This window comes from Mus caroli, unplaced genomic scaffold, assembly GCF_978045245.1.
Source record: "Mus caroli unplaced genomic scaffold, Mus_caroli_1 scaffold_3, whole genome shotgun sequence".
NCBI classification, from domain to species: domain Eukaryota; kingdom Metazoa; phylum Chordata; class Mammalia; order Rodentia; family Muridae; genus Mus; species Mus caroli.
Genome location: NW_028227258.1, coordinates 98,915,735 through 99,059,913, shown reverse-complemented (window position 1 = coordinate 99,059,913; position 144,179 = coordinate 98,915,735). Strand labels below are relative to the sequence as shown.

Sequence of the window (144,179 nt, the reverse complement as noted above, 5' to 3'; positions counted from 1 at the left end):
TCTTGATGTCTACTCCTCCTGGGGTGATTACTTTTTTTGTTTTAGAGCACTGAAGAGTGCTATTAAGTTGCTGGTATTAGCTCTCTCTGCTTATTTGCTTTAATGTAGGCACTTAGTGTTATAGACTTGCCTCTTAGAACTACTTCCATTGGTCCAGTTGGGTTGGATATATCATGTATTCATTTTCATTGAAGTCTAGAAAATTTCTGTCTGCCTGTTTGTCTGTCTGTCTTGTCCCATTTTTCATTCAGTACAGAGATATTCCATTTGTAGCGTTTGTAAGCTTTCTGCTGTTTTGCTGTTGGTGATGTCTAGATTTAATCTATAGTGGTGTGATCGATGCAAGGAGTTATTTCTTTTTGTTTTCTTTCTTCTTTTTTTAATCTGTGAGACTTGCTTTGTGTTCCAATATATGTTTAAGTTTGTAGAGAGTTCTATAAGGCACGGAGAAAAAGGTATATTCTTTAGTGTTTGGGTAAAATGTCCTGTTAGATCCATTTGCTTTATAGTGTCAATTAGCTATAGCGTTTCTCTATCCAGTTTTTTACTAGATGATCTGTCTATTGGTAAGAGTGAGATATTGAAATCTCCCAAAATCAGTGTGTGAGATTCAGTATGTGATTTAAGCTGTACTTGTGTGTGTGTGTGTGTGTGTGTGTGTGTGTGTGTATGTGTGTGTGTGTGTGTGTGTGTGAGTGTGAGTGTGTGGTGAGTATGTAGCATCTTTCCATATCTCTTCTGATTAGTTTAGGTTTGAAGGTGCTTTCATTAAAATGGCTACACCAGCTTTTTTCTTAGGTCCATTTTCATAAAAATGGGACAAGACAGAAAGACAAACAGGCAGACAACCATTTATTCTGAAGTAATACCTATGCTCACTGTTGAGGTATGTTTCTTTGAATCAGGAAAAAGATGGGTCCTGCTTTTAAATCCAGTTTGTTAGTTTGTGTCCTTGTATTGATGAATTGAGACCGACACCATTGATATTGAGAGCTATCAATGGCCAATGGTTGTTGATTTTTGTTATTTCATTGTTGTTGCTGGTGGTAGTGATGGTGGTATGTTTCTCTCTCTCTCTCTCTCTCTCTCTCTCTCTCTCTCTCTCTCTCTCTCTCTCTCTCTCTCTCTCTCTCTGTGTGTGTGTGTGTGTGTGTGTCCCTTCTTTTGACTTAGATGGTATGGAATTATTTATTTCCAGTGTTTTTATGGTTATTGTTAAGCTCTTTAGGTTGGAGTTTTTCTTCTCGAACCCTCAGTGGGGCTGGATTTGTAGATAAATATTGCTTCCATTTGCTTTCCTCATGGAATATCTTATTTTTCTCCCTTTAAGGTGATTGAGTGTGCTTCTGGTCCTAGTAGTCAGGGTTGGCATCTATAGCCTCTTAGAATCTGCAGCACATCTCTCCAGGCTTTTCTGGCTTTCAGAGTCTTCATTGAGACATCAAGTATAATTCTAATAGATCTGCCTATAAATGTTACTTGGTCTTTTTCCATTGCAGCTTTTAATGTTTCTTCTTTGCTCTGTGTGTTTATAATTTGGATTAATATATGCCGAGGGGACTTCTTTTCTGGCACAATCTATTTGGTGTTCTGCATGCTTTTTTGTACCTTTAGAGGCATCTCCTCCTTTAGGTTAGGAAATTTTTCTTCTATGCTTTTGTTGAAAATATTTTCTGGGCCTTTGAGATAGTTTCTTTTCTTTATTCTATCCCTTTTGTTGTTAGATTTGGTCTTTTCATAGTATATTAGATGTCCTGGGATGGTTCTATGAGGAAATTTTTAGATTTAACATTTCACTGATGTATTCATTTTTTTAATATCACATCTTAAATGCCTGAGATTCTTTCTTACATCTTTTACATTCTGTTAGTGAAGCTTTAGTTCCTGTTCAAATTCCCAAGTTTTTCTCTTCCAGCATTCTCTCAGTTTGTGTTTTCTTCATTGATTCTACTTACATTTTTTAGGTATTAAACAGATTTATTCCTTTCCTTGAACAGTTTGTGTTTGTATTTCTTTAAGGAATTTATCCATCGCCTCTTTAAAGACTTCCACCATCCTTGTACAAGCAGTTTTGAGGAATGTTTCTTGGGCTTCAGCTATGTTGGCATAACCAGAGCCTGCTGGTGTAGGATTGCTGGGCTTTAGTGGAGACATGTGGTCCTGGCTGTTAAGGATTGTGTTTTTAGGGTGGCTTCTAGACATCTGGAATTTGGATGACTATAGGTCTAGTGATGATATCTGCTTTTGTCTCTGTTAGGTGAGTATTCTACTCTTTGGCTTGCTCATTGCCTGGACTTTAGGAGATTGGTGTGGCTATGTGCTGCCTGGTGTACCTCTTTCCCTGGCCTGCTCAGCTAATGTGTTCCCAGGGTATGCCACCTGTTGTTGAGGGCTAGAATAATGGGACAAATTGGGGGAAGGAAGGTTTGGGGAGACACATCTTTGGGGTAGTGTAAGAAAGGAAAGGGAGCAGGTTTTCTGCTATAGATCTGGTAATCAGCTTTAGAGGACTGGAACTGACGGAGCAGAAGTAGATGTATGAATCCACCATTAGCCTACTTGTTTTCTGGGCAAGAATGGCCCTTAGGTCAGCAGTGGGTACCTGATATGTTTGAGTGTTAGGACAGAGCAACAAGTGGTGGGAAACAGGTTAGAAGGGAAGATCTCAGAAGATCTATGAGATCTACAGGAGATGGGAAACAGGGTAGGTGGCAGGGAAGGCTGCCACAGGAATTCCCCTTTAGAGCTGGGATTAGATTGGGGAATTAGATCTGGAAAGAGAAGAGAGAATCACTAAGCAGCCTACCTGGTTTTCTAGCAAATGGGTAGCATTTGACTGCGGGGTGCCTGCTTGAACAGGAGGCTAGGATATAGCGATTAGTTCGGGGAGGAAGTTTAAAAGAAGATCTGTGGGACTCACATGAGCTGGGAACAGGGATGGGTGGGTAGGGAAAGCTGCTACAGGTGTTTTGTTGGAGAGTTGGGATGATTCTGAGAGATGAGACCTGGGGGAGCAGAGACCTAGGGGGAGCAGAATTGACTGCCTTAATGGCCTCCCTAATTTCTCTAAACATTCCATTATGCTTTAGATCAATATTCTAAGAATATTTTGTGAAATGATATGGAACTAAGATAGAATTTAGAGACAAATATAAAATGAAAATACATTTTTTTTCTTTCTAATTCATGGCCAGTCTTTCCGAAAGATAAACTAACTAGAATTTTTTTGTATCTATATTAATATGATCAGAAACTAGGGGAAAGGAATGTGCACTAGTTTATATACATGTGTATAATGTTTTACATGAAATTAATTAGATACCAAGGTCTATAAGAATCTTTATATTAAAATGATTTGTTGACAAATTATGTTCAAATAGTTTATATAGTTAATTTTCCCAACTGTATAATATGCATGTGTTTATTTTTTCATATGTTCCCAAATAATGAATTTTCTTTGTGGGGAAAAGAGCTGCTGAAACTTGAACTCAGGGTTTCACATAGTAGGCAAGTTTTCGACCACTGAGATGTCTAGAGCCTGCAAGCTAGATTTTTAGTTATAGGGATATGGTAGTTAACAGAAGATCACTAGTTTTTGTTTGTCAACATTGTTTAATTAGGGGATATAGAAAATATATTTTCTTAATTTATTAGATATTTTCTTTACTTACATGTCAAATGTTATCCCCTTTCCTACTTTCCCCTCCAAAAATCCTCTATCCCATCTTCCCTCTCCCTGCTCACCAACCCAACCACTCCTGTTTCCTGGCCCTGGCATTCCCCTCTACTGGGGCATAGAGCATTCACAGGACCAAGGTCCTCTCTTCCCATTGATGACCAACTAGGCCATCCTCTGCTACATATGCTGCTAGAGCCATGAGTCCCACCATGTGTTTTCTTTGATTGGTGGTTTAGTCCCAGGGAGCTCTGGGGGTACTGGTTAGTTCATATTGTTGTTCCTTCTATGGGGGTGCAAACCCCCTTCAGCTTCTTTCTCTAGCTCCTTCATTAGGGACCCTGTGCTTTGTCCAATGGATGACTGTGAGCATCCACTTCCATATTTGTCAGGCACTGGCAGAATCTCTCAGGGGACAGCTATATCAGGCTCCTGTCAGCAAGTCCTTGTTGGCATCTGCAATAGTGTCTGAGTTTGGTAGTTGTTTATGGATTGGATCCTGAGGTGGGGCAGTCTCTGGGTGGTCATTCCTTCAGTTTTTGCTCCGAACCTCGTCTCTCTAACTCCTTCCATGGGTATTTTGTTCCCCCTTCTAAGAAGAATCGAAGTATACACACTTTGGTCTTCCTTCTTGAGATTCATGTGTTTAGCAAATTGTATCTTGGGTATTCTGAGCTTCTGGGTTAATCATCCCCTTATCAGTGAATGCATATCATGTGTGTTCTTTTGTTATTGGGTTACCTCACTTAGGATGATATACTCCAGATCCACCCATTTGTCTAAGAATTTCAAAAATTCATTGTTTTTAATAGTTGCTCAGTACTCCATTGTGTAAATGCACCACATTTTCTATATCCATTCCTCTGTTGAAGGACATCAGGGTTCTTTCTAGCTTCTGGCTATCAAAAATAAGGCTGCAATGAACGTAGTGGAGCATGTGGCCTTATTACAAATTGGAGCATCTCCTCAGGATATGCTCAGGAGTGGTGTTGCTGGATCTTCCGGTAGTACTATGTCTAATTTTCTGAGGAACCGCCAAACTGATTTCCAGACTGTTTGTACCAGCTTTCAATCCCAACAACAATGGAGGTGTCAATAAAACAAAAAGGCAACCAACAGATTGGGAAAAGATCTTTACCAATCCTAAACCTGATAGAGGGCTAATATCCAATATATACAAAGAACTCAAGAAGTTTGACTCCAGAAAACCAAATAACCATATTAAAAATGGGGTACATAGGAAAACAAAGAATTCTCAACTGAGGAATACCAAATGGCTGAGAAACACCTAAAAAAAAGTTCAACAACCATAATCATCATGGAAATGCAAATCAAAACAACCCTGAGATTCCACCTCACACCAGTCTAAATGGCTAAGATCAAACACTCAAATGACAGTAGATGCTAGTGAGGATTTGGAGAAAAAGGAACACTCCTCCATTTCTGGTAAATATCTTTTCTTACTGAGGTTATTTGCATTAACTTTTGTGTTTAGAGTTTATCAACTTGGTTTTTTCTAGCATATTCTATTTTATGTGGTTAAAGTGATAACCGTTTATAAATTTAAGAAAACTCAACATCTGTAATTATAAGAATTTATGTATTTCAAATATTTTTCAGTTAGTCATTTCCCTCCCCCAACCCCCGCCTCTGTGTGAGTGTTATATGTCCATGTGGGCATCCTCTCACATGTATGCATATGTAGTAGTAGCCAGAAGTCAATATATGGTAGTTAACTCTATTGCTATCCAATTTAATTTCAAGACAGAACTTGAAGTTTGCCCATCTATCTGTCCTCTTTTTTTTTTAAATAAGGTATTTATTTCATTTACATTTCCAATGCTATCCCAAAAGTCCTCCACACTCTCCCCACCCACTGCCCCACCCAACCACTCCCACTTCTTGGCCCTGGCAATCCTGTGTACTGAGGCATATAAAGCTTGCACGACCAATGGGCCTCTTTTCCACTGATGGCCGACTAGGCCATCTTCTGATACATATGCAGCTAGAGACACGAGCTCTGGGGGATACTGGTTAGTTCATATTGTTGTTCCACCTATAGGGTTCCAGATCCCCCCAGCTCCTTGAGTACTTTCCCTAGCTCCTCCATTGGGGGCCCTGTGATCCATCCAATAGCTGACTGTGAGCATCTACTTCTGTGTTTGCTAGGCTCTGACATAGTCTCACAAGAGACAGCTATATCAGGGTGCTTTCAGCAAAATCTTGCTAGTATATGCAATGGTGTCAGCATTTGGAAGCTGATTATGGGATGGATCTCTGGATATGGTAGTGTCTAGATGGTCCATCCATTTGTCACAGCTCCAAACTTTGTCTCTGTAACTCCTTCCATGGGTGTTTTGTTCCCAATTCTAAGAAGGGGCAAAGTGTCCACACTTTGGTCTTCTTTCTTCTTGAGTCTCATGTGTTTAGCAAATTGTATGTTGTATCTTGGGTATTTTAAGTTTCTGGGCTAATATCCATTTATCAGTGAGTACATATCATGTGAGTTCTTTTGTGATTGGGTTACCTCACTCAGAATGATGCCCTCCAGGCCCATCCATTTGCCTAGGAATTCCATAAATTCATTCTTTTTAAGAGCTGAGTAGTACTCCATTGTGTAAATGTACCACATTTTCTGTATCCATTTCTCTGTTGAGGAGCATCTGGGTACTTTTCAGCTTCAGGCTATTATAAATAAGACTGCTATGAAAATAGTGGAACATGTGTCCTTCTTCTGGTTGGGACATCTTCTGGATATATGCCCAGGAGAGGTATTGTGGGATCCTCCAGTAGTACTATGTCCAATTTTCTGAGGAACCACCAAACTGATTTCCAGAGTTGTTGTACAAGCTTGCAATCCCACCAACAATGGAGGAGTGTTCCTCTTTCTCCACATCCTTGCCAGCATCTGCTGTCACCTGAATTTTTGATCTTAGCCATTCTGACTGGTGTGAGGTAGAATCTCTGGGTTGTTTTGATTTGCATTTCACTGATGATTAAGGATGTTGAACATTTTCCAGATGCTTCTCAGTCATTCGGTATTCCTCAGGTGAGAATTCTTTGTTCAGCTCTGAGCCCCATTTTTTAATGGGGTTATTTGATTTTCTGGAGTCCACCTTCTTAGGATATATATATATATATATATATATATATATACATATACCTACACACACACATATATATATTGGATATTAGTCCCCTATCTGATTTAGGATAGGTAAAGGTCCTTTCCCAATCTCTTGGTGGCCTTTTTGTCTTATTGACAGTGTCTTTTGCCTTGCAGAAGCTTTGCAATTTTATGAGGTCCCATTTGTCGATTCTCAAACTTACAGCACAAGCCATTGCTGTTCTATTAAAGAATTTTCCCCCTGTGCCCATATCTTTGAGGTTTTTCCCTACTTTCTTATCTATAAGTTTCAGTGTCTCTGGTTTTATGTGGAGTTCCTTAATTCACTTAGATTTGACCTTAGTACAAGGAGATAGGAATGGATCAATTTGCATTCTTCTATATGATTCTTCTACACCTGTTGTGCCAGCACTATTTGTTGAAAAGTCTGTCTTTTTTCCACTGGATGGTTTTAGCTCCCTTGTCAAAGATCAAGTGATCATAAGTGCGTGGGTTCATTTCTGGGTCTTCAAATCTACTCCATTGGTCTACTTATCTGTTGCTATACCAGTACCATGCAAATTTTATCACAATTGCTCTGTAGTACAGCTTTAGGTCAGGTATGGTGATTCCACAAGAGATTCTTTTATCCTTGAGAAGAGTTATTGCTATCCTAGGTTTTTTGTTATTCCAGATGAATTTGAAGATTGCCCTTTCTAATTCATTGAAGAATTGAGTTGGAATTTTGATGGGGATTGCATTGAAACTGTAGATTGCTTTTGGCAATATAGCCATTTTCACTATATTGATCCTGCCAATCTATGACCATGGGAGATCATTCTATTTTCTGAGATCTGCCTTAATTTCTTTCTTCAGAGACTTGAAGTTCTTATCATACAGATCTTTCACTTCCTCAGTTAGAGTCCCACCAAGGTATTTAATATTATTTGTGACTATTGAGAAGGGTGTTGTTTCCCCAATTTCTTTCTCAGCCTGTTTATCCTTTGTGTAGAGAAAGGCCATTAACTTGTTTGAGTTAATTTTATATCCAGATACTTCATTGAACCTGTTTATCAGGTTTTGGAGTTCTCTGGTTGAATTTTTAGGGTCACTTATATATACTATCATATCATCTGCAAAATGTGATATTTTGACTTATTCCTTTCAAATTTGTATCCACTTGATCTCCTTTTGTTGTCGAATTGCTCTGGCTAGGACTTTAAGTACATTGTTGAATAGGTAGGGAGAAAGTGGGCATCCTTATCTAGTCCCTGATTTTAGTGGGATTGCTTCCAGCTTCTCACCATTTAATTTGATGTTGGCTACTGGTCTGCTGTAGATTGCTTTTATCATGTTTAGGTATGGGCCTGAAATTCTGATCTTTCCAAGACTTATATCCTGAATGAGTGTTGGATTTTGTCAAATGCTTTCTCCGCATCTAACGAGATGATCATGTGGTTTTTGTCTTTGAATTTGTTTATATAGTGGATTACATTGATGGATTTAAATATATTAAACCATCCCTGCATAACTGGAATGAAACCTACATGGTCAGATGGATGATTGTTTTCATGTGTTCTTGGATTCTGTTAGCGAGAATTTTATTGAGTATTTTTGCGTCGATATTCATAAGGGAAATTGGTCTGAAGTTCTCTATCTTTGTTGGGTCTTTCTGTAGTTTAGGTATCAGAATAATTGTGGCTTCATAGAATGCGTTGGGTAGAGTAGCTTCTGCTTCTATTTTGTGGAAATCTTTGTGAAGAAGTGGAATTATATCTTCCTGATGGTCTGATAGAGCTCTGCACTAAACCCATCTGGTCCTGGGCTTTTTTTGGTTGGGAGACTATTAATGACTGCTTCTGTTTCTTTAGGGGATATGGGACTGTTTATATCATTAACCTGATCCTGATTTAACTTTTGTACCTGGTATCTGTCTAGAAACTTCTCCATTTCATCCAGGTTCTCCAGTTTTGTTGAGTATAGCCTTTTGTGGAAGGATCTGATGGTGTATTGGATTTCTTAAGGATCTGTTGTTATGTCTCCCTTTTCATTTCTGATTTTGTTAATTAGGATGCTGTCCCTGTGCCCTCTACTGAGTCTGGCTAAGGGTTTATCTATCTTGTTGATTTTCTTAAAGAACCAGCTCCTCCTTTGGTTGATTCTTTGAATAGTCTTTCTTGTTTCCACTTGGTTGATTTTACCCCTGAGTTTGATTATTTCCTGCTGTAGACTCCTCCTGGGTGAGTTTGCTTCCTTTTGTTCTAGAGCTTTTAGGTGTGTTGTCAAGCTGCTAATGTGTGCTCTCTCTAGTTTCTTTTTGGAGGCACCCAGAGCTATGAGTTTTCCTCTTAGAAATGCTTTCATTGTTTCACATAAGTTTGGGTATGTTGTGGCTTCATTCATTAAACTCTAAAAAGTCTTTAATTTCTTTCTTTATTCCTTCCTTGACCAAGGTATCATTGAGAAGAGTGTTGTTCAGTTTCCACGTGAATGTAGGCTTTCTATTATTTATGTTATTATTGAAGATCAGCCTTAGTCCATGGTGATCTGGTAGGATGCATGGGACAATTTCAATATTTTTGTATCTATTGAGGCCTGTTTTCTCACCAATTATATGGTCAATTTTGGAGAAGGTACCATGAGGTGCTGAGAAGAAGGTATATCCTTTTGTTTTAGGATAAAATGTTCTGTAGATATCAATTAAATCCACTTGTTTCATAACTTCTGTTAGTTTTACTGTGTCCCTGTTTATTTTCTGATTCCATGATCTATCCATTAATGAAAGTGGTGTGTTGAAGTCTCCCACTATTATTGTGTGAGGTGCAATGTGTGCTTTGAACTTTACTAAAGTTTCTTTAATGAATGTGGCTGCTCTTGTATTTGGAGCATAGATATTCAGAATTGAGAGTTCCTCTTGGAAGATTTTATCATTGATGAGTATGAAGTGTCCCTCCTTGATTTTTTTGATAACTTTGTGTTGGAAGTCGATTTTATTAGATATTAGAATGGCTACTCCAGCTTGTTTCTTCACACCATTTGCTTGGAAAATTGTTTTCCAGCCTTTCATTCTGAGGTAGTGTCTCTCCTTTTCCCTGAGTTGCGTTTCCTGTAAGCAGCAAAATGTTGGGTCCTGTTTGTGTAGCCAGTCTGTTCGTCTATGACTGTTTATTGGGGAGTTGAGTCCATTGATATTAAGAGATATTAAGGAAAAGTAATTGTTGCTTCCTGTTATTTTTGTTGTTAAAGTTGTCATTCTGTTCTTGTGGCTGTCTTCTTTTAAGTTTGTTGAAGGATTACTTTCTTGCTTTTTCTAGGACGTGGTTTCTGTCCTTGTATTGTTTTTTTTTTTTTTTTTCTGTTATTATCCTTTGAAGGGTTGGATTCATGGAAAGATAATATGTGAATTTGGTTTTGTCATGGAATACTTTGGTTTCTCCATCTAAGGTAATTGAACGTTTGACTGGGTATAGTTGCCTGGGCTGGCATTTATGTTCTCTTAGTGTCTGTTTAACATATGTCCAGGATCTTCTGGCTTTCACAGTCTCTGGTGAAAAGTCTGGTGTAATTCTGATAGTCGTGCCTTTACTTGTTACTTGACCTTTTTCCCTTACTGCTTTTAATATTCTATCTTTATTTAGAGCATTTGTTGTTCTGATTATTATGTGTCGGGAGGAATTTCTTTTCTGGTCCAGTCTATTTGGAGTTCTGTAGGCTTCTTGTATGCTCATGGGCATCTCTTTCTTAAGTTTGGGAAGTTTTCTTCTATAATTTTGTTGAAGATATTTGCTGGCCCTTTAAGTTGAAAATCTTCATTCTCATCTACTCCTATTATCCGTAGGTTTGGTCTTTTCATTATGTCCTGGATTTCCTGGATGTTTTGAGTTAGGATCTTTTTGCGTTTTGTATTTTCTTTGATTGTTATGCCGATGTTCTCTATGGAATCATCTGCACCTGAGATTCTCTCTTCCATCTCTTGTATTCTGTTGCTGATGCTCACATCTATGGTTCCAGATTTCTTTCCTAGGGTTTCTATCTCCAGTGTTGCCTCACTTTGTGTTTTCTTTATTGTGTCTACTTCCCTTTTTAGGTCTAGTATGGTTTTGTTCATTTCCATCGCCTGTTTGGATGTGTTTTCCTGTTTTTCTTTAAGGACTTGTAACTCTTTTGCAGTGTTCTCCTGTATTTCTTTTTTTTTTTTTTTAAAGATTTATTTATTTATTATATGTAAGTACACTGTAGCTGTCTTCAGACACTCCAGAAGAGGGCACCAGATCTCTTTACGGATGGTTGTGAGCCACCATGTGGTCGCTGGGATTTGAACTCTGGACCTTCGGAAGAGCAGTCGGGTGCTCTTACCCACTGAGCCATCTCACCAGCCCCCTGTATTTCTTTAAGTGAGTTGTTATAGTCCTTCTTGATGTCTTCTACCATCATCATAAGATATGCCGTTAAATCCACATTAGGTTTTTGGTGTTTTGGGGTGCCCATGACTGGCTGAGGTTGTAGTGCTGGGTTCTGATGATGGTGAGTGGTCTTGGTTTCTGTTAGTAAGATTCTTACGTTTGCCTTTTGCCATCTGGTAATCTCTGGAGTCAGTTGTTATAGTTGTCTCTGGTTAGAGCTTGTTCCTCTCTAGATACTCTTATTCTCTACCAGCAGACCTGGAAGACTAGCTCTCTCCTGAGTTTCAGTGGTCAGAGCACTCTCTGCAGGCAATCTCTACTATTTCAAGGAAGATGCACAGATAGCTGGTGTTCCGACTTGCAGGAGGTGTTCGCTCCTGGCAGAAGATGGAGGCCCGAAATAGGGCCTGTCCCAGAAGCTGTTAGCTTCTGTAGTCCACACTCTCACCTGTGCAGACTTGTCTCAGTGGGATCCAGGAACCAAGATGGCTTCCTCAGGTACTCTGGCCAAGCCCTCCCGGGCAGGGCAGATACCTTTCCTCTGGCAGGGAAGGTGCCCGGATGTCTGGAGCCCGAAAAGTGGTCTGCCTCAGAAGCTCTGTGACTCCCGCCTGTCCCAGAAGCTGTTAGCTTCTGTAGTCCACACTGTCACCTGTGCTGACTAGTCTTGGTGAAATCTGGGAACCTAGATGTCTCTCTTCCTGTCCTCTTTCCCCATCCTCACCTCAACTCAGGGTTTACTGTGCTTCTAATCCTGGCTTTTCATGTTAGCTAAGCTATTGTTCTTCATTTATAAAACAATGCTTAAAGTATTTGTGAAGCAGACATATCTATCTATCTATCTATCTATCTATCTATCTATTTATCTATCTATTTTCTATCTATCTATCTATCTATCTATCTATCTATCTATCTATCTATCTATCTATTGTGTGTATGAGTGTTTCCTTGCATGTAAGTATGTGTATCCTGTGTATGCTTAATGCCTGAAGAGTTCAGAAGATGGGGTTGGATCCCTGAATTAGAGTTAGAGGTAGTTGTGAGCTGTCATATAAATGCAGGGACTATATCTAGGTCCTCTGCAAGAGAAGTAAATACAAGCCCTGAGCCATCTCTTTAGTCTCTTAGTCTTTTTATTTCTTTAAGAAATTTGTACCTGACTTTTCAGTTTTTTTTTTGTTTTGTAGTCTGCCAATAAACCCATGTTATATAAAAATTATATATAAATTCACGTTTTGTCTAGTAATGTCGTAATTATACTTTTAAATTTTTGCTATACTTAGAAATTATTTTACATTAACATTATGATTAAGTCTACTTTATTTTCCTAACCTGATAGCAAATTGTTCTATATTATTTATGATTTTATTGTTTCCTCTGATCTGGCCTTTACAGTAGACTAATTCAATAGAATTATCTGTATTAGTTACAGGAGCATTAATTGTGTTTCCTTATCTACTTCTTTTATGATACAAAACTTTGAGTATTTTCACGTGATTAAATATTTTACTAAACCATAAACTAGTGTTCTTTCACCATTTTGCTTTTCCAAAACTGTCCTTGATATACCTGCATGTTTACTTTTACAAGTTTACTGTATCAATATTATAATAACTAAGCATTTGGAGTATTTATTTGAGAGTGATTTAAGTTCACAGGCTAATGAAACCCTGATTGTTTTATAGTAGGCTTTGCATATATATGAAAGAATTATATTTTTTTAAATCAAGGTCAATATCATTTAAAAACAGAAGGATTTCCCTTTGTTTCCATTTTACAAATGGATTTCTATACATTTTATCCAACACACAATTGCTTCATTCTGGTAATGTGTCTGATCGACAGAGGGGATTACATGTTTATTTCACAGCAGTTTTCTAGCTACTGATTATCCTACTGAGTCTCAGAGGTATTCTCTCTCTCTCTCTCTCTAAAAGATTTTAAAATGTTTTCTAAAGCTATAACCATTTTACCTGTAAATGTTGACAGTTTTGTCTCTATTTTCCATTTCTTGCAGTATCTGACTCTCTCCTCTTACAAAAGAAAATGATTTGCCAGACTATCATGTCTGGGATCACCCAGAGTTGTACCCTAACTTACTGTGGTGTCGGAGAAGCAGAAAGGGAGAGAAGGGTTCCAGAGTCTGATAGCTATCCCTTTCAAGGATAATCCAGTGATGTCATTGTCTTCCAATAAGCCCCACCCTCTAAAGATTCTGAAAGCTTTAGACACTCTGGAACCCGCATCAATTTTTTACACTAGGGCATGATTTGTGGGTCATTCAGAGCCAACCCATAATATTCATTTCTTCTTCCCTTAGCACTTACATTGTTCTTCTTGAACACTATTAAATAATAAAAGTAAAATCATATATGATTTTGGTTTCTTTTTCTGTTTGCTTAAGTTGGAATAGTAGGCACTGATTTTGATATATTTTTTCAATATAAGCAATTAAAGTATAAATTTATCTCTGAGTTATACTTTTAATTTCATCTCCTAATTTTTATATGTTATGTTTGTTATAATTCATTTTAAAGTACTTTTTAACTCTCTCTATGAGAAGCCCATAAGCAGAAGTTGAAAATGAGCTTCATATGCCTTCATACATACCTAATTTCTCACAGTTTTATGCCCTCAAATTCAAGCAAATTCTTCAGAATATCTTTTGGTCCTTTTAATTTTTAGAAAATGGAGGATCTTTTAATATATGGTTTATTTTTTTCTTATAAAACTATTCTGCATTTGCATATACATAGGTTTTTGGGTACTGCAGCTCTTGCTCCCTGTGCTCCCTGTTGGTCAGGAACCATTTACTATTTAATCTCTGTCTCTTTCCCATCCACTCATTCATGGTTCCAAGTCTTTCTTTATTTCAAAACCTCATTTTCCATGTCTCCTCCAGTCTTTAACAATTCATCTTCTTGTAATTTTTTTAAAAATTCAGACCTACTCATGACTAGACAATTCCACATTTTCTTGTCTTCCTTCCATGTTGTTTACATCTGTTTTGTAGTTTGTTTTAGGATGAACTCCTCATTTTTCAAGTTATTCATGACGGGAAGTAGAGATTTTCATGAGCTACGAACAATTAGAGAAAGATGACTGTGATGGTTTGTATATGGTTGTCCCAGGGAGTGGCACTAAAAGGATGTGTGGCCTTGTTGGAATAGGTGTGTCACTGTGGGTGTGAGCTTAAGACCCTCACCCTAGCTGCCTGGAAGACAATCTTCCACTAGCAGCCTTCAGATGAAGATGTAGAACCCTCAACTCCTCCTGTTCCATGCCTCCCTGGATGCTGCTATGCTCCCACCTTGATGATAATGGACTGAACTTCTGAACCTGTAAGCCAGCCCCAATTATATGCTGTCCTTTATAAGACTTGCCTTGGTCATGTTTGTTCATAGGAGTAAAACCCTAAGTAAGACAATGACTTAACTTACATCATGTCCTCTATAATTTTACTTAAAATTTATCATGTAGAAAACTGGCCTAAATACTTCTGGGAGTAACTCTTAAAAAGAAGCCTCCAAAACATTAGAACAGTGAGCGTGGCCCAAAATGTGATTGACTATAGGCACACGGTGTATTGCCTGTTGTAGGAATTGATTGCCAGCATCTGTTGACTAAAACATAAATCTACCCTGTGATCTAGCAGTTCACTATCTAGATTAAGTTTCCAGCAAAAACATTCATGTGTGATATACCCAGCATTAACAAACTGGGACGTGCTCAAATATCTCAACTTTGCAATAAAAAACAGATGCCAGATGCTCACAAATGAACAAAGTGAGAGAGTGTGGATGAAGTATGACTATTCCCTCCATTTGAAGCAAGAAGAAGGAATCTCCTTGTACTCAGGAAGGTAAATAACACTGACAGTATCTAGAAGCTAAAGGAATATATAAAAATCAAGAAATTTCAAAAGTTACAAATTCACAATACACCTGCTTAAGGTAACAACTTTTAGTGAACAAGGGACTTTTCAGGCCTGTGGATTGGACAGGGAGCCCCAAGGATGTAGTTTTTGTAAGATGTCACCCATGCTGGAGTGGGCTTTTCAATTCAGTGGTCTTAGAATCTGTAACTCTCTTATAAGTAACTAGTCACCCACTCATGATCTTGTAAAGTAACCCCAAAAAATCCCTTGGTTCAACAAGCTCAATTTCTATGGAATCTTTTCTTAGGTGTGTCTCTCTCCAAAGTAAAGATGCATGTGTTCATGTTTTCTTACAAAAACAGGCAACATTTCACCAACAAAAATGTTAAGACAAATGAATGAAGAGAAGATCCAAGGGAGAGAGGAGAAGAGGAAGAAAGGAAGGAGGGAGAGAGGGATGGAGAGAGAAAGGAATGAGAGAGGGAGGGATGGAGAGGCAGAAGGAGAGGGAGGGAAAGAGAGAGAATGAAGTTTGCTGCATTATTCCTCTAGTTTTATGAAGTACAAAACAGATTCATAGAAAAAGACATACTCAGAACACACTCAGGAACACTGTCTTCCATGCTTATACTATTATGGTGCATTAAGCCCCACTTTAAGCATTCCACTGCTTTACAAAGACCCCAAATCCACATTCCTGCAAACAAAAGCATGGTCAGGCATATCACAGCAATCCCACAGTCCCTGATACCAACTTCTGTCTTAGTTTGGGTTTTTACTGCTGTAAATGGACACCATGACCAAGGCAACTCTTTTTTTTTTTTTTTTTTTTTTTTTTTTTGGTTTTGGTTTTTTGAGATAGGGTTTCTCTGTATAGCCCTGGCTGTCTTGGAACTCACTTTGTATAGACCAGGCTGGCCTTGAACTCAGAAATCCACTTGCATCTGCCTCCCGAGTGCTGGGATTAAAGGCATGCGCCACCATGCCCGGCTCCAAGGCAACTCTTATAAAGGACAACATTTAACTGGGGCTGCCTTACAGGTTCTGAGGTTCAGTCCGTTATCATGGCAGGAAGCATGGCAGTGCCCAGGCAGACATGGAGCTGGAGGAGCTGAGAGTAGTTCTACACCTTCATCCAAAGTAAGCTTGGAAGACTGTCCTCAGAAAGCTAGGAGGAGGGTCTCAAAGTCCAACCCCACTGTGACATACTTTCTCCAACAAGGCCACATCTTTTCCAGCAAGGCCATATCTCTTAATAGTGACACTCCCTAGGCCCAGCATATTCAAACCACCACAGTGTCTCGGTTCATTCTTCCAGACAAGGCCATAGTTCGTTTTCTGTTTGTGCATATGTTTCAACATGCGCTATGGGTGGGATGCAGCCCATCAATTCTTACTATTTTTTCCAACTGTCACCTTCTGTCTTTCCACCTAGGCTTTTATTGTATGTTTTCAGCTGTAAATCACTGGGTCATAAAGAGTAACTGAGTCCACCTGTAGTTCTGCAAATCCCTGGCCTCTCAGATGACAACTGTTTGCTGTCCTAGTATACTTTGTGCTGGATCTTCAAAGAGATGTGCCCATGTGTTTACTTGAATGGTGACTCTGATTTGTCAACTTGCCTAACTTTACCTACTTCCTGGTAGATGATTCCTTCATTGATATATCTGCCCCGCTTCATTGCTAGGAAATAGTTTGTATTTCTTACTCTCAGAATGTCTGCTGTGCTTTTCCCCAAGCTAACCACATATTTCTATAGTAATGTACCTTCAAACCATGGGGACAATAGTGGTGGTGAACAGTGTAGAAAAATGAGAATTCTTTATGTTTTAATTAACCTTGTCCCTCATTGTCTCTGGATAGAGAGGGGAATCTTTATAGTGTCTGCCATATTCTGCTGCTTTTTTTTTCTTGCCTTAGTGGTGTTGGGGTGGTGGTGGTGGGGGTTAATGTCTGCATGTATTATGTTGATTCCCATTGTCCTAAATTAGTATTCTATGCAAGCCAGTAGTTGGTGCTTTTTTTAAAGTGTATTTTTAAATTTGTTTTGGAAAAAGAGAAGGATCTCTGACTTTTTTCCACCATCTTGCTCCAGGCAATATTTCCCTAAGGAATGCTACATATTTTAAGATACAATGGATAGTTAACTTAAAAACTTGCATAAATACCTAAGAATGATAGCAACCACTATCATGATACTCATACTTAAGGAATTTAAATTGCCAAGATATTAATGAAGACCCTTGACAGTAATTGTTAGTAGTTTTGTAGTAGTTCCCTAGCAGAATCTGACTCAAACAACAAAAGAAGTATTTCTGTAGTTTTAGGACACATTAACCTGTACATTGCCCCTAAAAGGATCTGTAGTGTCTAGTCTACCGTTTACTGTCCTGCCCTATCACCATGACCCTAGGCAATGTTCAATTTAATAAAACTTTTAGATAAATGAAATGTAATTTTGACAAGCTATTTAGTTAATATAAAGGGGTTAAGAAAAAAGAAAGGCGGGATGGTGTCTCTCTACCTTTCCTTTGGGCTGCCATAGCACTTGTGAAAGCAAACACTAACATAGTGAGTTGGGAAAATAAAACCATTAGAGAACTAAGTGAAAAGATGACATCCAAGAAAGAAAAAGCACATGAAGGTTGAGACAAGTCAAACCAATTTTGTGATAATGTCACAAAATAAACCAACAGACAAACAAAGAGACCAAGCTTCATATTTATGACACATGTGGCAAACCTCAGTATTTGACCAATACTTAATGTAATTCTCTAATAAAATGCTCATTTCCTGAACTCCAGGGAAGTGACCAGGACAGTGTCCTTCAGAGGCACTAGTTGAAGATATTTCATAGAGGGTTAACTTTAAATCCTTCTAGAATAAATAATTCTCTCTCCTCTTACACGCTCCCAGATCATTGAAAAGTAGGGTCACTTTCAAATGTGCATTAGAAGATATTTGCTGATGGTAAAAGTTGGCTTGATTAACATTTAAAATAAAGGATGAGTATTTCTCAGTACACATTCATATAAAGAGAGAGCTTTTTCCTATACTAAAAGTATTGTTAGCATTGTGGAATTGTAAATCTTTGCTTCTCACAGGATGTTCATGCAATTAAGCACTATCATGCTTTCACAGATGACAAAGCTTAGACATAGAGAGGCTACTTAATAGTGACAAGGTTCCACAAGTAAGAGACCATGAAACCCAAGTACCAGTACTGCCTCATTTACAAATGAGACACACTATCCTCTGCACTAATTTAGGTACATGTCTATTTAAATATCCCAAGTAAGATAAGGAAAAACACATTCCACAGCCAAAAGACAGTTTGATAGCTTACCTGTACCAATGCAATCATGAAATTCCAGATAAATTAATAATGAGTCAAAACAGAACACAAAACTGGATGTAGCATTGTATAAGAAAAACATGGAGCAAACTGATGATCGTTCAGAAGAAGCAAGAACAATACAGACAAACAATTTAAAGAAACAATACTATGAGAATCTAGTATAAGCATAATCATGTAGGCAATGAGACTTGAAGTGTAAAAGTAAACTTGTTAATTCCTTGTTCATTTGAGCAGAAAGTGCAAGTATCAAGGGTGGCCCCAGCTTTACTTGGCACTCAGAATAGGCTGGCATACTAGGTTCTCCGGTACCACCTTAGGGTTTATTTTTCCATTACCAGATTTTTGGAGGTTTCGAGGTTTGATTTACAAGAGTCGCACCTTGTAAACTTGTACTGAAAAAAAAAAGTATGACTTCACAGTTACAAGACAAATTCCTTGATCTACAAATATTCTTCCTTTAGGCTTGCTGAAAGCTGCAGCCTCATCATTAAAGATCCTTCTCTTCAGTTTTGTGTGTTCTTCATGTATGAGTGATGCATTTATTGCTCAAATGGCATAGTCACACTAAACTGGCAATGTTTTCCCTTGTGTGTGTAGGAACTTAAGGCAAGTGAATTGGTCCTTAGTTCATTCATTCATACAATTACGAGGTTAATCAGATAATCAAGGGTTTCTTCTGCTTCTGACAATTGACGATTCCTGTACCTTCCCAAGAAGCAAAACTTTTCATGGGATGAGATCTCAGAATCTGAGATTTAAAAGGCACAAGAATGGGTGCTGCAGTATGATATAGGGAGGTGTTTCTATCCAGACTCCTGTAACAATGCATGTACTGCCACTAACTGGGTGTCTCAGACCAGAAAGATCTGTTCCGAGCATTCTAGAGTCTGTAATTCCCAGGTACCATCATGTCAGCATGGTTATAATTTGGGTGAGGGCCATTTCCCTGGAGTTAGGTAAGGCTAAAGACTGTTTCTAATACAAATACTAATCTCATTATGGGGTCCCACGTTCATGGCCTCACCTAAACATTACCTCTCAAGCACCTTATTTTTTAATACCACTTTATTAGGATTTAGGATCTCAATATACAGATTTTGGAGAGGAAACACAACATAGCATAAAGTTAAGCCCAAATTTCAAATCTCTCTGAACTTTCTCTATGGCATCTTAGGGTTTCTCATCATCTAAGATCTCTGAGCTCTTATGATCATTTTGGTGTGGGCATTTTAACTTATTATTTCACATTTATTTATGTGTATCTCTGTGTATTCTATGGGCACACACATGTCATAACGCTTGTGGAGGTCAGAAATAGACATATAAGAGTCATGAACTTAGGGGAGTCAGGTCTCTCTTCCTACCATGTAGGTGCTGAGGCTTCGAATCAGGTCATGAGGTTTGGCAGCAAGTGCCTTTAACTGCTAAACCAACTCAGGCCCCTAAAGATGGTTTTGTATCTGACACATGTATAAAAGGTGTGCCAAACTAAAAGCAGTCTGTGCAAATAAAGAGGTACAAAGCCTCCTTTATTCCTGTGTGTTCGCAATATGAACCCATGAAGGAGATATCATTGTGTACAGATTTGTTTCTGTTACCGGTTTATGGGAACAAAATTGACTTTTATATGTTGGACTTACGTATTTCAACTTATTACACAAATATTTGTAATTCTAACAATTTACTTAGAGCATATTTTATCTTTTACTAAGAACATATCAGGCCACTGGCAAATAATATGCAGTTCTATTTTCTCTTTTCCAAATTTTATCGATATTTTGCTATCCTGCCTTACTGCCTCAGCTAGGATTTCTTAACACTGCATAGAAAGAGCACTAGTTAGCATTCTCTCTCATCATGTCCTCTAATGTGCTTGCTTAAACAACATATTAATTTAATGAATTTTAAATTTTTCATTATTTTAACATTGTGTGTGTGTGTGTGTGTGTGTGTGTGTGTGTGTGTGTGTGTTAGGAGGGACAGGAGGGAAAGAGGGATGGAGGAAGGGAGGGGGGGATCCCAAAGAGTTTGCTATGGCACACAGGTGGAGGTCAGAAGACAACTTGAGGCATTTCATTCTGTCCTACTGGATGAGGCTGAAGATCAAACCTAGGTCTAAGACTAGAAGCTGCTTTGCTGAGCAATGTTATGGGCTTATGATTCTTTGTCTTATATAGTTGACCTTCATTAATATTTACCTACCTTAGTCATTACTACTATTTGTTTCTGAGCTATGTCCTGCATCCTTTTTCATTGGTAAGAATACCATTTAATGTTTCTTTTACTCTAGGCCCATTGGTAGCATGTTATGGTAACTCCTCTCAAATATGCCTCAGCAATGAAAACACAACAGAGTTAATATGATTACATTCTGTGCGCCTAGATTGGGCAGATCTACCACTACACTACCATCTTCCACAGCTTATGAGACCCCTTGGAACTTGCAGTTTCTCCAGGCCCTGTGCTCCTGCTCTGCTTTTCTTCTTCTTCCTCCTCTTCCTCTGTGTCCTCTCCCTCTCATCCATTTTCTCCTTCTTCCCTCTTCAAACTTTCTACTCCACCTTCCTTTTTATCTGCCCAATCATCAGCTCTCCTTTATTTTACAAATTAAGATGGGAAGCAGGTTTACAGGAAATCAATCACCTGAGTGCTGACTCATTTCTTATCTAGAGCCCCTCACTGGAGAATGGAATTAACATCAAATATAATTAGCTCCAGGGCTATCCACAACAGTAGCAAATACTTTTTAGCTTATCTTCTTTCTCCTAACACTTCAGATCTCCATGGGTTCTGGTCCAGGACTTCAAGCATAATAGGCATGTGCCCCACTACTGATCTTTAGTGGTGATCTCACCTGAGTATGCATGTGCACAGGCACACACACACTTGTCCAGCCACTGAAAAGCAACCCCCCAGAAACTTTGAGGTTTGCTTTTCCATTGCCTTTAGACATTCATTACTCATAACAATTTAACTATCAATCAGCCTTATTTGTTTGCTCTTAGAATTTAAGATTGTTATTTCTCTCACTATGAGCAAGCAAAAGCAATCATTTATGGAGGAAAATATTTATTTTATATAACTTTCAGTACCAGTGAAACATAACCAGTAGGTATATAAGGAGGTGAAAACATAAAGAGCAATATAGAGGACAATGTGAGCATCCTCCCACACACACCCTGCCCCACCCCCTACTCCTCAGTTAAAAACGTTTCCTCTGCTCTGACTATCAACATGGTTACTCAGTTGTACATAGAGATGACAGGGTTCTCTCCTTCCACCCTTTCACTTTCCTCCCTCCCTCTCTTCCTCCCTCCCTTCCTCTCTTTCTCCCTCCTGCTCCCTCCCTCTTTCTCTCCCTCTCTCTTTCCATTCCTGCACCGCTTCCTTCTTTCTCAACGTTGGCTTCTGAAACTATGATTTGAAATCTTTCACAACTTTTAGAAAACTCTCAGACGTTATTTCTGAATACTGCTTCTACCATATTCTCTGCTTTTTCTGCGACTCTAGTGATGAGTATTTGCTCATGCTGGGTGCTCTAGCTGATTTGCTTTCTCCTTTGCTAACCCTTTGGATTCTCAGGACTTCATTCTAGTCCTTGCTTTTCCTGAAAATCTATTTTTTTTTCAACATTGATTCAGGCCTTTCTTCTTTTTCACTTCTAGTTGGATAGCAATATTTTCAGGCCTTTATGTAATATATTAATATATGATAAGCACAATTATTTTAAAATAATTTTAGGACCATTCCATCATGTACTGCTATTTGTTCTGCTTCTATTATCTTTAAATTCTTTAAAGATTTGTTTCTGTTCCTTTTTTATTTTCAAAGGCCTAGCTGGTTTTTATTAAATTCTGGGAATATATATATATATATATATATATATATATATGCATGTGTGTGTGTGTAAATTATGAAATAGTTCTAAGCCTGATATATTATATTTTTCCAGAAAGATTTATGTTATCTTCTTGCTAGTAATAAAAGAGTAGAATATTGGATTATTTTTACCCAATTTTAGGGATATATATCTGTGCTGAGTTAAAAAAAAACAACAACTATTTTTAACTTTTACTGATTCTTTGTGAGTTTCACATAATACATCCCAATCCTGCTGCCCAGACAAATTGCAGGAATGCTCTCTCAAGTGCTACAGCAGGCAAGGGACAGGACCATCTTACTGGCTCTTGTGACCCTGGGGTCAGCTCTCCCTACTGCTACAAGTAGGGCGGAGCAAAGGATCATGCCTGCACCCACACCACCTCACCCCAGATGCATGGCAGGACTGACTCTCCTCAGCCCCCTCCCTCAGGGCTGACTCACCTACTATCCTGCTATCAGGGTCAGCTCTGCTGTGTTACCCTGGTGAAGAGAAGCTCCTGTTCTCCCTAGTGCTATAGCTAGTGAGAGGCAGGGCTAGCTGTCCTGATCTTATGACCATGTGTGCAGATTCCCAGAGGTGGGGGTTGGCTCTGCGTGTGGTGTATCAGCTCTGTGCCAATGCTATCCTACCGCAGACACGTGACAGAACCAGCTTTTCCCTACTTATACTCTCGAGGCTGGTTAACACACACCCCATGGCCGAAACCAGCTCAATTGTGCTGTCTGGTCGAGGCACAAGGCCTGCCTGCTGTCTAGAGAACTGCATCTAGTGAAGTTGTGCGCATCCTCTGGACATCTACGTGGACCCCAGTGGATGCCTCAGCAAAGGACACCCCCATGATCTCTGGGTGTAATGTGAACCATGACTACCAATTCTAACCCCCGCCACTGCACAGCGATGGACTCAGACATGTCCCTCAGTGGCAGCTCGAGCTAGGACCTCATGATGGCACCCAGTGGCGGGCTGACCACTCATAGCAAGCTTCTCCTCTCCACTCTGTAGTCTCCAGTTCCATCTTTCTCCACAATGCTCAAACTGTTTCACTTCTCTTTCTCGCCTATCTTCCCAGCACATACTTACTTGCTCCTTGTTTTGGTTTCTGCTACATGCTGGTCACGTGGCCGGCAGGCCCCTACGGGACATCCTCCATTTGTGTTGTGTGGTAATCGGGATTCTATGGCCTGCCTGTGCTTGTACTGAAGGGGAAAGCTGTGCATGCCATGGTAGTCCACAGGTGTCTATTTGTCTTCCTCCTCCCATGCTGCACTGCTTCGATTTAACTTGATTTGATTTAATTTTAATGAATCCTAGGCATAAGACAGCTTTGGCCATTAAGCTAAGTATTAAGCTGGGATGAACAAAGGACAGCTGTGTGCTCTGCCCCTGCCTCATATAAGAGCAACACCAACAACAAGGTATCTCTTTGCCTATTGCCAGGGGTTTTCTTGTTTGTTGTTTGTTTGTTTGTTTGTTTTGATATGTTTCAATTTGATAAAAAGCTGTGGTTATATAGAATGTTAGTTGAGAAAAATGATGTCATGAGACTGACCTGTGAATCTGTGAAACATTTTCTTAACTCACGATTGTGTGGGAGCAGTAAACTGGCCCTGGACAGGTAGTCCTGAACTGTACAAAAAAGCAGCCTGAGAAATCCCTTGGAGCAATTTAGTTTCTACCTCCGAATTCCTGCCTGGGCTTCTCTCAGTGACAGAATGAAACTTGAGACTGGTGAGGTGAAACAAACTCTTGCCTCCCTGAGTTGGTTTGTGTTTGTGTTTTTAATCACAATCAACAGAAACCTAAGATTATTTCTAAGAAGGTACTGATACTGTGATGGTGGTGGTGTGGCTTTAGTTTGTTTGTTTGTTTTTCCCTTAATGTGTTGCCCTTCGGCATTTTATCACAAAGTAAAGGCCTGCCTAGCCTCATTTTTGAAAGATTTCCATCACCCCCACAAACCTCTCCTGCTTCTGCCTCTTTCTCTTTTTAAGTTCTACAGAGGTGTCAAATGTATGGCTAAATTTCAGGCTCTCAGACAGCTCTTCGGGACTCCATAGATATCCCTAAAAAAGAAAAAGAAAAAAAAATGCTCAAAGTAGCGTTGTGACTTCCTATTCCTTCTGTGCTTCACACAATGGGAGTTTTGTTCTGACTTATGTTGTCTGTCACTATTGGTAAGCATTTCTCTTTCATTCAGGCCCCTACATTCTCTTGCTCATTACTACTGTTGACTGTGTGTCCTCCCAGAATGTGTGATGGGAACTTAATGAAAACAACTATATTGGGAAGTGGGTCATAGTGACTCCACTCCTGTGGCAGAATTAACAATTATAAAATGGTTAGAAGAGGAAGTTTGATCCTGCATAACAACGAATGTCCATGAGTGTGTGAGTGTACTTCTTGCCCTTCTGCCTTCATATGGCACTTTAAGAAGACACTTTGCCCCTGCAGCTTCATGTTTAGCAGCCTCCCTTACATAAGAAAAAAATGCACTCTTACTATTTATAACCCACCTTGTCTATGGCATCTTACTATAGCAACACAAACCAATCATCTATATGTATTTTAAATTTTTCTCAACCACGAGATGGCTGAATAAGTTACGGACAAAATTGTGTGAGAGAAAAAATTTATATATTGTATATTAAAAGAGGTCAAAGCATTTCAAATTGCACTTCTAGCTCTCCAAGGTACAAATCAGACAGAAGTGCTTATTTTTTCAATCAGATTAAGGTAATCTTTTGTTCATTATATAACCGATTTCCTTATGCAAATCAGTCTTAGCAAATGTTATACCATTTCATGTGTTTCAGGAGATGCAATTATATTTTCAGGCTAAAGGAGCCAAATAGGGAAATAATCTTCCACAGAACGTTATTTAGAGTCAGACCATGATGACTTTGCCGTTATTGAGATACAGCGAGAATGTACGAATATAGTAGCTAAACTTAGTTAATTCCATCTCTCAACAATTTCTAACCCTGTTCCTGAAGCTCCCTGAACTGTTTGAGTCCGGCCAGATCACTATAACACAATACCTCTGATAGTGGGATTTATAAACAATAGAAACATATGCCTCACAGTTATGATGATTCCAAAGTCTAATATTAAGGTGCTGGTAATTTTGGTATCTAGTGAAGGTCTGCTTTTCATTGATGAGAATCCATGTATCTTACTTACAGATTACAAATAAACTTGCTCCAGTTGCCTTTATAACGTTACTAATCTTACCTGTGAGGCCAGGCCTCTCATGGTCTAATTACCTTGCATAAACCTTGCCTTGCAAGACTATTGTGTATTCAGTCCAGCTCCAAATATGAGTGTTGGTGTAAAAGGAGTGCAATACCTACTCAGAAATATTTTATAGGGATCTATCACGACTGCCCACCAAAAGACCCAACAAGCAGCTGAAAAAGTCAGATACAGATATTTGCACCCAACCAATGGATAGAAGTAGCTGACCCCTGTTGTTGAATTAGGGAAGGCTGAAAGCAGCTGAGGAGAAGGGTGATTCTGTAGGAGGACCAACAGTCTTACTTAGTCTGGACCTTTGATATCTTTCAAACACTGGACCACCAAACAAACAGCATACACCAGCTGATATGAGGACCCCAACACACATACAGTAGACGACTTCAGGTCTGTGTTCATTCAGAGATGATGCACCTAACCCTCAAGAGACTGGGGGCCCCAGGGAGTTTAGAGGACAGGTAGGGTGGGGGCATCCACATGGAGATGGAGTGGGGTGGGGAGGAGGTGTGGGATGTGGAGCAGTGGGAGGGTGGATGGGAATGGGCAGGGAATGGAATATGGAGTGTAGAAACTAAATTACAAATAAAATTAAATTAAGGAGCAAAAAAAAAAAGAAAAAAATATTATTCAGAAATTTTAGCACTATCATCAGGATGCAGTAAGTACTTAATAAAAACAATAAAAACAAAAAGTTGGCATTAACCATTATGCTAGGCCATGATTTGTTTGTTTGTTTATTTGTTTGTTTGTTTATAAGTTTTGGAAGCAGGATCTTTCTACATAGCTTTGGATGTCCTGGAACTCTCTTTGGGGCCAGGCTGGTCTTGAACTCACACAGATCCACCTCCCTCTGCTTCTCCAGTTATGGGATTAAAGGTATGCCCTACTATGCTTGACTTGGGTCACAATTTATTAGCCTTAGGTCTATTGATATTTTTGACAGCACAGCTCTTTTTAAAATAGAACTTTATTGTACAAGCAAATGTGCAGTCTTCTTTGCGAGATTCCAGCAGCATCCTTTCAGTTTGGCAGCCAAAAATATTACCAATGTACCCAAACATTGCCATGTGTCACCTAAGAAGGAAAGCTGCCAGTGATAACCTCTGCATGGTTGTTATACTCATAACACCCAAGTGGAAATAATGTTAAAATTGGATTTTAGATACCTAAACTAATACACTGAGATTTTTCATGACTTCTCCTATCGATTTCAGAACACAATTTATCTCTATCTTAGATGTTTCCTTTATAAGTCTATATCAGTATAACCATACATGAGCATCTGTGCCCTTAAGTGTGCGCGCATGCACACACATACACACACACACACACACACACACACACACACACACACACCAAGTATACAGTATACTTGTTGGTTTAGTTTTTTTGTTTTGTTTTGTTTTTACATTTGAAAAAAATCATACATGAATAAAGTAGAAGTCATCTCTGGCGCTAGAGAGATGGCTCAGCAGTTAAGAGCACTGACTGCTCTTCCAAAGGTCCTGAGTTCAATTCCCAGCAACCACATGGTGGCTCACAACCATCTGTAATAGGGTCCGATGCCCTCTTCTGGTGTGTCTGAAAATAACTACAGTGTATTCATAAACATAAAATAAATAGATCTTTTTTTTTTTTTTTTTTTTTTTTTTAGGTTTTTCGAGACAGGGTTTCTCTGTATAGCCCTGGCTGTCCTGACACTCACTTTGTAGACCAGGCTGGCCTCGAACTCAGAAATCCACCTGCCTCTGCCTCCCGAGTGCTGGGATTAAAGGCGTGCACCACCACGCCCGGCTAATAGATCTTTAAAAAAAAAAAAAAAAGAAGTCATCTCTCTAGCCCTGGAAAAGAAGATAATAAAAGTTACTATTCAGGCCATGGAAGCATAAAATTGACCATCCATAACATCTTGTAATGAAGTTCAAACTTGCTAAGGGCTTTGCTTCTCCAATCAATGCCTGCAGAGCCAAGAGTACTCTTGAACATTTATTGAAAACCTGCAGAGGACCTCTCAGTGACTAAAATATATCGAATGTTTTAACCTTAAAAACCTTAGATTAGAATGGATTGCAACAGCTGATGTGTTTGGCTCATGTTTAAGAAATTTATTTCTTAGAAATATTTCACAACTGTACTAGCCTTCGGGTTAACACAAGAGAAGTTGACTGTGCTGTGACAGAAACACAAGATGTGTGTGCCCAATGGGAAGAAGTTTGCCTCTTGCTTTTACGCATGCTGATATGCTCGCTGTATGGATAACGAGCTTTATTCCTCACACAGAAACCTAGCATATACATGATTTACTGACTTGCACGCGCCATGCTGATGGGACTCCTCTGCAGGTTCCTCTTCTCCATGGTGACTTTGAACATTCACTTGGGAGAGTCTTTACTCTCCATTTACTTAAAGAGCTCCTAGGTGCCCATATCAGTTTCTAGGTTTGCTGCAATAATAATAAAAAAAAAAATCAATACAACACACATCTATTTTCTTACAGTTGAGGTAAGTTGTTAGGGATATCCCCTTCTTTTCTCTTACAGCTTATGGTTCTTGTCAGAGACCCTTGGTGTCACCTGGCTTGTAAGTGCATCACTGCATCGCCCTCTGTTGTGTCCTGGTCATTTCTCCCTAGTGCCATTGTACCCATGTATCCTCTATTAAGAACTCCAATCACATTGGATAAGTGGAACCTACTCCATCCAGTAAGATCTTCTCTTAGCTTAATCATACCTGCTATAAGGCTCATTCCAGACATGGCTCCTGAGGTTCCAGGAATGAATTGATTTTATGAGAACACTATTCAACAGGTGGTATATGATTTCACAAATCCCCTAAATGTAAATCATGTCTGTGAGTGTGTTGTTTCAAAAATAAGTAGTTCAGGCATTCTTTCATCATGACACATACAGAGCTAGAGCTAAAATTTCACATTCTTGTTTTCTCCCTTCAAGGGTTTTCTCTCTTCCTATATTTTCGTCTGCTCTGGTAATAGGTTGCATATGGACAGCCTTATACATGTTTGTGAAATGATATGAATTGATTCAGCTTCATCTAGATGCTGAGGAGAAAATGGAGACGAGACCCTTAAACTCCAAGTGAAAAAGAGTGAAATAAGGTACAGACACATAAAGCTTTCATCAAAACCAGGTGCATGTGTGCTGCTCTCTCACCTGTGATTGTATAACAACAGAAGTGGCACAATAGGACCTCACCCAATTCAGCCACTAAGTTTTATATTGATATAAGGAAAGTTTACCTTCTGAGAATCGCCAGCCATCCGAGAGAGCAGGCAAATGCTAAGCCCACTCAGTAAAAGAAACATTCTAGAGTTGGGCACAATGGTGCATACCATTAATCCAAGAACTCTAGAGACAGAGGCAGGAAGATCTCAGTGAGTTTAAGGCCAGCCTGGTCTACAAAGCAACTTCCAAGCCAGCTAGGGCTACACAGTTAGACCTTTCTTTGTGCTCACAATATTTTTTCCTATAGAGACTATGTCTGACTATTTTTATAACTAGTGGGCACTTAATTATAAATCAACTAAAATTAATCCAAATTCAAAAATAGAGCCTTTATGTATCTCTGAAATTTGATGAACAAATTCAACTTTTACAATTTATTTTCCTTTTAAAATGCTTTTTGAAGAGACATTTCACAAACAAGACATGTGAAGCAGGCACATGAAAAGATTCCCAATTTTATCAGTTATTAAGGAAATGCCAATTAACCCATAATGACATTGCAACACATCTGCTGTACTGTTAAATCGGAAAGACTAACCACACCAGGTGTAATAAGTTGAAGGCAAGTAGCACTCCTAGACACTGTTGTTGAAACTTCAAAATGCTCCAAGTGCTTCTGAACACAGCTTGTCAGTTAAAAGGGGATTATATATTACCTGGCCAGTACATTCCTAGTGGTATTACTGGGAAGAAATGAAAGCATACACTCATGTAAGAACTTGATCGTAAATTTTCATAGCAGCTGCATAAACATCCATCAATAAAAATAAACAAACTCTAGTTCACACAAATGATAGAATATTCAACAATAAAAAGAATGAAATGTTGCCACTACAGAGATGAACACTAAGTTAATTATACTGACTAGAAAAAAAATGAAGTTTAGAAAAATCATATTGTATAATTGTACCCAGAGAAAAATGCAAACTAACATAAGCTAATAGAGGAAGGTCAGGAAGGCAGGATCACTAAGAGACACATGGAGGGTGACAGAAGATAGCATTGCCTTGATGGTGATGATTCTTTTGTGGGTCTATAGACTTGTCAAAGCTTATCACATTGAACACATGAATATATGAAGTTTATTGAATAGAAAATATATAATAATAAAGCTGCTGAAGATGAAATGATTCCTTCTGGAACTTGGCTATGGAAGGTTGGTCTGATAGCACAGATATTATGACATAATACATTTCTTTCAAAGCACCCCTTCTAACATTTTCCATTGTTGTAGGCCTAGCATACATTTAGACAAAACAAGTTTTACTGAAGTTTGTTTAGCACAAAGGAAGTTTGGGAATACAGAATCTCATAACAGTGGGGAATTATTCTTTTAATGTTTTCTTGTGTATATTTGTGCATAAGGGGAGAGCAGATCATGGGGGACATGGGGCTTGAGTCTGTGCATCCCGTGTGGAGGCTGGAGGTGGATCTCAGTGTGTTCCTTAATTATTCATCTTATCTGGAGACAAGGTCTCCAACTGAACCTGGAGCTTAATATTTCAGTGGTGCTGCCTGGCTACCAAACCCCTGAGGTCTTTCTGCCTCTACCATCTCAACACTCTGTGTTGCTTAGTTTTTGTCAATGTGACACAAGCTAGATTTACCAGGGGTGAGGAAACCTCTGTTGAGGACTCACCTTCATCAGATTGCCATGTGTGTGGGCATTTTCTTGATTAATGATTGATATGGTATAGAGCACACTTTAGACTGTAACTTTCTATGGCTGAGATAGAAAATTCTGACCGAAAGTAACTTGGGAAGGAAATGTTGTGTGGCTTACACTTCCATATCATAATCTAACAGTGAGAGAATTTGAGTAAGAATAGAAGCGGGAACCTAGAGGCAGGAACTGAGCAGAAACCATGGAGGAAGGATGTTTACGGACTTGATTCATCCCGGTCTTACTCAGTTTGCTTTCCTATACAACCCAGGACCATATGCCCAAAGTTGACACCCTATATACACTGAGGCAATGTTGAGAGCATGGGCATATGAAAGGTCTTGTAAATAGAAGGAGGGTAAGAAACGTGTTGGACCATTGGTATAGGTTTGAGTCCGAAGTGAATTAAAATAATGAGGATTTCTAGCTACAATCTGGAAGAAAGAGTAGAAAGGAGGGATGCTGTTTTTCATAGTAGGAAAGAAAAAGGCAGGGATAACACAATGTTGTGGAAACAGAGAACTGAAAGTTTGAGAAATATGTCGATTAGACATTAAGGAAGAGTACATGGTTAGATAAAGGGAGAAACTGAAAAAATAGCTTCAGAAAGAAGGGTGAGGGGACTAGGTAGTGTTGATGGTGAACAGGTAAGAGATGTATTGAATCCAAGAATGTAGAGCACACAAACATCTGAAGGGTTATGCTCTCCAGCAGCAACTGGAGTGCTAATGTGATTCTTTCTGTGGTCTCCTCAAGTAATAGCAATCATTGGCTGCTAGAATATAGTGAAATTACAGGAAATAACATGAACAATCTGGAAAGTGTTTTGTCTTTACTTTATTAACAATTGTTTAAAGAAGTTATTGGTGAAAATAGTAACACTTTAGCTGAAGGAAGCTTACCAAATTTTAGAAGAGGTTCAATTACCTTAGGCTATATTAAAGCCCTAGCCCTCACTCACCCTACACAGGCTGTGAATGAGCCCAAGCTTTACCTTTGTGACACCAGTCAGCTCAGCCAAAGTTCACAGAAATCTGCCTCCCTACACACCTAGAAGCCATAGGAAATGGGCAAAGCCACAGGCAACAGGGTTGTTCAACTCCTCGGTAATAGTTATGGGATAGGGCAAAAGGAAGGGAGAACAAACCACTTAATGTTCTTGGCATTGACTTCCAATTTTTACAGTTAAGTACCAGTCAAATGGCTTCTCTTAATACTTGCCATTTTTTCTGACCTATCTTGTTTTAAAAGTCATATGTATTAATGTGCATTGCATAAGCCTGTGATATAGCACCACTAGATTCAAAAAGACTTTACTTTAGAAAATATTTTGTCACAGCAAAAAATTTATTCTTCATAGGACTAAGTGTTCTGATTTTTAAATATCATAAAAGTATAGCTAACACTCTGTACTCTCAGATTCTACATCCATAAATCCAGTCAACAACCACACACTCAAAAATAATTTAACAATAAGAAATAATACAAACTAAAAGCAGGACAACAATTGGGTGGGGTTTACATTGTAGCAAGTATAATAAATCACAAGTAGATGTTTTCTGGAATACAAAAGGATTGTGTAGGTTACACACACATATGCCATTTTCTACAGGAGACTTGAGCACCTCTAAATTTGGTGCAAGGGGTCCTGGAACCAATTCGCATGGTTATCAAAGGATGGTGAATATATTGAAAGACATATACACATACAAGCATGTGTGGATCACAGTTTAGTTTAAAGAATGTTCTTTTCCTTTAAACTTGACATAGGTAAAAGCAATGATCTGAGCTGGAAAGAATGTTCATTGCAGGGAGGAATTCCGGATAGAGTTAAAATGATGAGGCAACAGATGAACTCAAATAGATTGGTATGATATGATACATAAATAAAGTATAATGCACAAGTCTACAATCCAGATATATCTTTTCACTTGGCACATTTCCAGGAAGTGTTGCAGACTCAAGAGACTCTAGAAATTGATTGAATATAGAATGATTGCTTTAAGGCAAAATGCAAACCTTCTAACTTCAGAGTTTCTTTTTTTTCTTTTCTTTTCTTTTCTTTTCTTTTCTTTTCTTTTCTTTTCTTCTTCTTCTTTTTTTTTTTTTTTTTTTTTTTTTTTTTTTTTTTTTTTGAGACAGGGTATCTCTGTGTAGCCTTGGCTCTCCTGGAACTCACTCTGGAGGCCAGGCTAGCTCCGAACTCAGAAATTCGCCTGCCTCTGCCTCCCAAGTGTTGGGATTAAAGGCGTGTGCCACCACCGCCTCCCTTTTTTTTTTTTTTCTCCAGAGTTTCTAAGAAGTCATGTTTCACTATGTTGCTTGTGCTGATCAGACAGTGTGGGATGAACACAGAGGCAGACATACACAGGAATTTAGATGTTAACTATGCCAATACTAAATAGCTCTCCTCTGGATCAATAAGCAAGCAAGCAAACAACAACAATAACAACAAACCTTAGTATGGCCTTCTTATGGCTGTTGATGTAATGGACTGAGATTCTCTTTCAGGGGCAAGGCCTCCACAGCTCTGTGAGTAAATTAGTTGTGCATGAGTTGTGTATGTGGTGATGGGATACTGAAAGCTTAAGATCAGCCTTGCTGCTAAGCTAGAATTGGTTCCAGGTTAATAATTGCCTGGTGTCTCCTAAAATGTCTTAAGACACCACACTTCCAACTTCTTCCCCTGTACCTTGCTAGTAAAGGAGTTGGAGTGCATGCCTGGACTGAGATATACAGGAACAATGTATCACTCCTCTAGAACTGATTTCCCCTCATGTGAGGGGAAATGCAGCTTGCCCCCTGATAGGGACTTTGCTGCCCGGTAGTATCAGAGCACATGGAAAAATTTAGGCAGAGAGCAGGCTTCCGAGATTCCATGTTTTCACATTTAATTTTCAGTCACTCAGTTACAGTCAACTTGAAAACAGCTTGGTGAGTGACTATATTTAATGTAGTTGTTTGGTGATAATTATTTTTTCCTGTACAACATGTAAACTTACGATGATTGCTGTATATTTGCTCCCCTCACCACAGTTAATCATTTGATTCTGGTATGTAACAAATACATGGATGGTTTGTAAGATTATCAAAATAAACCTTCCATTGTTATGTTAGAAACACAATGTCTTTCACTGGACCTCTGTTATCTTAGCCACACCTCACCGCCACCACCCAAAGTCTCTGTTTCAGGGAACTGGCAGAACTAACCAGAAACTCACAATATCAAGACTTAAGCTAGAGTTTCTTTCAATTTTTACCTTATAGATAGATAGATAGATAGATAGATAGATAGATAGATAGATAGATAGATAGATAGCAGTGAGTCTTTCCTTAAAAATATTTTCACTATTTGCCTTATTTACTTATGTTTATTTTTGAGGAAGAGTCTCCTGTACCCAAGGATGACTTCAAACTCACTGTGTACCAAAGGATGACCTTGAAGTTCTGACCCCTCTGCCTCTACCTCCAAAGTTTTGAGCTTACAGGCACACACAAGCTGCCATGTCTATGCGTTGCTGAGTTTGAAACCCAGAACTAGGCATACCAGGCAATCACTCTACCAACTGTGTGAGAACACTTGATTTGATTTGAGATCAAATCAGGCTTTACCAGATCTCTCCTGATAGAAAACACAGTGGATATTCTGTATTTTGAATCTTGGGTAGAACTCAGTTCTGGTGCCTTTAGGTAAGCCACTCAAAGAAGGCATTGCTGGAATGTAAAAGATGCCGGAAGGAGGAAGAGACATTAACAGTGTCTTGAGAGAAGGGTGCAATTCAACACCCTTGAGGTGTTGAAATAAAAAACGTGTTCTAACACAGTCAGTAGAGTGCTTGCCTAGTAGACCTAGCTCTGTGTTTCAAACTCAGCAGCACATAGACATGGCAGCTTGTGTGTGCCTGTAAGCTCAAAACTTTGGAGGTAGAGGCAGAGGGGTCAGAACTTCAGTTCCTTCCTCCTTTATATACGTTTAAAGAATCTTCCCTAAGGATTGCTATACTCGCTTTCTGTCCTATCTCTACATTTTCCTGCTTCAGTTTTCATCATAGGCATTTAGGTGAATCTCTCTGACTTATTTGCTACTTTGCACGAGCTTCTGCTGTGACTTTGAATTGCATGCAATAAAATGCAAATGCTTGCTTCATGCTGGTGCTTCCTCATTGTGTTGAGTTGTACCCTTCTCTCAAGAAACTTCCTATCTCCCCTTCCTTAGGCATCTTTCACATTTCAATACCTTCTTTGAGTGGTTTACCTAAAGGCATCAGAATATTCTATTGAATTCTACACAAGATTCAAAACACTGAATGTTCACTACGTTTTCTGTGTGGAGACATCTGGCAGAGCCTCCCCCTTTTCGCAAATAAAATGTGTTCTAACACAGTCGGTAGAGTGCTTGCCTAGTAGACCTAGCTCCGTGTTTCAAACTCAGCAGCAATAAACATGGCAGCCTGGGCGTGCTTGTAAGCTCAAAACTTTGGACATAGAGGTAGAGGAGTCAGAACTTCAGGGTCATCCATTGGCACACATTGAGTTTGAAGCCATCCTGGGGTACATGCAGCCCCTCCTCAAAAAGCATGTATCTGTCATATGATGAGCTTTCTGGTGAGATATTATCCTAGCATATATTTTAAGTGAAGTTGTCATAGAACTCAATAAGAAAATTACTATATGCTATTGTTTATGCCTGTTTATCCATCTTCTACCCAGGAACCTATGACTTTTATATTATTATTATTATTGTAAAGTCATTATAACTTTTGTTTTCTTTCCATTTATATTATCGTGAGTAGGATTTGCTTACTTACTCACTCACTCAACAGTATGTTTTTCTTAGAATTATCCATATCAATATGTTTAGCTACTATTGGTATTTTATATTCTGTGTAGTATTCTATTTTAGGTATATATTACAATATTTTGTCATTTCTACCATAAATAAATGTTTGTATTCACTTGTTAAATTTTTACAACAAACAGTGATGCTATGAAGTCTCAAATTTATCTCCCATGGTTTGTGTGTATCTAAAGGTAAAATATTAGATTTATCCATTGCGTACTTTCTTTCTTTCTTTTTTGATATTTTCTTTATTTACATTTCAAATGCTATCCCAAAGGTTCCCTATACCCTCGCCCCCAGCCCTGCTTCCCTACCCACCCACTCCCACTTCTTGGCCCTGGCGTTCCCCTGTACTGGGGCATATAAAGTTTGCAATACCAAGGGGCCTCTCTTCCCTATGATGGGCGACTAGGCCATCTTCTGCTACATATGCAGCTAGAGACATGAGCCAGCAAGATTTAGCTGTCTTGTATGAGGCATTATGTGCTTTCAAGATAATATAAATGCTCCCCAAAATGGTTTGCTGAAGTATAACTTTTGGTTACTTGATCATGGGTTTTTTGGTGCTGGAGATTGAACGTAGAACCTTCTGTTGCCGAGCAGGCCTACCACTGAGCCCCAGTCCCAGGCCTTGTAATGTTTATTTCTAATGTTTACAGCATTTTTATAAATATAAGTTTTGGGGAGTTGGCTCAGATGTCAAAATTACTGGTTGTACTTCCAGAGGACTGGGTTTGACTCCCAGTACACACATGATAGCTCACAACTGTCTGTAATCTCAAGTCCAGGTTCCAGGAGATATAAGAGCTTCTTCTGGCCTCTTCAGGTATCATATTTATGTTATGCACAGGCATACATGCAGGCAAAACACATTCTCTCTCTCTCTCTCTCTCTCTCTCACACACACACACACACACACACACACACACACACACACACACACGTTTACTGTATTAGAATCAGCAAGTCCTATAAAACTAAATCTTCTTTTTAATGATATAGGAACATAATTTTTTTTTTCTATCTAGATGTCAGAGGCTATTTGAGCAAGTTCAAGTCTTGATTTCCAATAAATAATTTATTAGCCAAAAATTTCCAGATTGTCAGAAACAATAAACCTTCATCTCTCAAGAACTAAAAATTGATATCTAGTGCCAATTCTGCATATATATAAAATACTGGGGTTCACTAAAGAAAACTTACAAGTGGGAGTCCACAGAAATAGCTTCAAATGTCAATTTCTGATGTCCCATGTCTTTCTGTCTCTTACCTCTCATCCTTTTTCATGGTCAGCCATAGAAACTAGAAGTCCTTTTAGTCCAGCTCCTTCTAGGAAAGCCTTACCTGTCAGCCAGGGGTGTTAGGAAGAACTTGGAAACTGCCAGCCAGAAAATCTGCCCAGACAGGTCTGCTAGCTTTCTCCTCTCAATCTACTACCATTAGCCAGTGACGTTTGTGTTCAGTCGGTTTCCTCAAGACTCCCCCTGCAAACAGACCATAAGATAAGGAAGTCATGTTAAATAAACAAGTGGTGGCTGAGATGGTTCAGCCAGTAAAGGAACTTGCTGCCACTTGAGCTCAATGCTCAGAGCCCACATATTCAAAGGAGAGAACTGACTCCTACAAGTTGCCTACTGATTACAATACACCAGCTTCCTGTATACACCCCTACACACTCCAAAATAATAAAAAGGATCAGTCAACTTGAATGTTTGCACGCGCAAGCATCCCATGGGAAGTTGGTGTTAGTTACAGTGTGCTTGGTTATCTCTTCTTTTGTTGTGGGTGTCTGTCACAACTCCTTTCAGTGGACACAAAGGGACAACAGATTCTCATGCAGATAGCTGTCTAGTTTTTGAATCCTTATTATGCTTTATTAACCCATTTTCTCTGAGTCAATCAATTAAGTATTGCTGACTAGCAAAATATGGAATTACTACTAATTACAAATTCTGCTACCAGGTTAAAGGTTTTCTAGCTTTTTCTTCAGTATTACCATGGCAATTATTCTCTCTTCATTCTTCCAGATTTTTCATAAACTTCCTGTTATAAGACAATTTTATTGAGCATGTTTTTAGATGAATTTGAGAAAGTTTGCATTTTACTGCTTTGAAATCTTTTGTATTAAATATTCAGCTTCAACTACCTGCCTTGTCTGTCAATTACATGGTCATCAATATCTTTCTCAGAAGACTTTCTACTTGTCAGAAAACATCTACGTTTATCTTTATAATACTGCTTTTAAAGATACTTTCACTGAGGTTGGTCTTCTTTATAATTTTTGAAACTTTTGCATTTATTACTTTGTATGGAGGTTGGGTTGATGAGGAGACACACACAGACCATGGGGGATGTGTGGAGGTCAGAGGAAAACTTGCAGGATCTGGTTCTTTCCTTTCATCGTGTGGATTCCCAGGATTGAATTCAAGTCACTAGACTTGGTGTCAGGTACCTTTACCTGCTGAGACAGCTTGCCAGCCCAGCGTCTTTTAATTGCATTTTTTTTTTTTTTAGCTTTTTCTATTATATAAAATTTCAATTAACTTATTAATATTGGTGAAACAATTATGTTGTCTTAGAAATAGGAGTGATTTTGTCATTATTTACTTAGTGTGTTACTGTTCTCTCTCCCTTCTTCATACCCCCACTGCCCTTCTCTTATCTAAGGCATTGCCTAGATCCTCTAACAGGATGCTTAATGCAAACAATTGTATTTCTAGAGATTTTAGAATCATTTTTATATACTGAGACATTTTGCTGGTCATTTTAGGCTTTACCTTTTTTTTATTAATATGCAATACAAATATCCTTTGCTGTCTATTTTTTTCTCTTTCTGTCTTCTCCACCATCTCCTTCCCATTCTTAGCTCCATTTGTACCTCCTGCAGCCTCCTTTTCCTTTCATATCACATGGTCCTTTGTTTCCAACATCTCTTGTCCCCCTCTCCTATCCTCTCTCATAGCCTTTACCCACTCTGACATCCCCTTGTTTAGGGGTCTGCATGTGGTAGAGAACACCTGAGCTTTGGCTTTCTGTATCTGGGTCACTTAATACAATACTTTCCAGAGCCATCTATTCTCTCACAAATTTCATTATTCTTTATAGCTGCGTAAAATCCATTGTGTGTATATATATATGTGACATTGTCATTATGGTTTTTTTTGACTAACATTAAGATGGTTTTCATCCCTGTGTTGTTGTGAATAATGCAGAAATAAGCTCAGCTATGCGTGTATCTCTGTGGTAAGATACATGGACAGGACTGGCATTGCTTTGTCACAAAGTAATACTACTTTTCACTCTTAGAGAAAATAATGACTGTACTAGTTTATACTCTCATCAGCAGTAAATAAGGGTTTCTATTTGGTTTTGCTATTATCTTATTTTCATGACAGGGTCTCATTCTGTAGCCCAAACTGGCCTGGAACTCACTATATATCCCAAGCTGGCCTTTAACTCGCACAGATCCTTCAGCCTCTACCTCCCAAATGCTGGAATTATCATTTATTTTCTTGATTATAGCCTTTCTGACATGTAAAATGAAATCTCAAAAAGTTGTTTTAATTTGGATTTCCTTCAGAGTTAAGGATTGTAAACAGCTTAAAAAGTATTATTAGCCATTTGTGTTTCTTCTTCAGAGAACTGTCCATTGCATTACCCTTTTTATCAATGACAACTTTCTTCTCTCTTGTTTAGTTTTTCAGTTCTTTATATGTTATAGATATGAATCCCTTGTCCAGGGGTATATCTGGCAGTGATTTGCCCCCATTCTCTAGACTGCTTATTCACTCTGCTAATGAAAGTGGGGGATTGTGCTTTGTGCTTTTTAATTTCATATAGCCCCGTTTGTTGATTGTGGGACTATTTCCTGTTTTGTTCAGAAAGTTCTAGCTCATAGCAGTATATTCCTTATGTTTTCTTCTAGCACTTTCACTATTTCATATCTTAAATTAGGATGCCCCTATTGAGGGGTTATCCTGAGCTATCGTTCTCGCCGGCAAGAACACACTTGGACAACTGGAATCTTCTGCAACAAAAAGCTTTATTGCTTCTTCAGGAAGGAAGACCCAGACCCCGGAAAATGGCGTTGCTTATATAGCCCTCAGCCATGGCGTTTCAGCACCTGATGTGGCATGTCAGCTCCTGATTCGTTGCTCGCCCATAACCCCATTACTACGCCCCAAGATAGGCAGTGACTAGGCGTGAGTTCACTCTCGCACCTGCGTACAAGGCTTGTTTACTAGTTAGGCACAGCGGAGGCCAGTACCATCTTATAATGGCGATTGCTCGCCGCAAGGCTCTCTACAAGGGGTGTCATCCAATGATTTTATTATTCTGAAGGAAGGTTTCCATTTTTGTTATCACCACTTTTGAATAGCCTTCTCTCCATCAAAGTACATGGGCTTCTCCCCATGTAAGTGTAAGTTTGTTTTAGTCATACATTCAGTGGCCAGAGCCACGTGTGCATATTCCTGGGCCCTCTATTCTATCCTTGTAGCCTTTTTTTTTTAGCCTTAAGGGTTTTACTGTTTATACCTGGATGGAGCTTGTTGGTTTAATTGTTTTGTCATGTCTACTGTTGGAACCTGTCGTTTTGTTGTTTGGAGCCATATACATGGTTACCGTGTTACTGGACCCCAAAATTATTTGGCGAGAATCAGGCCCCTCTCTCTTCTTCTATCTCTATTTGTCCCTCATGCCTATTTGTTGTGTGGCAGTGCCATGTGTCACTTGGTCACTCTAGATCTTGACTATAATTTGAAATCAGGTGCTGTTTCTGTTTAGAGTGTTTATGTTATTCTTGTTGTTTTTTGTCTTCATATAAATTATTGGATTTCCCAACCTCATTTCTATAAAAAATGTCATCGGGAATGGGAATTGCATAGAATGTAAATAGCATGGAATTCTCTCCATCATCTAGCATCTTCTTTAATTCTTGCTTTTCACTGCTTTGAAGTGTTCATTAAAAAATCTTTCACTTCCTTGATGAGGGTTATTCCCAGGCACTTTATTTTGGAGGCACTGTTGTGAATAGGACTCACGGTTGTGAATTCACTGTTGTGAATAGGATATAGTTTCTAATTTTTTTCTAAGCAAGTGTTTTCCTGACATATATCAAAGCTATTGGTTTTTTTGTATGCTGTCTTAACATCCTGAACTTTACCCAAAGAATTTATTAAATCTAAGACTTTCTGTGTAAGTTAAAAAAACCCTGCAGTATAAAATTATGGATATTTTTGAATATAGATACTTCTTAATTTGTTATTCTTTTCCTTTTTATACTTTTCTCTTGATTTATTGTTCCTGGAAGACTTTAGGTGTTATGTTGAATAAGAGTGAGTACGGACTAACCTTGTTTCATAATATAGATTTTAGATACAAATACTTTCAGTGTTCCCCCATTAAATATAAGGTTAGCTATAGGCATGTTTTACATATGTGTGTGTGTGTGTGTGTGTGTGTGTATAAATATTTTTGAATTATGTTCTGTCTATTCCTAGTTTGTCTGGAATTTTTATCATGAACTTTGTCAAGTGCTTGTTCTGGATTATCAAGATGATTGATTTCTGTCCTTGAGATTGATTACATATTACATTACATTTATTGATTTATGTATGTTGAACTACATTTGCATTTTTTGGGATTTGTGATGAAACCTATTATAGGTTGTAATGTATCATCTTCTTTCTTTGCTCTTGAATTCCTTTACAAGTGTTTTATTGACAATTTTTGTGTCTTCATCTCTTTAGTTAACAAGACAATATTGGCCTGACCAGGTGGATTTGTTTATACTTTGTATTCCTGTTTTGTGGAATAAAATTGACAAATACTAGTATTTCATCTTCCTTGAGTGAATGATGGGAACATGTGAGAAGGAGAACAGGAAAAGATGAAGATGTAGATAAAGGCATGTGGACTGTGGACTGGGTTATAAAGTTTTCCCTAGTTTTAACTAACTTCGTTTTCCTTCCATGTTCTGTGGTGGATATAGAAATGTAATTGATAGTCATGAATCTTCATGGCTTCACTATGCTTATGCTAACTCCATGGGAGTTCATTGAGATGTATGGAGTTTAGGTAGGGACAGGTGTTGTTTGAGTGGCTAGACTAATCTAGCCACATAGTGGTTTGATTTTGTTGTTGTTGTTTTGCAAGTTCATTACAATAAAGTTATTTTTATAAAAATTGTTTGATAGAGTTCAGTAGTGACGCCATCTGGCCCTAGGTTTTTTCTTTGTAGGGAAACTTTTAATTGCTGCTTCAATCTCTTCTCTCACTATGGGCCTATTTAAATTATTTATATCTTCTGGATTTAATTTAGGTATGTCATATGTGTTTAGCAATTTATTCATTTGTCTAGGTTTTTTTCATAGTATTTTCTAATGGCCATCTGGGTTTCATTGGAATCTGTTGTTACTTATGTTTTGCATCTTTTCTCCCTTTACATTCTTAACTTCTTTTTCTAATAACAAATTTTGTAGGTTTATTTATTTACAGTGCTGAGTATTAAATGGAGGGTCCTGATAAAACTAGGCAAGTGCTCTAACTGAGATATAACTAGCCCCACTACCTCTTCCTCCTTCCTAACTTCTTAAGATAAAGATTCATTTCAACAAATTCCAGTCTTTCTCATTAAGGTACAAGCATTTAAAATTTAAATACTCTTTTAGATGCCTCAATTGACATATATATTGATATATAGTTGGGCTGCCTAGTTTTAAAGTCATCTGTGAGAAGGGAGCCTCAATTGAGAAAATGCCTCCAAAACATCAGGCTGTAGTCAAGCCTCTAGAGCCTGGTATGATGAATGACTGATATGGGAGGGTCCAGCCCATTGTGGGTGGGCCACCCCAGTGCTGGTGGTCCTGGGCTGTATAAGATAGTAGGCTGAAAAAGTCATAGGGAGCAAGACAGTAAACAGCACCCTCCATGACCTCTGCATCAACTCCTCTTCCAGGCTTCTGCTCTATTTGACTTTCTGTTCTGATTTCCTTCAGTAGAAGTATAAGCAAATGAACCCTTTTCTCTAGGGAACCTCTCTTGCTATATAAGAGTTCTGTTTTCTCTGTGTCTTCCTCTAAAGTATCTACCTAAAAACCTAATAAACTTCTCAAAAAAAACCCCCCAAAAAAACCAAAAAACAAAACCCTTTCTAAATCGATGTGTAGTTTTCATTTATTTGTTTTGGTTGTTTAAAGTACAATAATAAATTATTTATATTGGAAATCTTAGCATCTCATTGAAGCATCATAGTTTAACATAAATATATGATCAATATTTATAAATATTCCATGGATACTCAAAGAAATGTTCTATAGATTTCCATGGTAGAGTCTTTTAACAGTTTTTTTTTTTAAAGATATTCTCTATATTACTACTGCTTGTGAATCTGGTTCATCAAATATTGAGAAAAGTACATTGAAAATGCCCATTACCATCATGAATTATTAATGTCTCTTTTTAGTTCCTATGTAATTTTTAAAAATACCTACTTAAAATGTATGCTTCTGGATATATTCTCGAACTGTACAGTGCTGCTAAAATGACTACATTTGGGTAAGGGTAAATTTTAGGGATTTTTTTGGCTCATTAGAATATCCTAAACTAGCAATCCTTTAGTTATATGTATATATTTGACTTAACTATTTCTACCATTTTGCATTCACTCGTACTATACCTTTATTTTAAATTATCTCTCCTTTTAATTTGTTTTGTTTTGTTTTGTTTTGTTTTGATTTGTTTTGTTTTTGAGACAGGTTCTCACTATAAACTATATGGACTATGTGGACCAGGTTGACTTTGGGCTCATAGAGCTCAGGCTGCCTCTGCCTCCAGAGTGCTGAGATCAAAGACATGAGCCATAACTCCCCACAAGTTATATCTCTTTTAATCAAAGCCAGCTAAATTAATTTTAGTCCTTGTCTTCCAACTGGACACACTGTACAATTACAGTTACAGCAATGGGTGTATTTATATTATTTTTACCACTGTATCTCTGCATTTTTTTGTGCATTTTCTAACATGAATTTTTTCACTATATTCTTTTAGATTTACTTTTATTTAATTTTAGTTTTTCATCTCTCCAAGACTTGGGCTTATGCAGTCTATTTTTACCCTTTTATGGCTCCATTAGTAATCTCTATTGTATAAATAATAAAGTCTAAATTTAATATCATTTTCTTCCATCCCAACAACAAAAGGACTTTAGGATCCTGTGGCTCACATATCACTTTCCTAGTCTTACAGTGGTCCTTTCCGACACCCGTACTTTTTACAGGTAGCTTCGCTCAGACTGGCCTGTGCCTTCAGAGTGACTTGTGTCTCTCTGCTTTTCTCAGCTTTACTGTCCCTTCTTCTGTATGAGATGCTCTATCATTTTGTTTCCATCAGAGCATACTCTTTCTAAGCATTTCTCCAAGAAAAAGTCAAATTCAGGTTTTATTTGCAACAGTCTAGCTGAGATTGCTTATTAGAAACTTTTAACTCAGGAACGTTCAAGCCAATATTCAAACGTCTACAGTTTGACTTGATCACAAATTGTTGCAGAAAATTTTGTTGCAAACTATAGTTTTGGGGGAAAAAAAAACTCCTACAGGTCGGCAACAATTTGAAAAGATTTACATTCTCTGGAAATGCTGAAGAAATACTTGGCTGGCAGCTAAGGTCTGTGCTCAGTGGGGGTGGGGTGGAAAATGGTGGGAGAGAGGGTTTTGTTTGTAGCTCCCCTTTGCATTCTCTCTTGTCCAGCTTAATACAGGAATGCTTTGTGTGAGTTTTAACCTGGTTCCAGATGATGCTCTGTATGAGGTCCTCAGGTCATGCAAGCCCCATGAAAATCTAATTCCAAGTCTCTTATGTCTGGCAAGCCCTCTGAGCTATATAGATAGAGCACCTATCGTTTCATCACACTCCTACACACACTGCTGGGGTTCTGGCTTTCCTGGTTCTTTTGGCTTCTGAAGTCTTCCTTCACACTGTCCTTAGTTTATTGGTGCAATTGCCCTGAATCTTCAAACATTGTTTATGTAGCATTTGTGTTACAGATAGGGGCCGTTTCTAAGGCTGTATGTAGCATATTGCCATAACAGATACACCCCACTACTGATAACTTGCAGAAGGCCATCAGGATTGCTACTTTCTCCCTCACCCTGATAACTGACCAAGCTGAAGGACCTTGGGCACTTTTGTCAGCTTTTGGTTTCTGTTTACTTACTAGAAGCACCTGAGAGCTCCTTTAAGACCCTTAAAAGATAAATGATTTCAAAGTTGCATAACCTCCTTAGGGAAAAGACTTAGTATTCTTAACAAAACCTTTATGTTTCTAATGAACTTTAGTGAGATTAAAAGACTTGTATTAAAGCCAGACGTGGTGTCACACACCTTTAATCCCAGTACTCAGGAGGCAGAGGCAGGCGGATTTCTGAGTTCAAGGTGTCTACAAAGTGAGTTCCAGGAGCCAGGGCTATACAGAGAAACCCTGTCTCGAAAAATCAAAAAGAAAAAAAAAAAAAGGCTTGTATTAAACAAGGTATCTGCCCATACTGCTGCATGTCCAAAGCATAAGCTGAAAATCAAACCCTGATTTCAGGGTTTTTACTTCCTTTTGACAAGCATTCTAAATTATTTTTCTAGAAAAATGTTAACAAGAGTGAATATTTGAATTGACTCCCTATAAAAATTTCTCCGTCTTGTAATGAGACTGAAATAAAACTATTACATTGTTCTTAACTAGTCTGAAAAGGTTTTTCATTAATGACTCTTTAATTGAGAAAAAAAATCAATTTTCAGCTCAAGGTTGATAGCTGTAATAAATAATCGTAACCTAGTTTCTGTTGTTATCAAAACATTCTCCAGGGCTAAGAGTATTGCTCAATGGCTGCTCAAATACTTAACCTGTTAAGGCGTTACGGCCCCAGGTCAACCACCTCCTTTAGGTGAAAGAGATATTCTTGAATCTTGTGGATATGCTAGATAGCCTTAAAAGAGTAATATGTTTAAAACTTTAATGAAAATAAAACAAATCAAATGAGAAACGTTAAGTAGGCTATGGCCACGCACATGAGCTTAATTTTTGTTTCTAGTTGAAACGTGATTTTTTTTTTGTAATATTCTGACCAAACATTACTATACTAATCAGAAATTCATTAAACTTTTAATGCTAGTGGCTGAATATGGAAAGTTTGAGAACTAGTGCCCTCGCTCCCATCCTCTCTCTCTCTCTCCTTATCTATATCTATATATACATACACATATTTTCCCAATTCGTTTTGTTGTAAAATTTAGATGTTTTGAAAATTTAAGTAAAATATAATAAAACTAAGCACACCGGTGTTGGGGAGGAAAATCTAGCTTTCTTCCCAAGAGAATTTGAGTAACTCTCTCTTCTGTGCATTGATCCTCTGCAAAACAATCGGAGGCAAGATGACCTGGGTTCAAATTCCATTTGAGATGCTTCCCAGAGTGTTTGCCAAGCTGCCTATGCTTATCAGTGAGAAGTCACACATCTCTGTTAGCCTACCCATGAGGACAAAGATGTGCTTGTAATACCCACAGAGGAAGAAAGAAGCGTGGGCACTTCCGTTTGAAGGTGTGCGTTGAACTTACGCACATCAATTGAGTTACTTTGTCTTGAAATGTCTTTCCATGACACTCATAATTTCACTAACATACATTTCCTGTTCTTGTCTGAGCTTTTTGTTTGTTTTTGTTTGTTTGTTTGGGTTTCTTTAACCATTAAAAAAAAAAAGCATAAAGTTGGTTAGGGCAAAAAGAGTAAGGCATTTTAACGTTCAAAGATCGTTTCAAGTTCAAGAAACCCCACTCCTGTGAGCATGCTCGCACTTATGGAGCATGTGTGGTGTTCAAAACTTGTGATTCCAAATAGGAGAAGGATTAGTATTCCACCTCTATATGTACTTGGCATTGAATAACTACATTGAAATCCTGGGGCAGGGGTGGGGGTGGGGCAGAAAAGTTTACCCTTTCTGAGTTCTTTGGTTATAATAGCTGCTAAAGGTAGTTTCCATAAAATACTTGCCTCTGCACAAAGTCAATCTTTTTTCTTTGACAAATTCAGTCCCTTAAGTTTAAGAGAAAGAGACACACATAGACTGGCGGGGGGAGGGGAGGGAAGGATGAAGATAAGAAGACATTGAAAAGAAGGGAAGGAGAGTGAAGGACGAGGGAAAACGGAGAGAGCAAGCGTACGTGAGAGAGAAGCATTCTGATCTTAGTCAGTTAGAGAATGAGAGCCTGCAATCAGCACTACACAATCCCAGAGAGACAGTGTATTGTTGTCTTGAAAGCCACAAAGCTAAACAATTCCAAGAATGTCTGGCAAAGCCCTTTTGGGAAGGGCAAGGTGGGGGACGAACTGGGAGAGGGAGCCCCCTCCGCCCCTTTACACGGTGTGACTGGATTTGGGAGACCTGGCAGAAACCTTCAGGTCACCCAGGGAACTGCTCTCGCGGCTGGTCCTGTGCGGCGAGGCAGGGGGTGAGCGCGAGGCGCGCAGGGCGCGGAGATGTGCAAGTGGCGGAGCTGGACGGAGTGCAGGCGTAAGCTGCAGAGCGGCTAAGGCGAGGGGTGAGTCTCGGGGTGAGGGTCCAAGGGATGCGGGCTTCTCGGGCGCTCACCCGCCCCGAGCCCGAGTGGGGCCTGGAACCTCCCGGGACTCTGGCTTCGTCCCCCTCCGCGCGCTCGGCGCTGGGGCGCACCCTGGGGACCGCACAGAGCGGTGGGCGCTCGCCCCGGCTGGGGGCTACTTTGCCTGCGGCCGCCCTGGCTGGTGCGCTCATTGGTCGGGATGTGTCTGCTCAGTCGCCTCCAACTTCTCCCCAATCCCACTGGTGAGTCACCGGAGAGCGAACAACCGGGCACCGGGAGCGGGGCACCAGTGTCCCCGGGGCGCCGGGAGTCGGTGGGACGGGCAACAGGAGGACGGAGCGGGCGGGGGCCGGGACGCGCGAAGCAAGGGCAGAGGCCGAGGTCCCGCGCGCAGCGGGCTCCTGGTGCCTGGTCGCCGCGGGCGGAGGAGGCGTGTCCTGGGCGGGAGCCGCCACTGGGACCTGAGAATGTGGGGAGGGGAAGGGGCCGAGAAGGCGACCTGGAGGAGGACCCTGGGAGTGATGTCAGGTCACCTCCAGGTTCATTTTCATAGCTTCCTGCAGCCTCCGCCCAGGAGTTCTGTTTGGTGACCGAGAGCAGCGCTACCAAATTGCACCGGGGTTCATTTGGGGGCTGGGAATTGGCCATTCCGCTGTACAGACACTGTTTTTATTTTAAAAAACAAGGTTTGTTTTTATTTTAGTTTCTATCGGATTCTCTCCTCAATTAACTCACTTTCCTAGTTTTAAATTTTCTTAACCTAAATGTCTTTTCACAATCCCACCTCTTCATCGTGCTTCGAACCTTGGCTTCCTATTATATAATTCATGCTTAAATCTGCCAAAGGGTTGGCTGGCGCGGGGTGGGGGTGTTCTTTAGTAGATGGAAGTTTTTAAAGACCCTTTCTTACTTAACCTATCCTGATCTATTTATACTCTTTAAAAATGAGAGTTAACTATAAACCGGTATTCCTCTGAGCCTCTCGGTCAAGTCTATTCCATGCCCATAAGCGGCTCACATGGATTTTATTAAACTGAAAACTAGTAACTGACTTGCAGCGCCAGCTTTTGGAAGCTGCTCTGCTATCGGCAGATTGGCGCTGAGGGAGTGTAGCTGCACGCCCTTGGATTTTTCTTCTTTCGTTCAAGCTCTCAAAATTATTTGTTGTTTTGGACTTGATTTTTTTGTTTGTTTTGTTTGTCTTGGGTTGTACTCGAGAGCAATGTGGATGGGACTTTTCATGTCAAAACTCACTTCAGGCTGGGGGAAACACCTACTAGTTAATGTGGCAGGGGTGGGGTGGGGGTGGGGGTGTCAAGCGGTCTTCTGAATACTACTCCTTCAGCTTCCACAGACACAATCTAATTATGAAGCTGACTTCCTACTCTACCTCAATTTCCATTAATGGAAAACTGTAACTCCAAAGCACCACCACAGGGACTTACAGACATGTATTGTCGCAGTATCATAATGTGTCCTGACTATGAAAACTGCTTCGCTCCACCTTTCTCTTTAACCGATCAGTTATCTTCCAGGTTTCATAATTTGACGTTTGCTGATGCTGATTCTTTGAAATGTATCTTATACCCAAGCAAAAATAGCATTGTGTTCTTTTGCTGATGTTGCCAAGTTGAAGTTTGTGGAGTTTCTGTTTAGTCTGAACTCCAGATTCTGTGTTCTCTTATTGTCTGTGTTGGCATTTGTTTTTGTAGTTTAAGAGATTTAACAAATTTCCAGTTCAGGTGAAATATTTTAAGAACCTAGGTATGCGTTTGCTTATCCTATTGCAAGCATGGATTTTGTACTGTGTTTTGTATTCTGATCTGTCTGTCTCCGCATCACCGATCTTTTAAAGGTGTTTGGGTGTGGTTAGATTGAAGCTTTAGGTAACTGAAGATTTGTGATGTGTTCCATCTTGAGGTATTCTGGCTTAGATATTCTTATTAAAAGATAATGAATCATCTATAATTAAGTGGAAATAAAGGACACAGATAATAAGGAGGTTACTATCGCAGCATTTCTGCTTTTGACCAATATAAAAAAAGTAGTACTAAGAGAAAAAAAGGACTTCTAAAGAATTGAAAAATCTTTACAAGAAAGGTTGATGAACGAAATTTTGATTCAAACATTATTTCCTTTGATACAGGAAAGAGGACTAAATAGTTTGTCTATATTATACTGTTTGTTTCCCTGTAGCTACAGACTTAGATACTTAAGTGTAAAGAATCCAGCTACCCTGACATCCTGCTCAAGGATAAAGAGGGAGTCAGGAAGCAGTAACCCAGAACTGAAAAATGCCCGCCTACCAGCTTTCCCTCACCAAGAAGCTTGGTGGCGCCAGAGAGCACTTTGTCTTAAGCAGATCTGACCGCCCCTGCTCCAAGCTTGACTTTACAGACTCACTAGCTCTGACTGAGGCTTCTAGAAAGGACAAAAACAAAAATAAACGACGACGACGATGACAACAACAACAACAAGAAGACAATACAAACATTAAAAGGCAGCTCTTTATTTAAACATTTAAAGGCAGTGGGAAATCCGCAAGCAGATGTGTTAGTACTCAAATTCTAGGGCTTCAGGATTTCTGTACTTTTGTGCTTACTTCTCTGTTAAGGGAGAAAGTATTAAATTTGTCCCTGTCTTCTCTTTACTGAGCCGCCACTACTATTAAAATAGCGGTACGATCAATGCAATTCTGTATCATTGCCCCGGGAGCCGTGAGGCTAAGCTAACATGAGTTACATAACCATTAAATAAGGCATTTCTATATTCAGGCACATTATAGTCTACTTTTATTGAACAGACACGGTTTTCATTGTCCAGTAAAGTATTTTTATTTGATAGTCCTTGCTTAGAATGCCATGTAATCAGGAGGATAAACTGCTTGAGATTTTGTATTCAGTTTTTTTAATGACCATATGTGTTTTATTATTAATATGTCACTAGAGAAAACAAATCTCTATTTCTCTGCTGAGTCTCAACAATAAATCAAATCTATAGTCATTTTTTACTTTGCCTAGTGCCTCAGTTTCCACAAATACATCCCTGAAGATGTATTTGTGTAACTGTTCGAGGAAAGTCTTCACTGATGAGAACATTTCTAAGCAATTGCTTCATCTAACAGCCATATTCTATGGTTAATTCATATTGAGCCAAAAACTGCAGACTTGTTGTTTAAGGTGTTCTTTCCTGAAGTCATAAGAAAGGTTGACGCTTCAGCAAGCTTTGCTCAGCAATTTTTAAAGAACCATCTGGCCTCTAAAAAAACCATGGAATCTAATACTTGGCTTTATATAACCTTAGTTTTTCACCATAAATTTCTGCATGGATGTCTAAAGTAGCTTTTACTTTACATGGCACTGTTAGATTCAAAATTGTGGCCAAATGTTTCTTACGTAGTATTGCTTAGCTGTGTCAGCTTGAGCAAGCTCACTGAGTCCTCTGATTTCCAACTTTCTAGAGTGTGGAACTGAGGTATTAACATTCACTCTGTAGAGATTAGGAAAGCGAATGTATAAAACGTTGAAAATTGTATCTAACATCTAGAAAGAACTCCAAAAACCCCACTTAGAGTTAGAAGTACTAATGTTTGTAATTGAGTATAACTTAACTGTATATTCTGCAAGTGATACTCTGACCTACAAAGGTGGATTTACATAATTATGTTTGTTTGTTTGTTTTCTCTTTCAATCACACAATAAATGCTGATGTGATTATTGTCTTTCACCCTGAAATAGAAGCCACTTTTTGCCCATTCAGTGACCGTCTTCAAAATGTTGTCTACCCATTCATAGATACCCTTATCTGCAGGGGAAATAATTTTGAACATTAAAAATACAAGTTGTTTTCAAAGTAAAACAAACTATTTTTAAGTGTTTATTCCTTTTGGTTCTTTATCTGTATTTGCATTTTATATTCCTGCTTAGTTAAAACCTTAAGGTATTAGTCATTGATTTTCTTTTAACTTATAAAAGAAACCATTGGAGCAAGATATGAAGTTAACCTTTACCAGTCTAAAGTTCACATGAGTGAGATTAAAACTTTATTAGTGATGGTTCAACAACTATTTTTGCATGGATATCAGGAGTAGTATGAGTATTTAAACAACTCTTTCTGAGATCTTCAGTGATAGATACATATGTCTATTCTTCCTTAAAATCTCATGCACTTGTGTGTGTGTGTGTATTTTTAAAAACAATAAAAAAGCTGATTGGACCTGGGACCAATCAGATTCAGATGTGTGTATATTCTTTATATTTTTTTGCTTCTATTTTCAATATTTTGATTTTAAGAAAACCGTGTTTTTTCTAATTTAAAATAAATTGACCTTTTATTTATCATATATCTGTATGTATGTGTATATATATATATATATACACACACACAGATGTGCTTTTTATGAAATGCATGCATATGTTTTTATCTATTTAAGATGGCTTTATATTTATATGTGCATTTTACAGATTTTAGGTGATGGGAAGATCAGAAAGTCAGATGGATATAACTGATATCAATGCTCCAAAGCCAAAGAAGAAACAGCGATGGACTCCCCTGGAGATCAGCCTCTCTGTGCTTGTCTTGCTCCTGACTATCATAGCGGTGACAATGATCGCTCTCTATGCAACCTATGATGGTGAGTGTCTCCCATGCCCACACAGATAACCAATGCAAAAGGGAACCAATCCTGTTTGGATCCTTTCACCATTGATCTCAATACACTTGGATGATGCATGGATTCATTTAGAAGATCCGCATCCATATGTTAAAGTGATAAAGTTAGAATAAAGTACACTACCCATATGTTTGAACTAAGTTATTAATTGCCAAGCACAGTCGATATGTTCATGTTTTTGAGACTTGTGTAATTTTGTGTGATTAAAATATACACAGTTTTATGTCTAGCTTCAGTAATAGCCATTAATCAATTTCTGTTGTGTCACTGAAATTCTAAAAGGTTTCATGGGAGTCTAACAACTTGAATTTGAGTCTCAGATGTTTTTCACAATAAGGATTAGTAAAGATTTGCTCTTTAATGGGAAAACATGATTGCAGAATGATGAATGAAGCATTCAGCTTTTTTAGTTTAATATTTCCAGAGTTAAGTTGATGAATATGGTACAACAGCATATTTTTTCTTTGTAACCGTCCTTAAATTTAACATTTCACTTTTATTCTTTTAGTTTTGAATTAGTAAAAAAATAGTATATGCTGTTTAGTATTACACTTATTTAATTGGCAGAATTCTTTTAGTAACAAAGGTAAAAATAACCTGGAAAATGTTATCATCAATACTTATAGATCTACTCTCTTTTTTCTAGATGGTATTTGCAAATCATCAGACTGCATAAAATCAGGTAGGAAACCTTTTTTTCATTTACTAGTTTGCAGTTAATATATAACATTTAATACACAAATGTTAACAGAGATGTCTATGTTTGCCCTGCCCATATGCATGTTTATTAAACTTATGTGAACCAAAAAGCAAACTGTATTTAATAGTAAAATAATCAAGTGAAATATTTTGAGATGTGTCACTATTCTATGATGATAATAAGTTATATATGGTTTTGTGGTACTTAATATGGACTTAGAGGGAGAAAGTGAACACTGGAACGGTGAGCCTGAGAATAAGAGTAACTCATTAGAAGGCTGTGAATTAAGAAAAGAATGACATTCAGTGAGAGAGAGAGGGGGGGGGGAGAGGGAGAGGGAGAGAGAGAGAGAGAGAGAGAGAGAGAGAGAGAGAGAGAGAGAGAGAGAGAGAGAGAGAGAGAGAGAGAGAGAGAGAAAGAAGTAAAGATGTGAGAAGGGCCTGGGAATAAAGTAGGATTCAAGATTTCAAAAGTATAAAAAAGGAAAGTATAATCATCGAGGAGGTGAATGCAACTTGGTGATATAATACTGGTGTATTTGGCATTCATCCAGCCTTGGATTTACTCCATAACACACACACACACACACACAGAGCATATTCTTGAAAAGCAATAAAATTAAAGAGGCACATTATAGAAATATTGTCTTGAATTGCTTAGTGACTGAGCAACAGCTGAAGGATGACTGTGAATGGGCTCAGTGAGAAGAGATCACGTGAGGGGGATAGCAAGGGAGAGACACCATGGTCAGGCAAGCATGAGCTGCAGAGCTTGGTCTGTAGTGGAACCAAGTGGGATATGAATGAGTCAAAAGTAATGATATGCTGTAGAATCCAAGGGACTGAGGAGGACGGTGTCAGCTATCACACAAGTACAGAAGCAGGGAGATGAATTATGATATGTGTGTTATAACCTAGGCATAACTTCCAGTTGAAAATGGACTGCAGGTTGGCAGAAATGGGGCCTGAGAAGTGGGAGTTTGGCTTTGGAACCTCCCAGTTTATGGGTAACAGTAGAAACTTAGGGACTATTTGAGTACCCAAAAGAAAAAAGATAAGAGGAACAGAGGCTGAATTTAAGACTGCATAATAATTAGACTAGAAGAAGTAAAAGATAAGAAACAGAAACACATGCAGCTATTTAAATCACTGCAATTACTGTATTGCAAGAAAACAAGATCTCTTGACCCTTCTACAAGGAGAAAAAAGATGCATCTGGGTACAACACCCTGGGATATGCTCTTTAACCTTTGGCAGTTAGCTATGTTCCTATCTGGCTTTTTGTTATTGTTTAAACTTGGCAATATAATGATAGGAAATTACCGTGAGGTTCTAGGCTGCCGTCTAATGTGCTGAGTGTGTGCCCTTTGGCAATCTGCATTGCTTTTTGAATAGATATTTTGCTCTGGGTCTCGATTGTGATTGTCATACACCCTCCATCATGGTGTTTGACACAGGGAGTCTTAACAAAGATCTGGTTGTAGACTGGATTATAGCCATTTGCTCTTCAACCTAGCAACATGCACTTTCCTGTCCAGTGGTTTTAATCAGAAACAAAAACATGTCTCTATTCCCCAGGGAAATAACTATACAGACACACTGGTTGAGAGATGTCTAGGGTCAGTGCAGAAAAGTTAATACGAGCTGAGGTTGCTGAAGTTCCCATTTCCTCCTTCCCCTGGTCTTCCTATTTCTCCTTCCTTCTGCCTGTTGTCCTGGAATATGCTCCTGTTTTGAGGAACTTATAATTACATCCTGACCTGTAATGGTTAGTTCCTCTGTCCTTAGGGCACTTGACATGACTCATAAATCTCTTAACCTATAGGTTTTCTGTTCTCTTCTCTCACTCTTCCTTCTTGTGTTTTGCTTTTGAAGACATTGGGTTGTTTGACTACACAGGCTGATGTTTATAAACCTGTATAGGGGAGTTCCCAGGAGTCTGGCAGAGTCCTGTAGTAGTAACCACCTCATGAAGTTAACATTTGGCTCCTGAAACCTTACATGTTTGATAATTTAATCGGCTTGATATTTAAGAATACGGGTTTTAAATAATGTTTGGCAAGGACCGATCTGCCAAAATTTATTTAACCTTTATTCTTAAAAGTATACCTTGGAAATCATGGTGAGTGTAAAGTGTCTGAAGAGCATTGCCTTGGCAGAAATGTGTGAGTGCAGCAGAAACATCCTCTGTGGCATAGCCCGGCTGCTTATCACTTTGCCCTGTCAGGCTACAAGTTGTTAAGACACTTTCTGATTCAGAGCTACTGTTTTGTTCCAGGAGAAAAAGGTGAAGATCACGTGCTCCTCACCTCACAGATGCTCATGTTTGCACTCTGCTCTCTCACGTGCTTATGCATGCATAGACAGACAGGCAAACAGACAGACAGACAGACAGACAGACAGACAGACAGACACACACACACACACATCCATAACATTTCTGTTGCTGAAAAGACAAGTTCTTTTAGAAGTTGTTTCAAATAAAGAAATCTCTAGAGAAAATCTTAGACTGAAGAAAGGATTACAGGAGACTGAGCAGAGTAGAGTAGGTGGCGAAAAGAAAGACAGGAAGAAATGTGCTGAGAAAAGGAGAGTGTCCTAGTAGCAATTCTACAGTCACTTGAAGTGATGTGGAAAGTTCAAAGCTGAGCACAGAAATTCTTGAGCGTTTGAGAAGTAGGTAAGATGCTTACTGTAAATGAAAGGAGATTCTAATGTTCTCCCAATGTGGGGCAACTTTCTGGCAAGCGAACTTTAGGAACTAGAAAGGAAACCATACTGAGGGAAACTTTTGGATCCGAGCATCTGTGATTTTGTAATACATATAAAGTAATGTTTACAGTGCTTCCTTTTACTTGCTTATATGTGAGTGCACAATGTTGGCCAGACCTCAATAAAACAAACACTACTCAACAAATAACAAGTTAAGGCAAGGCTGAAAATTATAGCATAATAGTGTGTCATTTATCATTTATTTAATACTTAACAGTGTGAAAAACTTAGAGAGACAGAGTTTGCGTGTGGCTCTGTAGATTTCTGTATGTAATTCTAAGTTCGGTAATAGACACCTTTTGCACTGTAACCTTCCTAACTGAAGAGATTTCCCCAAGTTTTACGTTTTAAATCAAAGCTTCCTGATCTCATCATTGCTGACATTGTGGGATGGGTAATTCTTCACAGAGAGTGCTGGCATTATAAAATGCTCAACAGCACTCCCAGTTTCTAGACACTAGATGCTCAACAGCAAGCTCTGCTATTCCACTGCAACAACCAAAAAGCAAAAGTCTTCATATATTATTAAATTTCCTTTAAAGGCAGTTGAATAACTTCGGTAGGATAGCACTGTTTTAAATACCCTGAAGTCATCAGTCTTTTCATTTTGTGAGTAAAATAACCACCATCCTATCTGATTCCATATATATTCCTTATACATCACTTTATATAGTAACAAGGCCTTCTAAAAGGTGGGGTGGGTAGGTATGGCTAAACTAAAGAGTTTGAAATGGAAAGGTAGCCCACTGTACTTATAAGGGTTCTTATAAGGTAAAGAGAGCAGAGCATCTGTGCCACCACACAAGCAGAGGAAACAGAGACCTCAGCGTTAGAGCCACAGTGTTACCACTGGAGTCTAGAAAGCAGAATGAGTGTCCCAGAGCATGCAGAAGAAACCTAGTTCCTCTGATCCTTTGTAGACTTCTGACATCTAGGACTGTAAAATAATATGTCTGAGGAATGTACTATTATATCTCCTTCTTACAGTGAACTAATGTGGGCTAGGACTCCAACCCAGGCAACATGGCTCCAGAGTCTGTACTCATAACTATTCTCTATATTGTTTTTCAGAGGATATCAAGAGTGTTTGAAACTTTCAAAACTCTACACTTGTGTAACAATTTAGATGCATAGGTGCTTTCTCTTTTGCAAGTATTTGGGGTTAATAAATGTAAGATGATGAAGGAAGATGGAATCTAGATGGAGAAATGTTTAAATATCTCTTAGACCCCATCATAACACAGAAAAATCCAGATGAACGCTGGTATCTGTATTAGTCTATTTGGCATCATTATAATGAAATATCTGAGTCAGAGTTACTTTATAAAGTACAGCACTTTATCTGGCTAGCAGTTCTTGTGGTTCAATTGATGCCTTCATGTGTGCCAACTACTAAGGTATCTGGGGAGATAAAAGGAACACACATATAAGTGTACTCTGGCATCTTTCTTTTTCTTATAAAGTCATCATAGAGGCTTCATCCTCTTGGACAGATGAAATCCCAATCCCCTTCTTATAAAGGTCTAATTTCTAGACACCATAGCTCAGTTTAAGGGAATTAATTTCAGTACATGCACCTCTGAAGGATACATCCATGTGCCAAACAGGAGGATCCAAAGAAGCAATTGTTAACAGAGTGACCATAAACTATACAGAATCTAGAGAATCCAGGTCAAGACAGAAAAGCTATGGAGTTCAGAAGAGAGAACTGTTCTGTCTACAGTTTATACACTGAAAAATTTCCAGAGAACCCTGAGCAAAAGGCCTGGAGAGCATGGAGACTTGGATGGAGCAAGAGGGAAGATAGACTATAATCTGGGACTTTCTTTTACTTTATTTCTGTCCATACCAAGCAAACTTTGATGAGTATTTAATTAACAACACTAGGAAAGGGGATGCTCTGTCCACTTGAAATATTTATCACAGAGAGATAATGAATTCACATTCTGATTTAATTATCATTTTTGTATGCCTTGACCTACAACCTTGAAGCAAAATGAGTATTCCAATATGTGGTCATTTTTATAAATGCCAGATGGTGGTAGTGCCCCAGGTGAAGTACCTTAGCACTAATTCACCTCTGGCAGCAACAGGGCATCTCTGTTCCCTAAAGACCTTAGTCTCTGCCATCTGCCCATTATCACAATAAATACTCCATGCAGAGAAATGGGGAAGTATACAAATACAGGAAGGACTGTAAGCCGAGTCTTAGAGTTTGCAAGCCTTATACCAAGCTTCTAGAGCAGATGAGGCTGTTTTCCTATATGTTGGAAAAAATCATCAAGCAGTTAAGTGCACAGACCGTGCCTTGGAGAAAGGACCACTAAAGCAGGCCTTTGTTGGTTTCAGTGTACCATGCAGAAACTTACTTCCAGGGACTTCCTTGATTTATATAGTACTGAAGGCAAAATGTCTCCAGTCAAAATTAACAAATTAATATCTATCATTCAAATCCTTTTTAAGAAAGGGAGCCAATCCCCCCTACCCCCGCAACACTTATTCTTATCATCTGTGAAAAAGTTAAAACACTAGTGTACCATAACTTTTTATGTGTGGCTGAGAGATAAAAATATAGATAAGTTAAATTAATCATTAATTAGTGTTTAGTACCTGGTAGGTTTTCTGAGACTTCAAATGTCAACGTTAAGGCTGTAAAGATCATGTATTTATAAATATGCTGAATGTAAACTGTAGTCAATGATTTTTTGAGGGCCCTGGTTTTATAAACACTGAGGAGTTTATAAACATGGACACAACCATGTGCTGTTGAAGGAAGGGTCCTGCTTTGTCCTGCACAGCAAAAGGTAGCCTGATGATTTTACCAAACTTTCTGCCTAATTGTGATATCAGGGTGATAAAATTAATATGTTATATGAGAGAAGTTGAAAATATAACATTAAAAAGAATCAAAAGAAGAAAATTTCCCAACTTAAGTTCTGAAAATTGTCATTCTTTAAAACCATATAGCAAAGGAGAAGGGGAGGAAGTTGCTGGTATATTTATTCTGATTCTTAGACTGATTGAAATCTGAACCCTCATATTCTCTCTCTTTTAAAACAACCTTTCATCACACCTATTAAAGGAATTCTCCAGAAAAGGAGAATAAACACCTTCTCCAAGTGTGAGAAAGAAACCCGTATATGAGAAGCAATTCTCATATTATGAGAATTGACTCACAAGATTAACTACCCAGTTTTCACTGCAAAACATTAGCTAGAAAGTATACTTTGAATGGTTCTTATTGCATGGCCAGCCATGTGCAGAGCATTGATACTTCAAACAATGATGAGGTCACTATACAACATAAACATGTGTACATCCTGCAGGACCGCGTTGCTCTGTCACCTCATAGACATCTTCGTTTGTGTGAATATGCTGTACAATGTCTTCTAAAGTCATTTCAGTGCATATCTTGGAATGAGCCCATCACTGAGTCCATCATTACGTGACTGCATTAGGAGAATATTAGTCTCTGGAAACCCAACCAAGGAGTTCAAGTTTTTCAAGATTGGGTACTGGAAGCATGGTGGTCATTTCCTGAGATTTAACTTACAGAGATATGTGACCATCTATGCCAATGACCTGATGCACAGCAGACTGGTAGGCTCACATAGAGCACCCACCAGGGAACAGATATCAGGGATTATCCTCTGGAGACAGGTATGATGCAAAAGGCCTTTTCTCAGCTTGACTGATAGAAGTCAGCCAGAACCTGTAATTATAGGCCTCTTTGTACTAATTAGATTCTTTAATATTTTTCCTAGCCCAAACTTTTCTTTCTAATCAAACAAATAGAAATATATTTTACACATCTCTGAAATGCCACTATCTCTGTTTTGATAGAAACCTAGATATTTTTAGGAAGAAGTAATCTTATTTGAGGAACTTCCTCCATCAGATTGGCCTGTGGTCGTGTCTGTATTTTGATTGTTGATCACTGTGAGAGGGCTCGATCTACAATCTACTGTGGGCAGGTGGGCCTGAGCCATTTAAGAAACATAACTGAGCAAAGGTAGGGAAGCAAGGCAGAAAACAGCATCCCCTCATGTTACTCAGGTTTCTGCTTTGAGCTCCTGCCCTGGCTTCCCTCCATGATGGACTGTAAGTTGTAAGCCAAATAAGTAAGCCCTTTCTTTCCCAAGTTAGTTGTAGTCCTTGTTTTTATCAAAGCAACATAAATCAAACTAGGAGACCCATTTGATTATTCATTGATACATAATTTAAGAATAATACCAATTAATAATCGGATGAAAAGAATCAATTCCAGCAAGAGATATGTGTAGGAAAAGTTTGCAAACTTCATTTTAAAAGCGTCATGAATAATTGAAGCTCAGTCATCTGATAGCTTCCTGCCTTCTTTTTCCACAAAGAAACTTTTAGCGTCAGAGAGCTAGTATGTAAGTTCTGGCCACATCCTGTGTTATTGGTGGGTGATCTTAATTAAGTCATTTTAGGTTTGCTGCATTTCATTTTCCTTATCTGCAAAACTGGAATTAGAAAGGCCTCGTTTTACAGCTTTAGAGCAAAGACAAGTGACAGCTCATTTCATACTGCTCATCTTCCAGGGGAGCCGCACCATGGGTATAAGCTTAGGTATATTCTATTTACCATCTTATTTCAGATATATAACAAATGTGACATTTAAATATTTTCATTGAAAATCAAATAAAACTATTTTTAAATAAATGTTATGACAGTAGAAACACATATTCAACAACAAACTCACATAAAACCCCAGAGAAAAAAAGAGAGACTAATTTTGGATACTGTTAAAGATGTTTTATCCTTTCTTGATATTTTCTTTGCTGGCCATAGTCTTACTTACATAGGGGAGGACAGTGTACACATTGGCCAGGTTAAAATGAGCTCACCCAGAAATGAGCACTGAAATCCTTCTTCTGTAAAAGAAAAAGGAAGAAAAAAATAACCCAAAAGAGCCTCCCAGTGGCCATCCTCATTAGGAAACCCAGCTATTTTGTGCTTATCCATGCTGGACCTTAAGACTCATTCTTCCTTCACCTCTAATTAAAGTTTAAAAGTAAGTGATGCAGACAGCTGAAGCAGTAGGACAATGACTGAATCCATTTTTTGAGTATGGTGTTTGTACAAGGCATATCAGCATCAGCTGGGAACTTTCAGAAATGCTCATACCCAAGCCTTACTGAATTTGCAGTTGTGATTTTAGCATATTCTATGCCAAGAAGTCTGCAAAGCAATAAAGAAGTCATGATTTCCAACTACTACAGCACCTTAGTGGAATAATTTGAGAAGCTTTTAAGACATGCCCATATAGACACAATACTGTCTTTCCAGTTTAGTGTTTTTTTCTGTTAGGAGGAAAAGCAACTTACATAGATATTACATACATAGATACATAGATATTAGTGCACATAGGAATTCCCTAGACATCTGTACTTTTCAAAGAAGATACATCCTATTATGTTATTAATATGAAGGTAAAAATTTACCTAGAGCAGGGAATAGATTTTCATTGAGGAAGAGCTTGATAAGACCAGCAAAGTCAAAGTCATATGGAGGGCTAACACAGCAGAGTATGATGGGGAATATGGCAAGACTGTGGCACTGTGAGGATGCATGTAAGACTACATTAGAAAGGATGTGTATGAGGAGCTGAGATGGTGACAAATGGGGAAGTGTTGAATGTAGACATTGACAAGTGAGGTGAGCATCAACCGTGTTGTGTAATCTGTAGTGAGGTGAGCATCATCTGTGCTGTGTAATCCATTTTAAAGTAGTTAGAATTCCTTTCTACAGCAATGGAAAATCGGAGAAGGATAAGTTTAAACAAGACATTCGATGTGACCCTGGATGCTGCAGGATCACTGTATATTTTATTATAAGAGAAGAATGGCTAGGGAAAGGAACTAAGCCTCTTGTACTGATCTCGATGAGGATTATGGTTGCCTCGTTTTGAGATTACTATATTCACATATATTAATGCATAAAATTGGGCATTTTTGTAGAGTTCATTAGACATAGTGTTCAGATGAACAGGTGACGTAGTAAAAAAGAAGTAAAAAAAATGTTATGTAAGCATTTGACTTGGAAGACTGGATAATAGGTAAAACCACCCACCAAGCCAACATACCCAAGGAAGAATGTATAAATAGGTAGGGCAGACTGTAGGCAAGAATTTGCCTTGAGGCCATTTAAATTTGAGGTACTTGTATTTTGTTTGTGTAGTGAGTTTCAAGGATGTTGGGGCTGCAGATAAAGTCATTAGCCCATGGGTAATATGGTTGAGATTCCAGGAAGGAGATAGCCCAGAATGACATCGTATAAAGCAACATGTTTGGAAATGAAAAGAAACTCTTTCAAAAGAAACTGAAAATTCAGTAATGAAGCCATTCAGGTGAGAAGTCACTCAAGCAAATGGAAATGCAGATGTCAAAATTGAAGTGACTACAAAATAGGATTAAACACAGCTGAGAGCCAGAGTAGGATAATACAAAAACAGAGAGAATGAAGTCAGGGATCCTGGTGGAAGATGCAGAAATGGTGATCTCTATAGGCAAGCAAAAGTGTTTTGGGGGTAACATGGCCAGCAGACCTCTTAGACAGGAGTCTTCTCTTCCTCTGTTCTTCCTCTCTTACTGGATGTTGGAGTCAATGATGGTTCGAATGAGTGCACACATGGAGCTGGAAGCATAGGAAACTGAGTGATCACCACTTCACAGTTTTGTATATAGAGGATAAATCTGTTCTCACAGCAAGCTGTCATGAATGTAAGGTGAGTAGAACCCTAGAAAAGGCAGACAATCACATCAGGATGCTGAGAAAACAAGATAATGTGGAGTAAAGGTGACAGACAGTTGGGAGTGTTCAGAGATGCAAGAAATCCTTAGCTGGATCATAGCAGTGGTTCACACATCCCCAATGCCACCTGCAAAGACAGGTGTGGACAAGCAGACTTCGAGGAGGGTGCCAAAGCCTTTAATAAGCAGAGATGAATGTCTCAGGAGTCAGGAGATGACAGATAAAGCAGGTGAGGCTGGGATGATTGAATGGCAGGAACCTTAATAAGTGCTGTAGTGTGCTGACTCAGATTGGGCACAGTGATAATAGAATGCTAGTTTTGCCTGTTGACACTGAGTACTGAGTAGGGTAGAGCACAGACAGGAGAGCTCCATGGGAAGCATTTTGCTTAAGCCAGAGAACTAGAAAGAGCCTTCTAGGCACAGACTTTAAAGCTTCACGTCCTCATATCTTCTTGGAGAAGCTGCCTCCAGAAATGCTTTCCTGATTCTCTTTTCTCTCTTGGGCCAGACCTTCGTCCATCTAGGAGTGGGTTTGTGGGTGCCACTTTTCTGAAGGGAGGGAAACTTTAGCTGATTGAGATTGGGGTTGGAGAATCACAGGACGGGCCACGTGATCTGTTCACGCAGATTAGGAGTTTGGTTCACATGTTGCTGCAGTAGGTAATGATATCTCTCAAAAGCATAAACAGCATGTCCAGGGAGGATGCTGGCAGGCCTACTGCGTGGCATATTGTTATGGGACTCTGTGATAATAGAATTATTAATGATTCATATAAATGTATCTTTCTATGCTCCAGATAAAAGTTCAAAATTAATCAGAAAGTTATTAAAGTGTTTGTTTAAACATTTCTCAGAGGCATGATCATTCTTCAGAATTTAAAAAACAAACAGTTGTTGCATTTCAGAAGTCTGATTGCTTCCCTCCATTCTCCACCCCAGGAGTCTGATTACAGTATTTTAGCCATGAAGGTAATGAAGGGGTCAGAGTCACTGTGCTGGCTAGATGATCAGGAAGCCGGCTGAAATGAATTATCAGGGAACGACTAGCAAACACCATCATTTCCTTGTTCTTTGTGGCTGGATAAAACCCCATTGTATTTCTGTATCCAGGCCTCTCTTGGTGGAAACCTAGGCTGATTCCTGTATTGGCTATTGTAAATGGTACTTTGCTACATATGGGTGTTCAGGTTTCAATGTCCAGTGCTAATTTAAGTCCATCAGGATATATTTTCAGGCCTGGCATACCTGAAACATATGATACTTATGTTTTTTAGTGTTTTAGGACATCTAGGATAATTGTCATTGTGTTTGTGCTGATTTACACCCCCTTCAGCACTGGATGCAATACTGGAAAAGTCTTTTTTCCTGGATTCTCACCAGCATTTTCTTTTTAAATAATGGTTACCCTGATTCTTCCATTAGACCCCTTGAGCTTCATTCACTGTTTGACTGTGAGTGTCTGTATATGTCTTAGTCAGCTGCTGAGTAGAGCCTTTCAGAGAACAGTTATGCCAGGATCCTCTCTGCAAGCATAACGGAGTACCATGAATACTGTTAGGGATTGGGTTGGGGCTTGCCCGTGTGATGGGTCTCAGGTTGGGCCAGTGATTGGTTGGCAGTTCCCTCCATCTCTGCTCTATCTTTGTCCCTGTGTATCTGGTAGGCAGAATCCTAAGAGGATAGGGACTCCATAGGAAGACCAAAAGAGTCAACTAACTTGGACCCTTAGGGCTCTCAGGAACTGAACCACCAAACAAAGAGTGATCATGGACTGGGTCTAGCCCCTGACTCCACTCACAGGTAGAAGATATGCAGGTTGGTCTTCATGCAAGACCCCCAACAACTAGAGTGTGGCTGTTCCTGAATTTGTTGCCGGCTTGTGGATCCCATTCCCCTAACTGGGCCATCTTATCTGGCCTCAGTGAAAGAGGATGCCCCTTTGGCAGTGTTAGGCAGTGATTAATGTTCTGGGGGAGGAGGGATGATCCTCAGGAGGGCTCCCCTTCTCAGAGGAGAAGGGGTGGGGCGGAGCTTCAGCGAGGGTGGCAAGAGAATGGGGATTGACATTGGGATGGAAAGTGAATTAATTAATTTAAAAATAATAATAGCCATCCTGATGGAAAGAGATGGAGTCTCAATGTCCTTTTGAATTGGAGCTGCTTGCAGCTACGAGATAAGGATTTTATATATTTATTGGCCATTTGTACTTTACTTTTTGAGAACTGTTTGTCTGGTTCTTTTATTTATTAGATTGTTTTGTTGAGTTCTTTATAGTTTAAGATATCAATTTTCTGTCAGATGTATACCTGGCAAAGATTTCCCCCCTGCCGTAAGCTGTCCCCACGCAGTCGTTGCTTCTGTTCTTCAGAGGCTTCCTTGGTCACATAATCCCATTTGTAAATTATTGGAATTATTCTCTGAGCTACTGAAGTTCTTTCTCGAAAGTCATTGTCTGTGCCTTATCTTAGTGTTTCCCTTTAACAACTTCAGACTAGCAGGCCTTACAATAAGGTCTTTGGCCCACTATGAGCTAACTTTTGGGCAGTGTGAAAGAGAGGATCTAGCTGTTTTTATTCTTCTCTGTGAACTATTTGTTGATTTATCTGTTTCCCAATGCATATTTTGGGCACCTTTGTTAACAGCTGGGTAATTGTAGCTGTGTGGATTTTTGTAGCCAGGTGGTCTATCCCATTCAATTAGTCTGTATGTCTGTCTCTGTGCTAGTGCTATGCTGGTTTTGTGACTGTCACTCTGTTATTAAATGAGTTTATGTTTTTGTGACATTGTAAAACCTCTAGCACTGTTCATTTTTGCTCAGGATTGCTTCAGCTGTTCAAAGTTTTTGGATTTTTTTCCCATTTCTGTGATGACTAACCTTAATTTTGATGGGGGTGACACTGACTCTGTAACTCTTCTGGTAATATAGCCATTTCATGAGTAAATTCTGGGAATTAGATTAATTCTAATCCATGAGAATAGAATACTAAGCCCAGAAGCAACCGTAAGTGATGGATAGCCCTGTAGTAATCAATTGAAATCAATCACTTCCTTTAACCTCAAAAGTTTTCGGCAAACAAAGGAACACTTAGCACAGTACATACCAAGACACTCATTTCATAAATAAGCATAGTGGGACTACAAATTGGCTTTTGGGCAGTAAAGAAAAATAGAGGAGACAGAAGTAAGTAAAGGGGGGAAACAGTAAGGACAGGGAGAAGTGGGGTCGCTCCAGCCAAAGAAAGAGGAAGAAGAGAAAGTGGCAAATTCACATCCGACAAGCGGAAACATTCCTTGCAGTAGGACACCAAGGCAGAGAGGCCACAACCCCAAGCCCACCTATACTACTGAGAGTGCTTGTATTCTCAAGAATACAAAACAGAAGGGAAGAGAACACAGTGCAGGACCAAGGCAGGACAAAGCTGGCCTACAAAATTAGATATGAAGGAAGGAGACCATAAAAGCGAAAGAAGGAGAAATAGACTAAAATTGTATATCCTACACGTATACCTGGGGAACGATAAAGTAAGATAGAAATTTTAAAAATTGAATTAAAAATAGCAAAACATAAAATGTATAAGGAGATGAAGAGGACTGATGTCCTGTCCCTCAGGAATGCCACTTGGATCACTGGCATTCAGGGATCCGGGTGCAGAGCCTGGGTATATGTACACTTTCCCTGGCCTGGGTGGAGATGCAGTCTCTTTTTGCCTACTCTAGTGGTATGGAATTCAGCTCTTTGCCACCTTACTTTTCCTTCTCTGGCTATCTAGATGTCTGTCTTCCACTGAAGGAAGAACCTTTGCAATGCTTTTCTGTGTTGATCTTTGTGTTTGTCCTACAACCAGAGTGTGTGGGCCATGGACTTGTCAGAGGAAGTTACATCCCTAGGTGCCTTTCATTCCCTCGGTTCCAAATGCAGCTATCAGCAAGCTTTATACTGTGTGTCTTAGACCTTGGCACCTCTAAGTCCTTGCTCTCATTTGTCACTCTTCTAAGGAGCCACTCTATGGCCCAGACCAGATTCCCACTGTGTAGAGCATTGCACAGCTCAGAGTCAAAAGATTTCCCTCTTGCTAGAGCAAATGGAATTCTTACAGAACTCTCAAATTGCCAAAGACTTATAATCAGACCTGTGATCAAGTCATTACTTACAGATATTTCCCATAAGATCTGTTAAGTTCTTTGGCTTAATTTTCTGGTATAATGAATTTAATCAGATGAAATTTAGATGCCTTTTCTACCTTCAATATTCTGAAGTGAAATGAGCTCATTATTCCAAAAACACATGTATAGAGGAATTAAAAAATTATCTTAACTGAAAGCCAAAAATCAAAATAGTAACAATATGTGTGACTGAAAGATATATTTTCATTATATTTCCTTGACTCTAATAATGTAATATACACATAGCTGTGAATTTCTGAAAACAGTGTACATCATATTCTGGAGCAACTCTCTGACAGTATGTTGAGGAGAAATGACACAAGCTAAACCTTGAAAGCCAGAATAATAAACGTACCCATTTTAAAAGTACCTGTTGTGAAACTGTATACTACACACCAACTAAGGTTAAGAATACAAAGTCATAGAAAACAAGTGGAGAGATGTGGAAAACTGACATTATGGCGATACTCCACGAGGGGCCTAAGGGCAAGCTCAGCCTCATTCCAGCCTGGAACTCATTGGGTCCAAGGTCAGTGACTCAGTGACTCCATATCCAGTCAGCCTTGTGCCTGGTCTGCCTTTGACCTCTGCTCCCATCCATGAGTTCTAGTCTAGTCTCTTGAGGTCTTCACTCCTGACTCATTCCCCAGTTCTGGCCAGTGAATTTCTGCTGTCTTTCTGATCCGAGAGACTGAATCTAGCTGGATTCCTCACCTCGTAACCTTTCCGCAGAAGCTGAAGAGCTGCAGGCTCCTTAGAGCTCCACACCTGTTGCTGGTTTGCCACTTACTTCCAGCTGCCCTTGGCTCGCTCTGTGACCTGCTTCTTCCTGTTGCTCTTAGCAAGGAGTTTCTTCCAGGTTTGATCACGTACAATATATCTAAACCAGTATTCTGTCTCACTGGACTGCTCTGACACAATCTCCCGAGCCCCATTTATATAAATGGCAAACATGTAATAAAGCGAACTGTTCCTTCCTCGGAAGGATCGGTTTCTCTGCAATCTAGGAGAGAAAGCGGAAGGTCTTACCAGTCTATCAGCTACCTGCTACTACATCTATGAATTTTAAAGCCTCAAAGAAAAGAGGAATCCATTTTGCCTTATTTAATAAACAAAAATCCAATTATGTAAAAAAGTTCAAAAATTTCAGATAGTGCCTATTTAACTAAGTGAACACATAAAAGTCATTTTCAATTTGACATCTTTTATTTATGTGTGGGTTTTGGTTTATAAACAGCAGATGGAGATAAGTTAACTGAGAACAAAGGATCTTTTTTGGAGTATCTATTATGGACTAGTTTTTATTGTACAGGGTGGTGGGATTCAAATCTTTATTCTGAGTGTTCTTAGAGTTACCAATGTTTTAATATTTTTTGGGTCACCTCAAGACACATTCTGAGTTATTTCTCAGATATCGTGAATGCTGTACCAGGAAGAGAACTTCTTCAGTACCAGAGTACATTATATACTTCACCCAGAAGTTTAAGTTGAACAACGTGTGGTTTGCACTTACAAAAATGGAAATTTAATAATTTTGATCTTACTCATCATCCTGTTTTCAGCAACTAACAAGGTACATGGCACAGAATTATTAGAACTTCGTGCAATACGTGCACGTGTTCCCTGATGCCTTATCATAAAGTCCCCAGCCATTCACCTGTGCTAGGTCATTTGTCAGGGCACCTGATAGGCAAAGTTGGACAGGGGAGGGGTATTGTCAGTCTCCTGTAGTCCTGTCTGAAAATCAGGTTTCTTAGTTCTGCACAAACCTGTAAAGGTTGCACGTTTCTGCCTGATGCATCTCCTTTGCTAGTAGTTATCTCTTTTCCCTCTCATTTCATTTGCCTTGCTAACTCTTCCTCTTAAGCTAGACTTGGGCCAATGAGGAAACAATTTCAGTAGTCATGCATCCTTCTGGGCCCACAATTTTTCTATTGTAGGGAGAGTTTTCACCTAAGCATTTACATGGAGAAGAACTGCCATTTTCTAGGCCCAAAGCCTCCACCAGCCTAGGTTTCTCTCTTCTGTGCCAGTTTGCTCTGCCCCCATGATTCTCAATGTGATTTCTGTTCTCTTTAATCTAAACTCCTGAGTTCTCACTTGGGATGCCCTAATATAGCTAAGCATGGCTGCTCTCAATACCCACAGTCCTCTATCCTTGTCTGCCTTATTCATAAAATGCCAATTCAAATTCCTCCTTCATATACATAAACATCTATCTCGTTTCCAGGAGCACATTACAAGCAACTAACCTTAGGTGACATATAAAGTAGGGATTTTCTTGTCACTTGATCACTGGGTAAGTTAGAGAATTGGAAATGAGCCCCAAGCCTAACCAAAGAACCCTTCATAGCTGCATGACAGACAGTGTATTACAGTTCCCTTCACTTGCAATATAAAGAAAATGGTCTTGTTTAAGATGAAAGCCTGCAGGTCTCTGACCTTTGGGACTGCATCTGTTCCCTCCAAGGTTTATTTGATGACAAATAATATTGGGTCAATGATGCATTGATACTAGCAAAGGAGATGCATCAGTCAAAAATTTTGGTGAAATAAAATGAAAAGTTTCAGAGTGTGTCCACTATTCCTGAGGAGCAAGCAACCTTTCCTTTGGAGAAGGCAAATCATTTAGAATAATCCTCTAGGTCTTCTCTAAGAGAAAGGGACTATTTACTAAGTTAAAATAAGAATGTGTGGAGTTAAACAGTCTTATGTTACCTCAGTTCTTGGCTTATTAATAGATAGGCAGTTTAATAGCACTCACTAGGGAAGAACCATTTTACCTTTTTGACAGCATTCCAGAAGCATCGTGACCTAGCCTGACCTCTCTTTGTACCACTCCCTAGCAAAAACTGATGCAAGAGCAGGCTGCTTTGAGCTCCTCTTGGTAATTGCATATCACTGAAGTCTGTTGGTCATTTTGACCAACACGTGATTCAAAATAACCTGTTTTAAACAGGAGGTACATGGATGGGTCTAGGAACTTGGGATCTAACCCAAGTGTTACCAAGGGAACAGTGAAGACTTTTCATGACCTTTCACAGTGTTAGTGTTTAAAAAGGAACATTGTTATTCATTATCATTATAAGCAAACTTGGTAACTTAGTTTAAGTGATATATCATGTAAATGACAGTATTATCCATAATAGCTTTTTGCCAGCAGTCTTTTAGGATTCAAAATGCAAATTACACCTGGAAAAGCAAAACTATTTTTAGACTCATGGCACTTCAAGTTAAGTGTAACGCCGTCACACTGCTTTTCGTTATCATCAGCATGCATTTTGGTTGGGAATTTTGATGGAATTCCTAGAGAAAAATTACTGTTGGCCATCTCTTGGCTGTGAGCCAGTCATCGAAATGGACTATGAGATAACCCTAAGTATTTTCATTTATTTGGGGGACAACCAACAACAGATTATCATTGTAGGACCATTAGAATTGAATGTACTGAAATCCAGGGCTAAATGAGGTGAAAAACTGCATCTAACTATTCATATATAAGGAGAAAATAAACTCATCTGAGTGTTTAGCTAAGTAACATCGCTTGGATTTTCTTCCTCCCTCTATAATCCTCTATAGGGCTCTTGAGGTATGTGTGTGTGTGTGTGTGTGTGTGTGTGTGTGTATGCACTCATGCATTTTATCTGGACTTACCACAGAAAAACAGCATATGGAAAACATTAGCTTCAAATTAGACTGACAGTCCATCTCAATTCACCTTTGTGGCATTGGGCATATAGCCCCTCTGTGCATAGATTTCTTTTAAATTAGAGGTATATTAGCTACTTAAATACAGATTGTGGGTCTGATCCATTTTTTCATTTACAAGTGGTATGATTGGGAATGCAAATAACATATCCAGAATGTTTGTTTCTATATGACAATGATAACAAACTATATTTACTGTAAAAATCTAAATGAATACAAACTTCAAAGTTTCTGTGAAAGTGCTTGGTGAACATTGGCTACTATTATGATTTCATTTAAATGTTGTTGAAGTCCCTCTAATTCTCCTTTTGTCTGTAATTTTGATGGTGTATGAATTCCAGCTTGTGCCTGTGTGTATGTACACGAGAGCATGTATAGGTGTTCATACCCGTATTGATATAGTTAGTCTTCATTATCGATTTTGCCGGGTTTAGAATTACCAGTTGAGAGGTTAAGGCACAGCTCTGGGTATCTGTTGGGAGGTGTTTCCAATGAGGAGAAACTCAGGGGGAAGACCTGCCTAGAATGTGGAGTGCCTCATCCTCAGATGGGCTAGGTTCCCAGACAAAATACAAGGTGAAAAAAAGAAGCCAGAGAGGTCATCTTCTTCTCTCAGCTTCTGCTCCACTGTGCTATGAACTGAACTGTTCTGCCATGCCTTCCCTACCATACCAGGCTCAGTCTCCTGAAATCACTCAAAACAAATCCTGTCTCTTTAGCAATGTCTCTCAGGTATTTTGGTCACAGCATGAAGGGTAACTCATACTCAGCTTATGCACTGGATATGAATTAGTCAGTATCTGAGAACTTTATGACCGTTTAACTTACACTTCTTTTCTTTTTCATTTATAGTGATGTAAAATGAATAAGTCTTCTTTAGAACTTATACTTTGAATGTTGGTCTCTTCTCAGGTTAGTGATAGCTCGATAGCTCGTCTGACACTTACCCAAAATGCTGGTCAGCAGCATCAAGTTCCCAGGCAGCCATGTGATCACAGCTCTGACTAAGCTACCATGCTACATAGCTTGGATGTATTAAATGTGTTTGCTACATAATTATATTTCCATGTCTGATGAATTTATCAGGATCCACTTCTATTATAAGTTACAGAGCATCTGTATATGAAGTATAGCTATAGACTAATTACTCTTCAAGGCAGGGCATCAAAAATAGATCTCGTTCTTGAGAGCACAGATGTACAAGGTAAATTGTACTGTGTACAAAGGCTTTCCACAGATCTTCCTCAGGGTTTGAATTGTGTGGCCGTGCTCAGTTTTTCTCTCTCAGAGTCTTCTGTATCCCAGGCTATCCTTGTCCTTGCTGTGCAGCTGTAGGTGAGCTTGACCTTCTAGTTCTCGTGGTCTGCCTATGTATTCTGAGATTGCAGACATGGGCCACCACAACAGCTTTAAGTGGTGCTAGAGATTCGGCCTAGGACTTTGGACATGCCGGGTAAGTACTACAACAACTAAGCGTTAGTGTCTCAGACCCAATGAAGACTTTTCTCCATGCTGACCAATTAAACAATTGTAAGTCTTAGCATTAGATTGCATGGGCTGGAGCATCAAGAGTGGCTCACAGAAGTATTTGAACTCAGAGATACACCAGTGTATAGTTTAATTCAGTACCTCCACATCCTTCAGTCTTTCTTCAGCCAAAGCAACACAAAAGCAATTTGGAGGCAGGGATTTTATTCATTACAAATTAGAAGCTGATTGTGAAAGAATCCACAGTGTGTGTAATGAAAGCTGTTTGGTTCTTATTGGTATTAGGGTCATTTTCTTTTCAGGAATGGTCCTCGAGATTCTAGTTTGCATGCTGTTGCTTTCTAAATGGCGATCACTTTCCATTTCCCTGTGCTTTCTGTGTTCCTTCCAAATGCTACAGTTTTGCCTTTACATTGGTTGAGGGAAAAGGTGGAGGTGCAGGGAAGGAACGGAGTCACCATTACCTTCAGAGTGTTGTCAACGGAGATTTCTTTTCCTTAGCGTAAGTTGCCTCATAAGTAATATGAGGATTATTTTCTATAAATAAGGCCCTTATTGATGGGGAAAAAGGTTTAGTCATAAATGAATGCCTTAAAGTTTTTACAGGAAGCATCTCCTGCTGGCTGTCTTAACTTTTCTTTGACCTCCTTTGGATACTTTTGGAGAATTCAGTTATTTTAAGATACTAAAGTCAAAATGATGTTTGGGACCAGGTATCAGAAGGCTTAGAGCAATTTGAAAAAAACAAGCTGAGCACATTTATTTTTATTTTTATTTTTTTTATTTTTTGCTTCTGTGCAATTCCCTAAACCCCTCTTCAGGGCAGAACAAGAATAGTCAATGGAGAAAATTTGTTACAGACTAAAGAGAGATGTCTATTTGGTGTATGTGTTATAAACAGATACCTGATCTAATTCATAATGACAGAAAGTTTTTTTAAATGACATAGTAATTGAGAAATAAATGTTGTATATACTAGGTGTTGTTTATGTTGCTCATTTCCTCATTTTCATAAATGTTTCCAAAAAAAAAATCCAATATCTTCACTATTTGGGAACTCCGTGTTTGATAATTTGCCTTGCCACTAAAATTTATTTTTAACCCCCAAATCAACAACTCAGCTTCATCACAGATATGCCTAGATGTGTGGAAAACAGAAGAATTTCCTATGTCTCTTCACACCCATCCTTACTGAGCCAAATGAGCAGACCATAACCAAGGGTCTTTGTCCAGGTCTTTAGTGCCATGTCAGGGGGCGAATGGTATATACTCAGTGAGTTCTGTGCATAGAAACACACAAATCAAGTGTAAGTTCGTCTCACCTGACTATGTTCTCTAAGACCTGACTATGTTCTCTAAGGTCTATGATTCATTCTACACAAATTCAATATTGGATCTTATGCATCAGAACCCCCATCAATAACAAGAATCACCCATATTTGCCTTGAAATTACAAAGGATTTTTTTCTCCATTCTTTTGGGAAAGAATTGATGACCTGCTAGGTAGGAATCGAGTTTAAAAAATGAATCTTATGAGGAAGTACTGCCGTGCTGTGTGCAGTATTCATCTGCTGCTACTACAATCATCCTGATTTTTGGCTTTCTTTCTCTCACTGACACTTGCTCCAGGAGCATGTGACAAATGTGGGGGTTGCTTTTAAAACTCGTGCATACATTCAGGACCAGAAGACTGTCATCTAGGAAATGTTCATATATAAACATTAAAATATTTGTCATTTCTAGTGCCCTAAATCCTAATTTTAATTAGCATACTATTAGTATTCTTAGAAAGCAGAGAACAGATAGAAAAGGAGAGGCCATGTGACATGGCATTCAAAGCTAGGCCAAAGACTGCCCTCACCTTTCATGCCATATTGGAGTTACAGTATCTCACTAGACAAGAGCTTAGCCATTGAGCCACATCCCTAGCACTTTCTCTTCTTAAGATAGGTGAAGCAGAGTCCCCAACATTCTGTCTTTTAACAGAAACCCCACCATATACAACCATGTCTGAAAGACTGCTAGAATGTTGTACCCAACTTTCTTCTGGATGGCCAAGCATCCTCCTGAGATGCCAACCAAAGTGTCTCTTGGCTGTTAATAAAGAGAGGTGATTCTTAACACAGCACAATTTGTGCTGCATAAAGTGCAAAGCCAGGCTGCTGTGTGAGGCATGGAGATACAAGAAGCCATGCTTGAGACACAGAGTGGGGGAGATGATGGAAGACAGAAAAAAAGCTTTTTCCTACTTTTCCTATCTAAGGTTGGGCTCTGCTAATCACATGGCCAACCTTCTGGGCCATGAAAAGCTTTCATTCATTCATTCATTCATTCATTCTCTCTCTCTCTCTCTCTCTCTTCCCCTCCACATCCCCCTTTCCCCCTCTTACTCTCCCTTTCCCTCTCTCTCACCCCTTCTCTAACATCTACTAGCTGCTACTGTTATGAAAATTACTTAATCATTTACAACTAAATAGCAGCAGAGCTTTCAAATTCAGAGCAAGTCTCTCTGACTTAAAGACCAAAATGTTTTCCTAGCTTATATTCCATCTCCAGGCCACATAATGCGCCCTCCGTAATGAATACAGTAATTAATGACTTCCCAGATGCTGGCTGAGCTTGTTTTTAAATTCCCCGAGTCAAACAAGTTGGGAGAATGTTACAAGAAGATTAGTTAGGGAAAAAAAATCGTGTGTCATTTATCAGCCCAGAACATTCAGAATTGTCACTTATAAGAAATAAGCTCATTATTAATGGAAGATTACTTTGCTTTTCTTTATGTGACTATTTTAAAAATTAACTTTTTCATTATTGCAAGGGTAACGAATGCATATTCATCTAATACAAATTGGGAAATAAAGATAAGCAAATAATACAAAATTAAACACACCCATACCCCCTCCTCATAGATATAACCATAATAAGTTTTATGGCCTCTATCCTCCTAGGCTTTCTGGGCTTTTACATAGGTCTTTTTCCATTGTAGCATTTTCCCCCCACTTTACACCAGCTCAACTACATTCTGTATCAATACATTTGCCTTTTTATGCTTACTGATTGAGGTAAATAATTTTGTTTGACTTTAAAACACAGTTGTTTATTCAGAAGTCAGAAACTGATGCTTAATGAGCCATCTGAAGAACAGGGGTATGGCTGTTTGTGGATACCCACAATTCAAAACACAGCACAAAACAGAAAGACAGTTGCAGCCGATTTGACAGTTGTGTATGTTTCCTGTGGCCCTTCTACCCACATAGCTACTGCTGACTTCAAAGAAAAGTCAGGACAGAGGAGGTCCAGAGGATAAGGTACAAAATGAGAGCCAGCCTATGTTAAGAGATTAAAGGGAAGTTCATCAAAGACATAGCTTAAAAGTGCTAGCTTGTGACTTGACTTGGCCTATGGCCCCCAAATATCCGACAGAAGAGAACTTTCTTTGAAGTGATCAGAAGCACTGATACTCAGAGACAACTCTGGTCAATGGGATTTACCAAGTAGCAGTGGATGGAGCTAGCCTATTCTCAGCTCTCTGCTTGTCTCTGAATGCTGTTTCTTAGGGCTAGTGAGGATTCTAAAATTAGAAAAGCAAAGCAAAGCAAAACAAAACAAAACACTCGCCTGAGAGTGAATATTAATCCATTTCCCTTAATGGGAATGTGCGAGAAGTTCACATGCACACAAGGACTGAAGTTTTTGGTCTCAGGAAATTTCAACTAACATTGTCATATTTATTCAAAGTGTTCGATGGAGTATGTGGTATTCTAAGTAAGCAATAAGATTTACCTACTACTCCCACTGTTCATTGTGCAAGTTCATTACTTCTTTACAACTTCTCAGTAGTCTGTACAGTCCTATGGTGTTCACATAAGTCAACCACTTCCTGAGAGAGAAGGAGTAGACTCCTTCCCAAATGTCAGCGGCGTTTACAACAACTGCTTTCAATTCTGAAAGCCACAAAAGCTCCAAAACTTGTGCTGAGTTTAGTTCTAGAAGCTCTTCAGTTAGTGTGTTAGAATCCACATTTCTGGGATTTTTCATCTACTTATAGGAGGTGTTGATTCACTTTCTCTTTAATCATATCTTGATTTTCTTCAAAGTACCAAAAATATTTTTCTTCTCTACCATTTTAAGGTTTTCTTACCTAGAATTCTTCCTGATGAGTCTTGAGTGAACAGTGTTTTGACTCCGTGAGAATACTACCTTCTTGGGAGAAATGGAATTTGTTCCAACATAAGCTCTCCTGGGGATTGTGGGGAATTTTTTTTTAAAGGTAGAAGATTTGAACTGGGCTTTTAAAAGACCTGGAATTCCAAAGGGTGAAAAAAAAAAAAAAAAAAAAAAGCAAAAGATATAGTAGCAGCAGACAACAGGGCTGGAACAATCAGGTCAAAGTTCCAGAAGCAGAAACCGGAGCTGCTTCCCAGCAGAAACTGCTTTGACTGGGCCAGATGATCCATGTGAGGAAGCTTCATGAGCTCCACCAGGTTAAACAATGCGATGGAATCCATGCGAGGTTTTGTTATTGTGCTTGTTTTGTTTTTGTTGTTTAATGAATGTAAAAGGCTGCATTGAAACCTTGGCTGGGAAACACAAAGCTGAAATGTTTTGAGAACATTTTTCTGCTTACAGAATACAGGGTGGACTACAGTGGATGGGGCTTGGGTCAAGGCTTGGGGGAAAGAACATGGCCTGTCATAGAATGAAGAGTTGACACAGAACAGATAGAATGGCGATGGAGACAGTTAAACAGGAACCGAGACGACTGGTGGGAGAGGAGGACTCAGACCTAGTAAATAATTGTACTCCATTAAAAGGAGTCAGTTGATGGGCGTACCAAAAGATTAATGACATCAGTAAAATACTTGGGCAGAGAGAACGTGTCCACAGTGAAAAACACAGAGAAGCTTCAGACCCTGAACACCAAACCCTGAGTGACACAGTAAGCTCAGAGGAGTTTAGAGAGAGGTGGTCTCCTTATAGATTGAAGTCACAAAACGTTAGGGAAGAAGTGCAATGGGTTCTAAGCCTTGAGTTGTAGAAACCGAAAAGAAACAGGGGGGATCCTAAATGTGGGATGAGAAGGGCAGAAGCAAAGGCTCAGTGCTGGGAATCATGAAAGTATTCAGACACATTGAGTAAGCTTGTCTTGGGGGAACCGGGGCAAATAAAAATCTAGATAGGGTAATGGGAAAAGGATGGCTTCAAGACCAAGCTAAAGAGTTTGTCATTTAACCCGAGAAATGACAAGCCACTGACATTTTGAGTAATGTTGTGGCTAGTGCCAAAGGGCCTGTAGGGGATGTAATCCGAAAAAAAGAGCAGGATGTCTAAGAGAAAGCAAGTGAAATGAATGAATCAGCAGGAAAGGAAGATGGAAGCTGGGTATACACAAGCATGGAAAAGAGGTATCAGAAAACACGCTAAGGGATTATAGTTAGCAAATGGGTGGAAGAAATACAGCTTACACGATAACTCAATCCCTAGAGTTTATGCTAATTATCATATATAGCATATACATCATATGTAGCACATATAGCATATATATATATAGCATAGAGGTGGGGAGATGACTGATTTGGGGTTAATTCAAAAGAGGGTTAAGAATTCTACATGAGGTATTCAGCAAGCAAACATCCAAAAGATGGTTAGAATTAGAGGATTGAAGCTCAGCTGCAGAACTAATTTTACCGTACCAAGATCAAAAAATCCACACAATTCAGGGATTGTTTGAAGTTATTCATTAATTAACTAATTAGTTAACCAATTGGTTCTGAAAGTGAGGTACTTTCAGAAGCTCACTTGAGTACATATACTCTGCTGATACAGATGAATTCTCAATGCTCCTTTGTTTATACCACAAAACAGTTCAGCTTACTATGAGAAAGAAAGCGTGAAGGAATGCAGGGGAGGAGCTCATGTGCTCTACTCCAAGTGTGGTGTAAATGAGCCTTGTGACTCACTCTAGTCTTCAGAATGTAAAAATGCATATTTTACCAGTTATAGAACCTAAAAGTATGTGTCTTACATACTGTAAATACCCTATGCTTTCACCACAGTTTCCAAAGACATAAGAGTGAACTTCAGTGCTCTCACAAGCTCACAACGGATAGATATTATAACAGACCCTACATAAAGAAATGCAAATTGAGCATGAATTTTAATTGCAAAACTTTGCAAAACTCCAGAGATAGCTCAGTGGGTAAAGGCTCCGCCTCACAAACCTGGGCACCTGTGTATACTCACACACACACACATAAATACATAAAAATGTAATACAAATCTGGAGAACTGTAAGCAAAATACAAAGACTACTAACTGGCCTTAGGTCCTTACTGAGCCAATAAATATCGATTAGCAGTCAGACTTGCATCCTTTAGAGTTTCAGGGATATTTTGAAAGTCACAACACCCTGAAAAGCAAACAGCAACTAAAAGTTTCCAGAGTGAAAAATGACATTATGTTAACTGTACGCCAAGATGGCCACAAGAAAGCAGGCCTACAACTCTTTTTTTCCTTTGAAATAGTAAGTAGCAAGAAATTCACTTACTGGGAGCCGGGTGCAGGAAGACACATTAAAGAGAGGACTTAGGATGAAGGACTCATACTACTCAGAAATAAAATGAAACCACTATAATAGTAAAGGGGAAAGAGTCTACAGACAGATGTAGTCATGCTGCCATCAGAATAGACTATTTTATAAATACAAGAAAAGAACATCTATCCAGCTGACAAGAAGAAGGAGCCTCTCTTTCCCTTTCCAGCCAACTTAAGCAATACATCTTTCATTGCACTGGGTTCTTTCTCTGGTCTTGCAGCTGCTCGACTGATCCAGAACATGGATGCCTCTGCTGAGCCATGTACAGACTTCTTCAAATATGCTTGTGGAGGCTGGTTGAAACGCAACGTCATTCCCGAGACCAGTTCCCGATACAGTAATTTTGACATTTTAAGAGATGAGCTAGAAGTCATTTTGAAAGGTTAGTGTTGACTGTGTCTGTGAATTAAAAATTTTTCCTCTTACATCTACTTTTGAAAAGATGTAGCTGCTGGCCCTTACAAGAAATTTTGCAAAATATTAGAGTTGATAATTTCTTCCAGGATCTGCAGACCTCCATTGAGTGACTCTGAGGCTAGTAGACACCAAAATGGATGTGTTGGCATATCTTATTCCTTCCTGCCTTAATTTTATATACACAAGACCTAAAGCTCTTCAACCTAAGTGATGTTATGTGTTCATGTCATTTTATCGAAGAGTAATGTTTAATGGTTTCTACCAAACCATTTCTACTGACCCCCTACTCAGCCCTGTGCTGTGTTAAAAAGTTGCTAATAATTTCACCAAATCTTGTCTTCCATAAAAGTGGAGAATATTTGCACTTTATCTTTATCTATCCCTAGGTCTCTTCTCTTTTAGAAGTTGTTTGTAGGAAAAATGGGATTTTTCCATGTTTTAATGCCTATACAGGGAAAACAATTTCTTTGGATCATCCATAGCACATTCACACAAAGTTAATTATCTTCTAGACATAAAGAGGATTATCCACACTAAGTCCCAAATTCCTTCCCAATATTTGTCTTGTTTTTAATCTGAACTTCAAAAACTAGTAACTGGTACCTGTGGCTGAGAAGAGGATGTGCATACACACATACACGTGCAAACACACACACACACACACACACACACACACACACACACACACATACACACACACACACACACACACACACACACACACACACACACTAGCAGTCCACCCAAAAAGTCTTACATATATTTTAGCTAGAGGGATAAACCCTATTCCTGTTCTAGGAATTATGGCTGGATTTTCCTCAAGATTTCAGAGAGGAGAGGGAAAAATTATTTTTAATTAGACCTATGTTGAAATGTTAATGACAGCTAAAAATCAACCATTATGTTGATGCATGTTACGAAATTCTTGATTTCAGATGTCCTTCAAGAACCCAAAACTGAAGACATAGTAGCAGTGCAGAAAGCAAAAACCTTGTACAGATCATGTATAAATGAGTGTAAGTGCTCTATGTTTGTAATATATATACATATAATGCTAACAAAATATGAATAGAATATGCATACTCTTACTTTGAATTTATTTATTTTCATTGTCTCAAAAAGCTGCTATTGATAGCAGAGGCGGACAACCTCTACTCAAACTGTTACCAGATATATATGGGTGGCCAGTAGCATCAGATAACTGGGATCAAACATATGGTAAGGCAATTTCTTCCATTTTTTAAATTAATAATTTCCAGTTTATAGTATTGCTAATGAACCACAGCTTCAGAAAATATGTTTCACCTTCTGTACTTTAGGTACTTCTTGGACAGCTGAGAAATCCATTGCACAACTGAATTCTAAATATGGGAAAAAGGTCCTCATTAATTTTTTTGTTGGCACTGATGATAAGAATTCTACCCAGCATATAATTCATGTAAGTATGTGTGTCAGGCAGCCAATGCTATCTCTAACTTGTAATGAAATTTCCATGTACATTATTTTCATTGATATTTGAGTAATGCTAATTCTTCCTTTCAACTCATGAACTAAAGTATAATAAATCCCTGCCCTGGCTCTCAGCCCTAAGATTCCATGTTGAAAGGATTTTCTTAGCTACATGTTTTAGACATTCACCCTAGTCTGTTGCCTCTATTTAAGATAGCTCCCCACGATCCTCTTATTATGACAATAATCTCCAGTTTCTTTGTATGTTTTATGCTTTGGTTTACAAAATGTAATGTAGGTCTGAAAACCAAAAATTCCTTATTGATTTAAAATAAAAACCATATAGGGGATTTTGAACACAGTTTTGGTTCTCACTAAAGATTACCTTTGCTTTTAATTTTAGTTAAGATAAATAAAATGCAGTCCTTTTAATGAATCTTCATATGGAGATGTCCTTTTGCTCTTTCTGTAGGTGTGTGTGTGTGTGTGTGTGTGTGTGTGTATGTGTGTGTGTGTTTCCTCTGGATTATATTGGACTCCTCAAAATCCACGGATTCTCACCTTCATTTATGAGTGCCCTGGTTAACTATTGCATCTATTCTAATATTTACAGAATACGAAGCAGTTGTACAAGGGCATCAGCATGCCCATTTGTACTTAATGTCAGTGCCCAAAGTGGAGCACATGCACAGAACAGCAGAGTGTCTTCTCACATACCCAACTACTGTCTGCTCCTGCTAAAACCTCTCTGAACACACACATCTTAGAGGGGTCTTCTTCATACCTCTTGGGTAGAGATTCTCAAGATTTGTGGCAATATTTAAACTGGCAAATAGATTGTAGGGTGACTGTAGTGGTCTTCTATGCTTTCACTCCCACAGACCAAAGAAACTTGGAAGAATACAACCTACTTCTACCGGTAAAAGTGTACCACAGCTAAGGTTGGGGCAAGCAAACACGGCCTGAAAGGGACCATATTAGAATATCAAGAAGCTAAGAAGCTCTGTAAATGTGTAATTTGGTAGTTCACTGGGCCAGGATCCACCTTGCATCTTCTGTTCTGAATTAAAAATCATTCCCAGTTTACTTTTAATTCAAGTTTTCTTTGGTTTTATTCACATATCCACAATGAAATCCCCCAGATTATTTAACTAGCCATGTAGTTATCAGTTACAAGTGATATAGAAGAAATCTTTTCTTATTTACTTCTTTTCTGTGTGTTGCCCTTACAAACAGCATGGAGAATGGGCCTAGACTATTTTATCTAAATGTTTTATACTTGCTGAGTAATTTGTTTTCCTTAATGTATTTTTTTTAATAGTTTGACCAGCCTCGACTTGGCCTCCCTTCCAGAGACTACTATGAGTGCACTGGAATATATAAAGAGGTAAATAAAAGCAAGGGGAGAAAAGAATCAGACACAGCTGCAGAGTCATCTGTGCAAACCTAATAATGAAAAGGACTAGAGCCAAATTTAAACTCTTTACAATGTTTGCTGGGGAAAGACCAAAGCAAAAGAGTCCTGAAGTTCCTTTGATAGAATGAACATTGCGACTTGACTAATAGAAATCAAACAAGAAAGCTTGAAATTCCTCATGTGAATTTTGATTCTTAGTTTTTAAGTCACATAGTCTAACTTTTAAAGTCACTTTAAAAATTTCCATTCATGTTTAAATTGGATCATTTAAAGAAAACAGAAAGTGTCCGATTAACCGTAGCACTGAGCACTCTCAGTAAGGACTAGGGATGAACAGGTCCAGTGACATGTACTCTTCTAGAACTTCCTGATTCTGCTTTCAGACAACTATGCCGACTGGAATATCAGCTTCCGTCCCAAAGCACGCAACACACGGAATCACATCACACATTTTACTACCTCTCCAGCTTTCCTGCCTTAGGCTGATGTGACTGTGTTCTTGCTTACTCACAGAACGAGCTCCACCAGACAAAAATGAACAGTTGAGTGTGATTAGGTATCAGAGGGAAGGTATTTGTCCTGCAGATGTTTTTCTCGTAATTCCTTTAAAACAGAAGAAATTCATGATCCTAAAGAGTAACATTTTGATAGTATGACTGGAATCATCTCTTAGCTGAAATTATTAGCTAAAAAGTGTTCATGTCTTGCATTCATATTATGTTCAAATAACATGAAATAAGCTATCTGTTGGAGTAGATACCCAATACAGAGATTAAAGAAAGTATCTACATTATAATACTAATGGCCACAATTAATAGTACAGATAATTAAGTGGATGTAGGATATCTGAGTGATCCAGTGGCTGTGTGAGCTACAGCTGTTGGCTATAAGAAGTGTCCAGCTGCTTCCTGCTGCACAGTTAAAAGTGAGGGAGGAATGTTCAATCATATCTTAATTTTCAGCTCAAGAGCTGTTTATATTTACAATTTTACTCTTATAAACTGTCATTTTTCCCTCAGTTCTTAAATAGCATTTATTACTTTTAACATTTCTGATCTCCACTTTTACCTAGTAGTCAAGGTGGTGAGATTTCTTCCCTTTTCTCTTTGATAAGATTTTTATTAAGAAGAGAATATATTTTGTGAATTTTTTTTCCGATGTTAGTTACAATGTCAAACATATGACAAACTGACCACTTGGGATTTGCATCTAATACAGATGAAATTTTACTTAAGGTGCAAAGTTGTTTCTTTTGTTATTTGAAATTTTGAATTGTTCATTCCCTTAGAGAATTGGACCCTTCACTTTGTCACACACATTTCTTGCTAAGTCTGTAGAATTAGAAACAGGAGTTTGCATTTGCAGATGTCTGTGTAGCCAGAGCTGTTCTAGTCATTCCGTGGAGAGAGAACATAATTTTCCAGGTCTTTGTAGCCATCATCTAGACTCTAGATCCTAGAGAGTTCATTGATTTACATTGGCCTTCTTGTCTCTATAAGCATGATACTTTGTATTGGACTGGGTTTTGTCTAAGCCACAATAACGAAGACACTCAAAATTATAGTACATGAGGCAAGAAACCATATATTTCTGTCTCCCTTTCCAAGCTCAAAGCAGGCATTCTAAGTGAGATAGGACACATGGGACTTCCTGGGGTCTCAGCTGCCTTTAATTGTCTTGTTCTAGTCTGAGCCTTTTCTGGAGTTCACATTAGTCTGCCAGAGCAGACTTGGCTTGTTGTACAGTACTCATGTATAAAGGTCAAAGGGAACTAAGAAAAAAGAAAAGTGAAGGACCGTTCCCTCTAATCTTTTAATTAATAGGTTTTGAAATTTTTTAAGAAAGTGTTTACTCAATGGCCCGGGCTATCATGTTGTTGCCATTGAATATAAAGGAGGTTAAAGAATGTCAGCTGACTTTTCTCCTGTTTTTTTTATTCTATTGTGAATTGGATTGTTTCGTTCACTTCTAAGTCAGGTAGTTAAATTTTTGTTTTTCTAAATGCTACTGATTTTGTGTATTGGTTTCTGTTTACTCTGTTCAGTTCTAACACTATTTTTGATGGCACCGTTTAGTATTTTCTATGTATGAGAACATCCATTGGCAAACAGATCACCTCGCTGCTGCTTCCTTTCACACACGGATACTGTCTATTTCTTTTTTTTTTTTTTTTTTTTTTTCTGTGGGACTCTGGGAGGGCAAGTGGAAACTTAAGCTTGGCTACTGAGGTGAGTACAACCATGCCTATGTCCCTAAACTATCACTGTGCATGTTTTCAGACACTCTTTTGTCTGAGGAATTAAAATTTGGATATCTGTTAAAGTAGCATACATATTTTATCATTTATGTATTCACTTTATCTATCTTTGATGTTACCAATGTTTCATCGAGTCATTCAATTGATATTTATAATGATAAACAATTGCCAAACTCACTATCTAGGGTTTGCATGAGCCTCTCCATTTTAATATTTGGAAGGTTTATTTATTACATTCATCAATTATTGATTTATTATTTCTTTCAATAATATTCTTACCCTGTGGACTGTGCATCTTTTCTTAGGAAAAAAAAAAAAAAGAACACCAGCCAAGGATATCTAGTGTGAAACTGTGCTAATTTGTCTCCTTTTTTTAAATTATTATTTTCCTTAAATTTAAATTTAATTATAAACTTTTTTCAATTTTTTTTTTGATTTTTATTACATATTTTCCTCAATTACATTTCCAATGTTATCCCAAAAGTCCCCCATAGCACCCCCCACTTCCCTACCCACCCATTCCCATTCTTTTGGCCCTGGCATTCCCCTATATTGGGGCATATAAAGTTTGCAAGTCCAATGGGCCTCTCTTTCCAGTGATGGCCGACTAGACCATCGTTCGATACATATGCAGCTAGAGACAAGAGCTCCGGGGTTCTGGTTAGTACATCATGTTGTTCCAACAATAGGGTTGCAGATCCCTTTAGCTCCTTGGGTACTTTCTCTAGCTTCTCCATAGGGAGCCCTGTGATACATCCAATAGCTGACTGTGAACATCCACTCCTGTGTTTGCTAGGCCCCGGCATCGTCTCACAAGAGACAGTATATTTGGGTCCTTTCAGCAAAATCTTGCTAGTGTATGCAATGGTGTCAGCGTTTAGAAGCTGATTATGGGATGGATCCCTGGATACGGCAGTCTCTAAATGGTCCATCCTTTCATCACAGCTACGAACTTTGTCTCTGTAACTCCTTCCCTGGGTGTTTTGTTCCCAATTCTAAGAAGGTGCACAGTGTCCACACTTTGGTCTTCATTCTTCTTGAGTTTCATGCGTTTATCAAGTTGTATCTTATATCTTGGGTATCCTAAGTTTTGGGCTAATATCCACTTATCAGTGAATACATATTGTGTGAGTTCTTTTGTGATTGTGTTACTTCACTCAAGATGATGCCCTCCAGGTCCATCCATTTGGCTAGGAATTTCATAAATTCATTCTTTTTAATAGCTGAGTAGTACTCCATTGTGTAAATGTACCATAATTTCTGTATCCATTCCTCTGTTGAGGGACATCTGGGTTCTTTCCAGCTTCTGGCTATTATAAATAGGGCTGCTATGAACATAGTGGAGCATGTGTCCTTTTTACCGGTTGGGACATCTTCTGGATATATGCCCAGGAGAGGTATTGCTGGATCCTCCGGTAGTACTATGTCCAATTTTCTGAGGAACCGCCAGACTGATTTCCAGAGTGGTTGTACAAGCTTGCATTCCCACCAACAATGGAGGAGTGTTCCTCTTTCTCCACATCCTCGCCAGCATCTCCTGTCACCTGAATTTTTGATCTTAGCCATTCTGACTGGTGTGAGGTGGAATCTCAGGGTTGTTTTGATTTGCATTTCCCTGATGATTAAAGATGTTGAACATTTTTTCAGGTGTTTCTCTGCCATTCGGTATTCCTCAGGTGAGAATTCTTTGTTCAGTTCTGAGCCCCATTTTTTAATGGGGTTATTTGACTTTCTGGAGTCCACCTTCTTGAGTTCTTTATATATATTGGATATTAGTCCCTTATCTGATTTAGGATAGGTGAAGATCCTTTCCCAATCTGTTGGTGGTTTTTTTGTCTTATTGATGGTGTCTTTAGCCTTGCAGAAGCTTTGTAGTTTCATGAGGTCCCACTTGTCAATTCTCGATCTTACAGCACAAGCCATTACTGTTCTATTCAGGAATTTTTCCCCTGTGCCCATATCTTCAAGGCTTTTCCCCACTTTCTCCTCTATAAGATTCAGTGTCTCTGGTTTTATGTGAAGTTCCTTGATCCACTTAGACTTGACCATAGTACAAGGAGATAGGAATGGATCGATTCGCATTCTTCTACATGTTAACAACCAGTTGTGCCAGCACCATTTGTTGAAAATGCTGTCTTTCTTCCACTGGATGTTTTTAGCTCCCTTGTCGAAGATCAAGTGACCATAAGTGTGTGGGTTCATTTCTGGGTCTTCAATTCTATTCCATTGGTCTATTTGTCTGTCACTATACCAGTACCATGCAGTTTTTATCACAATTGCTCTGTAGTAAAGCTTTAGGTCCGGCATGGTGATTCCACCAGAGGTTCTTTTATCCTTGAGAAGAGTTTTTGCTATCCTAGGTTTTTTGTTATTCCAGATGAATTTGCAGATTGCACTTTCTAATTCGTTGAAGAATTGATTTGGAATTTTGATGGGGATTGCATTGAATCTGTAGATTGCTTTTGGCAAGATAGCCATTTTTACAATGTTGATCCTGCCAATCCATGAGCATGGGAGATCTTTCCATCTTCTGAGATCTTCTATAATTTCTTTCTTCAGAGACTTGAAGTTTTTATTATACAGATCTTTCACTTCCTTAGTTAGAGTCACGCCAAGATATTTTATATTATTTGTGACTATTGAGAAGGGTGTTGTTTCCCTAATTTCTTTCTCAGCCTGTTTATTCTTTGTGTAGAGAAAGGCCATTGATTTGTTTGAGTTAATTTTATATCCAGCTACTTCACCGAAGCTGTTTATCAGGCTTAGGAGTTCTCTGGTGGAATTTTTAGGGTCACTTATATATACTATCATATCATCTGCAAAAAGTGATATTTTGACTTCATCTTTTCCAATTTGTATCCCTTTGATCTCCTTTTGTTGTCGAATTGCTCTGGCTAGGACTTCAAGTACAATGTTGAATAGGTATGGAGAAAGTGGACAGCCTTGTCTAGTCCCTGATTTTAGAGGGATTGCTTCAAGCTTCTCACCATTTACTTTGATGTTGGCTACTGGTTTGCTGTAGATTGCTTTTATCATGTTTAGGTATGGGCCTTGAATTCCTGATCTTTCCAAGACTTTTATCATGAATGCGTGTTGGATCTTGTCAAATGCTTTTTCCGCATCTAACGAGATGACCATGTGGTTTTTGTCTTTGAGTTTGTTTATATACTGGATTACGTTGATGGATTTCCGTATATTGAACCATCCCTGCATCCCTGGGATGAAACCTACTTGGTCAGGATGGATGATTGTTTTGATGTGTTCTTGGATTCGGTTAGCAAGAACTTTATTGAGGATTTTTGCATCAATATTCATAAGGGATATTGGTCTGAAGTTTTCTATCTTTGTTGGGTCTTTTTGTGGTTTAGGTATCAGAGTAATTGTGGCTTCATAGAATGAGTTGGGTAGAGTACCTTCTGTTTCTATTTTGTGGAATAGTTTGTGAAGAACTGGGATTAGATCTTCTTTGAAGGTCTGATAGAACTCTGCACTAAACCCATCTGGTCCTGGGCTTTTTTTAGTTGGGAGACTATTAATGACTGCTTCTATTTCTTTGGGGGATATAGGGCTGTTTAGATCATTAACCTGATCTTGATTCAACTTTGGTACCTGGTATCTGTCTAGGAACTTCTCCATTTCATCCAGGTTCTCCAGTTTTGTTGAGTATAGCCTTTGGTAGAAGGATCTGATGGTGTTTTGGATGTCTTCAGGATCTGTTGTTATGTCTCCTTTTTCATTTCTGATTTTGTTAATTAGGATGCTTTCCCTGTGCCCTCTAGTGAGTCTGGCTAAGGGTTTATCTATCTTGTTGATTTTCTCAAAGAACCAGCTCCTTGATTGGTTGATTCTTTGAATAGTTTTTCTTGTTTCCACTTGGTTGATTTCACCCCTGAGTTTGATTATTTCCTGCCGTCTACTCCTCTTGGGTGACTTTGCTTCCTTTTGTTCTAGTGCTTTTAGGTGTGTTGTCAAGCTGCTAATGTGTGCTCTCTCTAGTTTCCTTTTGGAGGCACTCAGAGCTATGAGTTTTCCTCTTAGAAATGCTTTCATTGCGTCCCATAAGTTTGGGTATGTTGTGGCTTCATTTTCATTGAACTCTAAAAAGTCCTTAATTTCTTTCTTTATTCCTTCCTTGACCAAGGTATCATTGAGAAGAGTGTTGTTCAGTTTCCACGTGAAGGTTGGCTTTCTATTATTTATTTTGTTATTGAAGATCAGCCTTAGTCCATGGTGATCTGATAGGATGCATGGGACAATTTCAATATTTTTGTATCTGTTGAGGCCTGCTTTGTGACCAATTATGTGGTCAATTTTGGAGAAGGTACCATGAGGTGCTGAGAAGAAGGTATATCCTTTTGTTTTAGGATAGAATGTTCTGTAGATATCTGCCAGATCCATTTGATTCATAACTTCTGTTAGTTTCACTGTGTCCCTGTTTAGTTTCTGTTTCCATGATCTGTCCATTGGTGAAAGTGGTGTGTTGAAGTCTCCCACTATTATTGTATGAGGTGCAATGTGTGCTTTGAGATTTACTAAAGTTTCTTTAATGAATGTGGCTGCCTTTGTATTTGGAGCATAGATATTCAGGATTGATAGTTCCTCTTGGAGGATTTTACCTTTGATGAATATGAAGTGTCCCTCCCTGACTTTTTTAATGACTTTGGGTTGGAAGTCTATCTTATCAGATATTAGAATGGCTACTCCAGCTTGTTTCTTCATGCCATTTGCTTGGAAAATTGTTTTCCAGCCTTTCATTCTGAGGTAGTGTCTATCCTTTTCTCTGAGATGAGTTTCCTGTAAGCAGCAAAATGTTGGGTCTTGTTTGTGTAGCCAGTTTGTTAGTCTATGTCTTTTTATCGGGGAGTTGGGTCCATTGATATTAAGAGATATTAAGGAAAAGTAATTGTTGTTTCCTGTTATTTTTGTTGTTAAAGTTGGCATTTTGTTCTTGTGGCTGTCTTCTTTTAGGTTTGTTGAGGGATTACCTTCTTGTTGTTTCTAGGGCGTGGTTCCTGTCCTTGTATTGGTTTTTTTCTGTTATTATCCTTTGAAGGGCTGGATTCGTGGAGAGATAATGTGTGAATTTGGTTTTGTCGTGGAATACTTTGGTTTCTCCATCTATGTTAATTGAGAGTTTGGCTGGGTATAGTAGCCTGGGCTGGAATTCGTGTTCTTTTAGTGTCTGTATAACATCCGTCCAGGATCTTCTGGCTTTCATAGTCTCTGGTGAAAAATCTGGTGTAATTCTGATAGGCTTGCCTTTATATGTTACTTGGCCTTTTTCTCTTATTGCTTTTAGTATTCTATCTTTATTTAGAGCATTTGTTGTTCTGATTATAATGTGTCGGGAGGTATTTCTTTTCTGGTCCAGTCTATTTGGAGTTCTGTAGGCTTCTTGTATGTTCATGGGCATCTCTTTCTTTAGATTTGGGAAGTTTTCTTCTATAATTTTGTTGAAGATGTTTGCTGGTCCTTTGAGTTGAAAATCTTCATTCTCATCCACTCCTATTATCCGTAGGTTTGGTCTTCTCATTGTGTCCTGTATTTCTTGGATGTTTTGAGTTAGGATCTTTTTGCATTTTCCATTTTCCTTGATTGTTGTGCCGATGTTCTCTATGGAATCTTCTGCACCTGAGATTCTCTCTTCCATCTCTTGTATTCTGTTGCTGATGCTGGTATCTATGGTTCCAGATTTCTTTCCTAGGGTTTCTATCTCCAGTGTTGCCTCATTTTGGGTTTTCTTTATTGTGTCTACTTCCCTTTTTAGGTCTAGTATGGTTTTGTTCATTTCCATCATCTGTTTGGATGTGTTTTCCTGTTTTTCTGTAAGGACTTCTCCCTGTTTGATTATGTTATCCTGTTTTTCTTTAAGGATTTGTAACTCTTTAGCAGTGTTCTCCTGCAATTCTTTAAGGGATTTTTGTGCTTCCTCTTTATTGTCTTCTGCCTGTTTAGCAGTGTTCTCCTGCATTTCTTTAAGTGTGTTATTAAAGTCCTTCTTGAAGTCCTCTACCATCATCAGGAGATATGCTTTTAAATCCGTGTCTAGCTTTTCCGGTGTGTTGGGGTGCCCTGTACTGGGCGAAGTGGGGGTGCTGGATTCTGATGATGGTGAGTGGTCTTGGTTTCTGTTAGTAAGATTATTACGTTTACCTTTCGCCATCTGGTAATCTCTGGGGTTAGTTGTTATCTTTGTCACTGTTTAAAGATTGGAGCAGAAGCTGTGTTCCACTCACCAGCAGTCCCAAAATCCTGCGGCGGGGGTCGTGGGTAGCTGGCGGGTGTCAGGCAACCCTGCTCTCCCGCTACCCGGCGCTGATCCGGCTGGATGAGGCCTGTGGCCCTACTGAGGCCGGTTTCTGCTTCCCTAACTAATGCAGTCTCAGGTCTCGTGCAATTGGATTGGAGCAGAAGCTGTGCTCCACTCACCAGAAGTCTTAAGATCCTGTGGCGGGTGTTGTGGGTAGCTGGAGAGTGTCAGTGGACCCTGCGCCCCAGCTGCCCTGGTGCTTTTCTGACTGGAAGAGGGTTGTGGCCTTATGTAGGCCGGATTTCTCTCTCCCCAGCCAGAGCAGTCTCAGGTCCTGCGTGATTGGACTAGAGCAGAAGCTGTGTTCCACTCACCAGCAGTCCCAAAATCCTGCGGTGGGGGTCGTGGGTAGCTGGCGGGTGTCAGGCAACCCTGCGCTCCCGCTACTGATCTGGCCGGATGAGGCCTGTGGTCCTACTCAGGCAGGTTTCTGCTTCCCTAACTAATGCAGTCTCAGGTCCCGTGCAATTGGATTGGAGCAGAAGCTGTGCTCCACTCACCAGAAGTCTTAAGATCCTGTGGCGGGTGTTGTGGGTAGCTGGCGAGTGTCAGTGGACCCTGCGCCCCAGCTGCCCCGGTGCTTTTCTCACTGTCTATTTCTTGTGCTTGCCTTAAGCATTCTGGCTAAGGGTTTTAGAACTACCTCGAGCAGACATCCACGTCTCTTTTCTTATCTCAGATGGAAAGCATTCAGCTTTTCATCGTGGCCTTTATTGTGTGGAAGTATCTTCCTTTGGAATTTATACTTTTGAAAAAATTTAATTATGTTGAATTTTCCCATCACTTGAGATGATCATGTGGTTTTGCACTTTATTTTGTTACTATAGTGTTTAATTGTCTATTGTTATAGTGTTTAATTGTCTATTATAGTGTTTAATAATCAATAGACTATTTAATAGTCTTTTAATCAACTATTACTGAATGGTACTTTTTCCTGACAAAAATCCATCCTGATCTTAATCCTGGTCTTTTTAATATTCTATCAAACACTTACCCATTATTTTGCTGAGGATTTTACTCTGATCATCATCATGGATGTTTGCATAGTGTTTTCTTTTATCTTAGTGATTTTTCCTAGCTTTAGAACCAGAGTTGGGAGTCGTCATAAAATTTGTTTGTAAATTTTCTACTCCTTTCAGTTTTATTGAACAATTTAAAAGACATTGGCACTGGCTCTCCTCTAAATGCTTAGTAACGCAGCAACGAACCCATCAAAAGTAACATATTTCAACTTCCTTTTTTTTGAGCATTCTAAAATTTCAGGTAGATTTATTAATATGGACAGAAAAATTTGGCTTTCATCAAATGGGTTTTAGCCATTTTATCTCTGGAACTGGAGAGGAGTTACAGACTTCAGTGGACAATGACAAGAGAAACTGAGACTGATCATCTCAGGCTTGTGTAGGCTGAAGTTCATCTAACATGAATAGATATGCAAAATGAACAGAGACGCAGAATTGTTCACCAAAGCACACACCTTCATGAAGGGGAAAAAAAAATATATATGTATATATATGTAATCAGTTCTAAGATGAGTTAATTGCTTTTGATCTACAACATGGTTTTGTTGTCATTTAGTGGTCACAGTAGCCTATATGTACCGTTTCTGCGTACCATGAGGTCAGTTCAACCATGAAAGTTGTAACTGTTTTCTTCATTAGCTTTTTGGTAATGAGGGTACATGTTGAATCTCAAGATATTGCCTGCAGATGAACTTAGAAAGGAGCCCATGTGTGCCATGTCTACCTTTAAGGACAACATTTCAAAATGAGTTTAGTGAGGAGTCTCTGAGGGTAGATCTCTCTATTAGCAGTAGAATCCATGGAAACTCTGATTACTTAAGGAAATCAGTTAATGATACACTATTCTCTAAAAGGCAGAAGTCATGAGATGCAAAACAAAAGTGTAAATATCTATTCTAAGAAAACAGTGTGAAGGGTAACGCTGCCTATAAAAGATAATCATTCCCATTCTTGGAATGTCAACCAACCATTTCACATGAAAATGTCCTTTTTTATGAAGAAAAATAATCTTAATTTTCTTCAAAACAAAAGGCCCTCCTCAAGAAAGGCTGCTAAGGTATTTACTGGAGGTGAATTAAGATTCATTTCAAGGCTTCTTTTTCTCTAACTCTTTACTTACTCAAGGCTAATTACCTTAGCATTCTTTGTTAATAAATTAGTAAATATTTAGATATAATTATAAATATTCTTATCTTGTGAACTGATATTTGTCTGACAAGACAGAATAGGATAGGGCACTAGTTCCCATACCTGCTCTGTATGTAGCAATGGCAGGGCTCCAGAGAGTCAATCCTCACATATCACTCTTTAAGAAAAGCCATCATGATTATCTTTTTTGTTTATCCATCAACAAAATACTTGATTGAACCAAGTATTCATTAAACAATTGATTAAAATAAAATAGAAAAACTCCTCAGAGAGAAGTTGTGTCTGAGGGGACAAAGGTTGGAGATAAGGATGTATGAATTCAAATGATGTAAGGCATAGTTACAGAGAGGAAGGCAAGAGCTATAAATTAATTTAGAATTCTTCTAAAATTTGTAGGCTTATGAAACATGGAGGTAGGTTAGAGATAAGGGTAAAGTGCTTGGAACAGGACCACAGTAGATCAAAGCCAGAAAGAGATGACCCAAGACCTGTGTGTGTAAATCAGAGAAAAGATAGAGTGCCCCTTCCCCGATTCACTAAATTCCATGAAAGAGCACAAGCTGAGATTTGTAGTCGTAAAAATGAGCTAGCTCAAGCAAACTGAGATTAAAGTCAGAGGGGATTTTTCTTGCCTGCTCACCCAAAGTGCAATCTAATAAAACCTGCCAAGGTCTGGAGATATTCTGATCAAGTTGAAATTAGTCAAACCTTCCTAATATACTTCAATGTAACTTCAGTATTTTTCTTTAAAATAAATATTCATTGAATTCATGTCAGTGTGACCACTTTTCCAGGTGGTGGGAAATCAGAGACAACAACATTTGTCCTGTCATTTAACTCAAGTAATGCAGTAATAGAAGAGACAAGAGAGAAATGGGAAATATAGTGGAGGGACAAAGTGTAAACTGAGGAACCAATAAATGATACCAATAAAATGGTGATGTGATAATGAGAGGGTAAGCAGATGAGCCACTTAGATTCCATTCCAGCCGGCTTTTTAAAAGATCTCTCTGGCTGCAGTGTGTAGACAGTACTGTAATATAGAACTCAGAGAAGGTTGTTTGGTCATTTATGTGAAAGAGGATGGTTGACCCTGATGAGGGCAAGTGGATCTAAGATAACTTGCAGGATAGCCCATTTGTTATAGTGGAGATGTGTACTTTAAGCTTCTCAGCTAGTACAAATGGCCTCTGTAGTTTCTCTGTGTACATATGGTACATATGGTGCTGACATACATGCGGTACAAGGAGAACTATTGACCTCATTTTCTTTCTGGATTCCAGACGGTTTACCCGGCCCTGGTACATGCATTTAACAAAACATAAAGGGCCATTTTATTTCCAACTTAGTAAATTTTAGAAAAGAAGTTTTAGAGATTGAAAGCAGTTTGTGAAAAATCTGGTTCCCAACATATATAGTAAAACATTGAAAATCTTGTCTAAACTTCCAGGTTCTTTTAGACAACACAACAGCCTCAGCCCCCTCCATGAGTCAAGGTGGATCTCCTCGGGTCCTGTGTTCCTATTATAGAGTTGTTTTTAGGTTCAGCTATGTCTACTCTATGGTCCCTAGGAAGAGGTGTGCAATTCTACATGCACAGTCCCTCTGTAAAAAGCAAGTCTCGGTGTCAGCAGCAATATGTTGTTTAATGGAAAGTTTCTGAGCCCTTTAGATGGAAAGCATCTTTCCTGCTTCATGTCACATTTTTCTAATTTGGTAGACTTTGTAGATTCTACCAGTAAACATCCTGCATAAAACACAATATTCCCCAGCATTAATAGCTAACCAGAAAACAGTTTTGTGACTTCTCAGTTACTTAACTTCCTAGTCTACACTTTGTAGATTTTCTTCTAAGGAAGGAAAATACAGATAACTGATAAGAGCTGAGTGTCACAAACAGAATGTCTGAATATGAAACTCCTGATTTTCAGAGATCACTACCAAGGTACTCAGATGTCAGCCAACCTGATTGGAGAACTTTCTTCTCTTTCCTGAATCTGGATGTCATTCATTAACAGTGATACTAATGTCTGAAGGACAGCAGTAAAATCACCTTGCTCTCTTCCTTTTTAGCAATTCTAATAAATATCAGCTTTTCTCCAGGTTTGGAGGAATCTCCTCCTGTAAAGATCTAGTTTATAAACACTATTATTTGCTGTTATAATATGGAAATCATTCTAACCAAAGCAATAATCCATGATATTAAGAATAGTAAATATTGTTTTGCTAATGTGTGTTTTAAAGCACCACAAAATTACTGCTATATGGATTTTATGCTGGTTCTTAAAAGCAATTATCCCTTTAAAAATACTTTTGTCAGTGCTAGGTTTTATAATCTGTTTTTTAACAGAGAGCAACTAGATGTTTTCTGACTCTTTTTCCTTGAGAGTTTCCTTGATTTAGTCTCTTCAAAGCACAACTGCTAAACATGAGAACTCATTCTTACCCCTGCCCTGACAACTGAGTCTTCTTTAAGACACAAGAAAAGAAAGTTAAATTTCACTTCCAAAGATACCTCAGGCCGGGTGCGGTGGGGCACGCCTTTAATCCCAACACTTGAGAGGCAGAGGCAGGCAGATCTCTGAGTTCGAAGACAGCCTGGTCTACAAAGTGAGTTCCAGGACAGCCAGGGCTATACAGAGAAACCCTGTCTCGAAAAATCGAAAAAAAAGTTGCCAGGCTAGCACTTATCTTTCACAGCTTTGTGTTTTATTCAAGTGTCCGAGGAGCTAGTAATATGAGCTTTCACCAGTTCAGAAGGACTAAAGGGTTAGTCATCCCATCAAGGTTCCACAATCATCAGATACATTTGTAAAGAATAAGAACTAGATTGCAGAATCAACAAAGTACATAGAAGGGTTCTGATTTTCTCACATCATTAACAAAAATGTATCTCATATAGCAAAAAGAATCTGAAAAGATTGATATTAGACAATTCAAATTACCATCTCTTCCATAGCCAGTAGTAATTTCCTGCTGAAAGCAGATAGATTTATATGCTTTGAAATATAGTTAATTCAAAACACTGCATTCTTTGTATACAAAGGGATTTATTTATTTATTATGTGTACAGTGTTCTGCCTGCATGTATACATGCCTGCAGGTCATAAGAGGGCACCAGATCTCATATGGGTAGTCATGAGCTACCATGTGGTTGCTGGGAATTAACTCAGGACCTCTGGAGTAGCTGCCAGTGCTCTTAATCTCTGAGCCATCTCTCTCTCTCTCTCTCTCTCTCTCTCTCTCTCTCTCTCTCTCTCTCTCTCTTCAAATCTTACATTTCAAGTGTTATCTCCTTTTCTGGTTTCCCCTCTGAAAACCCCCTATCCCCCCGCTCCCCTACCCCTGCTCACCAACCTACCCACTCCTGCTTCCTGGCCCTGGCATTCCCCTATACTGGGGTATAGAACCTTCACAGGACAAAGGCCCTCTCCTCCCATTGATGACTGACTAGGCCATCGTCTGCCACATATGCAGCTAGAGCCATGAGTCCCACCATGTGTTTTCTTCGGTTGGTGGTTTAGTCCCAGAGAGCTCTGGGGGTACTGGTTAGTTCATGTTTTTGTTCCTCCTATAGGGCTACAAACCCCTTCAGCTCCTTGGGTACTTTCACTAGCTCCTTCATTGGGGACCTTGTGCTCTATCCAATGGTTTTAAACAAAATTACTGTGAATCTTAAAAATTCAATGTACCTGTGACCCTCATTAAATGCTAAGTAGAGCAACTTCCCTGGATATGGGTGCTTTTTCTGTTGAGGTATATATTGTAGTGTTACAGTTACCTAGGTAGAGCTTCTGTCCATATATTTTAATAGGATAAAGTATGGGGAGCTGTGATCATCCACTTCATTCTTATATTTTGACTATGTGGTCCCACAAGGAATGAGCCCAGACATGTTTGTTTACTTCAAAGTAAAACAAGAACCCTGATTAGCTTTATTAGGAACAGAGTTAATTTGGCAGTAACCTATATGAAATTATCTTTTCATTTCTAATACGTCAGTGATTGGATTTCTAAAGGCAAATTCACAGCCCCCCATATTTTATCCTATTAAAAAGTATGGACAGAAGCACAACCTAGGTAACTGCAACACTACAGTATATCCCTCAACAGAAAAAGCACCCATATCCGGGGAAGTTGGTCTGCTTAGCATTTAATGGTAAGTTGAATGTTTAAGATTCACAGTAATTTTGTTTAAAACTCTTGCCTGGTTGCACATTTTCACTTTTCTATTTTTTATGTTTCATGGTGAACACCTATAAATACATGTACCTTTACATTAAAGTTGAATAGAAGCATGCTCATTGTGCTTGTAGTCCTTAGTAGGGATACAAGATTCTTCTGAAACTGAAAGTAATACACCCTTTTACCTCAAATTATAGCCTTCATTTGTATTTACCTGAACACCAAGTCTCAGAAGCATCAAAGACTTATTCACTTAACCCGGTGTTATGTGGCACAATTTCCCTGATGACAGTCACTTGTCTCCCTCAGACTAAAGTTCCTGCTGGAAACTGGAATTAGGGTTAATTTTAAAAGAGATAAAAAGATCACACTTTATTTTAATTGCAGATGTATAATGATGGCTAGTAAGCAGTAGGTCATTGAGACTTAGCAGAAGTGGGATTGAATTCTCCTGGTCTTGACATTACTGAATTAATTTAAGGCATTTGTATAATCAAAAACAGGTTGGTAATGCAAATAGTGTGTATCTCCTGCTTATAAATTAAGTTGTATCTGAAGATAAGATATAAACATATTGAGATTATGGAAGAAAGATGGTGCCTAAATCTATGGTATCTTATAGTAAAATGTCACAGTAGTGGAGGTATAATGGAAAAAATTTACAATCTTTTGTTTGCTGGGTTAACTCCCCAGAACAGTCTCAAAAAAGTGTAACTTGACCCAAGATGAATCTGTCAAGATGTCGTGATCATATTCTATGAATATGTCACTGTCTCTTCATAAATACTTGAAAAAATACTTCCATATATATGATGAGCAAAGCCAACCTGAAGAAAAAGTTTAGAAAAGAAAAAGAAGAAATATGTGTATCTATTTAAGAAGTGCTTTACAACTGTATTTTTGTGAAGGCAAAATAAAATTTTTGGAAATAACATAATCTCCATAGCCAAATGACCATAAATTAAAAACATTTAAAGTAATATTTTATTGCCGTGTCTCAGCTACAATTTAAAAAATCTGTACAGGTCATTTCTCTTAGCACTTAGAAAATATTTCCATTTGATTGTTCTTTTTCTTCTACCAAAATTCATATCGTAAAAACCAGCATGTGCAACAATGACTATCAGAAGGTTCCCCAACAACATGTTATTTCTTTCTTTCAGGCTTGCACAGCATATGTGGATTTTATGATTTCCGTGGCCAGACTGATTCGTCAGGAACAAAGTTTGCCTATTGATGAAAACCAGCTCTCTTTGGAAATGAATAAAGTTATGGAATTGGAAAAAGAAATTGCCAATGTAAAACATATTTTTTTTCTGGGATACTGAATAATGTCAACCACTTTCTGCTCCATTTCCTCTTCTTTCTGATATTTTAAAAATAAAACTGTAGCTCTTTAACCCGGTGATAAAAATGCATAGGCTAGTAATGGATCATTAACTTCTGGAGAACCTTTGAAACTATAGAATTTCCTGAAATCCAAAAGACACACTAGGGTTTACAAGTAGTAAAGAAGCTGTTCTGTGCAACAGTTGCATCAAAATCTTTCACATGCAAACACAGGGTGGTTTTTCTCAACAATTTTACTTTATGTTAACTTGAAATACAAAGTATCTGCCGAGATCGTCTCTGTCCTGCTCTAGACTTGGTCAGAGATCAAAGTGATACCATTGACTTCAGACTCTGAAAGTGCTGAAGTCAGGAAAACAGAAATACCTAAGCAACAGAGCCAAGGGTATTTCTGCATTTCTCCTGGTTCCAGGAAAGCCCTCAGACACCGAACTCGTGCTCTGTTCTCTGAGTCTTCCATGCAAGCATGAGCAAGTGAACTCTGGCTCTAATCAATATTCAGGGTTGTGATTGAACCTGGCCTCAAAGTTCCTTAACAGTATAAGCAGAGCCCTGTTCTCTTATGTCCCCATCTGCTTACCACTGCCATCTGGCTTCTGCGGAAGACTAAAGGTTATGGAGAGTGATTTTAGATTTGCTGAGGCTCTATAAAACTAATCCCTCCCCACCACCAGAGTCAGCCCGCTTGGAGGAGCAACTCTTTGGAGGATATTTGATAGGTTACTTGTCATTCTCAGAGGGAAACTGAGTTGCTAGAGAAAAATTTCTTGCCCTGGGAATTTATCACTCCTATGTTCTCAGACCATGTGCCTCTCAGTCAGCCTCGGCTCTACAGTGGTCACTCTATATTGCCTAGGACATACTTGCCATTGTGTTAGGCTTCACCTGTCTTAGGCTCTGAGGGTGGCTTTGGGTCAATATGTTCTTTGTATCAGTAGTATGTATCTAGCAGTGTGCATGTTGTCTTGTATGAAGGAGATACTCAAATTGGTTGTCTTCATCAATGAGTAGATAAGTTAACCCAAAGGGAACATTGAATGTCTTCTCCTCTAGTACTCATTTTATACTGTCCTCTTTGTGTCTCCACACTAAAAATTGCTTTTATTCTTCTCAAGCACTAACTTAAGAGTTGCTGTCATAATTTTATCTTTCAGACTCAGTGAACAAAATTAACTTGGATGCCACTGAGTATATGATATGTCATTAGTCAGAAGGAAGGGTGGTCACAGAAGTAGGATGGCCATTTTCCTTGGCCAACTTGCAACCTACCTGCTTTTGACTAAAAATTTGCTGTGCCAACTGCCATAAATGATTGTAAACCCTTTTGCATTTTCCACCCTTCCTCCTGGGTTAATTTTAACTAGAGTACTCAATTACAAAGTGAGGGCAGGAGCCAGTATTTGAGAGATAAACTGGAGATGACTATACTTAAAAAATTGTGATGTAAAACAACTGCAGACCCAACTGAACTGACCATTAGCCACAAATGTTACTTAAGTGGCTTGGACCGGTACCAAGAAGTTAAAAGATTTTTGAAGAATTATAAGCTTGATGATTTGGTTAAATTTTAGTTATTACGGAATATACATAAAATGGTAAAATTTGAGCTCAAGACAAATGACCTTATGCCTACCGTACACTTCATTTTCCATCATATATGATTATATTTTTCTAAAACTGCAATCAAACATTATATCTGTAGGCTACAACTAAACCAGAAGACCGAAATGACCCAATGCTACTTTATAACAAAATGACATTGGCCAAGCTGCAGAACAACTTTTCTCTGGAGGTCAATGGGAAGGTAAGGAGAAAGTTTGCAAGTTTGATGTGCCCTTCTCCTATACCCTTCCCTGATAGTACAACTTTACTTCTATTTATTAAAATAAATTAATTTCAAAGTGAATGCTAATGACACTCATCATTCGACATCATGAGAAGTCTTGAGGCAGAGAGATCTTTGAAATTGATATTTCTATATTTAAGTAAGACGAGTTTCAAAGGCAAAATTCCTTTTAAGGGAAATTGCAAGATTGTAGACACTGTAGCAGAAAAGAGTTTGAAGAAGGCACACTGAGAGGCCTTTACATTGTTATTCTGTGTGAATTGTCAAGCAAGTAGATATTAAACTCCTTTTAAATTCTTAAAACAGACTAATTTATTCATAGAACTTTCCATATTCTCATTCAGGTCAGCTATGGAAGTATTCAGAATGAAAATTAGAAACAGAATCAGGAAGAAGAAACTCTGTCTCGGAATCTACTGATGAACAGAACTTGCTTATTTTTGTTTAGCTTGATTCTAACCACTTGCTTTGTGCTTTTGGAAGGGATAGTGGTGGTGGTGTAGTAACAGTAGTAGTAGCAGTAGTACTTGGTCCACATACTTGGGACATGGAGCCATGTTTGTAGAAATATGTCAAATCTCCCACAGTCAACATTCTCTTTGTACTAATTCCGTAATACTGAACTGAATCTGGTCAGTTTTCTCATGAGTTAGTCATTCCTTACATACACTTATTGACGCAATGTATTGAATAAGCGTGACTTGAAAGACTGGTCCAAAGCAGCAAAGGAAAGCACATATTTTTGCCTAGCACTTCCTACACAGTAAGGGACCTCTGTGCACACAGATGAGAATCTACTCTGACGCACTTAGACACTCAATTCCCATATAAGGTATAACAGACAAGATTCTATCAGCTACACAGTCTCAACTTAGCTACTGTAGTTTAAAAGTGATGGGCTTCTCTAGAGAGCTGAGGTGAATAGCTTAAAGCATGTTTTTTTGTCTGGCTCCTCAGCACCTCTGCTGTAGCAATGTTCTGTTTGTTGCAGGAACTCTGCTCAGGTGTATATCAGTGTTTGAAATTATATTTTTATTAATATCCACTTTTAAAAAACAGTTTATATGTACTTGCATTTACATAGACCAATGAAGTTTTATTTTTAAAATTACAATTTTTTTAAAAAATAATATTTCTTAAAGAAGAGATGACAATGAGCCTAATTTCTAATTGTGTACTCTGTATACACAACAGATATGTTTTTGTCCTTCAGTGGTTGGTCTAATTCTATTATCTAAGTAATCATGTTACAGAGATAATAGTTATTCAAAAGATGGTTGAAACAATTGACACAACACCCCAAACACAAACTATTATATTAAGCACTTTATAATGCAGCTGATGCCCTGTAGTGTGTGAACTTCTAACCATACTTTTTGGAACCAAGAAGAGAAAGCCATAATTACTAAATATTTTTATGCCTGCTTTTCCCCCAGTCATTCAGCTGGTCAAATTTCACAAATGAAATCATGTCAACTGTGAATATTAATATTCAAAATGAGGAAGAAGTTGTTGTCTATGCTCCAGAATATTTAACCAAACTTAAGCCTATTCTTACCAAATATTCTCCCAGGTAGGTATGTCAGAAAGCCCATATCTTCAAATTTGCATTTCATATCAGTCTTTAGAAGCTTTGCAGCCTCATCTTTTTTGTTGCTGGGTGGTGGGTTTTTTTATACAGAGATCTTCAAAATTTAATGTCCTGGAGGTTCATAATGGATCTTGTAAGCAGCCTCAGCCGAAACTACAAGGAGTCCAGAAATGCTTTCCGCAAGGTGAAGACACAATCTCTCTTTTCTTAAGACTTAAAGCATAAAGAGATACATGGTAATAAATGCTTGCCATGTAAATGCTAGAATGTGCTGATCATTCCCAGGAGACAAAATGCCCAGGCTTGGTTATTTTGCACGTGTGTAGGAAGAGGTCATTCTTCCTGGACATTGTCATCCTATGCTGGCCTGTTATGACATCATGAGTCATAGCCCTGTAAGGAGTATCCCATGATTATATAAAAGAATACATTGATTTGTTGTTGCAAGTGTGTTTGAATCCATCATAGAGGTAACTTCCTCAACTGACTTGATTTTCAGGTGTACATGGCACACGGGGTATAAACAAAGATAGACTTCTTTGTTATTGTGTTCTAAAGGGAAGGTAGACCATCAGAGCCTTTTCTTAGACTGTATGTATGTTATCTATGCAATCATTTTAGTCCGGGTATAAAGAAAGCAGTCAGTAGGAACTGAAGAAGGAAAACCCTAACATACTGGTTGGTGTTCTGGCAAAGAATAGTTGCTTAAAAGTTGCAATTGGTTCACTAAAGATAAAAATCAACAAATTTTGATACAGATCTGGGATATGGCTCAATTGTGAGCATGCCTCAGTATCACTTTTAGAAAAGCTAATGAGCAAACAAACTAGCGAAGATCGTCGAACACACCTCTAATGCCAGCACCCAAGAGGCGGAGTGGATCAGATGGCAAGCATCATTCTCAGCTACATCGGGAATGTGAGGGTAGTCTGGCCTACGTAAGACTTTGTCTTAAGTAAATAGACTGGAAAAAAAAAAAGCTATTTCAGTAAATTGCCATTGCCTAAGCCAATCCCCTTATTGATACTAAAATTTATATATACACAGTTTTCCTAAAGTACCTGAACTTCACTTACGCCATTAAAAGGAGAAATGTGTTTTCTCATGTATGAGCTTTCCTTTCTGTTCTTTTATTGAACATTTCTTCACGTTTATGTTTGTATGGTAGGTACAATGTTGCATTTTCTCTCCCAAAGCTTTTCTGGAGGTTATTAACGTGTAATAGCTAAAAGTTCTATTGGGACAAGCCTCTGAAAAGATACCTTGCTTGCTGAAGATCATTTTTTAAAGTAAACAATCCAGTCAGATTACATTTTACAGTCGCTTAGGGACAACTACTCTGTGAAGAGAAGCAATGAGTACTGCAGGATCTTCAGCCAGACATAAAGACTAGTGTCTTGCAGACTGCATGTTCTTATTGTTCAGGGGCCCTGACTCCTGCTCACATGCTCTTTGCCTTTTCTATTTTATAGGCCCTTTATGGGACTACATCAGAGACTGCAACATGGAGACGGTGTGCTAACTATGTCAATGGGAACATGGAGAATGCTGTGGGGAGGCTTTATGTGGAAGCAGCTTTTGCTGGAGAGAGCAAGCACGTGGTAAGGTTTCAGCACAGCACAGCAGCATCTAAATAGCACCCTAGCAGTTCATTGGGTTGATAAGCAGTTATAGTTGTTCACATTTTTGCTTAATTTTTTATTAATTAGGCAAAGAATCTGTGAATCATAATGTACCATTGTTCTCAACAGATTTCACCTTGTGCTTCTTAAAAAGTCTAGTTATGTCTCTGCCTTTCCCCCAGAAGTCTAGCTGTGTTTCTGCCTTCATGTTGTTTACTTGAAAGTACGTGTCTGTTTTCCAGAAACAGTGACTTTCATGTACACTGTCATGTATTAGACTTATAAAGTTGTCTATTTCCCAACTGACCATTTCATTAAGTACTAAAAAATGTAAGCCACAGTTTATTTGAAATGTGAGAAAGGTATCCTATTTTCTAATTGCTACTGAAATTAAGGCAATGCAGTGTAATGGCATTGTAAAACAACTTATTGAAATGCTACTTCTCGCTTAATTGAACCAATGGTGACATTGAGAGCTAATATGGTATTCTTCTAAAAGGATAGCAAGAACTAGGACATTCTGAAGATAACTTTAGCTTTGTGTATGTAATACGATGTATTTAACTGACAAATTTTGATAACAGCAGTATTGCTTTAAAATACAGTGATCCTATATGTCCATTTACATCCATTTGGGGGGAGGTCAGAATTCATCTGTAAATTTATATTTCTTAGCTTACTGTTGCATCTACAAGGGCAGCATGCACCTTCGTTTAAAAACCTGTAATGATGAAAGAACTCATGGACCGTAGTTCTATATTAGACTATTAATAACCTTTTGTTTTGAGGTTGAAGACTTGATTGCACAAATCCGGGAAGTTTTTATTCAGACTTTAGATGACCTTACTTGGATGGATGCTGAGACAAAAAAGAAAGCTGAAGAAAAGGTAAAGACCAGTCAGAGCCATTGGAGCAAATCAATCTATAGGCAAAGGTCAACTTCAAAAATATATAGGAAAAAATATAATAAAAAATTGCCTAAAAGCTCAGTTGGTAAAGGCTTGCCTTGTAAGCATGACCTGAGTTCAACCTGAGTTTAATCTCTAAACTCATGTTTAAAAAACAAAACAACAACAACAACAAAAACAATAAAAACAAGTAGGCACTGTGGGACAGATCTGACTTCAAGAGCTGAGAAGGTAGAGATGAGTATATCATTGAAGCTCACTAGCTAGCCAGCTAGTGAATTCCAGGACAGTCAGAGACCTGTCTCAGAGAAGGGTGGGGAAACAGTAAGTAGAAATAAGTAATGGAGCAATTAAAATAAATATATTTAAAATAATCACATAGAACTAATTATAAACAGTGGACAAATGCAAGATTGATCACAAAGAAACCTACTTCCCCCTCGTACGGTTCATGTCATTCATTTAACCTGAGAGGAGCTGCAGTGACTTTGGGGAACACGGGGAATATAAAAACTGAAGGAACCAATATTCAGCAGTGTATTACCATGAAGCTCAAAGAGCCCTTATCTGTTTTCTCAGCTGAATCAGTGAAGTGGAAAGATAATTATATCCTCCAAGATTGGGAGCACTAAATGTTACCCGTTTTATAAAATTGAAAAATCTGGAGAGAAAAAAAAATCATAAAATAATATTACACATGGAGCAATGGAGCAAATGGGAAAGCTGCAGCCTGGAAGGATGGACAGGGTTAGGAGATAAATTTCAAGCCTACTTTTATTGTTTATTTTTGTTTTAGCTAAAGCAAAGAGCCATTGCAAAGAACACTGGTTGAGGCTGTCAGGTGCTCCATTTGTAAATAGCACATCAAGCTATTTAATTGCTGGTTGTGGACATATGATGTTTGTATTTGAAGACTGCGGTTATGGAGATAATTGTATCTCTGTTTTCAATGTTGTAATTTTTGCAGGCCTTGGCAATTAAAGAAAGGATTGGCTATCCTGATGACATCATTTCCAATGAGAACAAACTGAATAATGAGTATCTTGAGGTAAGTCTCTGCGGTGATATGTGGAACTGGTGGCAAGGTCACTGCAGCCTGGAAAGGCCAGACACTGTATAAAATACCCTAAAACCATAGCTTCCACTAACACCTAATACCTTCAACACTGATACCCAAGCTATGTTTAATTTAACCTTTCTTGTCATTATACTAGATTCTATTCGGTGTCAATATTTCATTTTAATATTGGTGAGAAAAACATTTAATCCTTTAGAGCAGTGATTCTCAACCTGTGAGTCACCACTCCTTTGACCAAACTTCTGTCTCCAAAAGTATGTACATTATGATACATAATAGTAGCAAAATGATAGCTATGAAGTAACAATGCAAAGATTTTATGGTTGGGGTCACCAGAACATGAGGACCTGTTTTAAGGGGTCTCAGTATTAGGAAGGTTGAGGACCACTACTTTAGAGTGTCAGGAGTAGCCATCTAAGTGATGAGTGACTGACTGCCCAGAGTCCTTTACAATGGCTTACACAGGCTACAAAAGTCAAGAAGCCTTCTACTTTCTAATTGTTCTCTCTGTGGGTATCACACATTATGCTTTTTCTATTAAAATCCAAATATAATTGAGAACCAAAACAGTTTTTATTCTCACTGATAATGTCATTGTTAAAAGAGGTGACATTGACCAAAGTCAACTGATACCTGCAACTGGACTTGGCTGAGATGCTCATTGTTATCCTGTGACCAACACCATGACATGACGGACACTCTAGTCACAACAGGTGACATGTCCCTAGGTTTGACGTGACAATGATGACTGCTCATCCACCAAGAACTAGTGGAATGTGGAGGTGTATGTGCCAAAAGTCCTTATTCATCCTTTTCCATTTACAGGATAAAAAAGCGTTCTTGTTTTTTTGTTTTTGTTTTTTCTACAAGAGTGGATTGCCTGAGAGCAGAAGCATACTCAAAGCTGTTCGGAACCCACATTCCAGCCCTAGTACTCTTTTAAATTTTAGCAAATGACCAGAAGCATCTCCAATTCACATACTTATTTTAAAATTCTGGTCTCAGATTTTAGGTAACAAGATTGTCAGGAAGATCAAATGAGTAGAATATATATTTAAAATACTACAAACATTGGGCACTGAATAAAGATGGTATGGTTATACACATTTATGATATGGAGAATGGCATCAATATTGTGAGGTTGGCCTGACTTTTGGCTTCATTTGATTGGTTATAAAATACACTGAAACTGTGATTTAGCTAGGAAGAGGACTGGACTATAATGTGTAACAAGGCTAATAAAAAAGCATCCTCTGAAAATTTTAATGCTGCTTCTTAACAGTATTAACTTGTTTTGTAGAGAAATTATGAAGGTGATAGAACTAATATTTCTCCTCAAATCATTTTTACCCAATGTAGTTGAACTACAGGGAAGATGAATACTTTGAGAACATAATTCAAAATTTGAAATTCAGCCAAAGCAAGCAGCTAAAGAAGCTCCGAGAAAAAGTGGACAAAGATGAGTACGTATAGTATGTTTTCTAATTGTTCATCCTGGAGCAAATCCTTCTCACTGCTGGTTCAGGTTCCTCGACCACAGCAAAGGCTCCCTCCCTTAGGATGTACTGAGAACATTGAATTTTACAGTATTAATATGGCAAGGAACTCCCAGTGAATGCCTTTCTCCACTAAGCTCTTCAACCTGTGCTTTGGCCTTAAACTGTCTGCAGAATATTCTTCTGCTATTAGTCCCTACTTTTTCTATTAGTCAAGCATCCTGTGAGTTCTTTCATGTGACACCCTAGAGAAGCTACCTAGGAGATGCCAGGAATGATCTTGAGCAACAGCCTTTGGATACCACTGACCTCTGCACACTAGTCTCATCAGCACTTCACTCTATTAGCTTTGACCTTTGCTCTTCAACTCAATTGATAATACCTGGAAACTGATGACCAAGTGTGCTGAGCACTCAAATCCACAGAGCTGCTTAGCTTGATCTTCTTCCGAGGCCTGAGCCCTGTAGGACTCGAGTGATTCTCAGCACCTAACACCAAGTGTAGTTACAATTAAAATTAATTGTTGAATTACTAAGCGACGGAAAACTAAACATTCCAGCTTGGTTTGAATATTGACTAACAGCATGCTTCATTCATTTCTGTAAATGACTCATCCAGTTGTCAGTGAGTACTGGAAAAATAAGAGGCAAACAAGAGTATAGGGTAGATGATAATTACTGGAATCATGTGGGCAATATTATATATATATAAATACTGATGCCCAGCTCAGTGCTCCTAGATCTTGAGGTATTTGCTCTGAGACTGGAGCCCAGATACTAGGGTTCTTCCTAAGCACTGCCCTCTGAGTTTGTCGTTTTTGTAGCATTCTTTTTCTGTATTTACTTTAAGAAAGAAAGGAAGGAAAGGGAAGGGAAGAATGAAAGAAAAAGAGAGAGAAAGAGTGAGAGAGAGAGAGAGAGAGAAAAGAAAAGAGAGAGAGAGGCAGGGCAATGAAGATCTTTCCCAAAATGATGCCTTTAATTTTGTGAAATTTATTTTTGTGTTTTAAATTCACCATAAGCACTCTGGCTGTAATGCCATTAAATTGTCAGGACTGAATCGTAAGAGGTGTATTGTAATAAAAAAAAAGTTGCCCGTCTTTCATTACAGTTTCTCCCCATGAAAGCTTCTCACTTACATGGCACTAGTTTAATAGGAGTAGGGTGACCATTGTTGTCTCTGTCCTTGTTTCATGTGTCCCCAGGTTCAGGTCCTCACTGACAGACAATGTCAGAAAGACAAATGTATAGTGTCCACTTCATTCATGTACCCTGAAGTCACATTTCATACTCAGATCCTTATTCCCAAACACTAGCAGGAGGGATCTATATTCACATCCATATTGAAATGGTAGGTTTCAGACTATAAACTATTATTCAGTTATGTTACAGGGTGCTTTACAGAAATGCTGATGCATAAAAATTTCAAGTTACCAACCAGTGTAAATAAATTCAATTAACGAACTAGTAACTCCAATATCATTTCTTTTCCCACTCCATGTGCTCCCAGTGAGCACGTGCATGTACTTCTTGAAGTCTACCATCCTTATTACATATGACTATTTTAATCTGGCCCAAGTCCATCTGCTGAGCTTCACACTTAATATCTAGCTGATTACAAGCATTTCTGCTTAGCTATATCATTAACCACACAAGAGCAACATTTTCCACTTAAGCAAAAATTAATCTTGTTCGTTGTATCTGTCCATTTTCTAGAAGCTTCAAAATTGTTCCCACCCTGACAGAAACCAGGACCTCATCTTGATTATTCTGGCCTGTTCTGGTTTATCCATAGTGCTAACAAAAATCTCGATCTATAGCAAAGGACTACATTCATCCGCTGCTAGTTAAATATTATATAGGAATGTATAAACGCTTCGGTTTAATTGTCTCCACTTTGCTTCCTTATCACATTTTCCCTGGTGATTTAATTTTAAAAACACTTTTACTTCCAATTTTCCCGTGTTTCCACTTCATCTTCATACTGCTATCCCCCAAGGTCTCAAGGATACAGCCTGAGTCATGTTCTTTCTGATTAGAAACCTTCCCTGTTTCCTGTTGCTTAGATCAGGAAATACAAACTTTTGAAAAAGTCCAAAGTTCCCATAGCTCTCAGTAGCTCTCCATAATTCCTTCATAGTCACCCATACTCCCCCTCAGTCCAAAAAACTAGCTGTATGCAATGCTTTCAAATTACCAGCCCCCAGCCTTTCCCTTATTGCTTCTGAACTTATAGCATCATTTTTGTTTGTTTGTTTTGTTTTATTTTTTGAAACAGGGTTTCTGTATATAGTCATGATTGTCTTATGGCTTGCTAAGTGGGCCAGGCAGGCCTCAAACTTATTAGATCTTCTTTCCTATATCTCCTGAGTACAAAGGTGTGGGGTGGTGAGCTGGGATAGGCAGCCTGGTCCCTGGTCATACTCAAGCTTAGAACCCTGGAAACTGTCCATTGCAGGGACAGTCACCTACCGAGTCTCCAGGGTTCTAAGACTGAGATCAACTGGGGACCAGGCTGCCTATCACAACTCACTGCCCCATACTGAGGTTAAAGATAAGCACCATCAGAGCGTGTAGCATCCTTTCTTCCCTTTTTAAAAAAATCTAACAGCAATCTCTACATGGCTTGACTCATATGTTATCCCCTTTATTCCCTGTACTTTGGCAGCTTTCTGTTCACCCATACAGAACTGTACCTTGCAAATTTCAGTCAAAGCACCAGTAAAGTTTGATGTTGAAGAAACTGACTTGTATAAAAAGAAGAAACCAATGTCAATTAGTAGAATGTGGACCCTTTGCACATGTTGTTAGAGCATGCAAGTGCAATTGCCAATTTGTAATAATGTTGACAAAGTTAATTTAGCAGATAAAATAAAAAATGCTTCTATCTCCATATTTTACCTCCACAGCTGGTGAAGTTATACATCCCTATGGCTGTTCTCTGTTAAATACATTTTAAAACCTAATCTTAAGGAATGTGCATGCGATATGTCCAAGTTAATGATTTGGCTAAAGGACCTCCCTTTGCACTGGTGAACGCTCACACCTGCAAATAACAGGGATTTGAATAATTTTAAAACTTCAAATGGTTTCTGGATGCCTATGCATATTTTTTTTTTCTTTTACCCTGAACATGATGTCTCTTGAGGTTTTGGTGTAATTGCAAAGGAATTTCAAATATGTCCAGCTCAGAAAAAAATAGCACTGAACTGGAAGTATAAGAAGTTCTGGCAAGGTTACTTAATAATAATAATAAAAAAAGATTACTTAATAACACATCTAAAATCACTTACTTCTACTAACATAATTGTTCACTTAGTGTTAACAGAACAAAAATAAACCTCAAGGGTTGTGTGTTCATGAACAACAAAACTATAAGAATTCCTAATGAGTTTTTTAGTGTTGATACTGACTTTAAAATAAATTTCCAATTGATAATTTATTCTCCGAGAATTACAGATAGAAGTTAATTTAATAATGAATTGAACAGAGTAGTCACTAAAAGCAAAACAATAATCACTGTCCTGTTAGATATCTTCCTTACCTCATGTCTGCTGGGTTCTGATTGGGATAATCAGATAAATGTAGACCGAAATCAGTAGACTCCTGGAGATCAAAATATAGGATCAAGATGTCCTATAATTCCATTTAATTGTGGAAGACATTTCAGGTGCTCTAGTGGCCACAGCTCTCTGAGACTGCTTCCAATCACAGGGCAAGCTGGGTCAGTCTTTGGTGTGTGGAACACCCATTGGTAACCCCATATATTTGGTGAGCTCCTATCATTTTCCCCAACATTGTGCTAAGTCCTACTGGTTCAAGTTAAAAAACAAAACAAAACAAACCATAGACTGTCACTATCTGTGTTAAGATCCAACCATCTGGATAAATAATGCTGTTGTGTCAAGTAAGTACAAAGGGTTCAATAAAATAGGACAGGTTTTGAGAATTTTAGGATTACCTAATATCAGGATAAATGGATACTCTCAATTCAGTATCTTAAGGCTTTGGTGCTCAGAAAAATCTAGTCATCTACTGTACCTTAACTATGGTCACTACTCCATGCAATGCTTGGCGTTTAGTTCTCCTGCATTTTTGTTTAGTGCTTAAAGTACTACGTCTATGGAATAAGAGTAGAGTGTGAGCTCTGGAACTGGGGAAGAGGTGGCAGGGGCGCTGGGAACTTATAGGAACTAAGCAACCCTAAATTAGAATTACTGCTTCTTATTTATTAGCTCTGTAAAGTTAGTCATTGAGCTTTGTTTTGGATTTTGTTATTGTTGATTTTTACTTTTTTCTAAGTTTTGTTAATAATATATCTACTTTTCCTTGAAAGGGGGTTAGGGGGATAAGGTGGGAGAGAAAGAGACAAAGTCCTTCTTTTCTATTCACAAGAAAATGACATTAGTGATGCACTGAAATTTGTCTATCATGTGGATCAGCAGTTAGGTGCTGGAATTTGATAGAACATTAAGCAGGCCGTCTTCCCTTCCATTTAAATATATTTCCCCCAGTTATGTTACTTAGTGTATACAGACATTAGGAAAAAGAGTTTAGTAGTTAAACAATGACTCAGTTTCCATACTTTCAGATTGAAGGTATCATCAATATGGATGGTCAGGATGATCTGAAAGACCAAGAAAGCCCATGGGATTCATTTGAGAAAAACATTAATAAGTATAACAATATAATGATCTGAGATTTCAAGAGCATGCTTCTTTCACCCACTTGAAGAAGGCACACAGAAAAAAATCTATTTATTGTACTGCTGATTTCAAAGGAGCTGCTCTCAGAATAGATGCTGAGAATTGAGTACTCCCAGGGAGAAGGCTATTAATGGTCTTGTTCTTTATTTTAGGCTTTAAAGTTACTCAGAGTGGCTGAAATGAGATTGGTTCTAAGTGCTTTTGCAGTCCACCAGCTTCACTTTTTTGTTTGTTTTGTTTTGTTTTGTTTTTTCGAGACAGGGTTTCTCTGTGTAGCCCTGGCTGTTCTGGAACTCACTCTGTAGACCAGGCTGGCCTCGAACTCAGGAATCCGCTCGCCTCTGCCTCCCAAGTGCTGGGATTAAAGGTGAGCAGCACCACTGCCTGGCAGCTTCTTGGCTGCCGAGCTTTCTCAGGGTAGGAAGATGGAAGGTGAACATCTGGCTTCTCTCGTGAGTGTATTTTAGTTGCACCTCCAACTTATACAGCGAGTCCATCTTTGAGGATGATTCAGAACAAATTTAGCTTACAAAACTACATTTCAGAAATTAAAATTAAATAATAATAATTGAGTAAAAAGTAAATTTTTTGGGCAAGAGAGACTGCTCTTCCAGAGGTCCCGAGTTCAATTTCTTGCAACCACATGGTGGCTCACAACCATCTGTAATGGGATTTGATGCCTAAAGAGAGTGACAGTTTACTCACATAAAATAAATCTTTTTAAAAAGTCAATTTCCTACTTACCTAAATTCTGCATTCCCACACAATCATCTAACCACACAGCCCATGCTTCACACATACGCAAACCACTGGAAGCAGGAAGAGATCAGAACACACTGTTTTGCTTCTTCTCCCAGACTAATACTGTACATAAGGGGCTGGTAGTGTTTAGTCTGCATGCATGGAAGGTATCTTGAAGGAGCATACAGTCACCATTACATTAGAAAAATAGCACCTCCATATAGTTTTGGTTTTGGTTTCCTTTTTTTTATTGTTAGATATTTTCTTTATTTACATTTCAAATGTTATCCCGTTTCCTAGTTTCCCCTCTGAAAATCCCCCTATCCCCTCCCCACCTTCTGCTCCCCAACCCACCCTCTCCCATTCCTGGTCATGGCATTCCCCTATAGGTGCATAAGCCTTCACAGACCAAGGGCCTCTCCTCCCATTGATGATCAACTAGGCCATCCTCTGCTACAAATGTAGCTAGAGCCACAAGTTCCACCATGTGTTTTCTTTGATTGGTGGTATAGTTCTAAGGAGCTCTGAGGATACTAGTTCATATTGATGATATTCCTTCTATGGGGCTTCAGTCCCCTTCAGCTCCTTGGGTATTTCTCTGCCTCCTTCACTGGGGACTTTGTGCTCTGTCCAATGGATGACTGTGAGCATCCACTTCTATATTTGCCAGGCACTGGCAGAGCCTCACAGCTATATCAGGCTCCTGTCAGCAGGCTCTTGTTGGTATCTGCCTAGTATCTGGGTTTGGTGGTGTTTATGGGGTGGATCCCCAAGTGGAGCAATCTCTAGATGGTCATTCCTTCAGGCTCTGCTCCGAACTTTGTCTCTAACTCCATCTATGGGTATTTTGTTCCCCATTCTAAGAAGGAATGAAGTATCCATACTTTGGTCTTCTTTCTTCTTGAGTTTCATGTGTTTTGCAAATAGTATCTTGGGTATTCTAGATTTCTGGGCTGATATCCACTTATCAGTGAGTGCATATCATGTGTGTTCTTTTGTGATTGGGTTACCTCACTCAAGATGGATATCCTCCAGATCCATCCATTTGCCCAAGAATTTCATAAATTCATTGTTTTTAATAGCTGAGTAGTACTCCATTGTGTAAATGTACCACATTTTCTGTATCCATTCCTCTGTTGAGGGACATCTGGGTTCTTTTCAACTTCTTGCTATTATAAATAAGGCTGCTATGAACATAGTGAAGCATGTGTCCTTATTACAAGTTGGAACATCTTCTGGGTATATGCCCAGGAGAGGTATTGCTGGATCCTCCAGTAGTACTATGTCCAATTTTCTGAGAAATTGCCACTGATTTCCAGAGTGTTTGTATCAGCTTGCAATCCCACCAGCAATGGCGGAGTGCTCCTCTTTCTCCACATCCTCGCCTGCATCTGCTGTCACCTGAATTTTTTATCTTAGCCATTCTTACTGGTGTGAGGTGGAATCTCAGCGTTGTATTCTTTATATGCATTTTGTCTTCCATGTGCTACTGTCATGGTCAGAATTTTTTGAGTTTTACATATAAAAGCACTCCATTTATATAGATGAATTAAAATCAAAGAGACTTAGAATTTTCATTACAATACTGTTAAACGTGAAAAATATTTTATTCACCTTGTTAATTTATCTTTCCTATTGATATTTGAGGCATTTCATAACTGACCACAAGTTACAGACACTAACTTTGTTTCTGTTATTACCCTACTTAAGAAGTAACGATTGATATAATTATAGTACTTCAAGTTCTGACCATGACCTGGAACAAAATGCCCTGGGCTTTTGAATCTGTATGATTCTCCAGAATAGACTAAGAACACATCATTAAAGATTTTGAGAGGAAAAAGGCAAAATACTACATAGTTCTCAGTAAACCCTACCACCATAATTCTAATTTTATGGGAGTGTCACATAATCATAAATAGCCACCTATTTTCTAGAAGATATAATTCACAGTAGACATTTTAATATGTAGAACTCTTCCAGCTGGAGAGTCACAAACATTAATCAGAATGCAGCCTTAAACTCTTTACAGGAATGTATCAGAAGGGTAGAATGGTGCTAAAATACAAGAGAGGGTACTTATTTTTACAAAAGCAGTAAACCTACATAGGCAATATTGAACGAGGTACATCTTTCCATGTCTATGTCTTTTTGTCTGAAGCATTAGCTCAGAACATCTGGTTTTTGTCCTCAGGACAGTAAAACATTTCATCTTAAAACAATTCAAGTTGCTATTTTTCCTAGTTTACTATTAGGACTTTTCATTTGTTCAGAGCCAAATAATTTACAATGATTATTTGTAATTACCCATAAAATACACTATTGCCAAGAACTCAGAATTCACAATTAAGACATTAACCCCAAAGCCACTGAGATGTGAAAAATTCATAAATAACTTTGGTAACAAAATTTTAATAATTACAAACTGTTTAATTACAAGTTTTATTACTACATTTGCTATGACTATGTTGAGAATACACTGGAAATATTTTTCAAATCATGCAACTGTGTTTTCTTAAAATTATCTGAGCACATCATCTCTGTTGACCCTTTCACCAGCTCCAAAGAACATTACTTGCACCTGACCCATGTTACCTGTGTAAGCCTTGCAAAGGTCGTCTAAATACATCACATTTCCTTATTTCCATTTTTGTTCATACAAACATCTTCTTTGTATATTCGTTAGTCACATAAATGAGAACCACTTGTTCTGTATAGTTCTGGTTTCTTCATTTTAATCTAATATTTTGAGTTCACAAATATTTGCCTTGCTTGTGAGTCATTACAAATTGTGTAGTAAGCAAGTGCTGTTTAATTAAAACAATAAGATATATTCTTGTGATCATCAGCTTGCAGGAAGTGTTAAAGTATTCATGCTTCAGCTCTGATGAAGCTAGGGAGGATGGATATGTCAGTCCCATCCTGTTTAGATTGTCTGTTGTATTAAAATGATAGTAGTAACAAACTAACTGGAAATGATTTTTTTTTTTTTTGCGATTTGCAGGCATTACTTTCCAAAAGAGAAGTTAATGAAAATATGAACTATACTGTTAAAGCAAATTTTTAATCATGTTATTCAAAAATAGTTGTCACATGCTGGTCTCTGACGGTTATTTTAAGAGATTAAACTAGTGCTTATACCTGACACCAGCAATAGTTACTAATATCATGACTAATATGTTGACTTTGTACTGTGTACCTGGCACAGCAGAGAGCTCTTATGTAAGCCATATTGCTGGACTACTGTGATTTGCTGCTAAAAGGATAATAGTTGTCACATTGACTATTTCCCTGAGGTAGAATAACTAGTGAAGCCTCAAGACAAAACTCATGACTGTCTTAAGTGTATGTAGGAATGCTAAGTAAGAGGTTATTAGAGATCAAGAAGTGTTCATTTTCAGTGGACATATAATCTATATGAGCTTATTAAGGTGAGGATAGTACTTATGTTGCTCTAAGTGTTTAGTGTATGATGATTGACAGGCAACTTCCATAGTGGCTAAGCAGAAAGACGTAAGAACAATAGCTCTTTCAGCCCTCAAATGATCATGGGACCAGTTTTGATTTTTAATTGTTTTATACAGTTTTGTGTAATGATTTTTTATGAATAGTTCTCATTTCCATAACTAGTGTCTTCTATATTTGGGGCCTGTGTTTTATAAACTCTAGACTCTGTGCAGGGCCTAAGTCATGATATGGACTAACAGATAACTTTTAATCCATGTATGTGTGTGTGTGTGTGTGTGTGTGTGTGTGTTTGTACACAGGGGTGCACATGCCCCGAGAGCTCAGAGGCATTAGATCTCCTGGAACTGGAGTTACAGGCACTTGTGGGCTGCCTGTACTGAGAAACACACTCTGGTCTTTTGAAAGAGCAAGTCCTACGCTTAACCACTGCCTCATTTCTCCCAGAGTTGTCTTTTTGAACAGGATTTATGGAACAATAACTTGAAGTTCATTGTTCCAAACTAAGGTATCCAAGCTCTCAAAAAGGCTCATTATGAGCTAAGAATTGAAAAATGTAAAGCTATCTACGTTTTACAAGCCAATGTTTCATATATTATCAACAGTTCCAGAACTGTTGGAATAATTTTGTATCAAACTGTAAAGCCAAGTGAATTTCAGTATAATTTTAACCTATTACAGTTTCTGAAAAAATATACCAGTAGATTTTGGACCATCAGATGCCACTACAAAATTCAATGCAAATCAAATCAACAGACTGAAGACCTGAGTATATGTTGAATTTTCAAGAAATAAAAATATTTTCCAATGAGTTTTTAACTCTAGTAGGCTAATATTCATTGGTTGGTCATGTTTCACAGAGAGAGTTAACATTTATTTTTATGGCAAGTGGATTGAATGGGAAGATGGGGTGTCTTCTGTAACAAGTTTTTCTGTCTTCCATAGGTGGATAAGTGGAGCAGCTGTAGTCAATGCATTTTATTCCTCAGGCCGAAATCAGATAGGTAAGGTATATCCATAAAGAATTCTTTAGAATTCCTCAACTTTCTCAGCCCACAGATTGCTGTATGGACAATTTTTTTAATACCCCTCTAAAAGTAAAGCTGATATTGAGTTATTGGTTCATGTCTTGAAGTATCCCTAGATCCATGTATCTCTTTTCACTAGAATGGGAAATTTACAGTAGTCCAAATCACATTAGGTAATTGTTTCTTCCATAACATTCAATCTGTAACATAATGGTTATCTTATTCCTGTGTGTTTTATCAAAGTCCCTTTTAAAACTTATACTGGCTTTCAGACAGATCTTTAAAGGTATTGGCGGGTCTGAGAGCCAACTCTTTGCAAACCCAATTCGTTTGGTAATTCAGTAGTCTGGCTTTAGTGGAGACTCTCCTATTCTATGTCTTCTTTATTCCAAGGACTCCCAAGGAATTCCAGGGTGAGGAAGAGGGTTCCATGATCTCCCAAAGTTTCTTAGCAGGAGAGGAATAGTGACAACTGTTGCACGTTACTTAACTGACCACCTGGCAGCCATGATAACACACAAGTCACTATCAATTCTATGTTGTTTACTAGTAAAGAAGTAAACTAGATGGAGCAAATCCTCCCTTTAAAAAATCAGATGACCAAGTTAAAGGAACTCATAATCTGCTAGGTGGATCTTAAAGACTAGTATTAATATGAACCATAAAAATCCTATCACTTATTTAAAGAATGGCATCTAAGGCTGTAATTAAGTCAGCTGCATCTCCATAGTTAATGTTTAGCCTTGATAGCATATTTCATAAGAGCATTTTATATAATGGGTGGATTTTAATCACAGTACATAGTGTGGGAGATAATGCTCAGTTTAAATTAATAAAGTACTGTGTATAATTTTTATACTTTCTGCTAAAAATAATTTCTTGGCACTATTTAGCTCAGGTAGATACACATGAGCAATGAGTTTCACCAAAATTCTTCCCAGACAAAGGTTGATTATTTTTATTATTTTGTCATTTGAAAGTGGTGGAAATGGCAACTTTCTGACATATTGAAAGAGCTGGTGAACAAAATCACTTACAGTATTTAAAGTCACCCTTGTAAATATCTAATGTTTACCCCTGAAGTCCATGAAAGGTTAGGTCATATTTACCCTGTTTAAAAGAAACGTATTTGCTACTTTGTGTTAACTAGACTTTATTTTTTTCTTTTTTAATTTGTTAATTACTTAAGCTCAAGTCTTTCACTTACAGTCTTGATATCCTGTATAGGCCCAGATACTTACTTGAAATGTATATTCATATTACAGATTCTTTAATGATTCCAGAACATAGTGCTGATATTACCTAGTGGTTGCTAGAATTCTAGAACACGAATGGTAAAATTACTGAATTATACTTATCCATCTTCATTCATTACCAAAGTCATAGGTTAACTAAACTCTGACAACATAGACTCAAAACAGTGGTCCCTTTCATTAAATAGAGGCAATATATCCCAAGGAAAAAAAAATGAAATACAATAATGTATTTTCCAGGCAGGGTACTTAGCAGGCACATTTATTATAAGAAGACAATGCAAAGGTCTAGACTAGGGTGAGTATTAGGAACATGGAGAGCAGGAATTTATAATGACCAGGGTGAGGAAGAAGGCACTATTTGCCTGCAGAGCAATAATGACCCCCCCCAAGTGTCTTTGCAGGAGAGGAGTAGTGAGGACTGTTGAACTTTAATATGGCTACAGAATAGAACACGAGGGTAGATTAAATTAGGATAGATTACAGGTGGAGCAGGAGTTGTTCCTAAGAACATCTCTTAGAAAATAAGTCATTCTAGACATGAGGAAACAGTATGAGGGAAAGTTCTCTATCAGACTTCCTAGAAGAAGCGACAAACTGTGATTTTGGAAGGACAGTATATCACCTGATATTTTACATGTGCTGTTATAGCTTACGTGTGCTGTGCAAACTTCTTAGAGGAGAAGATCAACTAAGCTCAACAGGAGAGGTTCACTGGTGGGGGCTACATTCTGTTAACACTTAAGCAGAAGGGTGAAAGTGTTTGATGTACACAAATATTTGTGAGACATAAAAATGGAGAAAGTTCTCTATTTAAAACAGATGTTATGTCAAATACATAAGAAGTAGTATTCATTTAACTATTAAACTTTTTAAATAAAATAATTTTATTCTTTGAGATTTTCATACATAGTTAACTTTTTAAAGACAACTTAGTCTATTAAATATGCATTTATTTGTTTATAATTGATTATTGATTTAGTCAACATTTTTTTCTGGGTATTAATCATATTCCAAACACTATCAGATTTGGGGGTTCTGGAAAAAAAATGAGCTTAAAACAAATGGACTAAAGAGTTCATAAGCAAATGTGTGTACAAACAGATGAATCTCAGATCTCAGAGGGCTGAGACTTAAGGTGCCATAATGGGCATGAACAAATCAGATAAAGGACTCCAATGATTAATAAGAAAATAAATAGAATTTAGAGTAATCATAGGAGCCCTAATGTAAATAAAATAAGGATAAATGATGGAGGGATACCTTTGACTGAGTGGTAGTTTATTTTAGATAGTATTGTGGACAGATAAAATTTCAAAGAGAAAACTGAACAGAAATATGTATTCTTGAGTAGCTCTTCCTTCCATATATTTATACAAGGGAAAGAACTTCCTGAGTGTGGTTTATGCATATTCCATGACTCAGAATCCTTACAGAAAAAAAAAAAAAGATTGCCAGGTGAATTGTGATGAATAAATCATAGGTCGCGTACGGCGATGACTCAGTCACTTTGCCACTATCAATAATAAATGACTATGTTGGTTTCTATCACACAAGACTTTTGTTATCTACCTGAGTAAAACTGGCATAGTGGAAAACAGGGTAGAAAGCACGATGCCATCAGTGACAATGCCATTGCTAATCTTCACAAATCTTCCATCATCTTCTCTCCTTTAGTCTTCCCTGCTGGCATTTTGCAGCCCCCATTCTTCAGTGCTCGGCAATCCAACTCATTGAATTATGGGGGCATCGGCATGGTCATCGGACATGAAATCACACATGGATTTGATGACAATGGTAAAGTATAGGTAACATTTTCCTTTGGCTGAGATTAATCCTCCTAAGTTTAAAAGTAATAATTTGTCAGTACAAAATTCCATTTGTATATGTAGTTAGAATTAAGTCTAAGTACATAGTCAGTGTTCTATTTAAAGTGTTCTTTTATTTTTAATTAGGTATTTTCTTCATTTACATTTCCAATGCTATTCCAAAAGTCCCCCATGCCCCCCCAAGTCCCCTATCCACCCACTCCCACTTCTTGGCCCTGAAGTTCCCCTGTACTGAGGCATATAAAGTTTGCAAGACCAATGGGCCTCTCCACTGATGGCTGACTAGGCCATCTTCTGATACATATACAGCTAGAGACATGAGCTCTGGGGTACTGGTTAGTTAATAATGTTGTTCCACCTATAGGGTTGCAGATCCCTTTATCTCCTTGGGTACTTTCTCTAGCTCTTCCATTGGTGGCCCTGTGATCCATCCAATTGCTGACTGTGAACATCCACTTCTGTGTTTGCTAGGGCCCGGCATAGTCTCACAAGAGACTGGGTCCTTTCAGCAAAATCTTGCTAGTGTATGCAATGGTGTCAGTGTTTGGAAGCTGATTATGGGATGGATCCCCAGATATGGCAGTTTCTAGATTGTCCATTCTTTCGTCTCAGCTCCAAACTTTGTCTCTGTAACTCCTTCCATGGGTGTTTTGTTCTAAGAAGGGGCAAAGTGTCCACACTTTGGTCTTCATTCTTCTTCAGTTTCATGTGTTTTGCAGATTGTATCTTGTATCTTGGGTTCTAAGTTTCTGGGCTAATATCTACTTATCAGTGAGTACATATCATGTGAGCTCTTTTGTGATTGGATTACTTCACTCAGGATGATACCCTCCAGGTCCATCCATTTGCCTGGGAATTTCATAAATTCATTCTTTTTAATAGCTGAGTAGTACTTCATTGTCTAAATGTACCACATTTTCTGTATCCATTCCTCTGTTGAGGGGCATCTGGGTTCTTTCTAGCTTCTGGCTATTATAAATAAGGCTGCTATGAACATAGTGGAGCATGTGTCCTTCTTACCGGTTGGAACATCTTCTGCATATATGCCCAGGAGAGGTATTGCTGGATCCTCCTGTAGTACTATGTCCAATTTTCTGAGGAACCGCCAGACTGATTTCCAGAATGGTTGTACAAGCTTGCAATCCCACCAACAATGGAGGAGTGTTCCTCTTTCTCCACATCCTCGCCAGTATCTGCTGTCACCTGAATTTTTGATCTTATATTAATGGGCAGTAAGAAATGTGTGCTTTACACTCTAAGAGACTAAAGCAAATATTCACATTGAGAATGTACAGTAGTGTTCTTCCACACAGTAATGATGCTTGGTCCTGTTGCGTATGTCTTAGATTTCCAGATTCCTTGAGGGCAGGATCTGAGTCTTAGATACACAGTCAGAAGATGTCACTCATTCAAGTTCCTGTGTTGTCTTTAAGCTGCTTGTAGTCAGGAACTTCATTTGTTTGTTTGTTTGTTTTTCTATTTTATGGTTAATATGCAATTTAGAACTTTGTGAACAGTAAGCACATTAATGTTTATATGCATCCCTAAACAACCAAGAATATTTACTGTTTTAATTACAGTCAAACAAAATTGAAGTAAGAACTGAAGACACGTACAAAGGACACAGCAAAAATTCTAACAAATTTTAGTTCAATAGATAGAATTCTAGAAAGCCAGAGAGAGAGAGAGAGAGAGAGAGAGAGAGAGAGAGAGAGAGAGAGGAAGAAGAAGACAGAAAGAGTAACTCTTTAAAGAGAAATTTACTAGATACGTGTTACTCAATTGGTTGGCGCAAGAGTTTTAACCAGTACCGACTAATAATATTTCCATTTTTCAAGTGGAGTCATACAGGGGCATATAACAGATTGTGCAACATCATAAAATGTGGAGTTAGTGGAATCAGTGTGTAAGTTCAAATTCTGTTCAAATTCTGTTCATAACCCTTTTCTTATTCACAGCATTGTAATTATTTAAAAGATGACAAAATTAAATGTCAAAACATATAAAGTATTTATGAACGTATGAATGTATTTGGAGATATAAAAAGGGAAAGATCAATGTGTTTTAAATCTAGGAGAAAAACTCCAGGAGAGAGTTTGTTGCTTCTCTTTGTATTTAAAGTAGAGGGAAGCAAGGAGTTACTTTTGAATAAAGGGTTTGAGAACATAAAATGGGTGCCAGAAAATAATTGTTGACCTTTTAAAGTCTCAAAATATCAAATTAAATAGTCATGGTTCAGAAAAGATCCAGAGTAACAAGACATGCATTCAGGAGTGTTTATCTAATAGCCTCATCTGTGGTAGCATAAGCCAAGTGGATGAAATATCTATCAATTCCAAAGCATATTGACAGATAAAATTCAAGCTTTCCCAAAAAATTTAGGAGTCAGGAGAGTGAGCAGTTTCTCTGAATGTCCGCCCCACTACATGGTCACATAACAGAATTAGAGGGATTATATTCTATGTTTATGTCAATATTCTTGCTATGATTTTATAGTTTTGCAAAATGCGACTGAACAGCTGAAACAGTAAGTTGTAAGTTTTTTGTTTGTTTGTTTGTTTTACAATGGCATATGAATCTATTAAAAGAATTTCAATTATAAAACAGAGAGCATAAAAAATCTTATTGTAACAGATGTTCTTTTTACCAAATGGATATATTACAGGAAGAAATTTCAATAAAGATGGAGACCTCGTTGACTGGTGGACGCAGCAGTCGGCAAATAATTTTAAAGACCAATCCCAGTGTATGGTATACCAGTATGGAAACTTTTCCTGGGACCTAGCAGGTGGACAGCATGTATGTCGCAGCATTCTTTAGAAAATATTTAGATGTGCAATCATAAGTGTGATGGTAGTGCTTTCTATAACAATCCTAATAGGCAATCTTTCTTTAAACAGCTCAATGGAATTAATACACTAGGAGAAAACATTGCTGATAATGGAGGTATTGGCCAAGCATACAGAGTGAGTATATTTTATTCACATTTCAGTGATGGGAGGGTTCATTTATCATATTACCCACTTCTTTAAAGCTTTTTTAAAGAGACATGTATAGGCAGAAAATGAAGACTGAAAATGGGAATCTAGCAGAAAAGTTAGCACAGAAAATTACAACTAGACACAAGAAGATATATATACAAGCCTGGAAAGGACACAAAATATTTCTTAGAAATGAACCTGCAGTAATTTCTTAGTAAAGGTGTGCATGCAAGTGATTCTGGGTTCATTTATCAGTATAAGTGGGACCCTCAGCTTCCCAGCAGGCCAGGCAGCCTGTGGAGATGATAATCTGCATAAACTGCAGACATAACATTAAGGCACAGTCTGCTCACTGAGAAACAGTTAAGGATTGTTAAATAGTTCCAATTATGGCCATGTAGTTGGCCCAACTATTATTCTTCAAGAATTATTATCATTGGAATATTCATTAGATTCACAGTTCGCCTTCCACTTATACTTGCATATAGCTACTTTATTTGCTTATTTTGTGAATTTCATGTATGAGTATTGTGTTTACATAATTTTTACACCTTCCTCTTCCCTCAACTCCTCCCGTCTCCCCAACTCCATCTCAAATTCATAACCTCCTCTTTGTTACTATTATCTCTTATATATGTATTGGTGTGTGTGTGTGTGTGCGCGCGCGCGCGTGCTCAAAAGCCTACTGAGTCTCTTTAGAGCTGCTTGCCACGTGCATGTGTTTGGATTGACCATTTGAGATTGGATACTACCCATCAAGGGACTCATCCCCAGGTTGGCTGGTAGTGTCATTATTCAAGCCTTGTTTAGACCACCATCTTATTTAGATTTCATGGAGACAGCTTCCCCGTAATGTCTAGAAGGCACTACTTTACAGTAGGTGTCCAAGTCCTCTGGCTTTTTCAGCCTTGCCACCTAAGTACTTCTAAGGACTTTGCTTTGTCTGTAGCACCATTTTACGTGCTAGGGATGTAGCAACACAGCTTCCATAAAGGATGGTAGTACTTGGGGATGTGAGTATGAATTAAAAGATGAGCCAGTAAAGGCCAGTGTGGAAGAGAAAATAGGGAATTTCACAAATCGCTGAAAGAATGGTGCTTTTAGAAGCACCAAGGAGGAATGAAGATGAATTTGAGCGTAACTCTTGGCCCTGAATCAGCTTATGTGTGAGAAAATGAGCAGTCTACTTGACATGACAAAAAGGATAAGGGTTCCACAGGGAGGGTGAGGTTTTCCCAGCTGGGTAGAATGGTTGAGGACTGAGTAGGATTATCTGGTCATTCATTACTGCAACACTGAGAGTAAAGGAAACAGTGATTGTGTCAGAAAAATGGAAGCAGCACAACAGAACAGATCAGACCTATGACTGGTATTGCTGACAGTGCGCCTATAACACAGCATCTTTAATGTATAAAGCCTGAAAGATGAAGTCACATAAAAATCCTAGCTGGTGCATTACTACTACCTTGAATGTTGGGTAATTAATGTTTTTTTTTTCTCACTAGGTGGCAAATAGCATGCCTTTTACCTCTCTGGGTGCTGGATAATTTTTAATTTCCTATAAGTGTTCTTGAGCATTTTTCTAGATACAGCTAGATTCACTAGAAATGGTTTGCTCCTTCTTAAAACTTGTTTGTACAACTTGTTAGTTGCAACTAAAATAATGCTTTTAGAGTTGATCTGCTTCCCTGTGGATCTGGAATGGTCCCATCCTTAGATTCCTGTGCCCCAAGCATTGCTATCTGTAATCCTCTTGGTGCGATCTCCTGATTAACACAAAGCTGAATATTCAAAAGCAACCTGTTCTGATCTTGGAATCTTCTTTTAGAATTTCTCTTCCTTGGTACTTTGGCCAGTGTTATCCCAGATAGTCTATTTCTCCTCAACTCAGAGCCCTCCAGCCTTCGAGTGACTTTCCTCTCCCTTCACTATGGCATAAATGCTCTTGGAAAAGTAATATATATCTGCTATAGAACTTGCCTTGGTTCATAACTAGCTCTCAAGGATGGTCTTGTTTTATAAGGTGTGATGTTAAAGACTGAGTTTCAGTATTATGCAAATCATTGTATCATATGTTAGCTCAACACTTTGTTGATTCTGCAACAGTCCCTGTGAATGTGATAACCGGATGTAGTGTTAGCAATTAACAACTTTTATGATTCTGCTATACTGCTCACCTTAAGGAAGCTGAGAATTGTTGTAATAAAAGAAAGTACAATTTACAAATATTTATAACACTGTATGAGTTTCAGCATGCAATCACCTGCCCCTCTCCCTGACTGTGAACTCCCTACAAGGGAAGAGGCATAAGCCTTCCATATATATCAAAACCTTTATATAGTAAAGGCTCACTATTCTATGTTGATGATAAGGAAAAAGAACTGAAATAAGTTTTTTACTTATGTAGTTAATGAATTCCTTTATAAGAAATTAGAACTGGCTGGTAAGGTGGCTCAGTCCACAAAGGCCTTTGCCACCAAATCTGACCACCTGAGTTGAGCCACTGGGTAGGAGAGAATTGGCTCCTGGAAGCTGACTTTTGAACTCCACTCATGTACCACAGTACAGTCCCATATACTCTCATACACTCATGTATACACCCACAAATTAATTAATTAAATTGAATTTTAAAAAAATTATAAATAACCTCTCAGAAAGTTTATTACTAATCCATTTTTTATATTGTCAATAGCAGAGCAAAACTAAATTTCTCAATAGTGAATATAAATATTTAAGGTTTCAGAACATTCTCTGATATTCAGGTGGCCAGAATTCCTTTTGCTTGATGTTTTGGAAGTTAAACTATTTTGTTCTGTACTGAGAGGACTAGAATAGCAACCTATCCTTAACCTAGGATTGTAGGACATTAAGGCCCTAAGGAATCTCAAGAGAATCCCTTAAACTTTTGACAAGAATCACTCAGAGTAAATCTGCTGTGAGCCTATTTTTCTAAGAGTAGTAACTAAGCTAAAAATAACAATTACAGACAACTCCCTTGGCAAGCCATTCCTCCAATGGGCCAGGCTAACCCATCTATCCATAGAACAATACTACGGTAAGATTCTCATCATGTACTCAAGTCATCTTTCACAAAACTGACATTCAGTGTGATCCTCTGACATGCCAGGCTCTTGTCATCTGCTAATCAGTCTCTTATTCTTTCTGAGCATTTATAGATGTATTCTAGTCTTCTTCTTAATCCATGAAAGTGTTTCAGGATGCCATATCTAAGTGTATTATTACAGTCATGTGATAAATGCAAGTTACTTGGTCCTTTTGGAATAGGGTTTTGTATAAATTTACAAATTCTAGCCTTTTATTTTACTCCCTAGGCCTATCAGAATTATGTTAAAAAGAATGGTGAAGAAAAATTACTCCCTGGACTTGACCTCAATCACAAACAACTATTCTTCCTGAACTTTGCCCAGGTAGTATGTCTTACATGATTGATAAATATGAAAAGTTATAATTTCATCCAAGCTGAATATTGCATGCTGAGTTTTCTTTTAATCAATTGGGGTGGAACGTTTGACTTGACTAACTTGCATTATTTGCAACAAGAATGTCAGACCATGTTCATTATAAATGACTATGTTTCTGGATGCCTTTCAGTGTACATTATTTGAAGAGTTAATGGTTGAATGCAAATTCCAAGTTAATTTTCTTTCCCCCCCAACCTACCCACATTGTTCCATGATTATACCTAAGTATGTTGCTTTTCTTTGTCTATTCATACTTCAAGGTGTGGTGTGGGACCTACCGGCCGGAGTATGCAGTCAATTCTATTAAAACAGATGTACACAGTCCTGGCAATTTCAGGTAAATGGTTGTGAATAGCAGCTAGGCTACACCAGTGTTGACTCTGTTACTTCCATGTTTCAAATTTGGCTTTTTCTAATTTTTACCCTATGGTACTTAAGAATACTGTTAATGTGTCCATGTATATGCATGTATTTATACATTCATGTCTGTGATGTCACATATGTTTATGTTTGTGTGTGTTTGCTTGTGAGTATTTTTGTGTACATATGTGAATGTGTGGTGTGAGTGTGCACATGTGTATGAGTACATATATTCTGTGTGCATATGCATAAGTCTGTGTCTGGGTATATGTCAAAAACAGAACTCAACCAATCATACTGGGTAATGCTTCCAGAAGCACAGGTCTGGCTGTTTTGTCCTCCAGAAGATATATGTCCTAAGCTCAGTACTTAATGACTGAAAAAAATGATGATACCTCATAATAATGGCCTAATAGAACCACCAGCTAGTAGAATATATTTCTAAGAGGCTGTGATTATGAGCTTCAAACTCCACAGAAAGATTTATATTCTACGTTAAGGGAAGCTTTTACTAGTTGGAAGTTCTCTAGCATTGAATAACCTTATCCACAACGCTCCAGGAGTGAGTATATTACAGCCCAGATCAGAGAACAGCCCAGCAAGGCTACTAGGGGAATGCGGTTTGGAGTGGAAGAATGTGAACATTTAAGAATGAGACCGAGTATTGGAAGTGAATCAACTTTTGAATGTTGAATTCTACATTCCCCTGTCAGTTCAGACAGACATCCTAATACAATTCCTTTCTCTCACACTGGAACATTTAACATGCACTTACTGATCAATAGCACCGTCCAAAAAGGAAACTGGAAAATAATCAAAAACTAAAAATTTTGTACTTTGGAAAACAGAGTTTGAGAGGAAAAGCGAAGTTATTAGGCATCTTTTAAACTCTACCTAAAATGAATGGGAATACATTAATTTTCTGACTACTGAGAGGAGTACATTTAATTGTAAAGACATAAGTAGCATCCTTAAAGACATTAAACTTTGGTGACTACATTTGGTTTCTCCTAATGCTATCACTGCCACTGTCACCATACATCCTCTGCCTTGGCAATTCCTTAAAAATTCCTTTGCACAACAACAGATAATTGCATTTTAATTTCCCTATAAAGAGAGTTATGGCTGGTCCTGTCAACCTATCAATAACTAACTGCTTTTGGGTAACTGCTTTCCATAGAAAGTCTTTGTGGTTCTATTCTCACTATGGTTTAATTCAAGAGACTTTTAGTTTAACTTTTAAAAGTATTTTGTTGATTGATTTATTGATTATTGATTGATTGATTGATTCCTAACACTGCCAATTTTTTTCTAAAAGATGTGGTTCTTGTTGTTGTTGTTTTTATTGTTGCTGTTCTTACTGAAGTTTTCAGAAATTAAAATATAAGAAACTAGTTCTGAGGATCATGGGGAATGTTTATAAATGTGTATAAACCAGTTTGTCAGCTCCTTGCTCTGTAAGTTCCCATGAACATAAGCAGATCTCTACAAGAATCTGGATTCCTTCAGAAGTGAAGATCAGGGTACTGAATGACATGCCATCCTTGGAAAATAAGATGTTGTATATTAGCTTTTTGGGTGGTTTGTTGTTGTTTTGTTTGGTTTGGTTTGGTTGGGTTTGGTTTTTCGAGACAGGGTTTCTCTGTGTAACCCTGGCTGTCCTGGGACTCACTCTGTAGAACAGGCTGGCCTCTAACTCAGAAATCCGCCTGCCTCTGCCTCCCAAGTGCTGGGAATAAAGGCATGCACCTCTGTTGCCCAGTGCACACTAGCTTTAATAGGCAAAAGTTGTGTCTTTTAAGCACTGTTATTTTTAACTTGACCACTGTACTTAAAATATCTTTTTGGTTTTGTTGTTGTTGTTGTTTGTTTGTTTGTTTTTGTTTTTCAAGACAGGGTTTCTCTGTGTAGCCCTGGCTGTCCTGGAACTCACTTTGTAGACCAGGCTGGCCTCAAACTCAGAAATCTGCTTGCCTCTGCCTCCTGTGTGCTGGGATTAAAGATGTGTACCACCACACCCAGCTTAAAATATTTAAAATATTTCTCTAATATATTTGTTTTAACACAGTATCATGGAGCATAAAGTGGCCTTTGTTTTGGTAAGACAGGCCACTGTTACTATTGTTAATTATGCTTTGGTCCCTTAACCTAGTGAAATCTTTCCAGCTAAAGTGTCCAAGCCAGTCTGTCCTTGTAATGGTAATGGTGTCTAGTCTAACCCTGTGCTGGCGATGGTGTCTAGTTCATCTCTGTCCTGGAGATGGTGTTTTTCACTCCTCCTTTGCCTTCTATTCGGGTTTGTTTGTGTTTTTGTTGGTTTCTGTTTGTTTGTTTTGCTTTTCCCCCACTCTGATTATATTTTTTATTAGATATTTTATTTACATTTCAAATGTTATCCCCTTTCCTGGTTTCCCCTCCAAAACACCCCTATTCCCTCACCCCTCCTCCTGCTCACCAACCCACCCACTCCTACTTCCCTGTCCTGGCATTCCCCTACACTGGGGCATTGAGCCTTCTCAGGACCAAGGGCCTCTCCTCCCATTGACGTCCAACAAGGCCATCCTCTGCTACATTTGGAACTGGAGTCATGGATCCCTCCATGTTGTACTCTTTGGTTGGTGGTTTAGTCACTGAGAGCTCTAGGCATACTGGTTGGTTAATATTACTGTTCCTCCTCTGGGGCTGCAAGCTCCTTCGGTCCTTTCTATAGCTCCTCCATAGGGGACCTTGTGCTCAGTCAATGGTTGGCTGAGAGCATCCACCTCTGTATTTGCCAGGCACTGGCCGAGCCTCTCAGAAGATAGCTATATCAGGCTCCTGTCAGCAAGCACTTGTTGGCATCCACAATAGTGTCTGGGTTTGGTGACTGTATATGGGATGGATCCCCTGGTGGGGCAGTCTCTGGGTGGTCTTTCCTTCATTATATGCTCTACACTTTGCCTCTGTATCTCTTCCCATGGGTATTTTGTTCCCCTTCTAAGAAGGACCAAAATACCTATACTTTGGTTTTCCTTCTTCTTGAGTTTCATTTGGTCTGTGAATTGAATCTTGTGTATTACAAGCTTCTGGGCTAATAACCACTTATCAGTAAATGTAAACCATGTGTGTTCTTTTGTGACTAGGTTACCTCACTCAGCATGGCATTTTCTAGTTCCATCCATTTGCCTAAAAATTTCATGAATTTGTTGTTTTTAATAGCTGAGTAGTATTCCATTGTGTAAATGTATCACATTTTCTGTATCCATTCCTCTGATGAGGGGCATCTGGGTTCTTTCTAGCTTCTGGCTATTATAAGTAAGGCTGCTATGAACATAGTGGAGCATGTGTCCTTATTACATGTTGGAGCATCATCTGGGTATATGTCCAGGAATGGTATAGCTAGGTCCTCACGTAGTACTATATGGTTTCAGAGGTTTAGTCCATTATTGTCATGGCAGGAAGCATGGCAGCTTGTAGGCAGACATGGTGCTGAAGGAGCCGAGAGTTCTACATCTTGATCTGCAGGCAGCAAAGGGAGACTATGCATCATAGGTTGAGCATATATAAGACCTTAAAGCATGCCCCACAGTGAATCACTTCCTCCAATAAGGCCACACCCACTCTAGCAATCTAGCAAAACTGCATTTCCTAATAGCTCTACTTCCTGTGGCCCATCATTCAAACATCTGAATCTATGTGGGTCATACCTATTCAAACCACCACAGCATTGTACCCCAATATTTTCATATAAACATGTAAAGTCACTTATATCTTTAATTTTTTTACTCTGACACCAAAGATACTCTAATTCTCATTTATACTAAGAGAAATATGTATATATTTTAAGAATAAATAGAAGGTCAGCCTTTTAACAGGAAATCACTATTTTTTCTGTAGGTAAAGGGATTTCTTTAGTAAAGGTTGAGGTTACATTTTGTTTTGAAAACAGGCTGCTTCCTGACCATTCAAAGTAAAACATATTTTAAAAGAACTTTAAAAACTAACAATCCTTGAGTTATGATTCAAAACTGGTGCTGGGTAGTTTATCTGAAAGTATCTTCAAACTAGAGGAAGAGTATTAACCACATACTTAAGCTGTTACACCATGAAAAACAAAAGATGAACTATTTCAAAATTGAACTATCAATATATCTATAACAATAACCTTTCCAACATTTTATGCATCTCCTTTCAGCCATTATGGATACTGAGTTTCCTATTATAAGTTCATATACTTAAGCTAACAGTTCTTTTGAAATGTTTTTATTTACCTTAAATACTATTACCAACTCCTGGTATTTTATAACTTATGAGTTGTCTAGCCAGTGTATACTCATTTACATATTATTCTATGTGGTGGAATATATGCTCATCAACATGGTTTTGTCATGAAAGGATTATAATACTTAGGAAATTGTAATGATTGCATAGTTCCTTCGTGAATGGAGCCAGTTAAACTGGAATCTAAGTCATTCATTTTAAAGAACTAATAACAGATTTTCAGAGGACCTACTAACTGAAAACATATTATTCAATAATTTTAAAAAATCCTTTTATTAGCCAGATGTGGTTGTGCATGCCTTTGATCCCAGCTCTTGGGAAGCTCTGTGAGTTCCTGTTCAGCCTAGTCTACAAAGTGCATCCCAGGACAGCTAGAGCTATAAAGTGAGATCTGTATCAAAAATAAAAAGTAAATAAAATAAAATAATAAAATAAATTTATTAACTTTTAGACAGGAGTAATGTAATATATTATAGGTCTAAAAGTCTATCCTCAGTCATATAGGTAGATGTTCAGCTATGTAGAGTTTGATGTTTTTAACACAAATGGTTATTTCACAGGACATAAATAACACCAATACAACTGACTATTTTACATAGTAGACTAAAGGGTGTATTTTTAATTAGATATTTTCTTCATTTACATTTCACATGCCATCCTGAAAGTCCCCTATACCCTCTCCCTGCTCTGCCCCCCAACCCACCCACTCCCTCTTCCTGGCCCTGGCATTCCCCTATACTGGGGCATATAATTTTCACAAGACCAAGGGCCTCTCATTCCATTGATGGCAGACTAGGCCATCCTCTGCTACATATGCAATTAGAGACACAAGCTCTGGGGGTACGGGGTGGTACTGGTTATTTCATATTGTTGTTCCTCCTATAGGGTTGCAGACCCCTTTAGCTCCTTGGGTACCTGCTCTAGCTCCTTCATTGGGGGTCCTGTGTTCCATCCAATAAATGAGTGTGAGCATCTACTTCTGTATTTGCCAGGTACTGGCATAACCTCACAAGAGACAGCTATGTCAGGGTCCTTTCAGCAAAATCTAGCTGGCATATGCAATAGTGTCTGGGTTTAGCGGTTGTTTATGGGATGGATCCCTGGGTGAGGAAGTCTCTGGATGGTCCTTCCTTTTAGTCTCAGCTCCGAACTCTGTCTCTGAAACTTCTTCCAGGGGGTATTTTATTCCACATTCTAAGAAGGAATGAAGTATCCACATTTTGGTCTTCCTTCTTCTTGAGTTTCATGTGTTTTGCTTAGGCAAATGGATGGATCTAGAGGATATCATCCTGAGTGAGGTAACCTGTTGCAGACCCTCTGGGTCCCTTTGTCTGCGTGGAATGGGTTTCTCGTAGTGGGTGGGCAAAGCATCGGATGAGTGACAAACAGATGCACACAGGAGAGATCATGTGGAATCTGAGTGTAATTTTCAAATCGAGCATCAGACTTTTTATGCAGAAGACAATAAGGAAGTTGGGTGACATATTCACAAGGTACAAAAGAGATAACTGAAATCTTACATAAAACAGAGAAATGCAAACACAAAAGGCTTAACGGGAACCACCTGGGATAGAATTAATTGAATAAACAAGGACTCCACCTAAAATTCACTAATATTAGAAGCCAGGGTCAAGGGCTTCGCGCCCTTGCCATAGTTCCTATTTTGGTCTCTTGTATAGTCCACCTTCCCCTTAGGCCATTGTAAATACGTGTGTATGGGTGTAACTCTGCTATAGTTCTAAGTATCTATTCTGGTTTCTCCTTCGGTCTGAAACTTCCTTCTTCTTTAATGATGGTAAATTCATGTGTAAGGGAGTGATTTAGCTTTTACATTCTTACTGAATTCCAAGCCCTTGGTCTTGCTCAGGGACATTCTAGGACTGTTGGAACACTGGCGGAAGGCTTTAGCTATGTCAGAATTCAATCTTAAAAGGCACTTATAATAGGATAATACTAAAAAGAGAGCACATGGATCTATACACTAGACTAACTCGGGAATGGAAAATTAATGTATGGGTTAGAGGGAATGCCAGACTCCAGGAAGAGAGCTTCCTTGAAGCTCTTTGCCTCACAAGTGACTTTCAAGCTTCTAGGCTTAAGCTGACTCGACCAGTGTGGCAGTAACCCTATCACAAAAGAATACACACGATATGCACTCACTGATAAGTGATTATTAGCCCAGAAACTTAGAATACCCAAAATACAATTTGCAAAACACATGAAACTCAAGAGTAAAAGTTTTATACAAGCCATGTTACGGAAACAATGAAACATTTTATCTTCTGTTAATAAAAATGCAAACAACACAAGTGTCAGAGTTTTAATATAGCATGAAATTCATGTAAATATTGTATGTAATACTAACAAAAATATAGCCTCACTCTTAGAGAAGAGATTTTTTTTTGTATTCAAATTGTACCCAATCTTCAAAATGATTATTCATATCACTTATCCAAATATAAATATCATCAAACATTAATTACAATCCTGGGAAAAAAAGAGAACCTTATTTTCCTAGTGTGCTGTTGACCTGATTATGCAGAATGAAATTACAGAGAAGTCTTGAATAGGAAAAGAGGAAATACAGCAGAGATGAAGAAGCTGCTGGCTCATGTGTTGACTGTAGCTACATTGCTAACTCCCAGCACTCTTTTCCCACAATTAGTCTTTCTTTGGGGTGTTACAGGACTTTAATCTAAACAGAAGTGAGTGGATCTCTATGAGTTGGTGGTCAGCCTAATCTACATCATCAGTTTCTGTCTCAAAAAAAAAAAAATAGAGGAAAGGAGGGAGGGATGAAGGAAAGCAACCATCAACCAGGGAGCTGCCTCCTTAAAGTAAGGATGCCTCCATCCACCGTTACCTCTTCTCCATAATACATAAGTGACTGACATCTGCCCTCCACTGAAAGATGGTTAAGTGTAGACCACAAAAGAGTCAAGACCATCAAAACTATTAACATTTAGATGGCTTCTTTTTTGAGATGAGTATTACAGTGTAGGTTGAGCCAGTCATAAACTTACTGCCTTCTTGTAGATTCCTGAGTAGGTATAATTCTGAGTGTGTGGCATTATTGTCATCTTCTAAGATCCCTTTTACCTAAGCAATGGCTTTGACTCCATTTATACAACTGAACTGCCCAACCCCTATTTCTTCCTCCTCATTCTCCCCTTTGTATCTTATGAACAATAACAACAACAAACAACAACAATATGTTTCTCACCATCCAAGAGACTGGAAGTCTAAGTGATAACGTAGTCAGGTTCTGGTGAGTGGTATCTTTGAAGTTGCAAACTTCAGCCCTTGTATGCATCTGCTAGTGGAAAGAATACACTTGGGTTTTAACATTTAAGATATGAGTTGCTTTAAAACAATCAGGTTAAGTTAACTCTAAGTATCTAACCAAAGTGAATTGGCAATTTGTCAGTGATTATTCAGTTTTCTAGATTCAAGAACCCAAAGTCATCACAGGGATCAAGAAATTAGGGTGTAGCCTTCAACTCAGGCCTGCTGTGGTCTTTCAAATCCTTAATACCCAGGTGTGTAATGTCAGCAGAGCCTCTACTCTTCATATTCAGATTCCTGAACATCCATGTGCCATTTTGACAAAGGCCCTGTCATGGCCTTGCTTACAGTAGAGGAATGCTTGTGTCCTTCATATAGCCTTAAGAACTGCTTCAAACTCCAATATAGGCCTGTTGTATCCTTCTTACGTGTATTTCTAGATGTAAAATTTTCAACACTAAACAACCTCCCTTAACCTTGAAAACACCTGTACCTAGAAGATATATCTCTAAGACTCCCCTTAACAGTCCTAAACTACAAACAGCCCAAATGTTTGTCTTTCCCAAGACAGTGAATGAAAGCCATGTGGTGGGATAGAGCAGCAGCCCAGTGTGATAATGGATGAAACATTGAGGAGTCAGGCTTAGAAGTAGGCCATTAGGATATTCTTCCTTTCAGGGAGAAGGAAAGAAATGTGCCTTTCCCTTCCAGTTGTTCCATAGTAACAAACAGAAAATATGTATGTAGTTTATTCTTGATTGTCCTTTGACATGTGGGTTTTCATCATGACCAAGGGAGGGGTCATTTATTCAGCATGGGCTGAATGTGCATGTGCATATAAATCACTTAATTGGCTTTGAACATTCAACAGAGAGCAGGCTACCCACAGCTGGATGCTTACAGGGATGACAGCCCAATGATGTTATAGCAGCTCTGATAACGATAGGACAAGTCCAAGGGGTTAATTTAGATAGTAGTCAGAGAACAGTGCTATCCTAGTTAGGGTTATCATTGCTGTAATGGAACATCATGACCAAGGAAACTTATGGAGAAAAGATTTATTTGGTTTATGCTTCCAAATCATTGTTCATCATTGAAGGAAGTCAGGAGAGGAACCTGATGCAGAGGTCATGAAGGGTTGATGCTTACTGGCTTGCTTCTCATGGCTTTCTCAGCCTGATTTCTTATAGAACCTAAAACTACCAACCCAAGGGTAGCACCATCCACAATGGGCTGGGCCCTCTCGTGTCAACCATCAGTTAAGAAAATGCTCTACAAAGCGAGCAGTGGTCACACATGCCTTTAATCCCAGCACTTGGGAAGCAGAGGCAGGAGGATTTCTGAGTTTGAGGTCAGCCTGGTCTACAGAATGAGTTCCAGGACAGCCAGGGCTATACAGAGAAACCCTGTGTCGAAAAAGACAAAAAAAGAAAGAAAAAAAGAAAGAAAGAAAAGAAAATGCTCTACAGGGTTGCCCACAGTCCAGTATTATGGAGACATTTTTTTAGTTAAGGTTCCCATCTCAAATGACTGTAGCTTGTGTCAACCTGACATAAAACTATCTTGCATAGCTACCAGGAAGTGATGGTGAAGGCATGAAGGTGTTGCCATGTCCTGGCTGAGAACCGATTTCCAGGGTAGTGTGCTCCATCCCAGCAGCAGCTCATGATTGATATGAGGAATTGAAATATAGTTTGAGCTACATGTGGAATTTGAAGGGAAATAGACTACTTGGACTGGATTCCCTTTAGGTGTTGCTGGAATTAGGTGTGAGAATTATAGATTCTGATTTAAGTTTTTAAGAATCAGTCAGACTTCTGCATGTAGCATGTCTGGAGAGGAAACAAGTGCTGATGTGTATACATGCACTTACCCACCACATACAGTGTGCTTCCACTTACCCACCACATACATACAGTGTACAGGTGTTTACCGTTACATAATCACTTGTTCCTTCTCTTCCGTCGCTGCAAAGCACTTGCCTTCAAGGTTCACCTTTTGACCTTAAAAGAGGGTAATGTGGTCTCTGGCAGAGGAAAAGGAAGGAAGCTGGCTCAGTGCTGACGTGAAAGAGCCACCTCTGCCTTGTTGTATTGATCTGCTTCCCCCTTCATATGCTACTTAGTTCAGAGAGTGGGTTGGATGACTTTGTTTTGAAAAAAAAAAAATGGGCATTTTTTTTCTAGCCCTTTCCAGTTGTTACTAAGGCTGAATCTAGTTTCTGACATGTAAGGAGTTCCTTGGGAACAACAACAACAAAAAGGTCTCTATGTTCCTGACTAATCAAATCAACAAAAATCTAATAACAAAAGGTAGGGAGAAATTAATGAGAATATATTATCTAATATATACATGTATGCAAATATGAAATTGTCAAATGGCAGTTAATCAAAATTTAAAAATATTATACTCAATAAAACCATTGAAATAGCTTTCTAAAACTATTGATTACATTATGATTATGGTAAAGCAAACTAATAAAACACTAAATTGTTATGTGAGCATTCTCTTTTTTTCTTTTGCCTTTTCACTAAACTTTTGTCTTTTCACAAAAAATACACTTTCAAATATTGTTTATCTTCAACAAACATGTAACCTACCTTTAAATTATGAATCCTTCTTATCTTACAATCTAGTGATATAACAACTTTGATAAATGTATTAGATGCAGATAAAAACAAAAGACAAAGCAAAACAAAACAAACAAACAAACAAAAAAAAACATGGAAAGTCTTCAAACAGGCTCCAAAGTCTGTGCTCTCAACTCCTGCATGGTTAATACCTTCCTATTTAAGCACAGAGTTAATGAGAAGGATCATCATACCAAGTTTCTATTTTTGTTTCTGAATTCCCTCATTTGAGCTGCTTAGAGAATTTCTGCACTGGAGCTGGGGAGATGGCTAAGAAATTATAGGCCAGGCTCACAACAAAAAGGACAAGAAGACTTCTATGGTTTCCAGTGTGATATGGACACTGAGAGTCCAATGCTGACGGTAACTCTTTCTGTTTGTTTCAAAGGATCATTGGGACTTTGCAGAACTCTGCCGAGTTTGCAGATGCCTTTCATTGCCGCAAGAATTCATACATGAATCCAGAAAGGAAATGTCGGGTTTGGTGATCTTTACAAGATTCTGAACATCCATGGCAAGACTCGCCAAAGCCACGAAAACAGGAACTCTTCCCTCAGAGAAACTGGGCCCCTGAAGTTTCTTCAGCTTCTTGGGGGGGCAATTCACAGAGATGAGCATGAGCTAACATAAATGAAATTAGATTATTAAATCCGCTGTGAATGAAAGGGGAGGGAGCCTATGATCTAGCAAATCAATCACTTCACTGTGTAAATAATGATTACTTTCCAACGGTAGTACTACCGTTCACTTCCGTTTCTCACACAGACTGCAGCTTTCCTGTTGTCTGTAGAGAACAGCGTTAACACTTAAAGCAGACTATGACTTCTGATCAGAAGGAGGACTACGCTGAGTACAGCAGGGCGCCAAAGCACAGATTTGCCTATCAGCACTCACTTTTGTTTGCAACATTCATGCTCCTTCCAAACTCTCCCAAAGAACTCCCATACAGACTGTGGCCTTCAGGCTCATGCAGTTTTGAACTCATTTTACCATACATAAGTTATTCATTCATCCCACATCAGTTTAGTTTGAACACTCTTAGAGCTTAAACTAGAGTATCTGAAACAGTTCCCCTACTTCACCCACTTTAGTGATGCTGAGATTCTTGAAGCCCCCTGCAGATCTTTGAGCAATTTCTTGCTCTTGCTGCCTCTCAGACTCAGTCTTTTAAAGGATTTGTAGTAATGTATAAAGAATAATTCTATATTTAATTATTAACTACATTTATGACTGAATAAACCATTGCTATAGGTAATCGTTGAATATTGAAGTTATATGGCCAAGATAGTTACGAAGATCTGTAACATGACATACAGATGAAAATTTGAGACTTTTTAAATCTGTAAATCATGTTGATGAAAAGCTTTAAGTACAAACTCTGGGGGTGAGCATTACCATTGGACAGGTGTCTTGAGATACATAATAGTTGTGGTTTACAAACAGCATTTTCAAGATTAAGTCTGTCCCCAGTGGCTAAGAAAGGGTCTAACTGCATCTGTGTTGCTCCATGAATGCTTAGCCTTCAGGTGTGTCATCTGATGAAACTATTTTGATAATAAATTGACGTTGTGAGCCCCTTACTAGGCCTGTGTGCACGCCATGCCACCTAGCTTTAGAAAGCCTATGTCTGAATCGAGATGGGCAGCCTCCACTGGACCTGCTTCTTGAATTCTACAGCTCATGGACTCTAATTGGATTTCCTGAGGCACTCATATGCCTTTCTTGTCCTTCTGCTTACTTTAGTGATTTTCACTATTCAGTATAAATTTTACAAAAGATTCATTTCTACAGTCCTTATTTTTTCAAAAGGTGAAAATGAAAACATTTCTATCCAAACTATTAGTTTTCATGCCTCGTGAGAAAAGCCCACTTGCTTGTAAAAGTGTTACAATACAATATGTAAAATTGTATAGAACAAAAACTACAGTTCAGCGAACTGATATTCTCGGAACACAGCACCCTAGATAACATCTATAAGAAATGGACCACTGTAGCTTCCTGCCATCATCATATAACTGCTAGGCATACATTATGCAGATCTCCAGCATTATGCACTAGCTCTGCCCCATTTTGTCTTTCAATCATGCATTACTTCCTATCTTACTTCTCTCTGCCTTACATTTGTAAAATTTAGCTGTATGATTGGTTTGTATGTGAGTCTATCATTGTTGAATAAGGTTCTGTTGTGTGACTATACTACAAATATTCCATCTTATTATTCATGGACTTTTAAGGACTCCATGAACTCCTGTCTATTCTGGTTTTGGATTGTTACAAATGATATAACTATGCATTATGAACTGTGCTTATATATTCACCTTTACTTGAAATACCATTGGAATCACTTTCCCAAACCTATCCAAAACTATCATAAATTTTAAAGACACGGTTTCAGACTGTGTGGTTACAAACATCTTTATCTTTTGCCCTTTTAAAACAAACACTATTGTCATGAATAATACTTATATCACTGTTTCTTTGAAATCAATTCAAACATACTTGAGTACTATGAATGGTGGTAGTAGAAGATTTCAGTTAAACAGCTATCTCTGGGTTATTTTTATTTATGTCCTGTCATAGCAACCAAAGAGACAGAAGTGAAGAGTAAATGGCCACTAGCATCTCCACTGGTAGTTCATTAAAGGATCAAGTTTCCAATCCTATGTAACAACAACTCTGGTGCCTAGATTTCTGCTGTACATACAGCATATTCTTTGAGCTAAGGGATTTTAACATAAAAGTTAAAATGGCAAAATTTTTTCCCTATTACTCGGACATCCAGATATCAGTGGCTGTAGCTGGTACTCAGAACCCTATGTTCTCTCTTAATTCCTACCAGGCATTTGTCACATTACTTAAGACTTACACATTATATTATACAAAAATTTGTTTCCACCATATTTAAGTTCTGATTGGGGAGAGTTTGTTGTACACTTGAGAGCTGTTATAGCTCAGCAGTGAAGATGAAGCTCCTGGCAGTATGTGTTGGCAAGGAGTCTGCTTCCATAACACAGTGTCTGTGTGCAAGGCAAAAGGATGCTCCCCAGGAAGTTGAGGATTTGTTCTAGTTCTACTGCCAAAGTGACCTTGGGCACATGTATATCCCTTGGGGCTTCTGCCTCTTTTACTCCAAAAAGAAGACAATAAGATTCCAGCAGTTCATACCAATGCTGCCTTCCCTTTAACCTGTTACCCAGGAAACAAGGACCAAAATTCTAAGAAGCTTGGGGTTGTGATACTGTTACTATTAGGGATGATGATAGGACAGACACTTGCAAACTTCCTTAAGTGTTCATAATTCCTATAGCAATAGATGGAGCTCTTAGAGTAGAAGGCATCTGTCAATTTAGAAAGAAAATATCATTCTAAGATTCTACTGTGTCAAAGAAGTATATTCAGAATTTTTAAAATTAGGTCCTATTCTCTAGGATAGAAAATAACAAACATTTTCATAATGTTGTTTCTATGACTAGTTGACTGTTCCAATCTCACCAATATGCATGTAAACATACACACACCATTTATGCCTTGAAAAATATTAAGATAAAATAGGACATTGTTTTCTATGCAGTCTTATATTTCCTTCATAGTTTCAAACTAAATCTTTTTAAACAAATAATATGAACTATTTTACCAACATTTTATTTTAAAGATAACCAGTTTTCTGATTAGGTGTTTCATATGGCTACCGAATGTTATCAGGAGTCACAATTATAATTGGATTATCTTGAAGCCAAATGTGCATATGTGAAGAGCTGGACCACTCAGGTGACTTGGTGACAGAGGAGCCACATGTGACTGTTGTCAAATAGCATGTTTATTGCATCCTAACTTTTTCTCTAATTATATTTTCTTAGTGTCAACTCCTTTGTGCTTTGCATTTTCTCTTAAAATAATGAAATTTATCTCAGCCATTTTCAAACTCATAGACAAAATGTGCTTTAATTTTGTTTTTAAAACAAAATTTGGTTATGCAGAAGTCTGGTAAAAAAAAAAAAAGTATTGTTTCTTGCAAGCAATAATCATGGGTTCTCAACTCAGAGAAACAAAGAGTCTGGAAAGGCTGGTGTTTGTGCTTGAAGTTTATGCTCCAGGGTTTTCTTTCTACCAAGAAATAATCAAACTTTACAGATATCTGCATGTTAACACTTCATTGCACACCTATAAATACATTAGACAATATCTCTAATCTGATATATCCTAATCCTTTGTTTCTCGTTATCTGAAAAGACAAATTCATCCAAGACCTGGCTTATGATTTTCCTTAATGAAAAATCTATCACATACTAAGAATGTTATGGATCCCCAAAACATAGAATCAAGTATGTAATACTGCAATGTTCATGGAGTAGTGTGGTAACAGAGACATACATAGAAAAATCAGAGAAGAAAAGGTTTGGATGTATTCAGTGAAAACATGGGGACATCAAGTAGAATATCCATTTTCATTTCAACTTTAATGTTAAAGTATTATTGTATAAAACAAACATCAGAATGTATACATAAAATTAGTTAGAACTAACCCTGATGGTAGTAGTATATGAGATCCATTTTTATATATTTAGGTGTCTGAATTGAATATCTTCCTGGAATGAGAAAGTACTGTCATTTACAAGGTAATTTAAAAAAATGTTATTTTTAGAGAAATGTGTTGATTCATAATTGAAAGAAAAGGCATTAGGATTACTGGGGGCTTGAGACCAACTTGAAACGCAACTTGGAACACATAGTGTTTTAAGCAAGACTGGCTCTCCATTGAGATATTGCCTCAACAGCAACAAAACAAACAAAAAATTATTATTTGGCGTATAAAAAGGAATGTAGATGGCAGGAAATGGGGGAAAATGGTTATAATTCAAATACAATCCCCTATAATAAACCAGAATATGAAATAAACTCTTCAGTTTGGTGTTTTAGACAGATTAAGGTTTTGGTCAAGAATCTTATTGGGACAGACAGTCTCGTTTTCTTAAGTTGCTGTTTAGTACAGAGAAGAGTAATTTGATCTTCCTCTTCACTGTTCCCAATATCTCTCGGAGAAAGAAGCATGTAGAAGGGTTTCCCCAAGAAAACACTACAGAGTTGAATAGTTAATACACATCCTCTTTGGCATTTTGCCCAAGTCAGACCTTAGCACTTGCCAAACCCAGACAAAGGTTCAAGACATAGTACAACAGAGTCATAAACTGTTCATTGTCCAGATTCACTACCTAGGCTCTACCTAGTAGATATGTTATTAACCTTGGGTTTAGGCTAAAAGTTAGAGGTTGGGAAGAGAAGAAACAGCAGGACAAAGTTAAACAAGCTGACTAACTGCCTTATGTGTTTATGATTTTTAAGACTTTGATTACAATTGGTCAAATGAAATTCATGCTACTTTAACTAAAGTTGGAGAGTTTGTTGATCTGTGTCACCCTATGGGTGGCAGGTGTGAACATTGTAGCCTTTTTTAAGGCATCAAAATAAAGCTGGAATAACCATCAGCATCCTGCAGGTCGGTAAAGGGTAGACTTGTAACTGCATCACATACCCTACACATGTTAAGAAAAGCCAACTGTCCTGTTCTAGAACATACCTCTGTTATCAAAAGGCATGGAAAAGGTGAGAAAAAGGATTATAAAAACTGTGACCTTAGATCTATAACGTCTTATAGAAATTAGGACATTTGGTCTCTTCAGGGGCAATTTCCAAAGAACACCTGTCTAGAAAGAAAGGAAAACAGATGCCTATCACACTGATAATTTGAAACAACTTCTCAAATGCTTCACAAACATCTGTCTAAATTATACTGTGCATAAAATCTTCAATAACTTAATTATAAGCTTCAAATAAATGCCATCCTAAATTTGTCTTAGTGAAATGAGTGTAGTTTGCCATAAAAACTGGATATTTAAAAAGTATATCATTAGTGAAGAGTGCTAGGTAGTCAGAACGATATATATTATGATAAAGGCATAAAGTTTCAGCTTAATATAGTAAATTGTGAAATAATATTTGTAACCTCATTTTACAAATGATATACTTAAATAGAAGTTAGCTGGTTTGTAAAATCACTGTCACTGATATAACCAAGTTAATCTGAAGCCTAGAATCCACATGAATTTACCATCAAAATTCTTTCCTCTGCTATGAAATGAATTAAGTTACTAAAATGAATGATAATTCTAAAGATATAGATCTTTTAAGAAATGTTAACAGAAAACAATACACTTTAAATTTTTATTACTTTATGTAACCCTATGTTATTTGTACATTAGTCAAGAAACTGTTCAATTATCTCATATTTTCAAAAATATAAACCATGGAAAGAAAAAGTAAAATAGTTTGCTAATTCCATACTTGCCCAACATTAGCTTTACTTATTTATTGATCAAACATTAGGCACTGAAGTAGCTACAAATCTATGATATATTTACTTAGGTCTATAAACCTAAGTGAAAACAGCTGCCATTTTCATTTACTACACACTAAAAACATTCACAGACCCATAAAGACATACAGACAACACCAAACTTGGGGATTTTCTTTCTAACATGTGGAAAATATTTTAAAGAAATATATACTTTATGTTTGACATTATGTGTTGCAGTAAATCTCCAACCCAAATAAGCCCGGGCAATGAAAACCCAACTCAATCTGAGTACATGCTGTGTGCTTAGATTGGGCAGATCTACCACTATCCTACCATCTTCCCCATATAAGAGACCCCTTATAACTTACAGTTATATAACTTATATAACCTTATAACTTCTCCAGGCCATGTGCTTCTGCTCTACTTTCCTTCTTCCTCCTCATCCATTGTCCTCTCTCTCTCTTCTCTCCCAAAACCTTCAGCTCCACCTTCCTCTCTTTCTCTGCCCAATCACCAGCTCTAGCCTTTATTTATAAATTAAGGTGGGAAGAAGGTTTACAGGAAATCACCCGAGTGCTGAATCATTTCCTTGTTCACAACCCCTCACAGGAGAACAGAATTAACATCAAATGCAATTAGCCCCAGGGCTATCTGCAACACTTCCCCCTTTCTATCCAATTAAAAGACTACTTTGTCTCAGTTATAATTGAAAACAACTATTACTATTTTGTAGTTTATAAAGTACAAGAGACCTAACACTCAGTGCATCATCTTTGTTAACTAATTAGAACCTCTGTCATCTATCCTATCTTAAAAGACTTATAATTATATATCTTACTCATGTCCTGACTTTAGATTTTAAGTCATCTGAAAACCATCCTTTCAAATCTATATTATCTTTCTCAATGTTAAACAGCTTGGTTGGCTATAAGACTACCAGTCTTCAACCCCATTAGATATCCAAGAATGACTAATATTATTTGAAAATATGAGAAGCACAAAATAGAGCTTCCAAACCTTAGCCAGTTTATAGAGACTACTGACTACCTGGACAGTCCCTTATACTTAAAAAGGTTGGAGCATCAGTCTTCAGCCTCCTGACCCAGGGTCATCTGACAGACCTTTGTAATGCAGAATTTTGAAGGGCTGATTACCTTGGTTGGCAGAGATTATCAGTTGACTATTCTGCATAGTGTGTCTTTTTTCTGGACAATATTTTGTCTGCAGATGAAATGAGGCAATTCTTGCCTAGTGGCTCTCTTGCCACAACTGGAGCAACTCCAATTGATGTTCAGTTTCTCATTTGAATCCAAGAAAGGGAGTGCCATCGGGAACAGACTTGTCTCAACAATAAGTGAATAAATAACATTAAATGTCATATTCTGTGGACTTCTGACGTTTTTGAAAACCAACTATCTATGTGAAGTAATCTGGACTGTTTTCTGTTACCTACTCTCAGCCATTTCTAATTTAAATAACTAAAAACACCCTAACAATAAACTCAGAGCCATGAATTTCCTATTTGGCCCTTAACTCACAGGATTAAGCATCTTAGATCTGTTTATAATAACAGCAATAGAAGGACTGGGTCTAAGCCCTGCACTTCAAAATTTTAGTATCAATAGAAGAATTTTATACCAATGAAAACCTTTGATTTTTCATCTAATTATGTATCATTTAAGAAATTATAACTTCAGTTTAGTAACAAAGAGATTTCTACCAAATGAGATTATGGTTATCCAATCAACTCTAGATATTCCTCCTTGTTCCAATTATGACCATTTCTACATTCCTAGAAAGACAACCTATAATAACCACCCCCAGCCCCAAAGCCTAGGGAACTGGGACAACAACTCTTCATAACTTCTTCAAGCTGACTATGGGTGTTGAGATATTTTTGAAGGGAGGGGTAAGGGTAGGGAAAAAT

At 38.3% G+C, this 144,179-nt stretch overlaps 1 protein-coding gene and 1 non-coding gene across 5 annotated transcripts; one reads left to right on the top strand and one right to left on the bottom strand.

Moving 5' to 3' along the window:
• Nucleotides 1-23,601: 23,601 nt before the first annotated feature.
• On the bottom strand, nucleotides 23,602-23,745 carry LOC115030728 (small nucleolar RNA SNORA48). The gene has a single exon (XR_003836325.1). It is a non-coding gene; the product is annotated as a small nucleolar RNA SNORA48 (small nucleolar RNA).
• Nucleotides 23,746-46,751: 23,006 nt separating this feature from the next.
• Mme (membrane metalloendopeptidase) lies at nucleotides 46,752-139,763 on the top strand. 4 transcript variants are annotated; one of them, XM_021157462.3, is made up of 23 exons: nucleotides 46,752-46,886; nucleotides 51,371-51,540; nucleotides 52,226-52,261; nucleotides 78,005-78,166; nucleotides 79,137-79,217; nucleotides 79,324-79,419; nucleotides 79,521-79,639; nucleotides 80,972-81,037; nucleotides 97,154-97,288; nucleotides 99,043-99,144; nucleotides 100,623-100,759; nucleotides 100,868-100,961; nucleotides 102,250-102,378; nucleotides 103,188-103,286; nucleotides 104,275-104,355; nucleotides 105,745-105,848; nucleotides 115,738-115,796; nucleotides 118,751-118,870; nucleotides 121,568-121,701; nucleotides 121,803-121,868; nucleotides 125,216-125,311; nucleotides 125,626-125,702; nucleotides 136,289-139,763. In XM_021157462.3, the coding sequence occupies exons 2-23, from the start codon at nucleotides 51,381-51,383 to the stop codon at nucleotides 136,386-136,388; spliced, it is 2,253 nt and encodes a 750-aa protein (XP_021013121.1). In that variant the 5' UTR covers nucleotides 46,752-46,886; nucleotides 51,371-51,380; the 3' UTR covers nucleotides 136,389-139,763. The 4 variants fall into 4 exon arrangements, with proteins under 4 accessions (XP_021013121.1, XP_085691983.1, XP_021013120.1 ...); XM_085835857.1 differs by lacking the exon at nucleotides 46,752-46,886 and adding an exon at nucleotides 47,129-47,149; XM_021157461.3 differs by lacking the exon at nucleotides 46,752-46,886 and adding an exon at nucleotides 47,377-47,593.
• Nucleotides 139,764-144,179: the final 4,416 nt, after the last annotated feature.

Bases quoted from the DNA above. Each gene is read 5' to 3' on its own strand.
- Mme (XM_021157462.3), top strand. From the start codon at position 51,381: ATGGGAAGATCAGAAAGTCAGATGGATATAACTGATATCAATGCTCCA. The intron at 102,379-103,187 runs GTAAGGTTTCAG...TTTTGTTTTGAG, and splicing joins CTGGAGAGAGCAAGCACGTG to GTTGAAGACTTGATTGCACA. The intron at 125,703-136,288 runs GTAAATGGTTGT...TTTGTTTCAAAG, and splicing joins CACAGTCCTGGCAATTTCAG to GATCATTGGGACTTTGCAGA.